This window comes from Ranitomeya imitator, chromosome 5 (assembly GCF_032444005.1).
Source record: "Ranitomeya imitator isolate aRanImi1 chromosome 5, aRanImi1.pri, whole genome shotgun sequence".
In the NCBI taxonomy this organism is placed as follows: Eukaryota; Metazoa; Chordata; class Amphibia; order Anura; family Dendrobatidae; genus Ranitomeya; species Ranitomeya imitator.
In genome coordinates, this window is record NC_091286.1 from 84,147,991 (window position 1) to 84,292,169 (window position 144,179).

Consider the following 144,179-nt stretch of genomic DNA (forward strand, 5'->3'; position numbering starts at 1 on the left):
TCTAAAACTGTCCCTGCCCAGGAGAGACATGGTTGTCCATTTAACTATAGGCTGATAGCCCAAGAGTGGCATGTACAGTAGAAATAGGACCTATTAGAGAGAGGTCACCTTGCCATGGTCGAGGGGCACACAAGAATTGTCCAATTTATGTGCTAAGAACCTTCATGTTGGTAAGTACATCTTTTTGAGTAGTAACACAGTCTAGATTTAATGTTTTCAGTGTTTTCACATAGCTTCCCTTATGCAGAGTGCTGCTGTGTTTTCTTTTTCTAGATAGATAGATAGATAAATACAGTTGTGCTCAAAAGTTTACATACTCTGGCAGGATTTTTGCTATTTGGCCTTTTTTTCAGAGAATATGAATAATAACACCAAAATGTTTTCTCCACTCATGGTTAGTGGTTGGGTGAAGCCATTTATTGTCAAACTACTGTGTTTTCTCTTTTTAAATCATAATGACAATCCAAAACATCCAAATGAACCTGATCAAAAGTTGACATACCCTGGTGATTTTAGCCTGATAACAGGCATGGAAGTTGACACAAGTGGATTTGAATGACTACTAAAGGTAACATCCACACCTGTGACATGTGACAAATGCAAAGAAAATTGTTCAGGATGCAAAGAAAGCCTCCTAAACCAGCTTTCTTCTTCTTTTTTTCAGAGATTTTTGAGAGACATCCAGTTTAATGTTGTACCAAATTTAAGCCTCTTGATGACCGTCCTCACAGTGTTCCATGATATTTCTAATGCCTTGAAAGCTTTTTTGTACCTATCTCCTGACTAATAACTTTCAACAATAAGATCCCTTTTCTGTGTTGTCGGGGGTTCATTGTCCATGACGTTTGCTGTAAAATGCAACCAATAAAATGTCAAGAACATCCTACTAGCCCAGCTAAACTTACTATTGGGTTTAATCAGAATCACTTTTTATGATGTCAGCTGTGTATTGACTACTATTTAACCTAATTTGAAATGTGACTAACCAATTTTAAACACAACCACATCCCCAATTATGAGAGAATATTCACACTTACACAGCCCCTCAAAATAATTTCAGTTTGTTTCTCAACTGACTGGTATATATTATGGGTAACATTAAAGGTGGAAAAAGTTGTGAAATGAGTCTTCTGGGTATGATTTATTTTACATGACAAAAAAACTGGCATTTTAATAGGGGTGCGTAGACTGTTTATAGCCAGAGTAGATAAATAAATTGAAGTTATATATTTATACATAATGCATAGGGATAAAAATGATAAATATTTAGATACATACATCTCTAACCAAATCTCCAGTTACCTGTATAATATTCCGTCTTCAAAAGGCCTCATTCTTTTTTTCTCCCTTTGTCTGCTTCTCATACAACCATTTCCAAGATTTCTCCCATGCTTCCCCCTTATTCTGGAATTTGCTACCCCAAGCAATCAAACTCTGTCCCACCTTTGAATTTTCAACAGTAACCTGAAGACGCACTTCTTCAAGTAAGCCTACAATCTGCAATAACTCTGCTGCCACAATCTGCTGTATCAGAAGCTCAAACCCTCACCCACTCTTTCATTTTCCCTTCCCTATAATTATGTTCTCATGAGGAGAACATAATTTTACCTCTATACAAGTCACTAGTTCGACCACACTTAGAATACTGTGCACAGTTCTGGTCTCTGGTGTATAAAAAAGATATAGCTGAACTGGAGCGGGTGCAGAGAAGAGCGACCAAGGTTATTAGAGGACTGGGGGGTCTGCAATACCAAGATAGGTTATTACACTTGGGGCTATTTAGTTTGGAAAAGCGAAGGCTAAGGGGTGATCTTATTTTAATGTATAAATATATGAGGGGACAGTACAAAGACCTTTCTGATGATCTTTTTAATCATAGACCTGAGACAGGGACAAGGGGGCATCCTCTACATCTGCAGGAAAGAAGGTTTAATCATAATCACAGACGCAGATTCTTTACTGTAAGAGCAGTGAGACTATGCAGGGTTGGATCCAGGTTTTTGAGGGCCCCGGGTGAAAGAGTCTCAGTGGGCCCCCCCTTTAACACATACCACGATTCATGATGCACAGATACACAGCAGAGAAACATAGCACAGTCACGTAGCATGTAAACACAGCCCACGTAGTATATAACACAGCCACGTAGCATATAACAGCCATGTAGCATATTGCACAGCCCACAAAACATATAACAAAGCCCACATAGTATATAACAGTGCCCACGTAGCATATAACACAGCTACGTAGTATATAACACAGCCATGTAGTATATAGCACAGCCACGTAGTATATAGCACAGCCACATAGTTTATTGCACAGCCATGTAGTATATAGCACAGCCCATGTAGTATATAACACAGTCCCGTGACTTAGTATATAATACAGGCCATGTAGTATATAACACAGCCAGCCATGTAGTATAAACAGCAGTCCACAACAAGTCCCAGCATCGCTAACATACCATATTGTAGCACAAAGACTAGTCTACGAGTCCAAGACTGTACTGTCTTGCACAGAGCAAGGACCATGATCCACTCCCGCCGCCACCTGTATGGTCGTACCTTGTCCTCGGAATCGGCTCCCAGGCTCAGCAGGCTGCATACCCCCACAATGCTTTGGGACCAGGCAGGAAGGAAGACTCACTGCTTTACTTTCACCATCACCCCTGTTGTGGACACAGGGTGCACCGTGCACTGACTGCTGCTCCGTCTTTCTGCTTGGCGCTGGACCTGGACGATCTCTGAGCTCTTAGGATAACGAGCTCTCACCCGGCCGGAAGTGACAACACAGACGATCGCCGGCCCGGAAGTGACTCTTCGTATCCATGGTGACGGTGGTGAGAATTCCTGCAGCTGCGCAGCGCCAGCGAAACTCAGTCCCAGAGAGCTCTGTGCCGCCTGCTGCCGGGGATATGCTCCGAGTCCTGGCTGGGAGTTGACTGTAGTGTAAATGTAATACACACACAGCACAGGGATGTAGTCCGGCTGCGGGGGCACCCCAGGAGTGCATCAGTGTGTGTGTGCGTGTCATACCGTTACTACCATAAATGGGCCCCCCTCCTCACCAGGGCCTTGGCACTTGCCCGGGTATGCCGGGTGCTGACGCCGGCCCTGAGATTATGGAACTCTCTGCCATATGATGTTGTAATGAGTGATTCATTACTTAAATTTAAGAGGGGACTGGATGCCTTTCTTGAAAAGTATAATGTTACAGGTTATATATACTAGTTTCCTATCAACCAAATACCCTGTTTTTTACATCTTTTACTAGCACTTGCGGATTACTGCAACATTTTTTCAAACTGAGTGTTTTTGGTTTTACTATTCTCTTTTGTGTCTTCAGGTTTCTTGGTGGTGTGTGAACATGATCATACAGACTTGTTCACTGTGCAAGTAGCCCATGTGTTCCTGTTTCCATAATTGTTCTCTTGTGTCTACAAGACTGGGGAGTTCCACCACTCCTCTTGGGCTATCTGCACAAAAGCTGTTCTACCCTGTATGCACACATGGATTTTTCCTCTCTGAACCCTGTTCACACAGGTTATATACAGATGATCAGGTTTTTAAATACATCAGATAGGGATTGCATACATTAGTTAGGACTGCTCTGATAAGGGTATACCGTGAAGATTGGTAGAGCAGCTTAGTATACATTTTTTGCAAAAAACGTATCAACCAAATACCCTGTTTTTTACATCTTTTACTAGCACTTGCGGATTACTGCAACATTTTTTCAAACTGAGTGTTTTTGGTTTTACTATTCTCTTTTGTGTCTTCAGGTTTCTTGGTGGTGTGTGAACATGATCATACAGACTTGTTCACTGTGCAAGTAGCCCATGTGTTCCTGTTTCCATAATTGTTCTCTTGTGTCTACAAGACTGGGGAGTTCCACCACTCCTCTTGGGCTATCTGCACAAAAGCTGTTCTACCCTGTATGCACACATGGATTTTTCCTCTCTGAACCCTGTTCACACAGGTTATATACAGATGATCAGGTTTTTAAATACATCAGATAGGGATTGCATACATTAGTTAGGACTGCTCTGATAAGGGTATACCGTGAAGATTGGTAGAGCAGCTTAGTATACATTTTTTGCAAAAAACGTATCAACCAAATACCCTGTTTTTTACATCTTTTACTAGCATTTGCGGATTACTGCAACATTTTTTCAAACTGAGTGTTTTTGGTTTTACTATTCTCTTTTGTGTCTTCAGGTTTCTTGGTGGTGTGTGAACATGATTATACAGACTTGTTCACTGTGCAAGTAGCCCATGTGTTCCTGTTTCCATAATTGTTCTCTTGTGTCTACAAGACTGGGGAGTTCCACCACTCCTCTTGGGCTATCTGCACAAAAGCTGTTCTACCCTGTATGCACACATGGATTTTTCCTCTCTGAACCCTGTTCACACAGGTTATATACAGATGATCAGGTTTTTAAATACATCAGATAGGGATTGCATACATTAGTTAGGACTGCTCTGATAAGGGTATACCGTGAAGATTGGTAGAGCAGCTTAGTATACATTTTTTGCAAAAAACGTATCAACCAAATACCCTGTTTTTTACATCTTTTACTAGCACTTGCGGATTACTGCAACATTTTTTCAAACTGAGTGTTTTTGGTTTTACTATTCTCTTTTGTGTCTTCAGGTTTCTTGGTGGTGTGTGAACATGATCATACAGACTTGTTCACTGTGCAAGTAGCCCATGTGTTCCTGTTTCCATAATTGTTCTCTTGTGTCTACAAGACTGGGGAGTTCCACCACTCCTCTTGGGCTATCTGCACAAAAGCTGTTCTACCCTGTATGCACACATGGATTTTTCCTCTCTGAACCCTGTTCACACAGGTTATATACAGATGATCAGGTTTTTAAATACATCAGATAGGGATTGCATACATTAGTTAGGACTGCTCTGATAAGGGTATACCGTGAAGATTGGTAGAGCAGCTTAGTATACATTTTTTGCAAAAAACGTATCAACCAAATACCCTGTTTTTTACATCTTTTACTAGCACTTGCGGATTACTGCAACATTTTTTCAAACTGAGTGTTTTTGGTTTTACTATTCTCTTTTGTGTCTTCAGGTTTCTTGGTGGTGTGTGAACATGATCATACAGACTTGTTCACTGTGCAAGTAGCCCATGTGTTCCTGTTTCCATAATTGTTCTCTTGTGTCTACAAGACTGGGGAGTTCCACCACTCCTCTTGGGCTATCTGCACAAAAGCTGTTCTACCCTGTATGCACACATGGATTTTTCCTCTCTGAACCCTGTTCACACAGGTTATATACAGATGATCAGGTTTTTAAATACATCAAATAGGGATTGCATACATTAGTTAGGACTGTTCTGATAAGGGTATACCGTGAAGATTGGTAGAGCAGCTTAGTATACATTTTTTGCAAAAAACGTATCAACCAAATACCCTGTTTTTTACATCTTTTACTAGCACTTGCGGATTACTGCAACATTTTTTCAAACTGAGTGTTTTTGGTTTTACTATTCTCTTTTGTGTCTTCAGGTTTCTTGGTGGTGTGTGAACATGATCATACAGACTTGTTCACTGTGCAAGTAGCCCATGTGTTCCTGTTTCCATAATTGTTCTCTTGTGTCTACAAGACTGGGGAGTTCCACCACTCCTCTTGGGCTATCTGCACAAAAGCTGTTCTACCCTGTATGCACACATGGATTTTATCTCTCTGAACCCTGTTCACACAGGTTATATACAGATGATCAGGTTTTTAAATACATCAGATAGGGATTGCATACATTAGTTAGGACTGCTCTGATAAGGGTATACCGTGAAGATTGGTAGAGCAGCTTAGTATACATTTTTTGCAAAAAACGTATCAACCAAATACCCTGTTTTTTACATCTTTTACTAGCACTTGCGGATTACTGCAACATTTTTTCAAACTGAGTGTTTTTGGTTTTACTATTCTCTTTTGTGTCTTCAGGTTTCTTGGTGGTGTGTGAACATGATCATACAGACTTGTTCACTGTGCAAGTAGCCCATGTGTTCCTGTTTCCATAATTGTTCTCTTGTGTCTACAAGACTGGGGAGTTCCACCACTCCTCTTGGGCTATCTGCACAAAAGCTGTTCTACCCTGTATGCACACATGGATTTTTCCTCTCTGAACCCTGTTCACACAGGTTATATACAGATGATCAGGTTTTTAAATACATCAGATAGGGATTGCATACATTAGTTAGGACTGCTCTGATAAGGGTATACCGTGAAGATTGGTAGAGCAGCTTAGTATACATTTTTTGCAAAAAACGTATCAACCAAATACCCTGTTTTTTACATCTTTTACTAGCACTTGCGGATTACTGCAACATTTTTTCAAACTGAGTGTTTTTGGTTTTACTATTCTCTTTTGTGTCTTCAGGTTTCTTGGTGGTGTGTGAACATGATCATACAGACTTGTTCACTGTGCAAGTAGCCCATGTGTTCCTGTTTCCATAATTGTTCTCTTGTGTCTACAAGACTGGGGAGTTCCACCACTCCTCTTGGGCTATCTGCACAAAAGCTGTTCTACCCTGTATGCACACATGGATTTTTCCTCTCTGAACCCTGTTCACACAGGTTATATACAGATGATCAGGTTTTTAAATACATCAGATAGGGATTGCATACATTAGTTAGGACTGCTCTGATAAGGGTATACCGTGAAGATTGGTAGAGCAGCTTAGTATACATTTTTTGCAAAAAACGTATCAACCAAATACCCTGTTTTTTACATCTTTTACTAGCACTTGCGGATTACTGCAACATTTTTTCAAACTGAGTGTTTTTGGTTTTACTATTCTCTTTTGTGTCTTCAGGTTTCTTGGTGGTGTGTGTTATGGCTGGCAATCAGGCAACACAGCGTGCAGTAATCAGCGCACATACAGAGATCTGGCAATAACCAAAAACAATAGGACGAGCTCTGAGACGTGGAATCTCTGTAGACTGCAGTACCTGATCTATCCTCACACAACTATAAGCAGCAGTGGATTGCGCCTATCACTACCTATGCAACTCGGCACTGCCTGAGGAGCTGACTAGCCTGAAGATAGAAATACAAGCCTGACTTACCTCAGAGAAATACCCCAAAGGAATAGGCAGCCCCCCACATATAATGACTGTTAGCAAGATGAAAAGACAAGCGTAGGAATGAAATAGATTCAGCAAAGTGAGGCCCGATATTCTAGACAGAGCGAGGATAGCAAAGAGAACTATGCAGTCTACAAAAACCCTAAAACGAAAACCACGCAAAGGGGCAAAAAGACCCACCGTGCCGAACTAACAGCACGGCGGTGCACCCCTTTGCTTCTCAGAGCTTCCAGCAAAAGTTAATAGCAAGCTGGACAGAAAAAACAGAAAACAAACTAGAAGCACTTATCTAGCAGAGCAGCAGGCCCAAGGAAAGATGCAGTAGCTCAGATCCAACACTGGAACATTGACAAGGAGCAAGGAAGACAGACTCAGGTGGAGCTAAATAGCAAGGCAGCCAACGAGCTCACCAAAACACCTGAGGGAGGAAGCCCAGAGACTGCAATACCACTTGTGACCACAGAAGTGAACTCAGCCACAGAATTCACAACAGTACCCCCCCCTTGAGGAGGGGTCACCGAACCCTCACCAGAACCCCCAGGCCGACCAGGATGAGCCACATGAAAGGCACGAACAAGATCTGGGGCATGGACATCAGAGGCAAAAACCCAGGAATTATCTTCCTGAACATAACCCTTCCATTTAACCAGATACTGGAGTTTCCGTCTAGAGACACGAGAATCCAAAATCTTCTCCACAATATACTCCAATTCCCCCTCCACCAAAACAGGGGCAGGAGGCTCCACAGATGGAACCATAGGTGCCACGTATCTCCTCAACAACGACCTATGGAATACATTATGTATGGAAAAGGAGTCTGGGAGGATCAGACGAAAAGACACCGGATTGAGAATCTCAGAAATCCTATACGGACCAATAAAACGAGGTTTAAATTTAGGAGAGGAAACCTTCATAGGAATATGACGAGAAGATAACCAAACCAGATCCCCAACACGAAGTCGGGGTCCCACACGGCGTCTGCGATTAGCGAAAAGCTGAGCCTTCTCCTGGGACAAGGTCAAATTGTCCACTACCTGAGTCCAGATCTGCTGCAACCTGTCCACCACAGAATCCACACCAGGACAGTCCGAAGACTCAACCTGTCCTGAAGAGAAACGAGGATGGAACCCAGAATTGCAGAAAAATGGAGAGACCAAGGTAGCCGAGCTGGCCCGATTATTAAGGGCGAACTCAGCCAACGGCAAAAATGACACCCAATCATCCTGGTCAGCGGAAACAAAACATCTCAGATATGTTTCCAAGGTCTGATTGGTTCGTTCGGTCTGGCCATTAGTCTGAGGATGGAAGGCCGAGGAGAAAGATAGGTCAATGCCCATCCTACCACAAAAGGCTCGCCAGAACCTCGAGACAAACTGGGAACCTCTGTCAGAAACAATATTCTCAGGAATGCCATGTAAACGAACCACATGCTGGAAGAACAAAGGCACCAAATCAGAGGAGGAAGGCAATTTAACCAAGGGCACCAGATGGACCATTTTAGAAAAGCGATCACAGACCACCCAAATGACCGACATTTTTTGAGAAACGGGAAGGTCAGAAATGAAATCCATCGAAATATGTGTCCAAGGCCTCTTCGGGACCGGCAAGGGCAAAAGCAACCCACTGGCACGTGAACAGCAGGGCTTAGCCCTAGCACAAATTCCACAGGACTGCACAAAAGCACGCACATCCCGCGACAGAGATGGCCACCAGAAGGATCTAGCAACCAACTCCCTGGTACCAAAGATTCCTGGATGACCGGCCAGCACCGAACAATGAAGTTCAGAGATAACTTTACTAGTCCACCTATCAGGGACGAACAGTTTCTCGGCCGGACAACGATCAGGTTTATTAGCCTGAAATTTCTGCAACACTCTCCGCAAATCAGGGGAGATGGCAGACACAATGACTCCTTCCTTGAGGATACTCGCCGGCTCAGATAACCCCGGAGAGTCGGGCACAAAACTCCTGAAAAGCTTCCACGGCAGCAGAAGACCAATTAACCAAATCAGCACCCTTCTTGGTCAAATCGGTCAATGGTCTGGCAATGCTAGAAAAATTACAGATGAAGCGACGATAAAAATTAGCAAAGCCCAGGAATTTCTGCAGACTTTTTAGAGATGTCGGCTGAGTCCAATCCTGGATGGCCTGAACCTTAACCGGATCCATCTCGATAGTAGAAGGGGAAAAGATGAACCCCAAAAATGAAACTTTCTGCACACCGAAGAGACACTTTGATCCCTTCACGAACAAGGAATTAGCACGCAGTACCTGGAAAACCATTCTGACTTGCTTCACATGAGACTCCCAATCATCTGAGAAGATCAAAATGTCATCCAAGTAAACAATCAAGAATTTATCCAGATACTCACGGAAAATGTCATGCATAAAAGACTGAAAAACAGATGGAGCATTGGCAAGTCCGAACGGCATCACCAGATACTCAAAATGACCCTCGGGCGTATTAAATGCCGTTTTCCATTCATCTCCCTGCCTGATTCTCACCAGATTATACGCACCACGAAGATCAATCTTAGTAAACCAACTAGCCCCCTTAATCCGAGCAAACAAGTCAGAAATCAATGGCAAGGGATACTGAAACTTAACAGTGATCTTATTAAGAAGGCGGTAATCAATACACGGTCTTAGCGAACCATCCTTCTTGGCTACAAAAAAGAACCCTGCTCCCAATGGTGATGACGATGGGCGAATATGTCCCTTCTCCAGGGACTCCTTCACATAACTGCGCATAGCGGTGTGTTCAGGTACGGACAAATTAAATAAACGACCCTTAGGGAATTTACTACCAGGAATCAAATCGATAGCACAATCACAATTCCTATGCGGAGGTAGGGCATCAGACTTGGACTCTTCAAATACATCCTGAAAGTCCGACAAGAACTCTGGGATGTCAGAAGGAATGGATGACGAAATAGACAAAAATGGAACATCACCATGTACTCCCTGACAACCCCAGCTGGTTACCGACATAGAGTTCCAATCCAATACTGGATTATGGGTTTGTAGCCATGGCAACCCCAACACGACCACATCATGCAAATTATGCAGTACCAGAAAGCGAATAACTTCCTGATGTGCAGGAGCAATGCACATGGTCAGCTGGGCCCAGTACTGAGGCTTATTCTTGGCCAAAGGTGTAGCATCAATTCCTCTCAACGGAATAGGACACCGCAAAGGCTCCAAGAAAAATCCACAACGTTTAGCATAATCCAAATCCATCAGATTCAGGGCAGCGCCTGAATCCACAAACGCCATGACAGAATACGATGACAAAGAGCACATTAAGGTAATGGACAAAAGGAATTTGGACTGTACAGTACCAATAACGGCAGAGCTATCGAACCGCCTAGTGCGTTTAGGACAATTAGAAATAGCATGAGTAGAATCACCACAATAGAAACACAGTCTGTTCAGACGTCTGTGTTCTTGCCGTTCTACTTTAGTCATCGTCCTGTCGCACTGCATAGGCTCAGGTTTACTCTCAGACAATACCGCCAGATGGTGCACAGATTTACGCTCGCGCAAGCGACGACCGATCTGAATGGCCAAGGACATAGACTCATTCAAACCAGCAGGCATAGGAAATCCCACCATTACATCCTTAAGAGCTTCAGAGAGACCCTTTCTGAACAAAGCCGCTAGTGCAGATTCATTCCACAGAGTGAGTACTGACCACTTCCTAAATTTCTGACAATATACTTCTACATCATCCTGACCCTGGCATAAAGCCAGCAGATTTTTCTCAGCCCGATCCACTGAATTAGGCTCATCGTAAAGCAATCCCAGCACCTGGAAAAATGCATCAACATTACTCAATGCAGAATCTCCTGGTGCAAGAGAAAACGCCCAGTCCTGTGGGTCGCCGCGCAAAAACGAAATAATAATCAAAACCTGTTGAATACTGTTGTGAATTCTGTGGCTGAGTTCACTTCTGTGGTCACAAGTGGTATTGCAGTCTCTGGGCTTCGTCCCTCAGGTGTTTTGGTGAGCTCGTTGGCTGCCTTGCTATTTAGCTCCACCTGAGTCTGTCTTCCTGGCTCCTTGTACTGTTATGGCTGGCAATCAGGCAACACAGCGTGCAGTAATCAGCGCACATACAGAGATCTGGCAATAACCAAAAACAATAGGACGAGCTCTGAGACGTGGAATCTCTGTAGACTGCAGTACCTGATCTATCCTCACACAACTATAAGCAGCAGTGGATTGCGCCTATCACTACCTATGCAACTCGGCACTGCCTGAGGAGCTGACTAGCCTGAAGATAGAAATACAAGCCTGACTTACCTCAGAGAAATACCCCAAAGGAATAGGCAGCCCCCCACATATAATGACTGTTAGCAAGATAAAAAGACAAACGTAGGAATGAAATAGATTCAGCAAAGTGAGGCCCGATATTCTAGACAGAGCGAGGATAGCAAAGAGAACTATGCAGTCTACAAAAACCCTAAAACGAAAACCACGCAAAGGGGCAAAAAGACCCACCGTGCCGAACTAACAGCACGGCGGTGCACCCCTTTGCTTCTCAGAGCTTCCAGCAAAAGTTAATAGCAAGCTGGACAGAAAAAACAGAAAACAAACTAGAAGCACTTATCTAGCAGAGCAGCAGGCCCAAGGAAAGATGCAGTAGCTCAGATCCAACACTGGAACATTGACAAGGAGCAAGGAAGACAGACTCAGGTGGAGCTAAATAGCAAGGCAGCCAACGAGCTCACCAAAACACCTGAGGGAGGAAGCCCAGAGACTGCAATACCACTTGTGACCACAGAAGTGAACTCAGCCACAGAATTCACAACAGGTGTGTGAACATGATCATACAGACTTGTTCACTGTGCAAGTAGCCCATGTGTTCCTGTTTCCATAATTGTTCTCTTGTGTCTACAAGACTGGGGAGTTCCACCACTCCTCTTGGGCTATCTGCACAAAAGCTGTTCTACCCTGTATGCACACATGGATTTTTCCTCTCTGAACCCTGTTCACACAGGTTATATACAGATGATCAGGTTTTTAAATACATCAGATAGGGATTGCATACATTAGTTAGGACTGCTCTGATTAGGGTATACCGTGAAGATTGGTAGAGCAGCTTAGTATACATTTTTTGCAAAAAACGTATCAACCAAATACCCTGTTTTTTACATCTTTTAGTAGCACTTGCGGATTACTGCAACATTTTTTCAAACTGAGTGTTTTTGGTTTTACTATTCTCTTTTGTGTCTTCAGGTTTCTTGGTGGTGTGTGAACATGATCATACAGACTTGTTCACTGTGCAAGTAGCCCATGTGTTCCTGTTTCCATAATTGTTCTCTTGTGTCTACAAGACTGGGGAGTTCCACCACTCCTCTTGGGCTATCTGCACAAAAGCTGTTCTACCCTGTATGCACACATGGATTTTTCCTCTCTGGACCCTGTTCACACACGTTATATACAGATGATCAGGTTTTTAAATACATCAGATAGGGATTGCATACATTAGTTAGGACTGCTCTGATAAGGGTATACCGTGAAGATTGGTAGAGCAGCTTAGTATACATTTTTTGCAAAAAACGTATCAACCAAATACCCTGTTTTTTACATCTTTTACTAGCACTTGCGGATTACTGCAACATTTTTTCAAACTGAGTGTTTTTGGTTTTACTATTCTCTTTTGTGTCTTCAGGTTTCTTGGTGGTGTGTGAACATGATCATACAGACTTGTTCACTGTGCAAGTAGCCCATGTGTTCCTGTTTCCATAATTGTTCTCTTGTGTCTACAAGACTGGGGAGTTCCACCACTCCTCTTGGGCTATCTGCACAAAAGCTGTTCTACCCTGTATGCACACATGGATTTTTCCTCTCTGAACCCTGTTCACACAGGTTATATACAGATGATCAGGTTTTTAAATACATCAGATAGGGATTGCATACATTAGTTAGGACTGCTCTGATAAGGGTATACCGTGAAGATTGGTAGAGCAGCTTAGTATACATTTTTTGCAAAAAACGTATCAACCAAATACCCTGTTTTTTACATCTTTTACTAGCACTTGCGGATTACTGCAACATTTTTTCAAACTGAGTGTTTTTGGTTTTACTATTCTCTTTTGTGTCTTCATTTAACATACCATATTGTAGCACAAAGACTAGTCTACGAGTCCAAGACTGTACTGTCTTGCACAGAGCAAGGACCATGATCCACTCCCGCCGCCACCTGTATGGTCGTACCTTGTCCTCGGAATCGGCTCCCAGGCTCAGCAGGCTGCATACCCCCACAATGCTTTGGGACCAGGCAGGAAGGAAGACTCACTGCTTTACTTTCACCATCACCCCTGTTGTGGACACAGGGTGCACCGTGCACTGACTGCTGCTCCGTCTTTCTGCTTGGCGCTGGACCTGGACGATCTCTGAGCTCTTAGGATAACGAGCTCTCACCCGGCCGGAAGTGACAACACAGACGATCGCCGGCCTGGAAGTGACTCTTCGTATCCATGGTGATGGTGGTGAGAATTCCTGCAGCTGCGCAGCGCCAGCGAAACTCAGTCCCAGAGAGCTCTGTGCCGCCTGCTGCCGGGGATATGCTCCGAGTCCTGGCTGGGAGTTGACTGTAGTGTAAATGTAATACACACACAGCACAGGGATGTAGTCCGGCTGCGGGGGCACCCCAGGAGTGCATCAGTGTGTGTGTGCGTGTCATACCGTTACTACCATAAATGGGCCCCCCTCCTCACCAGGGCCTTGGCACTTGCCCGGGTATGCCGGGTGCTGACGCCGGCCCTGAGATTATGGAACTCTCTGCCATATGATGTTGTAATGAGTGATTCATTACTTAAATTTAAGAGGGGACTGGATGCCTTTCTTGAAAAGTATAATGTTACAGGTTATATATACTAGTTTCCTTGATAGGGCATTGATCCAGGGAACTGTTATGGACCTGGTGGTTAGGAGCACCCGGAACGACCTGATGGTTAAACTCACACAGGACAAGCTCTGGGAAGTGGGAGCTCTGCTGACCGCAACCCCTAATCCTATCACACAACTAGAAATAGCCGTGGAGCGTACCTAACACTGCCTAGACGCCTCTTCACAGCCTAAGAGCTAACTAGCCCTAAAGATAGAAAATAAAGCCTACCTTGCCTCAGAGAAATTCCCCAAAGGAAAAGGCAGCCCCCACATATATTGACTGTGAGTTAAGATGAAAGTCACAAACACAGAAATGAAACAGGTTTCAGCAAAGAGAGGCCAGACTTACTAAACAGACTGAGGATAGGAAGGGTATCTTTGCGGTCAGCACAAAAAACAACAAAAAGACCACGCAGAGTGTGCAAAAAGACCTCCACACCGACTCACGGTGCGGAGGTGCCACTCTGCATCCCAGAGCTTCCAGCTAGCAAGGCAAAATCACGATAGCAAGCTGGACAAGGAAACAATGAACAAATAATTAACTAGCAGGGACTTAGCTTCTGCTGGAGTAGACAGGTCACCAGAAAGATCCAAGAGCAACTGAACCAGTACAAGAACATTGACAGCTGGCATGGAGTAACGATCTGAGTGGAGTTAAATAGAGCAGCCAGCCAAAGAATAAACTACGTCACCTGTGGAAGGAACCTCAGAAGCAGCAGCTCCATTCACAGCCACCAGAGGGAGTCTATGGACAGAACTCGCCGAAGTACCATTCATGACCACAGGAGGGAGTTCGATCACAGAATGCACAACAGGGAACTAGTCTGATTGCCGTATGTGGAGTCGGGAAGGAATTTTTTTCCCCAATGTGGAGCTTACTGTTTGCCATATGTTTTTTTTTTGCCTTCCTCTGGATCAACATGTTAGGGCATGTTAGGTTAGGCTATGGGTTGAACTAGATGGACTTAAAGTCTTCCTTCAACCTTAATAACTATGTTACTATATTATACAATCTAAACCCTGGCAAGCAGGACCTTCTCTCCCATTGTACTTGTCACTTACTTAACCATTTATAGTAAATAACCATTTATAAACTCTTTATGTATTGTTAGCTGATTGTTATGTGTAACACTAATGCCTGTGCCCCTGCATGGGCCCCTCTTCCCCCTCCATGCAGGGACACCAACATACTCACCACCAAGGTAGCACGGTGACATCCCCGTCTCCTGCTTCCTGTGCAGACAGCACAGGCTTCCCATCGGCATGCCTTGTGCGCTCTTCCATGTTTTGAAAGAGGCAGCGCACACACCTTGTAAATGCCCCCAGCCATTAGCTTGAAGGCATTTTGTATAAAAGACACCCTCCCCACTAGGTAGGTGCCTGAGAAACCCCTTTGATTTCCCTGCAGCACTTGTGTGTGCAACTGTATATTGCCAGGTCCCTGTCCTAAACCATTGTAGTTAGTTTGTTATCCTGAACCTGTTCCTGTATCACTTGTTGTGAATTCAGCTTTTGGGCTCCCTCCGGTGGTTGTAGAGGGTAATGCAGTTGTGCCTGGATTGCAGGAGTGGACATGTGTAGCTACTAATTGCAGGACTGACTGGGGTATATAGCTTTGCAGGATCCTTTAGTCAGTGCCAGTTGTCCATTGTTCTTGAAGGATTCACTTCCCTGCTGGTCTCTCCAGTTTGCTGTGTTTTTCTACAAAGATAAGTCCTGGCTTTGTTTTTGCTGTCCACCTGCAGTGGACCTTATAGTTTTGTGCATTTTCATGTTTTTTTCCAGCTTGGTCTGTGAAGGATTTTTTGCAGCCTAGCTATTTCTCTGGAGATGCAGATATACCCCCCATGTCTTTAGTCAGATGTGGTGATCCGTATTTTCTGCGGTGGATATTTTCTAGTGTTTTTATACTGACCGCATAGTACTCTGTTCTATTCTTTCTTTTTAGCTAGTATGGCCTCCTATGCTAAAATCTGATTTCATATCTGCGTATGTTTTTTCCCTCTCCTCTCACAGTCAATATTTGTGGGGGGCTATCTATCCTTTGGGGATTTTCTCTGAGGCAAGATAGGTTTCCTGTTTCTGTCTTTAGGGGTAGTTAGATCTTAGGCTGTGCCGAGGGGTCTAGGGAGTGTTAGGTACCCCCCACGGCTACTTCTATTTGCGCTGCTAGGTTCAGGGTTGCGGTCAGTACAGGGACCACCTTCTCCAGAGTACGTCTCATGCTGCTCCAAGGCCACCAGATCATAACAGTACAACTGGCCAACAATGAGTTAATTGCATCTCAGAAGAAGGGTGGAAAGATTTTGAGCCATTTTTTTTCCTTAGCCTGTTTGGTCTGTTCCTTCCTCTTTACCTCTGGGTGGCTACGGAGTCTAGTATTAACATGAATGTTCAGGAGTTAGTTTCTCGGGTGGATCATCTTGCTGCTAGGGTACAGGGGATTTCAGATTTCATTGTTCAGATTCCTGCCTTAGAACCTAAGATTCCCACTCCTGATTTATTCTTTGGTGACAGATCCAAATTTTTGAGTTTCAAAAATAACTGTAAACTGTTTTTTGCATTAAGACCCCGGTCTTCTGGTGATCCTATTCAGCAGGTTAAAATCATCATATCTCTGCTGTGTGGTGACCCACAGGATTGGGCATTTTCCCTGGAATCTGGCAATCCTGCTTTGCTTAATGTTGATTCGTTCTTTCAGGCATTGGGGTTGTTGTATAATGAGCCTAATTCTGTGGATCAGGCTGAGAAAATCTTGTTAGCCCTGTGTCAAGGTCAAGAAGCGGCAGAATCGTATTGCCAGAAATTTAGAAATTGGTCTGTACTGACTAAATGGAATGAGGATGCCTTGGCGGCAATTTTCAGAAAGGGTCTTTCTGAATCCGTTAAAGATGTTATGGTGGGGTTCCCCACGCCTGCTGGTCTGAGTGATTCTATGTCTCTGGCCATTCAGATTGATCGGCGCTTGCAGGCGTCAGAATAGGTTGTGTTTTTACTGCGGCGATTCTGCTCATGTTATTTCTGATTGCCCTAAGCGTACTAAGAGAATCACTGTTGTGAATTCCACGGCTGCCTCTAGTGTTGTTTGGAGAGGATTAGGGATTGCGGTCTGCAGAGTTCCCACGTCTCAGAGCTCGTTCTATGATTTTGGGTTATTGTCAGATCACTGTATGTGCTCTGACCGCTATGTCCATTGTAGTACTGAATTGCCTTTCATAACAGTACAGGAAGCCAAAAGTACTAATGATTCTCAATAGAGGGAAAAAAGAAGTTCTGAGACCATTTTTTTTTCTTTGCACTGTGTTTTGCCTTTTTTTTCCCCTAGACATTTGGGTGGTTCAGTACACAGGTGTAGCGATGGACATTAGAAGTCTGTCTTCATTTGTAGATCAGCTCTCGGCAAGAGTACAAAAGATTCAAGACACTATTGATCAGAAAGCTATGTTGGAACCAAGAATTCCTATTCCTGATTTGTTTTTTGGAGATAGAACTAAGTTTCTGAGTTTCAAAAATAATTGTAAATTATTTCTGGCCTTGAAACCTCGCTCCTCTGGTGATCCAGTTCAACAGGTTTTGATTGTTATTTCTTTTTTGCGCGGCGACCCTCAGGACTGGGCATTTTCTCTTGCACCAGGAGATCCTGCATTGAGTAATATCGATGCGTTTTTCCTGGCGCTCGGATTGTTGTACGATGAACCTAATTCAGTGGATCAGGCAGAGAAAAATTTGCTGGCTCTTTGTCAGGGTCAGGATGAGATAGAGGTATATTGTCAGAAATTTAGAAAGTGGTCCGTGCTCACTCAATGGAATGAATCTGCGCTGGCAGCTATGTTCAGAAAGGGTCTCTCTGAAGCCCTTAAGGATGTCATGGTGGGATTTCCTATGCCTGCTGGTTTGAATGAGTCTATTTCTTTGGCCATTCAGATCGGTCGACGCTTGCGTGAGCGTAAATCTGTGCACCGTTTGGCGGTATTACCTGAGCTTAAACCTGAGCCTATGCAGTGCGATAGGACTTTGACCAGAGTTAAACGGCAAGAACACAGACGTCTGAATGGGCTGTGTTTCTACTGTGGTGATTCCACTCATGCTATCTCTGATTGTCCTAAGCGCACTAAGCGGTTCGCTAGGTCTGCCACCATTGGTACGGTACAGTCAAAATTTCTTCTGTCCGTTACCTTGATCTGCTCTTTGTCATCGTATTCTGTCATGGCATTTGTGGATTCAGGCTCTGCCCTGAATTTGATGGACTTGGAGTATGCTAAGCGTTGTGGGTTTCTCTTAGAGCCCTTGCAGTGTCCTATTCCATTGAGAGGAATTGATGCCACGCCTTTGGCCAAGAATAAGCCTCAATACTGGACCCAGCTGACCATGTGCATGGCTCCTGCACATCAGGAGGTTATTCGCTTTCTGGTGTTGCATAATCTGCATGATGTGGTCATGTTGGGGTTGCCATGGCTACAAGCCCATAATCCAGTATTAGATTGGAAATCCATGTCGGTGTCCAGCTGGGGTTGTCAGGGGGTACATGGTGATGTTCCATTTCTGTCAATTTCGTCATCCACCCCTTCTGAGGTTCCAGAGTTCTTGTCTGATTACCGGGATGTATTTGATGAGCCCAAGTCCGATGCCCTACCTCCGCATAGGGATTGTGATTGTGCTATCAATTTGATTCCTGGTAGTAAATTCCCAAAAGGTCGACTGTTTAATTTATCCGTGCCTGAGCACGCCGCTATGCGCAGTTATGTGAAGGAATCCCTGGAGAAGGGGCATATTCGCCCGTCATCGTCACCATTAGGAGCAGGGTTCTTTTTTGTAGCCAAGAAGGATGGTTCGCTGAGACCTTGTATAGATTACCGCCTTCTAAATAAGATCACGGTTAAATTTCAGTACCCCTTGCCATTGTTATCTGATTTGTTTGCTCGGATTAAGGGGGCTAGTTGGTTCACCAAGATAGATCTTCGTGGTGCGTATAAACTGGTGCGAATCAGGCGAGGAGATGAATGGAAAACTGCATTTAATACGCCCGAGGGTCATTTTGAGTATCTAGTGATGCCATTCGGACTTGCCAATGCTCCATCAGTGTTTCAGTCCTTTATGCATGACATCTTCCGAGAGTACCTGGATAAATTCCTGATTGTGTACTTGGATGACATTTTGATCTTCTCGGATGATTGGGAGTCTCATGTGAAGCAGGTCAGAATAGTTTTTCAGGTCCTGCGTGCTAATTCTTTGTTTGTGAAGGGATCAAAGTGTCTCTTTGGTGTGCAGAAGGTTTCAATTTTGGGGTTCATCTTTTCCCCTTCTACTATCGAGATGGATCCTGTTAAGGTCCAAGCCATCCATGATTGGACTCAGCCGACATCTCTGAAAAGTCTGCAAAAGTTCCTGGGCTTTGCTAATTTTTATCGCCGCTTCATCTGCAATTTTTCTAGTATTGCCAAACCATTGACCGATTAGACCAAGAAGGGTGCTGATTTGGTCAATTGGTCTTCTGCTGCTGTGGAAGCTTTTCAAGACTTGAAGCGTCGTTTTTCTTCTGCCCCTGTGTTGTGTCAACCAGATGTTTCTCTTCCGTTCCAGGTCGAGGTTGATGCTTCTGAGATTGGAGCAGGGGCTGTTTTGTCGCAGAGAGGTTCTGATTGCTCAGTGATGAAACCATGCGCTTTTTTTTCCAGGAAGTTTTCGCCTGCTGAGCGAAATTATGATGTGGGCAACCGAGAGTTGCTGGCCATGAAGTGGGCATTCGAGGAGTGGCGTCATTGGCTTGAAGGAGCTAAGCATCACGTGGTGGTATTGACTGATCATAAGAACTTGACTTGTCTTGAGTCTGCTAAGCGGTTGAATCCTAGACAGGCTCGTTGGTCGCTGTTTTTTGCCCGTTTTGACTTTGTGATTTCGTACCTTCCGGGCTCTAAAAATGTGAAGGCGGATGCTCTGTCTAGGAGTTTTGTGCCCGACTCTCCGGGTTTGTCTGAGCCGGCGGGTATCCTCAAGGAAGGAGTATTTGTGTCTGCCATCTCCCCTGATTTGCGGCGGGTGCTGCAAAAATGTCAGGCTAATAAACATGATCGTTGTCCAGCGGAGAGACTGTTTGTCCCTGATAGGTGGACCAATAAAGTTATCTCTGAGGTTCATTGTTCGGTGTTGGCTGGTCATCCTGGAATCTTTGGTACCAGAGAGTTGGTGGCTAGATCCTTTTGGTGGCCGTCTCTGTCGCGGGATGTGCATGTTTTTGTGCAGTCCTGTGGGATTTGTGCTCGGGCTAAGCCCTGCTGTTCTCGTGCCAGTGGGTTGCTTTTGCCCTTGCCGGTCCCGAAGAGGCCTTGGACACATATCTCTATGGATTTTATTTCTGATCTTCCCGTTTCTCAAAAGATGTCAGTCATTTGGGTGGTCTGTGATCGCTTTTCTAAGATGGTCCATCTGGTACCCTTGTCTAAATTGCCTTCCTCCTCTGATTTGGTGCCATTGTTCTTCCAGCATGTGGTTCGTTTACATGGCATTCCAGAGAATATCGTTTCTGACAGAGGTTCCCAGTTTGTTTCAAGGTTTTGGCGAGCCTTTTGTGGTAGGATGGGCATTGACTTGTCTTTTTCCTCGGCTTTTCATCCTCAGACTAATGGCCAGACCGAACGAACCAATCAGACCTTGGAAACATATCTGAGATGCTTTGTTTCTGCCGATCAGGATGACTGGGTGTCCTTTTTGCCTTTGGCTGAGTTCGCCCTTAATAATCGGGCCAGCTCGGCTACCTTGGTTTCGCCGATTTTCTGCAATTCTGGGTTCCATCCTCGTTTCTCTTCAGGACAGGTTGAGTCTTCGGACTGTCCTGGTGTGGATACTGTGGTGGACAGGTTGCAGCAGATTTGGACTCATGTAGTGGACAATTTGACCTTGTCCCAGGAGAAGGCTCAACGTTTCGCTAATCGCAGACGCCGTGTGGGTCCCCGACTTCGTGTTGGGGATCTGGTTTGGTTATCTTCTCGTCATATTCCTATGAAGGTTTCCTCTCCTAAGTTTAAACCTCGTTTCATTGGTCTGTATAGGATTTCTGAGGTTCTTAATCCTGTGTCTTTTCGTCTGACCCTTCCGGATTCTTTTTCCATACATAACGTATTCCATAGGTCATTGTTGCGGAGATACGTGGCACCTATGGTTCCATCTGTTGATCCTCCTGCCCCGGTTTTGGTGGAGGGGGAATTGGAGTATATTGTGGAGAAGATTTTGGATTCTCGTGTTTCTAGACGGAAACTCCAGTATCTGGTTAAATGGAAGGGTTATGCTCAGGAAGATAATTCCTGGGTTTTTGCCTCTGATGTCCATGCTCCCGATCTTGTTCGTGCCTTTCATGTGGCTCATCCTGGTCGGCCTGGGGGCTCTGGTGAGGGTTCGGTGACCCCTCCTCAAGGGGGGGGTACTGTTGTGAATTCTGTGGCAGAGCTCCCTCCTGTGGTCACAAGTGGTACTTCGGCTGATTCTCTCTGTGAGCTTCTGTTGGTGGAGGGAAGTGGTACTGCGGCTTCTGAGTTTCCTCCCTCAGGTGATCTGGTGAGGTCGTTAGGTGTTTCTCTACTTAACTCCACCTAATGCTTTGATCCTGGCTTCCTGTCAATGTTCCAGTGTTGGACTTGCTTTTCCCTGGATCATTCCTGTGGCCTGCTGCTCTGCATAGCTAAGTTCTTCTTTGCTATTTGTTTGCTATTTTTTCTGTCCAGCTTGTATTATTTGTTGCTGGAAGCTCTGGGACGCAAAGGGTGTACCTCCGTGCCGTTAGTTCGGTACGGAGGGTCTTTTTGCCCCCTTTGCGTGGTTTTCTTTAGGGTTTTGTGTAGACCGCAAAGTTACCTTTTCTATCCTCGATCTGTTAAGAAAGTCAGGCCTCATTTTGCTGAATCTATTTCATCTCTACGTTTGTCTTTTCATCTTATCTCACAGTCATTATATGTGGGGGGCTGCCTTTTCCTTTGGGGTATTTCTCTGAGGCAAGGTAGGCTTATTTTCTATCTTCAGGCTAGTTAGTTTCTCAGGCTGTGCCGAGTTGCATAGGCAGAGTTAGGCGCAATCCACGGCTGCCTCTAGTGTTGTTTGGAGAGGATTAGGGATTGCGGTCTGCAGAGTTCCCACGTCTCAGAGTTCGTTCTATGATTTTGGGTTATTGTCAGATCACTGTATGTGCTCTGACCGCTATGTCCATTGTAGTACTGAATTGCCTTTCATAACAAATCGCTAGTTCTGTTGCCATCAGTACTATACAACCTAAATTTCTGTTATCTGTGACCTTGATCTGCTCATTATCATCATTTTCTGTCATGGCATTTGTGGATTCAGGCGCCGCTCTGAACTTAATGGACTTAGAATTTGCCAGACGTTGTGGTTTTCCCTTGCAGCCTTTGCAGAACCCTATTCCTTTGAGGGGCATTGATGCTACACCGTTGGCTAAAAATAAACCTCAGTTTTGGACACAACTGACCATGCGCATGGCGCCAGCCCATCAGGAAGATTGTCGTTTTCTGGTGTTGCATAATTTGCATGATGATATTGTGCTGCGTTTTCCATGGTTGCAGCTACATAATCCAGTGTTAGATTGGAAATCCATGTCTGTGACTAGTTGGGGTTGTCAGGGGGTTCATGATCAGGTTCCTTTGATGTCAATTTCCTCTTCCCCCTCTTCTGAAATTCCTGAGTTTTTGTCAGACTTTCAGGATGTATTCGATGAGCCCAAATCCAGTTCCCTTCCACCGCATAGGGACTGTGATTGTGCTATTGACTTGATTCCAGGTTGTAAGTTCCCTAAGGGTCGACTTTTCAACCTGTCTGTGCCTGAACATGCCGCCATGCGGAGCTATATTAAGGAGTCTTTGGAGAAAGGGCATATTCGACCATCTTCTTCACCGTTGGGAGCGGGGTTCTTTTTTGTTGCCAAGAAGGATGGATCCTTGAGACCCTGTATTGATTATCGCCTCTTGAATAAGATCACGGTCAAATTTCAATACCCCTTGCCTTTGCTTACTGATTTGTTTTCTAGGATTAAGGGGGCTAGCTGGTTTACTAAGATTGACCTTCGAGGGGCATATAATCTTATTCCTATCAAGCAGGGTGACGAATGGAAAACTGCATTTAATACGCCTGAAGGCCATTTTGAATACCTTGTGATGTCATTCGGACTCTCTAATGCCCCATCTGTGTTCCAATCCTTCATGTATGATATCTTTCGGAGTTATCTTGATAAATTCATGGTTGTATATTTGGATGATATTTTGATTTTTTCCAATGATTGGGAGTCTCATGTGAAACAGGTCAAGATGGTATTTCAGATCCTCCATAATAATGCTTTATTTGTGAAGGGGTCAAAGTGCCTCTTTGGAGTGCAGAAGGTTTCTTTTTTGGGTTTCATTTTTTCTCCCTCATCTATAGAAATGAATCCGGTTAAGGTTCAGGCCATTCATGATTGGATTCAGCCCACATCTGTGAAGAGCCTTCAGAAATTCTTGGGCTTTGCTAATTTTTATCGTCGTTTCATTGCCAACTTCTCCAGTGTGGTTAAACCTCTGACCGATTTGACCAAGAAAGGCGCTGATGTGACGAATTGGTCCTCCGCGGCTGTTTCTGCCTTTCAGGAGCTTAAACGCTGATTTACTTCTGCCCCTGTGTTGCGTCAGCCAGATGTTTCTCTTCCATTTCAGGTTGAGGTTGACGCGTCTGAGATTGGGGCAGGGGCTGTTTTGTCTCAGAGGAATTCTGATGGTTCCTTGATTAATCCGTGTGCCTTCTTTTCTCAGAAGTTTTCGCCTGCGGAACGCAATTATGATGTCGGCAATCGGGAGTTGTTGGCTATGATGTGGGCATTTGAGGAGTGGTGACATTGGCTTGAGGGGGCCAATCACCGTATTCTGGTCCTGACCGATCATAAGAATCTGATTTACCTCGAGTCTGCCAAACGGCTGAATCCTAGACAGGCTCGATGGTCCCTGTTTTTCTCCCGTTTTGATTTTGTGGTCTCGTACATTCCTGGTACTAAGAATGTTAAGGCGGATGCCCTCTCTTTTTCCTGATTCCCCTGGGATTCTTGAGCCGGTCGGTATTTTGAAGGAAGGGGTGATTCTTTCTGCCATCTCCCCTGATTTGCGACGGGTTCTTCAGGAATTTCAGGCTGATAAGCCTGACCGCTGTCCAGTGGGGAAACTGTTTGTTCCTGATAGATGGACTACTAAAGTGATTTCTGAGGTTCATTGTTCTGTGTTGGCTGGCCATCCTGGGATTTTTGGTACCAGAGATTTGGTTAGTAGGTCCTTTTGGTGGCCTTCTTTGTCGCGGGATGTGCGTTCTTTTGTGCAGTCCTGTGGGATTTGTGCGCGGGCTAAGCCTTGCTGTTCCCGCGCTAGTGGGTTGCTTTTGCCATTACCGGTCCCCGAGAGACCCTGGACACATATTTCTATGGATTTTGTTTCCGATCTTCCTGTTTCCCAGGGAATGTCGGTTATCTGGGTTGTCTGTGACCGATTTTCTAAGATGGTTCATTTGGTGCCTTTGCCTAAATTGCCTTCTTCTTCTGATTTGGTTCCGTTGTTTTTTCAGCATGTGGTGCGTTTGCATGGTATTCCGGAGAATATGGTGTCCGACAAAGGTTCTCAATTTGTTTCTAGGTTTTGGCGGGCCTTTTGTGCCAAGCTGGGCATTGATTTGTCTTTTTCTTCTGCATTTCATCCTCAGACAAATGGCCAGACTGAGCGAACTAATCAGACCTTGGAGACTTATTTGAGATGCTTTGTGTCTGCTGATCAGGATGATTGGGTGGCTTTTTTGCCATTGGCCGAGTTTGCCCTTAATAATCGGGCTAGTTCGGCTACTTTGGTTTCGCCTTTTTTTTGTAACTTTGGTTTTCATCCTCGTTTTTATTCTGGGCAGGTTGAGCCTTCTGACCTTCCTGGTGTGGATTCTGTGGTCGACAGGTTGCAGCAGATTTGGGGTTATGTGGTGGACAATTCGGTGCTGTCTCAGGAGGAGGCTCAACGTTTTGCTCATCGTCATCGGTGTGTTGGTTCCCGGCTTCGGATTGGGGATCTGGTTTGGTTATCTTCCCGTCATGTTCCTATGAAGGTTTCTTCCCCTAAGTTTAAGCCTCGATTTATTGGTCCTTATAGGATTTCTGAGATTATTAATCCGGTGTCCTTTCGCCTGGCGCTTCCGGCCTCGTTTGCTATTCATAATGTCTTCCATAAATCTTTGTTGCGGAAATATGAGGAGCCCGTTGTTCCCTCTGTTGATCCTCCGGCCCCTGTATTGGTCGATGGGGAGTTGGAATATGTTGTTGAGAAGATTTTGGATTCTCATTTTTCGAGGCGAAAGCTTCAGTACCTTGTCAAGTGGAAGGGTTATGGCCAGGAGGATAATTCTTGGGTTTCTGCCTCTGATGTCCATGCCGTTGATTTGGTTCGTGCCTTTCATCGGGCTCATCCTGATCGGCCTGGGGGCTCTGGTGAGGGTTCGGTGACCCCTCCTCAAGGGGGGGTGTACTGTTGTGAATTCAGCTTTTGGGCTCCCTCCGGTGGTTTTAGAGGGTAATGCAGTTGGGCCTGGATTGCAGGAGTGGACATGTGTATCTACTAATTGTAGGACTGACTGGGGTATATAGCTTTGCAGGATCCTTTAGTCAGTGCCAGTTGTCCATTGTTCTTGAAGGATTCACTTCCCTGCTGGTCTCTCCAGTTTGCTGTGTTTTTCTACAAAGATAAGTCCTGGTTTTGTTTTTGCTGTCCACCTGCAGTGGACCTTATAGTTTTGTACATTTTCATGTTTTTTCCAGCTTGGTCTGTGAAGGATTTTTTGCAGCCTAGCTATTTCTCTGGAGATGCAGATATAATCCCCATGTCTTTAGTCAGATGTGGTGATCCGTATTTTCTTTGGTGGATATTTTCTAGTGTTTTTATACTGACCGCATAGTACTCTGTTCTATTCTTTCTTTTTAGCTAGTATGGCCTCCTATGCTGAAATCTGATTTCATATCTGCGTATGTTTTTTCCCTCTCCTCTCACAGTCAATATTTGTGGGGGGCTATCTATCCTTTGGGGATTTTCTCTGAGGCAAGATAGGTTTCCTGTGCTGCTCCAAGGCCACCAGATCATAACAATCACTGTATAGTGTGTGCGTTATCCTGAGACAGCAGCTGCGGTATCCGATCCCTGAAACCACACCAATGGTGCCTGAGACGTGAAGCCGCTGTGGCCTGAACCCTGAGGCCGCTCTAGTGGTATCTGAACTCTGAAACAGTACCTGTCTGAACAGGCTCTGAATTCAGCCTTGTCTGTGACTCCAAATCCAGTCCTTGTCAGCGTACCTGCCCCTTTGGGGTCAGCAGCAGCAGCACTGAGGACTGCCTATGATGGTACCACACGGCTCCCTGCAGCTCAAACCTCACTCCACCATCAGGAGCTCCAGTAAAAAACAGTTAGAAGCTTAGCTACACCCCCTCCCTGGTAGGCCAGGCCCTGCGGCGCAGTAGGTCCACAAACCACGTGCGTCACCTGCCTCCATGACAATATGTATTGATAACCCTGTTTTCACATGTACTGTCTGCTATAAAATAAATAAGAATAAAAATGATAATAATATTAGATAGAAGGAATAATTAGAGGGATGACTTGATATAAATATATATAAATAATAAATGGATAAAATTGACATATTCAGCATGCTTTCGTCATATAATATTACTACATTTAATAATTTAATTTCTTAATAAATTAATGTAGGCAAGTTATAATATGCAACATATCACTTTATTTAATGCCAATGCTCTTATTTTTATGGGTAAAGCTTAATATTTAGTCCTCCAAATGATAAGGATATGTGACCATAATAATTGCTGCTTGTCACCATTGTGTCTGTATGTAAGAGACCTTACCACCTGCTGTATGGATAATTCCCATGAAGTGCTGTAGGGTTCAAATGCCTGTTTTGTGACACCCCCACCCAGCAATTCTCGTTACGACGAGCAGGATGAGCAGACATTGTAACTGACTAGCTCTGACTGTGGCCTCGTTTGCATCTATTTTGCTGTTTTTGTCTCCATTTACTATTATTGAAAATCTTTGCTTACGTGTTAGTGAAACACACGGATGGCAGGCACGGCGGTATTGCCATTTAATCTTGGTGGGATCTCTGCAATTCACACATACATACTTTGCATGACATGATTTCTACCAATCTGTTAATAAAGAAAATTGCAAGATGTAGAATGTGCGTCCAGACTTCACAATCAATGGACAACGGGTGAACAACAACAAGGAGACAATGGTTCCTCTGCCTTGGTGTTAATTTGTTGGAGAAGTAGATTTCAGCGAGCATCTTAATCCTTCTAATTTAAAAAGATTTCTTTCTTTCTTCCATTCTCGCTTGTCTTCTTTTGTTCTTGCAGAAAGAATGCAGGATTTTTTTTTTCAGGATTTGGGTTTATGTTTTGAAGTGTCCTCAATTAAAGATGCTGCAAGATGACCATTGAGGTCACAAATGCAAGTATAAAGAGCTGCAATTTAACATTAGTAGTTAGGGAACAAAACCCCCTCGAGGTAGGGAGCCTGATAAAAAGAGGGCAGCAATGTATTAAAGATGCATTATTTGGGGGACTGTGGCTATAATTTAAGGCCTAACAACGGGGTCAGACTGATTTCATTTTCTAGCAGAGAGGTCATTCTCAGGCCTGGCTGTGGTAACCCCTGTGCTCTCCATCTGTCTGTACTTGAAGCCAGGCGCTCTCAATAGGTCCTTGTGAGCTCTCTTTTAGCTTCTAACAAATGACTGTAATCTACAAGCATGGCTCTTTCTTGAGTGTTTGCTTACACTGACCATTGGTTCTCATGCAATGCATTATACATGGAGACCTGGTGGACTTAAAAGATTATTAAGAAATAGGGGTGCCGTCACGATGTCTCTGCTTTTATCTAGTCTATAAATTGAGTTTGCTACAAATGACAAGTATAAGTCTATGTGTATGAATAGAATGTTGCATGTGTTGATACTATGTGGGATTTGTGTCATGTCACCAATGCAGAGAAATGTTCAGTTTAATCTTTGTAAAATGACCAAACAAAAGTAAAAGATTTCAATATCAATGCATATCTACTCTTCAATGCAACACCAAAAAGGAATAGTGACAGAATTATGGATAGCACCGGATGGATAGACATGGTAATCACATGCAAATGATGAAAAAATGGAAACTTAATTTTCAAAACATCTCAATTTAGTAAATATCAAGTATAAACACAACATTATTATTATTTATTATTATAGTACCATTTATTCCATGGTGCTTTACATGTGCGGAGGGGTATACATAATAAAACAAGTACAATAATCTTGAACAATACAAGTCACAACTGGTACAGGAGGAGAAGGAACCCTGCCTGCGAGGGCTCACAATCTACAAGGGATGGGTGAGAATACAGTAGGTGAGGATAGAGCTGGTCGTGCAGTGGTTTGGTCGATCGGTGGCTACTGCAGGTTATAGGCTTGTCAGAAGAGGTAGGTCTTCAGGTTCTTTTTGAAGGTTTCGATGGTAGGTGAGAGTCTGATATGTTGTGGTAGAGAGTTCCAGAGTAGGGGTGATACACGAGAGAAATCTTGTATGCGATTGTGGGAAGAGGAGATAAGAGGGGAGTAGAGAAGGAGATCTTGTGAGGATCGGAGGTTGCGTGCAGGAAAGTACTGGGAGACGAGGTCACAGATGTATGGAGGAGACAGGTTGTGGATGGCTTTGTATGTCATGGTTAGGCTTTTGTACTGGAGTCTCTGGGTAATGGGGAGCCAGTGAAGGGATTGACAGAGGGGAGAGGCCGGGGAATAGCAGGGGGACAGGTGGATTAGTCGGGCAGCTGAGTTTAGAATAGATTGGAGAGTTGCGAGAGTGTTCGAGGGGACAAAAATACACATACACATATGCAAAAATACACATACTTCCATGCTTTGACTACTACCAATGAGGTATTAATGGTTGTTTGAGATTTGTTGATCTTGCAAATCATCAAGATCCAATGCTGGCAGCTCCTTTTGTAATTGCCAACATATGACGTCCCAGATTTGCTTGATACGAGAAATGTCCAGAGATGCTGCAAGCCATGGTAACACATTTAGGCAATGTAGGCTGCTCACAGTACCACAAGCAACATGTGTCCTAGCATTGTCATGTTGAAAACTGGCAGAACAGTTGTAGAAATCGCAGGAACACGGGATGTTGTCACGGACAGGAGGCAGATCAAGTTAAAGGTTTTATTTAACAATGAACGCATTCCACGCAGGGAGTCTTAAGTTGCAGGGTAGTGATAGGGAATGGAGACAGAACTGGGAGAGTGGCAGGTTAGGACAAGGACAAACGATAGTTCAGTAACTAAAGAGGAGAAACTTATCAGACTGTAGTCTTCTTGTGTGCGGCGTCTCAGGGATCCAACGGTGTCACCGACAACAGCGGCACGTGATGTCTCGATGAAGTCTGTGACGAACGGGGATCCAACAGTGGCATCAACAACAGCGGCGTGTGACAAATCAACGTAGTCTTTAAAGAGAGAGTAACTTTCCCGTGCCCACGTGTGTCTGGCACGGTACTGAGTCTAACGTATGAAACCGCCAGAATGAGACTTCACTCCACGTTGTACACAAATCCAGGGTAGCAGAGCACGGGCCTATACGCATGTCTCTCACGGTGTCGCACACCTGGTGCAGTCTCGGGCATCAAGTCTGAGTCACCTCCAGGCTCGGAGGATAGCAGGGCATGGTCGGTTGGTCGCCCACCAGCGGTGGACCTGTGTGCAGGGGTACTGTCTAGTCGGTCTGCACAAATGGATCGCTCTGCCCTCACAGCGGACTCAGCACCTGACTCACCACTCAATTTTCCCGCCCGGGCTCTGGCTTCTTTCCCGTGCACACCGCTATTATCTCAGCCCCGCCTACTACAGTCACATGCTAGGGTTCGTCCTGGAATAAAAGTCTTCCCCCTGCAACATGGGTGACAGCCCTGGTAGTTCCGAGAGAAAGGTACCCCCGTTCTGGTTCTTCCTCTTACACAGTCCTTAGACAACCATTAATATTCTCATTGATAACAGCTAAGACATGTTGTGAACATTTTTTTTCTTGTTTTCATCATTTCCATATCAATAACATTTCTATCCATCCTGTGATTTCCAAAATTAAAGAAGTTTTCTCCTTGGCGTTGCAATTTGAATATTGAAGAAAGTATTTATTTATTTATGTGCCAACTAAGTAGGCCGCAGTCTTTAATTTTCACCAAGTTACTTAAAAATATAAGCTATTGTCTGTTGTTACGAGCAGCTGCTTACATTTTTGTATAGACTAGCTTATATACTCAAGGCCCTTTAACCCCTTAACAACCAGTGGTATTTTTGGTTTAGCATTTTCATTCTTTGCGTCCCTTCTTCCCAGAGCCATAAGTTTTTTATGTTTTGGACAAAATGGCCATGTGAGGGCTTGTTTTTTGCGGGACAAGTTGTACTTTCGAATGACTTCATTGGTTTTATCATGTCGTGTACTTGAAAATGAGAAAAGTTTTTATTTTCATATGTGCCAGAAAGGCTGTTTTGTTACTATTTTGGGCTTCATGGTTTATTAAGTAATAAAACACCCAGAGACTTTAACCTAAAAGTGTTCCTGTGTTTACCACGGGAAGCAGCTAAATGAGCTGCCCTTCCACTAGAGGTGTTTCGGATGCGGGGAACTTTCCTGGAACATAGGTAGGAGATGTCGACAAATAATAATAATAATCTTTATTTTTATATACCGCTTATGTATTCTGCAGCGCTTCACAGTTTTTGCACACATTAATCATATGATCCTGATACTGAGTCAACAACAGCAACACCAACTGCATCAAGAGCAGCAGCAGCGCCAAGAGCAGCAATTCCGTGAGCAGTAGCAGGTACAGCAAAAGACAAATATACTCCTGATGCAGTAGATTCAACAACAGAAATGGCAGATGGAACTCCTGGTGGGAGATGTCCGCAGCAGAGAAACCACCCCTCCCCCACATCAAGATAATGACTCGTACATGATAATCAGGTGGGACTTCAGCCTCAGTTCTGGGACTTGTGGGGAAAGGCAGGGGTGCCAAGTGACTCAGAGTAGAGCCAGCTCAACCCGGATGAATCCCAGTCGCCGTCAGAGGTGAAGGAGTTCACTTTGTGTGTCCTAGCTGGTGATGAGGATGAAACAGTGTCCAGTGAGGCAGAGGTTCCTGAACTGCGGGTTTCTGTGGAAAAATTTGGGACTGCACAAAGGGAGACACAGTCCAATTCAACTTTAACAACAACAGCTTTACTTTTTCCAGTACGCAACACATCCATTTTCCTTACAGAAATGACATCAGTTTCCCCAGCACACCCTTCTGTTCCTTTCCCTATTTCTGTGTCCCTTTCACTAAGCCCGCTTCCAGGATGAACCGTCCCGTTTGGTTCCTTAGCTAGGCTCACGTTGTTTGAGAGTTTCTCCGGCCATTTCGACCTGGTCCTGAGGGCGTCAGCCCACGCCATAAGCCGCCACATTCTGGAGTGACCTGCCTGTACTGCTTAGTCTTCTGTGCAGCGAACGCAGTCCCACTAATACTAAGCTGCCAACACAGCTGCCCTGCTTCCAACGCCTTCCCAGAGCATGGATGGCCGGGTCCACAACTTGGTATAACATTGCGTGGCACGGCGTTGTTAGAGGGCTCTAGGGCCCCTTTGCGCTCTGTGGGCACCCTGCCCTGACTGACCACTATCAGGAAGTCTTTCCTGTCTTACCCCACCATGCCCCTCCTATAATTAACTATGTACAGTACTGTATAAACTCTCAGCTAGTACTAAGTAGGCCAGAATGCCCCATCTAGTGGCCTAACTAGAGTACTGCGCTTTCCCTATTAAAGTGTCTACAAAACAGTGTAAAATACAACAAATACAACAATGCAGTAAATACAACACTATATATAAGCATCAGAAATATACAGTAATGTACACTACATAAAGGGGTTAGCAAGGGAGCCATGACACTTTGTAACCCCTTACATTGTCATGCTCCTGAATTTTATCTCTTGAGTTTGTGTCCTGTGGTCAGCTTTTCCTTCTGCTGAGCCACAGGAGATACACTTTTCTCTGGGTGTTTGAGTTCTGTTTTTTTTTCTGGCTGCAGTTTACTTAGCTTAACACATGTGTTTTCATTTGTGTGCTTATCACCTGTTGGGTGCAGCTTTATATTCTGTCCCCCTTTCCTGCTGGTGATAAATTAATTTAGATGTTGCGACATTCTGTTTGTGGTTGGAGCTTTGCTGTTTCTTTGCTATATTTTACACCTAACTTCTTTTTATCATTAGTAAGTAGGCAGTATATTTGCTAACAATACTTGCTTTATTCTTTGTTTGGTATTTCATTATTTACTTTATTCACATTGAGATATTCACATTGTTCAGCACACTTCTCTTCTTGTAGGTAATTCACACTCTGCTCTACCCTCCAGTTCTTTAGGAGGAACGTGAAGCAACTTGTCGGCCTTTTAGTCAGTTTGGGCCAGAGTTGCCATCTCCTAGTCTGTGGATATGTTTATCTCTGCACCTTCAGGTACCACTAGGGACTGAGGCGTAAAGATACAGTTTCTAGTCAGAAACTAACAGGTGTTGGCAATAACTAAATCACACTTGCAGCCAGTTGACATGGATTAAAGTTGACTCAACCTCTGTCCTGTGTCCTTGTGTGTACCACATTGAGCATGGAGAAAAGAAAGAAGACCAAAGAACTGTCTGAGGACTTGAGAAACCAAATTGTGAGGAAGCATGAGCAATCTCAAGGCTACAAATCCATCTCCAAAGACCTGAATGTTCCTGTGTCTACCGTGCGCAGTGTCATCAAGAAGTTTAAAGCCCATGGCACTGTGGCTAACCTCCCTAGATGTGGATGGAAAAGAAAAATTGACAAGAGATTTCAACGCAAGATTGTGCGGATGTTGGATAAAGAACCTCGACTAACATCCAAACAAGTTCAAGCTGCCCTGCAGTCCGAGGGTACAACAGTGTCAACCCGTACTATCCGTCGGCGTCTGAATGAAAAGGGACTGTATGGTAGGAGACCCAGGAAGACCCCACATCTTACCCCGAGACATAAAAAAGCCTGGCTGGAGTTTGCCAAAACTTACCTGGAAAAGCCTAGAACGTTTTTGAAGAATGTTGTCTGGTCAGATGAGACAAAAGTAGAGCTTTTTGGGCAAAGGCATCAACATAGAGTTTACAGGAGAAAAAAGAGGCATTCAAAGAAAAGAACACGTTCCCTACAGTTAAACATGGCGGAGGTTCCCTGATGTTTTGGGTTGCTTTGCTGCCTCTGGCACTGGACTGCTTGACTGTGTGCATGGCATTATGAAGTCTGAAGACTACCATCAATTTTTGCAGCATAATGTAGGGCCCAGTATGAGAAAGCTGGGTCTCCCTCAGAGGTCATGGGTCTTCCAGCAGGACAATGACCCAAAACAAACTTCAAAAAGCACTGGAAAATGGTTTGAGAGAAAGCACTGGAGACTTCTAAGGTGGCCAGCAATGAGTCCAGACCTGAATCCCATAGAACACCTGTGGAGAGATCTAAAAAATGGCAGTTTGGAGAAGGCACCCTTCAAATATCAGGGACCTGGAGCAGTTTGCCAAAGAAGAATGGTCTAAAATTGCAGCAGAGCATTGTAAGAAACTCATTGATGGTTACCGGAAGCGGTTGGTTGCAGTTATTTTGGCTAAAGTTTGTGCAACCAAGAATTAGGCTGAGGGTGCCAATACTTTTGTCTGGCCCATTTTTGGAGTTTTGTGTGAAATGATCAATGTTTTGCTTTTTGCTTCATTCTCTTTTGTGTTTTTTCACTTAAGACAAATTAAATGAAGAAAATAATACCTAAGAATTTGTGATTGCAATTATTTTCAGGAAGAAACTGAGTATTATCTGACAGAATTGGATGGGTGTCAATACTTTTGGCCACAACTGTATATAACCTGTAACATTATACATTTAAAGCCCAATCAGAAAGGGGGACTGTCCACTCCTGACTTGATTATTATGAAACTTTAGAGAATGAATGATGGGATTTGAAGTTTCATAAAAACTGAAGAAGCATACATTGTAGGCACTTCCTGGCTGTTGTTATAGTGCTCACCGTTCAGGATGGAATAAGTTAATGAAAATAGATAAACAGTAAAAGCTTAGGTGACAAGGGAAAACACAACCAGGTTAAGACAAGAGACAGCTTAAGAAATAATCATTTGCTGAGAACTGAATTATTAATCCTAGAGTACGTTTCATACAGAGGTTTTCACCAGACAGTTGTAAAGATGGTTTGCGTGACTCATGGAGTGTATTACTCCTATTATTCTGCTTTTCCTGTTCTTCTGCAAACAAGACATATTTGGAAGGCTCTGTGCACACAGCATTGGGTCTTTACATTTCGAGCATATGTCAAGGAAATCTCCCAAATGTATAACCTTGATGCACACCATTATATACAATGCAGTGACCTCAAGATCTTATGAAAAAGAAACATAGAGGCATGGTATACATACATTTGTGGGATGCCGCAGTCAGCACCTTAAGAAAAGCTATTGTCTGAAAATGACAGTGTTTAAATCTGTTTTTTTATTACATGTATTTTATAAAAATTGTTGACAATGTTGGAAAAAAAACACTAAATTAGCAATCTTGCCATTTTCACACTGGCCCCAAAAGCTTATTAAGACTCATCCTTCTTGTCCTTTCATGAATAGTTTACAGGAGTTTTCCTATCATCAGAGGCAGGATTACAATGACAGGTAATACCTTTATACAAAAATAGTAACACATAATCAGCCAATCACAATATGCGATGTCACACCTGACCCTTCTATCCCACCCTCCCTTCACATTGCCCTTTGCACAAGATCATTAGATTCTTCAATACCAAAGATAGATTCGGAGTCTGACCATTTCGACTATGTACATATGTTATTTCCTGAAACAATTGGAAGTTAGAGTCTTCATATGCCCCAGTGGCCAATGTGAAAACTGCAAGATTTTTATTTTTTATACAGATTGTGATATTTAAAAAAATACATGTAACACAAAAAACATGATTTAAACAATAAGTCACTTTCTCATGATAGCTTTTGTTAAAATTGTAATTGTAAAATTGTTCGCCTGCCCCAGGTAGAAATTAACAAGGACCTTGATGTTCTTCCAAGTATAGATGAAGTCAGGAAAGCAGTAAAATAACTTTCTTGTGGAAAAGCACCCGGAAATGATGCTATACCTGCTGAGGTATATAAAGCTGGTGGCCCTGCTCTCAAGCAAATGGTAACCACCCTATTCCAGTATATGTGGAAAAAGGAACAGGTTCCGCAACAGCTAAAAAATGCCAGCGTAATTCACATATACAACAGGAAAGGTAATCGCCAATCTTGTGACAACCATCGAGGCATCTCACTTCTGTCCACTGCAGGAAAGATATTGGCTCATCTCTTGCTCAACCGCCTTCTACATCACCTTGAGCGAGGCTTTCTACCTGAAAGCCAGTCTGGTTTCCGTGCCAAACGCGGAACAGTAGATATGGTCTTTGCACCACGTCAATTTCAGGAAAAGTGCCAGGAGCACTACAGTGACCTTTATGTGACTTTTGTTGATTTGCCCAAGACTTTCGACACAGTCAGTAGAAACGGTCTGTGGAAGATCATGGCAAAATTCGGCTGCCAGAGCAAGTTCATCTCAATCGTCCGGCAGTTTCATGATGGCATGATGGTGAAGGTTCTGAATGATTGAGACGAATCTGAGGCTTTCCCAGTAACAAAAAGTGTAAAACAAGGCTGTGTGCTTGCTCTAACCCTGTTCAGTATGCTATTCTCTGCAATCTTAAGTGATGTCTTTAACAACTGTGAAGATGAAGTCCAGGTTAGATACAGGACTGATGGAAAGTTATTCAACCCAAAACACCTGAAGTAGGTTACGAAGGTGCATGAGACTGTTATCCGTGAATTATTATTTGCTGATGACTGTGCACTTAAAGCTAGCACGGAACAGCAGATGCAGCATGAAATGGACTGTTTTTCGCAAGCTTGAGACAATTTTGGTCTCGAGATCAACGCTAAAAAAACTGAAGTCATGTATCAATCTGTGCCAGGCGAACTATACAAGGAACCACGTATCACGGTGAAGGAGCAAAACATCAAAGCAGTCGATAACATCACCTACTTAGGCAGTACACTTTCTCGTGAAGTAACCATAGACGCTGAGGTTAATAACAGAATTGCCAAAGCCAGTGCTGCCTTCGGGAGACTGCGTAAGAACATCTGGGAATGAAGGGGACTCAGCCTTACCACCAAGCTGAAGGTCTACTGCGTGGTGGTCCTCACAACACTTCTCTATGCTAGCGAGACCTGGAGAGTTTACAGCCAGCATGCTAAACAGCTTAATCATTTTCACATGAGTTGCCTCCGCAGACTCCTCCACATCAGGTGGCAAGACAAGGTCCCGGACATGACAATTCTGGAACAAACTTGGCTCTGCACCATCTACTCTCTTCTCCTGAAAGTCCAAGCCAGGTGGACTGGACATGTGGTCAGAATGCCTGACAGCCGACTACGGAGAAATGTGCAAAGGAAAGTGAGCAGTTCGGGGGCAGAAGAAGCACTATAAAGACTACCTTAAGACGTCTCTCAAAAACTTGGAAGTCAACATTAATGAATGGAAAGAGCTTGCCCTGAATCGTCCAGGTTGGCGGGGCAGGATCACCTCAGGAGCATGTGCAGCTGAAGATAGGAAAATCTTTGACGCAAAAAGAAAGCATGCTGTCCGCAAGGCACAAGTAGAACCTGGTGTACTGACCACATCTGCTTCCTTATGTCAAGTATGTGGGCGAACCTTCAGGACCCGGATTGGCCTCATCAGCCACCTCCAGACCCATAACTACTAATTCTCTTCTAACCCTGAAGCCATGGTCATCTTCAACTGCGGACGAACATCATTCAGTATTGATTTTCTGCATCATTGAAAAACGATTTGCAAGCTCATGCCTCCAAATATATGCCATAAGGGCACACTTTAAACTTGTACTGTATATATAATAATAATAATTTTATTTATATAGCGCCAACATATTCCGCAGCGCTTTACAATTATAGACAATAGACATTAAAGCATAACAATAATCATAGTTCAAAATAGATACCAAGAGGAGTGAGGGCCCTGCTCGCAAGCTTACAAACTATGAGGAAAAAGGGAGACACGAGAGGTGGATGGTAACAATTGCTTTCGTTGTTCGGAGCAGCCATAGTGTAAGGATCAGGTGTTCATGTAAAGCAGCATGAACCAGTTAACTGCCTAATGTAACAGTACAGACACAGAGGCCTATTAACTGCATAAAGTGTATGAGAACATGATGTGAGGAACCTGATTATGGTTTAAGTTTTATAATCAGGTTCCTGACATCTTGGTATATATGGCAAATACTGGGTAAAAGGGGTGGAATGGGTGCATTCTGTGCCATGAGCTGTCCTGACAAATAGGCCAGTGTAGTTTGAATACGTTATGCGCACACAGCCCACTGACTCCATTAATATTAATACAATGTAGTACAGATTTTTGTGTTTTATGTTTTACACTGAATAGCTTATTATTGCTTTTATCTGTGCCAAATTACCATTTAGAACTGCATTGATAGTTTGCATAGATTTACAAATGGCAAAAGTCACCTGTTTCATGGAAACCACTAATAATTTGCAGACGATTACAACTTTAGTGTGACACAAACATGACCACCTAAGGGCTCATTGAGACTTCAGTTTTTCATGTATGAATTCTACCTGTGTTTTAATCAGATTAAATTCATACATATTTTAGTCTATAGGGCTGTTTACAAGAGTGTGTATTTTTGTGGATCGAGCGTAGGGAAAAAATCACTGAAAACTGATTGAGGATTAACAGTCCCATGACATTTGCATTATAGAGATATCAATCTTGAGTTATTATGTAAACATTCAGGACAAGATACAGTTGTGCTCAAAAGTTTACATACCCCAGCAGAATATTTGCTTTCTTGACCTTTTCTTCAGAGAATATCAATGATTACACAAAACTTTTTCTGCACTCATGGTTTGTGGTTGGGTGAAGCCCTTTGTTGTCAAACTACTGTGTTTTCTCTTTCTAAATAGGGAAACTACAGGGGTTACTCAAGCACCTCCCTACTGGGGATGGCACCTTTTATACAAAATGCCTGCCAGCTATTGGCTTGGGGCATTTTTCAAAGTGCGTGAACTCCCTTTAACCCCTTATTGACAGAGCCAATTTGGTACTTAATGACCGAGCCAATTTTTGCAATTCTGACCACTGTCACTTTATGAGGTTATAACTCTGGAACGCTTCAACGGATCCCGCTGATTCTGAGACTGTTTTTTCGTGACATATTGTACTTCATGTTAGTGGTAACATTTCTTCGATATTACTTGCGATTATTTATGAAAAAAACGGAAATATGGCGAAATTTTTAAAATTTTGCAATTTTCAAACTTTGTATTTTTATGCCCTTAAATCAGAGAGATATGTCATGAAAAATAGTTAATAAATAACATTTCCCACATGTCTACTTTACATCAGCACAATTTTGGAAACAAAATTTTTTTTTGTTAGGGAGTTATAAGGGTTAAAAGTTGACCAGCAATTTCTCATTTTTACAGCACCATTTTTTTTTAGGGACCACATCACATTTGAAGTCATTTTTAGGGGTCTATATGATAGAAAATAACGAAGTGTGACACCATTCTAAAAACTACACCCCTCAAGGTTCTCAAAACCACATTCAAGAAGTTTATTAACCCTTTACGTGCTTCACAGGAACTGAAACAATGTGGAAGGAAAAAATGAACATTTAACTTTTTTTTGCAAACATCTTAATTCAGAACCATTTTTTTTATTTTCACAAGTGTAAAAACAGAAATGTAGCCATAAATTTTGTTATGCAATTTCTCCTGAATACGCCAATACCCCATATGTGGGGGTAAACCACTTTTTGGGCGCACCCCAGAACTTAGACGTGAAGGAGCGCCGTTTGACTTTTTCAATGCAGAATTGGCTGGAATTGAGATCAGACGCCATGTCACGTTTAGAGAGCCCCTGATGTGCCTAAACAGTGGAAACTCCCCACAAGTGACACCATTTTGGAAACTAGACCCCTTAAGGAACTTATCTAGTTGTGTGGTGAGCACTTTGAACCCCCATGTGCTTCACAGAAGTTTATAATGTAGAGCTGTGAAAAAAAAAAATCGCATTTTTTCTACAAAAATGATCTTTTTGCCCACAAATTTTTATTTTCACAAGGGTAACAGGACAAATTAGACCACAAAAGTTGTTGTGCGATTTCTCCTGAATACGTCGATACCCCATATGTGAGGGTAAACCACTGTTTGGGCGCATGGCAGAGCTTGGAAGTGAAGGAGCGCCATTTTACTTTTTCAATGTAGAATTGGCTGGAATTGAGATTGGACGCCATGTCGCGTTTGGTGAGCCTAAACAGTAGAAACCCCCCACAAGTGACCCCATTTTGGAAACTAGACCCCTTAAGGAACTTATCTAGATGTGTGGTGAGCACTTTGAACCCCCATGTGCTTCACAGAAGTTTATAATGTAGAGCCGTGAAAAAAAAAATCGCATTTTTTCTACAAAAATGATCTTTTTGCCCACAAATTTTTATTTTCACAAGGGTAACAGGAGAAATTAGACCACAAAAGACCACAAAAATCGCATTTTTTCTACAAAAATGATCTTTTTGCCCACAAATTTTTATTTTCACAAGGGTAACAGGAGAAATTAGACCACAAAAGTTGTTGTACGCTGATACCCAATATGTGGGGGTAAACCACTGTTAGGGCGCACCGCAGAGCTTGGAAGAGGAGTGCCGTTTTACTTTTTCAATGTAGAATTGGCTGGAATTGAGATTGGACGCCATGTCGCGTTTGGAGAGCCCCTGATGTGCTTTAACAGTGGAAACCCCCCACAAGTGACACCATTTTGGAAACTAGACCCCTTAAGGAACTTATCTAGATGTGTGGTGAGCACTTTAAACCCTCATGTGCTTCACAGAAGTTTATAACGTAGAGCCGTGAAAAAAAAAAATTGCATTTTTTCTACAAAAATGATATTTTTGCCCACAAATTATTATTTTCACAAGGGTAACAGGAGAAATTAGACCACTAAAGTTGTTGTGCAATTTCTCCTGAGTACGTCGATACCCAATATGTGGGGGTAAACCACTGTTTGGGCGCACCGCAGAGCTTGGAAGAGAAAGAGTGCCGTTTTACTTTTTCAATGTAGAATTGGCTGGAATTGAGATCGGACGCCATGTCGCGTTTGGAGAGCCCCTGATGTGCCTAAACAGTAGAAATCCCCCACAAGTGACCCCATTTTGGAAACTAGACCCCCCATGGAACTTATCTAGATGTGTGGTGAGAACTTTGAATGCCCAAGTGCTTCACAGAAGTTTATAATGCAGAGTCGTGAAAATAAAAAATATTTTTTTTTTTCCTCAAAAAAGATTTTTTAGCCCCCAAGTTTTTATTTTCACAAGGGTAACAAGAGAAATTGGACCCCAAAAGTTGTTGTCCAATTTGTCCTGAGTATGCTGGTACCCCATATGTGGGGGTAAACCACTGTTTGGGTGCACGGCACAGCTCGGAAGGAAGGAGCGCCGTTTTGGAATGCAGACTTTGATAGAATGGTCTGCGGGCATTATGTTGCGTTTGCAGAGCCCCTGATGTACCTAACCAGTAGAAACTCTCCACAAGTGACCCCATTTTGGAAACTAGACCCCCCAAGGAACTTATCTAGATGTGTGGTGAGAACTTTGAATGCCCAAGTGCTTCACAGAAGTTTAGAATGCAGAGTCGTGAAAATAAAAAATATTTTTTTTCCACAAAAAAGATATTGTAGCCCAAGTTTTTATTTTCACAAGGGTAACAGGAGAAATTGGACTGCAATAGTTGTTGTCCAATTTATCCCGAGTACGCTGATGCGCCATATGTGGGGGTAAACCATTGTTTGGGCGCACGGCAGAGCTCGGAAGGGAAGGAGCGCCTTTTTGGAATGCAGACTTTGATAGAATGGTCTGTGGGCATTATGTTGCGATTGCAGAGCCCCTGATGTACCTAAACTGTAGTAACCCCCCACAAGTGACCCCATTTTGGAAACTAGACCCCCCAAGGAACTTATCTAGATGTGTGGTGAGAACTTTGAATGCCCAAGTGCTTCACAGAAGTTTAGAATGCAGAGTCGTGAAAATAAAAAAATTTTTTTTTTCACAAAAAAGATATTGTAGCCCCCAAGTTTTTATTTTCACAAGGGTAACAGGATAAATTGGACCACTAAAGTTGTTGTCCAATTTATCCTGAGTATGCTGATGCCCCATATGTGGGGGTAAACCACTGTTTGGGCGCACGGCAGAGCTCGGAAGGGAAGGAGCGCCGTTTTGGAATGCAGACTTAGATAGAATGGTCTGTGGGCGTTATGTTGCGTTTGCAGAGCCCCTGATGTACCTAAACAGTAGTAACCCCCCACAAGTGACCCCGTTTTGGAAACTAGACCCCCCAAGGAACTTATATAGATGTGTGGTGAGAAATTTGAATGCCCAAGTGCTTCACAGAAGTTTATAATGCAGAGTCATAAAAAAAATATATATATATTTTTTTCCACAAAAACGATTTTGTAGCCCCCAAGTTTTTATTTTCACAAGGGTAACAAGAGAAATTGGACCCCAGAAGTTGTTGTCCAATTTATCCCGAGTATGCTGATGCCCCATATGTGCGGGTAACCCACTGTTTGGGCGCACGGCAGAGCTCAGAAGGGAGGGAGCACCATTTGACTTTTTGAGCGCAAAATTGGCTATCGTGTTTGGAGACCCACTGATGTACCTAAACAGTGGAAACCCCCCAATTCTAGCTCCAACCCTAACCCCAACACACCCTTAACCCTAATCCCAACCTGATCCATAATCCTAATCACTAACCCTAACCATAATCACAACCCTTACCCCAAAACAACCCTAATGTCAACCCTAACCATAACCCTAATCAAAACGCTAAATCCAACACACCCCTAATCCTAATCTCAACCCTAACCTCAAAACTAACCCTAATCCCAATACACCCCTAATCACAACCCTAACTTTAACCCTAATCCCAAACCTAACCCTAATCCCAAGCGTAACCCTAATGCCAACCCTAACCCTAATACCAACCCTAATCCAAACCCTAACCCTAATCCAAACTCTAACCCTAACTTTAGCCCCAACCCTAGCCCTAACTTTAGCCCCAACCCTAACCCTAGCCCTAATGCTACTTTCACACTTGCGTCGTTTGGCATCCGTCGCAATCCGTCGTTTTGGACAAGAAACGGATCCTGCAAATGTGCCTGCAGGATGCGTTTTTTGCCCATAGACTTGTATTGCCGACGGATCGTGACGGATGGCCACACGTCGCGTCTGTCGTGCACTGGATCAGTGTTTTGGCGGACCGTCAGCACAAAAAAACGTTCAATGTAACGTTTTTTTGTACGTCGCATCCGCCATTTCTGACCGCGCATGCGTGGCCGTAACTCCGCCCCCTCCTCCCCAGGACATAGATTGGGCAGCGGATGCGTTGAAAAATTACATCCGCTGCCCACGTTGTGCACAATTTTCACAACGTGTGTCGGTATGTCGGGCCGATGCATTGCGACGGCCCCGTACCGACGTAAGTGTGAAAGAAGCCTAACCCTAAATTTAGCCCCAACCCTAACTCTAAATTTAGCCCCAACCCTAACCCTAAATTTAGCCCCAACCCTAACCCTAAATTTAGCCCTAACCCTAATCCTAGCCCTAACCCTACCCCTAACCCTACCCCTAACCCTAGCCCTAACCCTAGCCCTAACCCTACCCCTAGCCCTAACCCTACCCCTAACCCTACCCCTAACCCTAGCCCTAACCCTAGCCCTAACCCTACCCCTAGCACTAACACTACCCCTAGCCCCAACCCTACCCCTAACCCTAACCCTACCCCTGACCCTACCCCTAACCCTACCCCTAACCCTACCCCTAACCCTAATTTTAGCCCCAACTGCTCTTCTCCTGCCGGCCAGCAGATGGAGATAGATGGAGGGCGCACTGCGCATGCGCCCGCCATTTTCTTTTGCCGGCGGCCAGGAGGAGCAGCAGGAGGACCCAGGGACACAGGTGAGTATGGCAGGGTCCCCGAATCCCCCTATTTCTCTGTCCTCTGATGTGCGATCACATCAGAGGACAGAGAATTACACTTTGACTTTTTTTTTTTTTTTTTTTGCGGTCGCCGGTAAACAGTTAATTACCGGCGATCGCAAAACAGGGGTCGGTAAAACCGACCCCAATCATGCTCTTTGGGGTCTCAGCTACCCCCGGCAGCCGAGACCCCAAAGATTCTCGCGGGGCCGGCCGGCGGGCGCACTGCGCATGCGCCCGCCATTTTGAAGATGGCGGCGCCCACCGGGAGCCACGAGGAGCATCGGGGGAGATAGGTAAGTATTGGGGGGCTACCTGGGACCCCTTTTCTCTGTCCTCCGATGTGCGATCACATCGGAGGACAGAGAAATTAAAAAGAGATCGCTTTTTTTGTTTTTTTTTGCGATCGCCGGTAAACGGTTAATTACCGGCGATCGCAAATGCGGGGTGGGTTAAAAAAAACCCCGAATCATGTTCTCTGGGGTCTCGGCTACTCCCGGCAGCCGAGACCCCGGAGAAAATCCGACTCTGGGGGGCGCTATTTACTTTTTCCACAGCGCCGTTAATTAACGGCGCTGTGGTTTAAGTACCCTTAGCGGCCGCCGTTAAAAGGCGTATCGGCGGTCGCTAAGGGGTTAAGAATAGGGGAGTGTGCTTGCACAATAGATGCGGCATGCACAGTAGGCAGGGAGGAAGAAGCAGGGAATAAAAATGCCGCCACGGCTGGGATGGTGAGTATGTCGGTGTACCTGCTGGAAAGAGGGAGAGGAACCACACAGAGACACTGGCATAGTGTTACACAGGTCGCAGCCCAAGGTCAGAATTCCCAGAAGGTAGCGGATCAAGACAAAGCGGTGAGGCAAACAGATGGTCAACGGCAAGGTCCAAGGTCAAGTAGCAAAAGATCAGATACAGAACTCTGAAGAGCAAAGTAAACATGTGTAGCACCCTGCCTTGGCCTAGGAGTACTCGGTACCGGGCCGGTTCTTAAAGGGGTGGTCACAGTGGCAGTGACCCGGTCCGTGGCCCTGGGCATCCAATAAAAGGGGATTTTAAATGGGAAATAAAGTTTGTTCGCGACGCCACCTGTGGTATTTGGTCAGGGGTGACCGACGCTGCTTAAAGGGGTCCTCTGGGGAGTAATGGTACTGCAGCAGGGATGGTATGGCTTCCTACAGGTGAAGCTGGGTACCCAGGGCTCCCGGTGTAGTAGGGACAGATGGTAGATGTGTAGAAAGAAATAGAGGACACAAGGTTGCAGGCTCTTTACCTCTTTACTGGTGCAAGGCAGGCACAGTCCAGGGTACCGGATCACAGGTGCTGGTATGGTCTGGCCGGCTTGGAAGCGGTTCAGGAATCCCCCTAGCCAGGTGGGGTTGGAAGCCTTTCTCTCTGTGCTGCGTTGTAGTCCCTTGCTGCCTTAGGCCTCACACAAGGTCCTCACTTTCTCTCTGTCCCCTTTATGTAGGACACTACCCGCATGACAGGTAACTCAAGCCTTTTTACAGGGTCTCTTAGATGACTCCGGGCTCTATGTGTTACTGTGCCTTCGGATATTAATAGTGGACAGGTGACTTGCAATCTGCTGTCCGCCGGTTTCTGCTGTGGGGCATGAAGTGACCCCCAAAACCTTGGTCTTCCGGCCACCGGTTCCTGCACTTCAGCATGGAGGAAGCACAGTCGCAGCTTCCCTCCAGCTCTTCACTCTCCTTTGCTTCTCTTCCTCCTTCACGCTCTCTACAAACTGTTCCTTACTTTCCTTTCCTGGAGCTGCAGATCCTCACATCTGCACAGCCCCTCTGTCTTCCTGACTGCTCTCAGTCCCTGTCTCAGGCAGACTACTCTGATAGACTGCTCTACTTTCCCTTTCTCAGACTCTCTCTTTCTGCTTCCTCTCTCTTCTGTCCTTCTGACAGATTAACTAACTCATCCCCTATATCTGGGGAAGCTCCCCTGAAACCTGGTTCAGAGCTCCCCCTTCTGGCCTGGAGTCAGAACAGTGTTGCATGTGCTGAATACCTGTTAAAGGGATCCTTCTTTGCTTCCAATCATGGCATTGCCTTCCCCATAAGGAAGGCAATACCACTGTAACAGCAGGTTTCCTGGGGTGTTACATAATGCACCACTGAGCTAAGGCTACAACTGGCAATAATCAGAGGCTGACACCAAGTTAAATAGCCAGGAAAGCACTCAGAGCAGGTACACCCCAATCCTGATTGAGTGACAGGACCGTCACTCACAACACTGACAGCTCAGCATGCCTTAGCTTCATTTTGCTCAGCTGAGCTGTCTATCACAATACTGATAGCTCAGCAGGCCCCTGCCCTAGATTGGATGGCTTAGTTGCCACTCACCACACTGAGTGGAGGAATCATGACAAGGGCACAGTGGGTCACTACTAGTACAGTATCTGAACAGTTTGGCACCAAATATCATTGGCCAAACTAAATTGTTCTTATCTATTAATAAGCAAGTGGACCAAGCCACTTGATGGTTTGAGAGAGATTTTTTTTAGTTTTTTGGTTTCTACCAGTTCACCTAACCTTCTGTTGAGTTATTTATAGTGATCAAAAGCAAATGTTAACTAGGAGGGGTAATTTTATGAAGATAAAGGACTGATTCTGCTGGTTTAAAAGGGACCTCTTCTCAGCAGCAACTGAATATATGTCCTATATGTCCCACACTGCCCATTTATATCCTCTGATCTGTGTTAGTATACAGTATGTTTAGTGATATATGTATTACTGTTGATGTTTTGGTAATGTTGGACTATACCTAGCACTGCAGGAGGACTTTTTCTGCTCCCTATGTGCTCTCCGCCATTACAGATTAACTACGTTAGAGGTAAACCATATTTTCACTCTATAAATGAAACAAGAACAGGGTAATAGAGTCCACATCCATACATAAGCACTATATGGCGGGTTACAGTAACAAGGTTAATGTACTGTAGTATATTATCACACAGCAATACCACTAAATACAATATCTTTGTAACTAAACACAATATCTATGCAACATTCTATTACATACACTGTTCTTGTTAACTAGCAGATAAAGGGAGCCAGGCAGCAGGATTGTGCACAGCAACCTGCACACAGTGTCAGGTCGGCGCCATTATACTGATTAAAATGATACCTGGGTTGATTAAATTAATTTTGTGGTTGTTGTTTCATCTTTATTTTCAGTTTTGAGTTAATGATATGCTCCATCATTGTCATTTCCACCACCTCCATCATTGTTTTCTCCCCCACCACCCCATCAATGCCCTCTTCATCACCTCCATCATTGTTTTCTCCCCCACCACTCCCATCATTGCCCTCCCCATCTCCTCCATCATTGCCTTCTCCCTAACACCCTCATTATTACCCTCTCCATCACCTCCATCATTGCTTTCTGCCCCACCATCCCCATCAATGCCCTGTTCACCACTTCTATCATTGCCTTCTTCCCACCACCCTCATTATTTCCTTTTCCACCACCTCCATCATTGCCTTCTGCCCCACCAGTCCCATCATTGCCCTCCCCATTACTTCCATTATTGCCTTCTCACCAACACCCTCATCATTATCCTCTTCATCACCGCCATCATTGATCATTGCTTTCTGCCCCACCATCCCCATCATTGCCCTCTCCATCATTGCTTTCTCCCCCACCACCCCATAATTGCTCTCTCCATCACCCCCATCATTGTCTTCTCCCCACCACTCCCATCATTGCTTTCTCCCCTACCACACCCATCATTGCCCTCTCCATCACCTCCATCATTGCTTTCTCCCCCACTGCTTCCATCATTGCCTTCTCCAACACCTCCATCATTGCTTTCTCCCCTACCACCCCATCATTGCCCTCTCCATCACCTCCACCAAAGCTTTCTCCCCCATCACCCCATCATTGCCCTCTCCATCACCTCCATCATTGCCTTCTCCCCCACCACCTCCATCATTGCCCTCTCCATCACCTCCGTCATTGCTTTCTCCCCTACCACCCCATCATTGCCCTCTCCATCACCTCCATCATTGCTTTCCCCCACCACCCCATCAATGTCCTCTCCATTACCTCCATCATTGCTTTCTCCCCCACCACCCCATCATTTCCCTCTCCATCACCTCCATCATTTCCCTCTCCATCACCTCCATCATTGCTTTCTCCCCCACCACCACATCACTGCCCTCTCCACCACACACACACACCACCACTCATCTCTCCGCAGACACACACAGCACCAGTCACCTCTCTGTACGTTCTCACACCCACATACACACACAGCAGTGCTCACCTCTCCACATAATCTCACACACACACACACAGCACAACTCACCTGTCTGCATGTTCCCGGCAGCCGCAACATATTAGTCGCCAGCAGCCTCCTCTCTGGCACAGCTGCACGCTGACGTCATCCAGTTGCGCTCCTGTGTCAGACAGGAAGCACAGGCAGGATGCAGGACAGATCCCAGCAGCTCCACTCCGCTGCTATTTTCTCCTGTAGGATTGCTCCCTACCTGCCACAATCTGGCCAAGGGCTCCCTCGGAGTCTCGGGCTGGATAAACAGGCCAGATTGCCCTCAGTGTTAGCTGCCCTGCAGGGACCCCCTCCACCTCCGGGCCCCGGTGCAGCCGCATAGGCTGCGCATGCGGTATGTCCACCCCTGGACTAGTATATACAATATATATATATATATACAGCTCTGGCAAAAATTAAGAGACCAATGCAAAATTTTCTATAATTCACCATCCATCTCTACATGTCTGACAGCCATTCCATTCCAGTGTCAGTTGAATTCCAACCAAAGTACACCTCATTCTACTTCATGTGCTTCTGATTAGGTGATCACCTGAACCAAATCTTATTTAACGAGGGAAAGTATAAAAACACTGCTTTCGTATTCACAATCTTCTTGCAATAGGACATGCTGGTTGGCCAAACAAGTACTAGGAATAGCCCACAATTAATTTGAATGAAAAAATAACTTTTAACCATGCCAAAGAAGTTGAAAAGAAAAGTCTTGAGTGAGGAAAAGAAAGGCTCAATTCTGGCTTTACTAGCAGAGGGATACAGAAAGCGTCATGTTGCCTCCATCCTTAAAATTTTGAAGACGGCAGTCCATTACAACAAGGTCAAGCAGCAGACATTGGGGACAACAAAGCTACAGACCGGCAGAGGGCAAAAGTGGCTCTCCACTTACTGGGTTGACCGTCATCTTATTCAAATGTCACTCAGCAACAACAGGATGACATCAAGTGACCTACAAAGGGAATGGCAAATGGCAGCTGGAGTGAAGTGCACGGCAAGAACAGGCTCCTAGAGGTAGGACTCAAGTCATGTAAAGCTAGAAAAAAGCCTTTCATCAATGAGAAGCAAAGGCGAGCCAGGCTGAAGTTTTCCCAAGACCATAAGGATTGGACCATAGAGGACTGGAGTAGAGGACTGGAGTAAGGTAATCTTCTCTGATTAGTCTAATTTTCAGCTTTGCCCAACACCCGGTCATCTAATGGTTAGACGGAGACCTGGAGAGGCGTACAAGCCACAGTGTCTTGCACCCACTGTGAAATTTGGTGGAGGATCGGTAATGATCTGGGGATGCTTCAGAAAGGCTGGAATTGGGCGGGTTAATCTTCGCGAAGGACGTATTAATCAAGCTGCATACAAGTTTAATATATACAAGGTATAATCTTTGCTATGCCCCAGTAGTTATCATTCTTCAGCAAGTGACTGCAATGTCTCTCGTGTAAAGAGTATTTATGAGAAATGCAACACATATAGTACCTCTTAAAGTGACTGTAATCATTAAGCTTTGAGCACCATGGCGATAATACTCATTGAATAAAGTATGGTATTTATGCACCAACTTTTTGTGAGATTTTTCACAGGACCTGGTCAGCGACATTGGAATTCAGCATTATATAGTGCTAAGTCAAATCAATGGATTGTCTGTATAGTGGACATTAGGACAGGCCATCCAGAGAGACAGATAATCTTTACAATCATTCTCCAATCTGGATAAGAGATTAGGATCCTGAACCAATGACCCTCATCAGATAACTCAGAATTACCGATTTTCTTAACTTGACAACCCCTTAATGCATATCTATGATATGAAATGTCATCTTTCAGGATATGACATTCCTATTTTTAGTAGCACACCTTGAAAGTTACTTTGTTATGATAATGCATCAAAAGTAGTATCTTCTTCATAACAGCATTCTGACAGTGTCTGCTAGTCCTTTTGCTCTGTCCTAAGAGATGTCCAAAGTTCATCCAGGTGATAATACAGTTCAAGAGGAGAAACAACTATAGTTAACTGTGCAGGGTCCATATGCACAATGCAGTTATTTTCAGAGTTGAATGTCCGCCTTTCACTGCCAGGAAGCAGTAATAAATAAGGAGGTTGTCTCACAGCTCTTAGAGCTGTTCAAAATATAAAATATCAGAATCGTACTTCAGACCATAGTCACATGAGAATTAACCTATTTATGTGTTATCTAGTGATGAGCGAAATGCTCGGGTGCTCGTTGCTCGGGTCAAGCAATTTGTAATACTCGGGTACTCGGACAGAACATCGAGAGCTATGTAAGTCTATGGGAAACCCGAGCATTTTTACTGCTATCCCCTCGGGGGTCCTTTTAAGGTCTTAAAACGTCTGACAATGATGGAAACACTGCTCAAATGACACGGGAACATCATGGCAAATGCCCCTGGAAGCATTTCTGACTCCTAGGTCACAGGTGTAAACAATGTTATCAGAGTTTTATGCCATTTTTACAGGTGCACCAAAAAAGACACAAAACCGAAACCAAAATGGATTTTGCTGGGAAATATGTTAAGGAACATCCTTTCCAGGGTAATGACTTGTATATAAGGCAAAATAATTAACGCCAAACAAAAATGTTCCTCCGCCACTTGGGCTATGTTCACACACAGCGTTTTTAATGCGTTTTTCAACTTTAGCATTGCTTTCAACCACTACAAATGCATTCACTGGGAAATGTCATTGTAACACATAACAAATCTAGCTGGCCATGTGGTGTGTGACACATAAGCAGACACATCTTGTTTCCTTTATGAAGGAGGGACTCTTAAAGTCACAAAGCCTGTTTTTAGAGGGGCATCAGGCGGCATTAATATTCTTAAAGGGCCATTATTAAACAGTGGGTCTCCTATGCTGTTATTGCCTATGCAGTGAGTGGCTGGGCTGACAAAAATTAGGACGCACCCCAATACCCCTTTCGCGAGACGTACAGGAGGGTCTCCTGAAAAAATGTTGCATTGAATGCAAGGCCTGCCCTGCATCAAAGTTACATGCACCCCAATAACCCTTTCAGCAGATGTACTTGAGAGTCACATGACAAAATTGTTCCCATTAGAATATAGTGTGCCTCCCATACTGTTTGCTTATGCATTGAATGCAAGCCATGGCCTGCCCCAAAGTTACATGCACCCCAATAAGCCTTTCAACCCAGGTACTGGATGGCCACAGGAAAACCTATTTCACATTATTTATGCGTCACTCCAATACTGTTTTCCTATGCAGTGAACACAAGGTCTGCCAAAAATTAGGAGGCACTTCAATAACCCTTGGAAGAGACATAGAGGTGGGCCTCCTGAAAACAATGTTCTCATTATTAGGAAGTGGGTCTCCCACAGTGTTTGCCTATGCTGTGAATGCAAGGCCTGGCAAAGAAGCTCTCCAATGCCCCTTGAAAGAGACGTGCAGGAGGCCTCATAAAAAAGTTTCCATTATGAAGGAGCGGATTTCCTATACTTGGAATGCCCATACACTGAGTGCATGGGCTGACAAAAATTTCCCCCTGGGAGGTACATGTTTTTTAAAAAATTTTTTACAGGCATCATAGACACCCATGCAAAAAACTAGACTGGCTGCTGTAGCATCACGGAACACGTTCACCCTGGTGTTCTAGTGGTGGTTGGTGGATGATGTGGATGTGTGGGTGTGAAGAGTTGTATGGGAATACACCTTCCAAAAAGACACTGTGTTGCAGGTTATGTTTCACTGTTATCCTTTGGTGGTGTAGAGAAGTCTGGCTCAATCCAGCCATTGTTCATTTTTATAAGAGTCAGCCTGTCTGCATTTTCAGTTGACAGGCGAATGCGCTTATCTGTTATAATTCCACCAGCGGCACTAAAAATCCGCTCTGACAAAATGCTAGTGGCAGAGCAGGCCAGGACATCCAAGGCGTAGAGAGCCAGTTCATGCCACGTGTCCAGCTTGGATACCCAATATGTAAAAGGCACAGAGGAATCACGGAGGACGTTGGTAAGGTCAACAAGGTACTCCTTCAGCATCTTCCCAAACATTCCATTCCTTGTGACATTACCCCGCGCCTCAGGGCCTGTGCGATGGGAAGGTCTGAGAAAACTGTCCCAGAACATTGCCAGTGTTCCCCTGCCTCTGCTGTATTGAAGTTGTATCTCTCTCGCCTGTACTCCTTGGTTGTCCAGCGAACTACTGTATAACGTCTGCCACCAGCATTTTCAGATGGGAACTTTTTTAATAATTCAGCAACAATGGCCCCCTGGTAGTGCACCATTTTAGTACACCTGTCTGCCTCTGGAAGAAGAGATTGAAAGTTCTCATTGTAGCGTGGATCTAGAAGTGTCACCAATCAGTAATGAGTGTCACTGTAAATTTTCATAATGCGAGGGTCACAGGAATGGCAGCTCAACATAAAGTCAGCCATGCATGCCAGATTGGTAACAGGCAAGCCTTTAGTGTCCTTACGAACAGGATTACTGACCAAGCTGTCCTCCTTCTCATCCCTGTCCTCAGGCCATCCACGCTGAACAGAAGGTATGACAGTTGTGCTTGTAGTACCGTCTATAGCGCATGAAAGTAGCTCCTGTTCTTCCTCCTCCTCCTCTTCCTCATTGTCAACCAATCCATGTTGGGATCACATGAGGCTGGGCTGTGTGTAATCACCCTGTATGGTTCCATGCTCCATGTCCTTGTGCTCTGTCTGCAATGCATCCTCTTTCATTGTGAGCAGAGAGTTTTTCAGAATGCAGAGAAGCAGGATGGTGACGCTAATTATGGCGTCATCGCCACTTACCATCTTGGTGGATTCTTCAAAGTTTTGGAGGATGGTACATATGTCTGACATCCATGTCCTCTCCTGAGGTCTTATGTGTGGAGTCTGCACTGAATATCGATGGCCTTGTTGATGCTGGTAGTCAACAACTGCCCTCTTCTGCTCACAAATCCTTTCCACCATGTGCAGTGTAGAGTACCAACGCGTGGGGACATCACACAACAGTTGGTGAGCCAGAAGCTGCAAATGCTGCTGAAGCATGGCAAGGGCGGCAGAAGCTGTAGCTGACTTTCTAAAATGGGCACACAGGCGGCGTACTTTCAAGTAAAAGAGAAAAGTGTTCCAGCTTCTTAGTAAAATGTAAAACTTTAATCCATCATATTAACATAGTAGAGGACACACTCCTGGGACAATGCCATAGCACATGTGAAGAAAGCTACGCGTTTCGACCATACGGTCTTTGTCACAGCTGATCTACTCAGCAGTCCATCCGATATAAGAAGGACTACCATACCAATAGAAAGGTGAGAAAAACTCACCTGACCAAAGGTCCTTCAATATAAAAACCAAATAATAACCATTACCACAAGCAGATCCGGAAGCTCCGAGTATGTTTTGAGAAACTGCTGAACCACGACTTTAAGCACATGGGCCAGGCATGGCACATGTGTGAGCTCGCCTCGCCATAGAAGCGCCACCAGGTTTCAGCCATTGTCACACATGACCATGCCTGGCTGTAGGTTCAGCGGTGTCAGCCACAGATCTGCCAGCTCTTTCAGAGCTGTCCACAACTCTTCAGCATTGTGCGGTTTGTCACCTAAGTATATTAGCTTCAGCACAGCCTGTTGGAGCTTGGCTGAGGCAGTGCTGCAGTGCTTCCAGCTTGTGACTGATGTGCTACTTTCAGAGATGGAGGCTGAAGAGGATGAGGAGCAGTATGAGGTGCAGGAGCTGTAGACTGTGGGGGAAACCCAGACTGACATAGGGCCTGCAATCCTCTGGGTTGGGAGAATGTGCACCATCCCAAGGTCCAACAGTGTCCCAGCTTCCACTATGTTAAACCATTGTGCCGTCAGCGAGATGTATCATCCCTGCCCACAAGCACTTGTCCACGTGTCCGTGGTTAGGTGGACTTTCCCTGTAACAGCATTGTTGAGGGTATGGGTAATGTTGTGGGACACGTGCTTGTGTAATGCTGGGACAGCACACCGGGAGAAATAGTGGCAGCTGGGGACGGAATACCTTGGAACGGCTGCTACCATCAGGTTGTGGAAAGCTTCCGTCTCCACCAGACTAAAAGGCAACATTTGTGCAAGCAGATGAGAAATGTGTGAATTTAGTACTGTGGCCTGTGGGGTGATGGATGTGTACTTCCGCTTGTGTTCCAATGACTGTGGTATGGACAACTGAAGGCTGAGCTGGGACAAAGATGTGGATGTACTTGATGATGGTGCTAGTTGAGTGTGGGTAACAACAGGTGCAGGGCCGGAGGCATATTCGCATGCACTGTGGACAGGGGATTTTGTTATGACCTGGTGGTTAGGAGCACCCGGAATGACCTAATAGTTAAACCTCATACAGGACGAGCTCTGGGATGTGGGAGCTCTGCTGACCGCAAGCCCTAATCCTATCACACACACTAGAAATAGCCGTGGAGCGCTCCTGACCAGACCTAGGCGCCTCGTCACAGCCTAAGAACTATCTAGCCCTAGAGATAGAAAATAAAGCCTACCTTGCCTCAGAGAAATTCCCCAAAGGTAAAGGAAGCCCCCCACATATATTGACTGTGAGATAAAGATGAAAGTCCCAAACGCAGAAATGAAACAGGTTTCAGCAAAGGGAGGCCAGACTTACTAAATAGACAGAGGATAGGAAAGGTAACTTTGCGATCAGCACAAAAACCTACAAAAGACCACGCAGAGTGTGCAAAAAAGACCTCCGCACTGACTCACGGTGCGGAGGGGCCACTCTGCATCCCAGAGCTTCCAGCTAGCAAGACAATATCATGAAAACCAGCTGGACAAAAAAACAATGAAGAAATAATGACTATCAGGAACTTAGCTTCTGCAGGAGAAGGCAGGTTACCAGAGAGATCCAGGAGCGAACTGAACCAATGCAAAAACATTGACAGCTGGCATGGAGTAACGATCTGAGAGGAGTTAAATAGAGCAGTCAACCAAAGGATAAACCACGTCACCTGTGTAAGGAACCTCAGAAGCAGCAGCTTCACTCACAGCCACCAGAGGGAGCCCATAGACAGAACTCGCCGAAGTACCATTCACGACCACAGGAGGGAGTTCGACAACAGAATTCACAACAGTACCCCCCCCCTTGTGGAGGGGTCACCGAACCCTCACCAGAGCCCCCAGGCCGATCTGGATGAGCCAAATGAAAGGCACAAACAAGATCGGCAGCATGAACATCAGAGGCAAAAACCCAGGAATTATCTTCCTGACCATAACCCTTCCACTTGACCAGGTACTGGAGTTTCCGTCTCGAAACACGAGAATCCAAAATCTTCTCCACCACATACTCCAACTCCCCCTTGACCAACACCGGGGCAGGAGGATCAACGGAGGGAACAATAGGCGCCACGTATCTCCGCAACAACGACCTATGGAACACATTATGAATGGCAAAAGAAGCTGGAAGATCCAAACGAAATGACACAGGATTAAGAACTTCAGAAATCTTATATGGTCCAATGAAACGAGGCTTAAACTTAGGAGAGGAAACCTTCATAGGAACGTGACGAGATGACAACCAAACCAAATCCCCAACACGAAGTCGGGGACCAACACAACGCCGGCGGTTAGCGAAACGCTGAGCCTTCTCCTGGGACAATGTCAAATTGTCCACCACATGAGTCCAAATCTGCTGCAACCTGTCAACCACCGCATCCACACCAGGACAGTCCGAAGGCTCAACCTGCCCTGAAGAGAAACGAGGATGGAAACCAGAATTACAGAAAAAAGGAGAAACTAAAGTAGCCGAGCTGGCCCGATTATTAAGGGCGAACTCAGCCAAAGGCAAGAAAGACACCCAATCATCCTGATCAGCAGAAACAAAGCATCTCAGATATGTCTCCAAAGTCTGATTAGTTCGTTCGGTTTGGCCATTAGTCTGAGGATGGAAAGCCGAAGAAAAAGACAAATCAATGCCCTTCTTAGCGCAAAAGGACCGCCAAAACCTCGAAACAAACTGGGAACCTCTGTCCGAGACAATGTTCTCTGGAATGCCATGCAAACGAACCACATGCTGGAAAAACAATGGCACCAAATCAGAGGAGGAAGGCAGTTTAGATAAGGGTACCAAATGGACCATCTTAGAGAAGCGATCACAAACCACCCAAATGACCGACATCTTTTGAGAAACAGGGAGATCAGAAATAAAATCCATGGAAATATGCGTCCAGGGCCTCTTCGGGATCGGCAAGGGCAAAAGCAACCCACTGGCACGAGAACAGCAGGGCACAAATCCCACAGGACTGCACAAAAGAACGCACATCCCGTGACAAAGAAGGCCACCAAAAGGATCTAGCCACCAAATCTCTGGTATCAAAGATTCCAGGATGACCAGCCAATACTGAACAATGAATCTCCGAGATAACTCTACTAGTCCATCTATCAGGGACAAACAGTTTCTCCGTAGGACAACGGTCAGGTCTATCAGCCTGAAACTTTTACAGCACACGCCGCAAATCAGGGGAAATGGCAGACAAAATTACCCCTTCTTTAAGAATACCCGCCGACTCCGGAACACCCAGAGAGTCAGGCACAAAACTCCTTGACAGGGCGTCAGCCTTCACATTCTTAGATCCCGGAAGGTATGAAACCACAAAATCAAAACGGGAGAAAAAGAGCGACCATTGAGCCTGTCTAGGATTCAACCGTTTGGCAGACTCGAGATAAGTTAAATTCTTGTGATCCGTCAAGACCACCACGCGATGTTTTGCTCCTTCAAGCCAATGTCGCCACTCCTCGAATGCCCACTTCATGGCCAACAACTCCCGATTGCCCACATCATAATTGCGCTCAGCAGGCGAGAATTTTCTAGAAAAGAAGGCACAGGGTTTCTGTTGTGAATTCTGTTGTCAAGCTCCCTCCTGTGGTCATGAATGGTACTTCGGCTGGTTCTGTCCATGGGCTTCCTCTGGTGGTTGTGAGTGGGGCTGCGGCTTCTGAGTTTCCTTCCACAGGTGACGAGGTTAATTCGTTAGCTGGCTGCTCTATTTAACTCCACTTAGATCATTGCTCCATGCCACCTGTCAATGTTCCAGTATTGGTCTAGTTCTCTCCTGGATCGTTCTTTTGACTTGTCTTCCCAGCAGAAGCTAAGTTCCTGCTTGTTTTTCTCTTGTTTGCTATTTTTCTGTCCAGCTTGCTATTTTGATTTTTGTCTTGCTTGCTGGAAGCTCTGGGACGCAGAGGGAGCGCCTCCGCACCGTGAGTCGGTGCGGAGGGTCTTTTTGCGCCCTCTGCATGGTCTTTTTGTAGTTTTTTGTGCTGACCGCAAAGTTACCTTTCCTATCCTCTATCTGTTCAGTAAGTCGGGCCTCACTTTGCTAAATCTATTTCATCTCTGTGTTTGTCATTTTCATCTTTACTCACCGTCATTATATGTGGGGGGCTGCCTTTTCCTTTGGGGAATTTCTTTGAGGCAAGGTAGGCTTTATTTTTCTATCTTCAGGGCTAGCTAGTTCCTTAGGCTGTGACGAGTTGCATAGGGAGCGTTAGGAGCAATCCACGGCTATTTCTAGTGTTTGTGATAGGATTAGGGATTGCGGTCAGCAGAGTTCCCACGTCCCAGAGCTCGTCCTATATTATTGGTAACTATCAGGTCATTCCGTGTGGTCTTAACCACCAGGTCCATTATTGTCCTAACCACCAGGTCATAACAGGTTTCATCACCGAGCCATCAGAACTTCTTTGCGACAAAACAGCCCCTGCTCCAATTTCAGAAGCATCAACCTCCACCTGAAAAGGGAGCGAAACATCTGGCTGGCACAACACAGGGGCAGAAGCAAAACGACGCTTCAACTCCTGAAAAGCCTCTACAGCTGCAGAGGACCAATTGACCACATCAGCACCTTTCTTGGTCAAATCAGTCAACGGCTTAGCAACACTGGAAAAGTTAGCGATGAAGTGACGATAAAAATTAGCAAAGCCCAGGAACTTCTGCAAGCTCTTCACAGATGTCGGCTGAGTCCAATCGTAAATGGCCTGAACTTTAACAGGGTCCATCTCGATAGTAGAAGGGGAAAAAATGAAACCCAAAAATGAAACCTTCTGAACTCCAAAGAGACACTTTGACCCCTTCACAAACAAGGAATTCGCACGAAGGACCTGGAACACCATTCTGACCTGCTTCACATGAGATTCCCAATCATCCGAAAAGACCAAAATGTCATCCAAATATATAATCATGAAACTATCCAGGTACTCTCGGAAGATGTCATGCATAAAGGACTGAAATACTGATGGAGCATTGGAAAGCCCGAATGGCATAACCAGGTACTCAAAATGGCCCTCGGGCATATTAAATGCCGTTTTCCACTCATCACCCTGTTTAATTCGCACAAGATTATACGCACCACGAAGATCTATCTTGGTGAACCAACTAGCCCCCTTAATCCGAGCAAATAAATCAGACAGCAGCGGCAAAGGATACTGAAATTTGACTGTGATCTTATTAAGAAGGCGGTAATCAATACAAGGTCTCAAAGAACCATCCTTCTTGGCCACAAAAAAGAACCCTGCTCCCAATGGTGACGACGACGGACGAATATGACCCTTCTCTAAGGATTCCTTTATATAACTCCGCATAGCGGCGTGCTCTGGCACAGACAAATTAAACAGACGGCCCTTAGGAAACTTACTACCAGGAATCAAATCAATAGCACAGTCGCAATCCCTATGAGGAGGTAGGGCACCAGATTTGGGCTCTTCAATTACATCCCGGTAATCTGATAAAAACTCAGGGACTTCAGAAGGAGTGGAAGGTGAAATTGAGAGCAACGGAACATCACCATGTACCCCCTGACAACCCCAGCTGGACACAGACATAGATTTCCAATCCAACACTGGATTATGGACCTGTAGCTATGGCAACCCCAAAACGACCACATCATGCAGATTATGCAACACCAAAAAGCGAATATCCTCCTGATGTGCAGGAGCCATGCACATGGTCAATTGAGGCCAGTACTGAGGCTTATTCTTGGCCAAAGGCGTAGCATCAATTCCTCTCAATGGAATAGGATACTCCAAAGGCTCCAAGAAAAAACCACAGCGCCTGGCAAACTCCAAGTCCATCAAATTCAGGGCAGCGCCTGAATCCACAAATGCCATTACAGAGTAGGACGACAGAGAGCAAATCAGAGTAACGGACAAAAGAAATTTAGACTGTACCGTACCAATGGTGGCAGACCTAGCGAACCGCTTAGTGCACTTAGGACAATCGGAGATAGCATGAGTGGATTCACCACAGTAAAAACACAGCCCATTCCGACGTCTGTGTTCTTGCCGTTCAGCTCTGGTCAAAGTCCTATCACACTGCATAGGCTCAGGCCTATGCTCAGAGAATACCGCCAGATGGTGCACAGCTTTGCGCTCACGCATGCGCCGATCGATCTGAATGGCCAAAGACAGACTCATTCAGACCAGCAGGCGTGGGAAATCCCACCATGGCATCCGTAAGGGCTTCAGAAAGACCCTTTCTGAAAATTGCCGCCAGGGCACATTCATTCCACTGAGTAAGCACAGACCACTTTCTAAACTTCTGACAGTACACCTCCGCTTCATCCTGACCCTGACACAAAGCCAGCAAGATTTTCTCTGCCTGATCCACTGAATTTGGTTCATAATAAAGCAATCCAAGCGCCAGAAAAAACGCATCAACATCACGCAATGCCAGATCTCCTGGCGCAAGGGAAAATGCCCAGTCTTGAGGGTCACCACGCAACAAAGAAATAATGATTTTTACCTGTTGAACGGGGTCACCAGAGGAGCGGGGTTTCAAAGCTAGAAACAGTTTACAATTATTTTTGAAATTCAAGAACCTAGATCTATCCCCAGAAAATAAGTCAGGAATAGGAATTTTAGGCTCTAACATAGGATTCTGAACCACAAAATATTGAATGTTTTGTACCCTTGCAGAGAGATGATCCATACAAGAGGACAGACCTTGAATGTCCATATCTACACCTGTGTCCTGAACCACCCAAAGGTCTAGGGGAAAAGAAAGACAAAACACAGTGCAAAGAAAAAAAAATGGTCTCAGAAGTTCTCTTATCCCTCTATTGAGATGCATTAATACTTTGGGCCAGCTGTACTGTTATGACCTGGTGGTTAGGAGCACCCGGAATTACCTGATAGTTAAACCTCATACAGAACGAGCTCTGGGATGTGGGAGCTCTGCTGACCGCAAGCCCTAATCCTATCACACACACTAGAAATAGCCATGGAGCGCTCCTGACCAGACCTAGGCGCCTCGTCACAGCCTAAGAACTATCTAGCCCTAGAGATAGAAAATAAAGCCTACCTTGCCTCAGAGAAATTCCCCAAAGGTAAAGGAAGCCCCCCACATATATTGCCTGTGAGATAAAGATGAAAGTCACAAACGCAGAAATGAAACAGGTTTCAGCAAATGGAGGCCAGACTTACTAAATAGACAGAGGATAGGAAAGGTAACTTTGCGATCAGCACAAAAACCTAGAAAAGACCACGCAGAGTGTGCAAAAAAGACCTCCGCACTGACTCACGGTGCGGAGGGGCCACTCTGCATCCCAGAGCCACTCTGCATCCCAGAGCTAGCAAGACAATATCATGAAAACCAGCTGGACAAGAAAACAATGAACAAATAATGACTATTAGGAACTTAGCTTCTGCAGGAGAAGGCAGGTCACCAGAGCGATCCAGGAGCGAACTGAACCAATGCAAAAACATTGACAGCTGGCATGGAGTAACGATCTGAGAGGAGTTAAATAGAGCAGTCAGCCAAAGGATAAACCACGTCATCTGTGTAAGGAACCTCAGAAGCAGCAGCTTCACTCACAGCCACCAGAGGGAGCCCATAGACAGAACTCGCCGAAGTACCATTCACGACCACAGGAGGGAGTTCGACAACAGAATTCACAACAGGATTTGCTTTCACGCATAACAGTGGAAGAAGCAGTAGTGTTACCCTCAGACACTGTTCCTGGTGCCTGTGGTTCAGCCCACAAAGTCGGGTGCTTTGCTGCCATATGCCTGATCATGCTGGTGGTGGTCAGGCTGGTAGATTTGCTACCCCTGCAGATGCGGGCATGGTAGGTGGTGCAAATGGCCTGTTTGGGGTTATCGGCAGAGTCTTTAAAAAACAACCAGACTCGAGAAGACCGTACAGTTGGACTGGCAACTTCTATCATCTTGCTATTGCAGGGAACAGTTGCCCACCTTCTGTCTGCGGCCACCACACTGCTTCATCCTGCCGGTTGGGGTGCTACACCTCCCTCCCCCTGTGTGCTGCTGTCCTTGCTTTGCATGTCCTCCTGGCAGGTTGGGTCAGTTACTATATCATCCACCACCTCTTCTTCCACTTCCGCACCCTGGTCCTCCTCCTGAGTTTCTGGCAAATGTGTCTGATCATCGTCCACCTCTTGTGACCATGGCTGCTCAAATATTTGGGCATCGCTACATGGAATCTCATCTTGCACCGCTTCAAGTGGACCGGACGAGACTCAAATCGATAAATGGAAAAGTGAACAGCTCTTTGAAGTGCCCAAGTGTTGGATCAGTTGTCTCAGGGCACTCAGCATGGTGGGAGGAAGGTAGATCAGGGTGAGGAATATGCGGTCCAGACTCATGGCTACTCAGACTTGACCATGTGGAAGACAGGGTACTGGTGGTGGAAAAGTAACTGGAAGCATTATCTGCTATCCAACCAACAACCATTTCATCCTGCTCTGGCTTCAATAGTGGTGTGCTGCTGTGGTGCCCTAGTAATTGGGACATGAAGGTCGAGTGATAAGATGTGGGTGTTTGTTGTGCCCACTTTCAGTTGCCCATGGCCTCAACCTCTGCATGCACCATCACCATCACGTCCACTTCCCCATCTCTTGCCACTTGCCATGCCCATTTTTTTTAAAAAAGGCGAATGCAAGCCTCTAATCTAATGCCACAATTTGCAGAGCACAGATAGACCAGGCGTCTGATGGAGATAACAGAGTGTTCAAAATGTGGCCTGGAGTTTTTTAAATTTTTTTAACCCAAAATACTGTATAGACCTAGGGAAACAGACAGCAAAACAAGTGGAATGTAGGCCTGAAAAGCAACTATTTGTAGAGCACAGATAGGCCAGGCATCTGACGGAGATAACAGACTGTTCAATAAGTGGCCTGTATTTTTTAATTTTTTACCCCAAAATAGTGTTTAGAGCTAGGGTAAGACACAGCAAAAAAAGGTGAATGAAAGCCTCAAAAACACACTTTGTAGCCCACAGATAGATGAGGCGTGTCACAGAGATGCCAGACTGTTCAATATGTGGCCTGTATTTTTTTATTTTTTTAACCCAAAATAGTGTATAGACCTAGGGTAGCAGACAGCAAAAAAAGTGGAATCTATGCCTGAAAAGAAACTATTTGTAGATCACAGATAGACCAGGCATCAGACGGAGGTAACAGACTGTTCAATATGTGGGCTATATTTTTTTTTTACCACAAAATAGTCTTTAGAACTAGGGTAAGATACAGCAAAAAAGTGGAATGTGGGACTGAATTGCCACAATTTGTAGGCCATAAATAGATCAGGCGTCTGACACCGATACAAGGCAGTTCAATATGTGGCCTGTATTTTTTAATTTTTTCATCCAAAATAGTGTGTAGACCTAGGGTAGCAGACAGCAAAAAAATGGAATGTAGGCCTGAAAGGCAACTATTTGTAGAGCACAGATAGACCAGGCGTCTGACGGAGGTAGCAGACTGCTCAATATGTGGCCTGTATTTTTTTTTTACCCCAAAATAGTGTACAGAACTAGGGTATCAGACAGCAAATACAGTGGAATGTAGGCCTGAATTGCCACAATTTGTAGGCCACAAATAGATCAGGCATCTGACAGCGATACTAGACTGATCAATATGTGGCCTGTATTTTTTAATTTTTTACCCCCAAAATAGTGTATAGACCTAGGGTAGCAGACCGCAAAAAAAGTGGAATGTAGGCCTGAAAAGCAACTATTTGTAGAGCACAGATAGATCAGGCATCTGACGGAGATAGCAGACTGTTTAATATGTGACCTGGATTTTTTAAAACATTTTTTTACCCCAAAATACTGTATAGACCTAGGGTAACAGACAGCAAAAACAGTTTAATATAGGCCAGAACTGCCACAATTTCTAGACCACAGATAGATCTGGCCTCTGACGGAGATAGAACACTGTTAAATATGTGGCCTGGATTTTTTTTGGCTCACCAAAATTGTGTCAATAAGTAGGCTATGACACAAAAAAAAATTGTTGGAGTACTAAAATTTGTAAAATATTTAGCGCAATGATATCCAATGCATGTGGCGTACAAAACACAGTGATAAATATATGAACTGTAGCTAAATATTTTTTGGCCAGCTAAATATTTTCTGGTCAGCAGAATGGTGTCCAAAAATGTTGTAAGACACTCCCAAAAATACTACAGTACCACAAAAAAGACCAGAATTTTCTGCGCACTCGGATGTGATGCCTGGGATGGACAAAGCCGTTTTGAATTGCTGGATTTTTAGGCTGTTGTATTAAAATGATCTGTCTGTACTCTGCAGTATGAACAAGCAAATAAATGTAGAAAAAGGGGCCTCTGGATTGCTTTGTAATAAAATTAGCAGGATTCAGGTGCAAAAAAAAATTATTCCTAGCCACAGATACCTGCAGCTAGGTATATATATATATATATGTATATATATATATATATATATATATATATATATATACATATATATATATATAATAGGGCAGCAACAGACACTAATGGACCATTTTGATGTATGCAGTGAGATCTATATACTCTGTGGTGCATTGACCCCTGTGGTAGCTAAGGGGCGCTGTGTGTGCTCATTGGGATGTCCATAGAGGCATATCTGTTGTTATAATCATGGTGAAACAGTGACTGGCAGTGATGTGAATGGCCGATATGTGTTGCAGAGGGAGTTTGCGTGGTAAGTCGGATGCAATGTTGTTGTTCTGGGACCTGTGGTCCCTCAAGAGTGTGTATATGTATGGTGTAGTTGTAAGGGAGACTTACTAGGCTTCTTATGTGAGATGGGTGGAACAAACTAGCCACACATCCACACTCCCACCCAGGGGAGTGGTTAAGGGTATATCATGTGACCAGGGTGTGGGTCACATGGTCGTGTGAGGTTCCAGTGTTTGGACCTGAGTGGTGAAGGTCCTGGAAGTATGTGTTGGATTTCCTGGGAGTAGGAGTCCTGAAGAGCACATGCTGAAGTGTTGGATTTCCTGGGAGTAGGAGTCCTGAAGAGCACATGCTGGTGTGTTGGATTTCCTGGGAGTTGGAGTCCTGAATAGCACACTGAACAACCTGAGTTGGATTTCCTGGGAGTAGGAGTCCTGAAGAGCACATGGTGGGGCTTTGGACTTGCTAGTGGCCTGGGGGTGTTGGACTGACATCCTGAATAGCACTTGGACAGGTCATATGCCTGTGGTATTGGACTGATGTCCTGAATAGCACCTGGACAGGTTATATGCCTGGGGTGTTGGATGAGGTCCTGAATAGTACCTGGACAGGTCATATGCCTGGGGTGTTGGACGAGGTCCTGAATAGCACCTGGACAGGTCACATGTGCGGTTCATGTGTTGGCAGGTCCTGGGACTAGGACCGGATCCCTGAATAGCACACTGAACAACTTGTGTTGGAAGACCTGAGAGTAGGCTTCCTGAAGAGCACAATATGTGTTGGATTTCCTGGGAGTAGGAGTCCTGAAGAGCACATGCTGGTGTGTTGGGAGGTCCTGGAACTAGGACCGGATCCCTGAATAGTGCACAGGAAGACTATGGTTCTGGATGGTCAGTGTTGGGGGAAGCTACCGTCCTTCGGTGGGTCTGGACTGACTAAGGAATGCTGCCAGACAAGTTGGTGATCCCTGTGAGGCAGCTTTCTAGGAGGAGTGGACTGACAAGGAGTCAGCAGGTGGAGCAGGAGCTCCCGTCAGGTACCTATACAGACTGTTGGTGCTTGTGATGTTCTATGAACTGTGTGGTCTCCCACGGTGACTGAACGGAGTGAGGTTTGGCGGGTTTAGAGGCCGCGACCCAGTGTCATATGTGCTGTATGTGACTTGGGACATTGATGAAGTGTACGGCATACAGACACCCATGGTAACTGGGCGAAGTGAGAGGTCCAGCATGTTTAGTGTCTGTGAGACAAAGCCGTAAATGAAGTGTTTTAAGATAAAGTTGCAAGTTAATATCACCAGTTGGTGCTTGTCGTGTTATGAAATGTAAATGTGAACTGTGCATAACCCAGTGTAACGGGGTCTACCAAGCTGGGGTACCTCTTTCAGTAGCACCCCGTGTTTCAGGAGGTCCACTCTGCTTTGGCTGTTGTCTGAATGAAGGACGCTGGCTGGAATTGCTTGGTTACATGGGCGCATATAAAAGATCACTGCTTCTCCACGTATTTCCAGTCTGACAGCACTTTACTCACAGGACACAGAATATATCACACAGATACAGAGGGCAGGCCAATAGAAAAGCGGCAGGCCAGACATACATTACAATAGCCGCAGGTGGCCGGAGCCTGCTGATATTTACTGTGGGAATTACAAAGGTGGGGGGCGGACAAAAGGGGAATATCATGTCCCCTCTGCCCAGGGGCGCACCCTGTGGGCTGATGCATTAGGGACATGCATCTCACATGGAACCTATTATACATACATATAACTGCACAACATATTCTGGGTGCTGAGTGGTTCCCTAACACGTAACACCCAGTTTATGACACTTTAATAAACTGTATAGACTGTGTTTAAGCGGAAAATTGTGCCTGACTACGTTAATCCCGTGCCAAGCGAGTGTCCCCCAAAACACTCAGTAAGAGCAATCTTACAACTCACATACAGTGCCTACAGGCCTTGCACTGATGTGGATATGCGCACATAGACTCCCCTGCCTACCTAGCACTGCAATCTATATACTCCGTAATTAGCCCTTAAAAAGACTGTTGGTTTAGCTGGATTTGTGGATTGAACAATAGTAGTCCCACACTAACTAATAAAAGCACAAATCTGACCCTATCTCAGCAGCAGCTCTCCCTACGCTAGCTGAGTCCAGAACTGAATGCGCCGAACTGTCATGGTAGGTAAATGCGGTGCCAAATAGGGCTAAAAATATTCAAGTATGGTTCCAATTGGAATTGTATCAAGGCGTAGTCCCCAGGATAAACCCTAAACTGCCTGAGATGTGTAATGTGTTCATATGAATAATAGTACCACCAAATGAATAATGGAGGAGAGGAGGAGAAACCTCTAAAATAGCAAGGTATACATGACCTGGTTGCAGGATGGCACCCCGACGCACGTTTTGTGATAGCTTCTTCCTTAGGGGGGTAGATATATATAATTTTCTTGGATCAACAAATTTATTTATATACCTCCCAAATGGCTACTTATTTTTCATCTATCCTTACCTGTTACCTTTATTTGGTGCCACCAATATTGATATTACTTGCATGAGCACAATGTACACTTTTGGTCTTAATCAACTAACTCTGGATATTACTGTTTGTTAATAACTCCACTTGGAATTTGGATTGAATACTATAAGTTATATCTGGAAAGGTATCTGATTGTGTTTCCTATATGTGAATTTATGATAGGATTGTTCAATACATCGAAGTTTATGAGCACCAACTGTGATAGGAATAGCTTTGAGGTAACTACATTTATTCCATAATGTTGAATTATTACAGTGCCTAATTATTCTCATAAACTATCTTTTAGACCTAGTGTCTGTACTATTTTCATATGGATGGTTTTGTACTTTTTGTATGAGCTGAATAATTTCATTTACCTATTGGAACTAATTTATGTACTTAATAGTGCGGATTTGCTACACAAAAATCTCTTTACATATATTGAGACTTTAATTAGTTCTGTTTAAAACATCTATAACATTTAATATTATCTGGAGGTCTAGACCCTTTTTACATTGATCCTTACAAGTACTAACTGTCATGAAATATTTTTTAGGTAATTTGGTTTTGTCTATTTGTATTTGGTGAGGCTTAGGTCCATTTTCCCCAGGCTCATATGCAAAGTTGGCTTTAATAACTCTACTATAGAAATTTGCAGATCTTTACATGAAATGATGTCATTGCTGGCATATATGAGCACATAAGGTTTACTTTGTCCTGGGTTTGCAGTTTCCTTTTTGTATTTGTGTACCCCAAGGTTTTTACTTGTGTGTATTTCTTCAATAAAGATTTATGAATGTTTTTACCATTTGGCATATGCTTTCTTGTGTATGTAGGTTAATATACTATACTGTATATTAACTATATAAATCAGGCCACAGAATGTTTGAGTTTAAAAAAATAGAAATTTATTATTAACAAGTAGAATAAAACATTACTTTCACTAAATACAAAGAATGCCTCCAATCCAATGACCGACTTTATATGCAATGCAGGTATACAGCAATAGCAGGTTTAATGTTATATAAAAATAACACATTTTTATTAATTTACCTGTATCTATAGCTGAAAGTTATATATTGATATGCTGGAGGGTTACTGGTAAACCCAAGGGGATCTGTTACACCACGATGTATCATATATCCATATACCTGACTATAAAAAATGGCTAGTAAAATTTATATCAAAAAGTACAAATAAACCCATCACAGGGTACAGAAAATCGACCATAAATATTGCCACATAGCCAGTAATATACGGTACCTAACTCCTAAGGTATGCCTGATAGCCAATAGGGCTTATCTCAAAACATAAGGAGATGTATCCTCATCCAGACCACATACCCCTATAATATACAGCACCTAAGTGGTAAATATATCAAGTTGTGCAAAAATAAATGTTTCTATATTTATTTTTACTAGACGTATATAGCAACTTCTGGCGTAATCTGAGTCATATGGTTACCTAGTCAACGCGACACACTATAAATGTAGCCTCCCTGCCGTTATTAGATCTGGGCAGAGGAGCGCTATGGTAACTTATTATGATGTCATCTAGATAAGGCAGTCTAACATATTGGCTACGTGGCTTAATTAAGTGGTTGGTGGTCAGTTGTTTATCATCTGACTTTGTGTCTAACTTATGCTTACCTTGCGTTAGATCATCTTATGTGCTGATAGCACTTGTGGATTGCATTTGTGGTCGCTGGGTTAGGTGCTGTCTTCAGGATGTGCTTATTTTTTAAAATCTGTGCCGTCATTTGTTATCTTGCACGATGCAGGCGTCATGGTTACTGGGCGACGCGAGTGCTTGTGAGGTGTGTATTTTGTGCGCATGCGCACTTATTCACGGCCAGCGTTATGGCTGTCTGGTTACGTAGCAGTTAACGATCGCGATGTGGAATCGCGCTTCTGCAGCTGCGCACTGCATGTGTATCATGTGGGGTAGATATGCCGATGGTGTACGCCGATTTGACAATTTAGTAATACGGCACCAGATATTTATAATGTTTAGGGTCGGCGGCCCCACTCACACCGATGAATATCATGGCATCTATGTTTACGCGGTAGTTGTAGGTCGCATTCATCGCTGCGCATGCGTACCTACTCACGATGCGTGTCTCGGTTGCTGGGTGATATAAAAGATGACGAATATATTATGACAGCGCACTTCCGCATTTGCGCACTGCGTGGCGACCTGGTAACTTGGCAAGCCGCGACCAGGTAACTTAGCAACGCGGCACTTGACTTTTACGTCACCTGGTATCGGCGCACAATATAGCGGTGGTGTCCTTACTTGAATGTGTGCTCTTTTTCGGTGTCATGGCTATTGGCTGGAGACTCATTTAAATAGACCCTCATTTCCTCTCTTTAAACATACGCCCCGGAAGAAGAGATATATCGAAACGTGCGTAGGGGTATTACCCCAGCTTTGTAAAGTGCGTGCAGAGGTAATTATGATTTTGGATTAGGGTCGCTGGTGGCTTTTGTGTTTGCGCAACTATATACATCTTACCACTTGGGTGCTGCATAAATTGAGGTATGCAGTCACGTTAGGAGGGACATTTTTATGTTTTGATTTAGGCCTTATTGGCCATTGGACATACCTTAGTAGTTGAGCTCTGGTGCTTTATTTTTGCGCAACTTGATATATTTACCACTTAGGTGCTGTATATTATAGGGGTATGTGGTCTGGATGAGGATACATCTCCTTATGTTTTGAGATAAGCCCTATTGGCTATCAGGCATACCTTAGGAGTTAGGTACCGTATATTACTGGCTATGTGGCAATATTTATGGTCGATTTTCTGTACCCTGTGATGGGTTTATTTGTACTTTTTGATATAAATTTTACTAGCCATTTTTTATAGTCAGGTATATGGATATATGATACATCGTGGTGTAACAGATCCCCTTGGGTTTACCAGTAACCCTCCAGCATATCAATATATAACTTTCAGCTATAGATACAGGTAAATTAATAAAAATGTGTTATTTTTATATAACATTAAACCTGCTATTGCTGTATACCTGCATTGCATATAAAGTCGGTCATTGGATTGGAGGCATTCTTTGTATTTAGTGAAAGTAATGTTTTATTCTACTTGTTAATAATAAATTTCTATTTTTTTGAACTCAAACATTCTGTGGCCTGATTTATATAGTTGTTAGGCGTTTTGTGTATTATTATAGTGGAATGTGTTCTTGATCTTTTTTGGACTAATATGTACATATACTGTATATTAGTAAGTGCCAGAAAAGTAATAAGAGCCAACTCATTTGTAAAAACAAAGATAAAATGTATAATCTTTTTAAGTTTTGATTAATGAATAATAGGTCCAAAACAGAGAGGGATGGCAGAATATTATTGCTAATATCCCAAGAAGACACAAACTATAATAGCTGCACAGTTCCTTTTAATATATTTTTTTTACCACAGATTGTAATTTTAATATTTCAAACTGCATTACTTGCACATTTGACTATATTACATTACACCTTGTCGTCCTTTAAGCCATACAGAAATGTCGAAAATGGGATTGTTATCAAGGAGTGAAGGACATCTGGCCACAGGGGGTTAGAAGAAGCAATGTTGGCGGGGTCAAATTATGTATATCGGAATATAATAATAATCTTTATTTTTCTATAGCGGCAACATATTCTGCAGCGCTTTACAGTTTGCACACATTATCATCACTGTCCCCGATGGGGCTCACAATCTAAATTCCCTATCAGTATGTCTTTGGAATGTGGGAGGAAACCGGAGTACCCGGAGGAAACCCACGCAAACACGGGGAGAACATACAAACTCCTTGTTGTCCAAGGTGGGATTAGAACCCAGGATTAAGGCTAGTTGGTATTATTGGTTCTATAGTTAAATCAGAAAGTGTCTATCAGATTTTAGGACAGACCTAGCACTAAAACTACCTTGTATATGTAACTATGTAGAATCTTTGGCTCTTACTAAAAACAGCTAGAGACTAAAGATGAACAGATCAATCTGCAGAAGATCAAGTTAGAGTAGAATTTCTTGAAATCCACAGATCTACACAAATCCAAACACTTAGAGATTCGGATCACAAAAAAAATCCTGCTTAAGCATCAGAGTATCAGAGACCGGTCTAATGTTGTTTTGTGTGGCCTCATGGGTTTCCCCATAATGCCCTTCGTCTGTGACAGCTAGCAGATTATCATACTATGTACATTGGTGGTTTGTCAGAGATCAGCGTTCCCAGTAGAGTGCAGTCAAGCACCGAACTGGCGGTTTGCACATTAGCGTTGGCTTCTGTCTCCAGATCCCACTATCTTTCTCACCTTCTCTCTCTTTCATGTTGAGATTCGTGCAAATTTATTAATCACAAATCGAATTTCTGGAGAAAATTTGGCACAGCCAGCGTATTTGAATTTCAAACGATCTGCTCATTCATACTGAAGAAGTAATTCATTTTTTTAATTATGCAGAAAAGTACAATATTTAACAATTGGTCTCAAGGGGGTTACCCACAGTGACTGGGCAGCATAGGGGGAACAGTGTAAAGAGGGGCCGATAAGGGCAGATAGTGACAGTTATAATTCATAAGGGCGGATAGTGTAAAGGCAATACTTTATAGGAGTGGGCATTGTGGAGGGCAAAGTATCATTAGAAAGAAAATATGGGGTCATATTTTGTGCACGGAGCACAATGAGCAGCAATTATGCAGTTAGGGGCATAGCATAGGTCAGATATTTCTTATTCAATACTATTATAATGGCACTGTTATTTTTAAGGGCGCCATGTCGGGGTGTGCTACAGTAGGCCAGAGTAGAGGGAAGTCTGCAGAGACAGGCTGTGGATGTGAAAACTCCAATCAGAAAAGACTTTACCCATACGGTACTTGGAGGTAAATGTTTACTTGCGTTATTCAATTTTTCTCATCAGTACTGTGGTTCCTGTATGGTCTGCAGTGCCATGATCTTTGGTAACAACAACTCCCAGCCAGTATCCATTTACCATTGTAAAGAATATACTTGAGTTGTAGGTTCATGCGATGTGATTGTATATAGGCTGACATGACACTGTAATTCATTGCAGTACTAAGCTTGATGTATTCATATGCCAATGGTAATTGTGATACAGTATTTCTGTACTGATGGTGTTTTTGGTGATGTATTCATGTGCTGTCATTTGTTTTGATGCTGTACACATATAGCAATCCATAACTTGTCAGATAACCTGGTATATGGCTATGCTAATAAAGTATTGTGCTGTCTGACAAGTTAAGGGCTGCTACGTCTGTATTTATTTTAGGATCATTAAATAAGTTGTCCGCTACTTTGACAAATTCTTATCATACCTCGAGCTTGGCTCGATAAAATGAAAAGTCTATACTCACCTTCCGTTCCCACTATGTCGGCACTCATTCTCCCCGGGGCTCCTGTGCTGTTGTTGTGACACGGGACTCTGATGCCCACTCGGCGCTGGCGTCACTGTCCCCTACTCCTGACGAATTGAACATGAAAAGGAAGTGAGAGAGCAGCTGAGCATGGGCTTCCTCTTCACTTTTGACTTGTCTGAAGGTAGTGACACTGATGCCAGCGCTGATTGGGCACCGGGGTCACATGCCACTCTGTGACAGTCCCAGGACCACAAGTGCTGACATCGCTGGAATGGCGCCAGCACAGAAGGTGAGTATAGGTTTTTATTTTATTGAGGCCAAATATTTACAGTAAATCATAAAATCATAGGTAGAGTTGGAAGGGACCTCCTCCTGGGCCATCAGGTCCAATCCCCAGCTCAATGCATGATTCACTAAACCATCTCAGACAGATGTCTGTCCAGCCTATATTTGAAGACTTCCATTGAAGGAGATCTCACCTACTCTGATGGTGGCCTGTTCCACTCATTGATCATCCTCACTGTCAAAAAGTTTTTTTTCTAATATCTAATCTGTATCTTCTCCCACACAGTTTAATCTGATTGTTTCTAGTCTTTCTTTGTGCAAATGAGAATAAAGCTGATCCCTCTACAATGTGACAGCCCTTGAGATATTTGTAGACAGCTATTAAGTCTTCTCTCAGTCTTCTCTTTTGCATGCTAAACATTCCCAAATCATCTAACAGTTCATCATAGGACATTGTTTGTAGATCGGTCACCATTCTGGTCGCTCTTCTCTGAACTTGCTCCAGTTTGTTCATGCCTTTTTTAAAATGTGGTGCCCAGAACTAGAAACAGTATTCGAGATGAGGTCTGACCAAAGAGGAGTAGAGGGAGATAATTACTTCACGTGATCTAAACTGTATGCTTCTTGTTATAATAAGGTAATTCAGTACCACAATGGACATAGAGGTCAGAGCACATACAGTGACCTGACAATAACCCAAAAACATAGAACGAGCTCTGAGATGTGGGAACTCTGCTGACCGCAATCCCTAATCCTCTCCAACCACACTAAAGGCAGCCGTGGATTGCGCCTAACGCTCCCTATGCAACTCGGCACAGCCTGAGAAACTAGCTAGCCTGAAGATAGAAAATAAGCCTACCTTGCCTCAGAGAAATACCCCAAAGGAAAAGGCAGCCCCCACATATAATGACTGTGAGTTAAGATGAAAAGACAAACGTAGAGATGAAATAGATTTAGCAAAGTGAGGCCCGACTTTCTGAACAGAGCGAGGATAGGAAAGGTAACTTTGCGGTCAACATAAAACCCTACAAAAACCACGCAAAGGGGGCAAAAAGACCCTCCGTACCGAACTAATGGCACGGAGGTACACCCTCTGCGTCCCAGAGCTTCCAGCAAGCAAGAAAAAACAAATAGACAAGCTGGACAGAAAAAAACAGCAAACAAAAAAGCAAAGCGGAACTTAGCTATGCAGAGCAGCAGGCCACAGGAACGATCCAGGAGGAAACAGGTCCAATACTAGAACATTGACTGGAGGCCAGGATCAAAGCACTAGGTGGAGTTAAATAGAGCAGCACCTAACGACTTCACCACATCACCTGAGGAAGGAAACTCAGAAGCCGCAGTACCACTTTCCTCCACCAACGGAAGCTCACAGAGAGAATCAGCCGAAGTACCACTTGTGACCACAGGAGGGAGCTCTGCCACAGAATTCACAACAGTACCCCCCCTTGAGGAGGGGTCACCGAACCCTCACCAGAGCCCCCAGGACGACCAGGATGAGCCATATGAAAGGCACGAACAAGATTGGGAGCATGGACATCAGAGGCAAAGACCCAGGAATTATCTTCCTGAGCATAACCCTTCCACTTAACCAGATACTGGAGTTTCCGTCTTGAAACACGAGAATCCAAAATCTTCTCCACAATATACTCCAACTCCCCCTCCACCAAAACCGGGGCAGGAGGATCAACAGATGGAACCATAGGTGCCACGTATCTCCGCAACAATGACCTATGGAATACGTTATGTATGGAAAAAGAATCTAGAAGGGTCAGACGAAAAGACACAGGATTAAGAACCTCAGAAATCCTATACGGATCAATGAAACGAGGTTTAAACTTAGGAGAGGAAACCTTCATAGGAATATGACGAGAAGATAACCAAACCAAATCCCCAACACGAAGTCGGGGACCCACACAGCGTCTGCGATTAGCGAAACGTTGAGCCTTCTCCTGGGACAAGGTCAAATTGTCCACTACATGAGTCCAAATCTGCTGCAACCTGTCCACCACAGTATCCACACCAGGACAGACCGAAGACTCAACCTGCCCTGAAGAGAAACGAGGATGGAACCCAGAGTTGCAGAAAAACGGCGAAACCAAGGTAGCCGAGCTGGCCCGATTATTAAGGGCGAACTCAGCCAAAGGCAAAAAGGACACCCAGTCATCCTGATCAGCAGAAACAAAGCATCTCAGATATGTTTCCAAGGTCTGATTGGTTCGTTCGGTCTGGCCATTAGTCTGAGGATGGAAAGCCGAGGAAAAAGACAAGTCAATGCCCATCCTACCACAAAAGGCTCGCCAAAACCTCGAAACAAACTGGGAACCTCTGTCAGAAACGATATTCTCTGGAATGCCATGTAAACGAACCACATGCTGGAAGAACAATGGCACCAAATCAAAGGAGGAAGGTAATTTAGACAAGGGTACCAAATGGACCATCTCAGAAAAGCGATCACAGACCACCCAAATGACTGACATCTTTTGAGAGACGGGAAGATCTGAAATAAAATCCGTAGAGATATGTGTCCAAGGCCTCTTCGGGACCGGCAAGGGCAAAAGCAACCCACTGGCACGAGAACAGCAGGGCTTAGCCCGAGCACAAATCCCACAGGACTGCACAAAAGCACGCACATCCCGCGACAGAGATGGCCACCAAAAGGATCTAGCCACTAACTCTCTGGTACCAAAGATTCCGGGATGACCAGCCAACACTGAACAATGAACCTCAGAGATAACTTTATTCGTCCACCTATCAGGGACAAACAGTTTCTCCGCTGGGCAACGATCAGGTTTATTAGCCTGAAATTTTTGCAGCACCCGCCGCAAATCAGGGGAGATGGCAGACACAATTACTCCCTCTTTGAGGATACCCACCGGCTCAGATACACCCGAAGAGTCGGGCACAAAACTCCTAGACAGAGCATCCGCCTTCACATTTTTAGAGCCCGGAAGGTACGAAATCACAAAGTCAAAACGGGCAAAAAACAGCGACCAACGAGCCTGTCTAGGATTCAACCGCTTGACAGACTCGAGATAAGTCAAGTTCTTATGATCAGTCAAGACCACCACGCGATGCTTAGCTCCTTCAAGCCAATGACGCCACTCCTCGAATGCCCACTTCATGGCCAGCAACTCTCGATTGCCCACATCATAATTTCGCTCAGCAGGCTAAAACTTCCTGGAAAAGAAGGCGCATGGTTTCATCACCGAGCAATCAGAACTTCTCTGCGACAAAACAGCCCCTGCTCCAATCTCAGAAGCATCAACCTCGACCTGGAACGGAAGCGAAACATCTGGTTGACACAACACAGGGGCAGAAGAAAAACGACGCTTCAACTCTTGAAAAGCTTCCACAGCAGCAGAAGACCAATTGACCACATCAGCACCCTTCTTGGTCAAATCGGTCAATGGTTTAGCAATACTAGAAAAATTGCAGATGAAGCGACGATAAAAATTAGCAAAGCCCAGGAACTTTTGCAGACTTTTCAGAGATGTCGGCTGAGTCCAATCATGGATGGCTTGGACCTTAACAGGGTCCATCTCGATAGTAGAAGGGGAAAAGATGAACCCCAAAAATGAAACCTTCTGAACACCAAAGAGACACTTTGATCCTTTCACAAACAAAGAATTAGCACGCAGGACCTGAAACACCGTTCTGACCTGCTTCACATGAGACTCCCAATCATCCGAGAAGATCAAAATGTCATCCAAGTACACAATCAGGAATTTATCCAGGTACTCTCGGACGATGTCATGCATAAAGGACTGAAACACTGATGGAGCATTGGCAAGTCCGAATGGCATTACTAGATACTCAAAATGGCCCTCGGGCGTATTAAATGCAGTTTTCCATTCATCGCCTCGCTTAATACGCACAAGATTATACGCACCACGAAGATCTATCTTGGTGAACCAACTAGCCCCCTTATTCCGAGCAAACAAATCAGATAACAACGGCAAGGGGTACTGAAATTTAACCGTGATCTTATTTAGAAGGCGGTAATCTATACAAGGTCTCAGTGAACCATCCTTCTTGGCTACAAAAAAGAACCCTGCTCCTAATGGCGACGATGACGGGCGAATATGCCCCTTCTCCAAGGACTCCTTCACATAACTCCGCATAGCGGCGTGCTCAGGCACAGATAAATTAAACAGTCGACCTTTTGGGAATTTACTACCAGGAATCAAATCGATAGCACAATCACAATCCCTATGCGGAGGTAGGGTATCGGACTTGGGCTCATCAAATACATCCCGGTAATCAGACAAGAACTCTGGAACCTCAGAAGGGGTGGATGACGAAATAGTCAGAAATGGGACATCACCATGTACCCCCTGACAACCCCAGCTGGACACAGACATGGATTTCCAATCTAATACTGGATTATGGACTTGTAGCCATGGCAACCCCAACACGACCACATCATGCAGATTATGCAACACCAGAAAGCGAATAACCTCCTGATGTGCAGGAGCCATGCACATGGTCAGCTGGGTCCAGTACTGAGGCTTATTCTTGGCCAAAGGCGTAGCATCAATTCCTCTCAATGGAATAGGACACTGCAAGGGCTCCAAGAAAAACCCACAACGCCTAGCATACTCCAAGTCCATCAAATTCAGGGCAGCGCCTGAATCCACAAATGCCATGACAGAATACGATGACAAAGAGCAGATCAAGGTAACGGACAGAAGAAATTTTGACTGTACCGTACCAATGGTGGCAGACCTAGTGAACCGCTTAGTGCGCTTAGGACAATCAGAGATAGCATGAGTGGAATCACCACAGTAGAAACACAGCCCATTCAGACGTCTGTGTTCTTGCCGTTCAACTCTGGTCAAAGTCCTATCGCACTGCATAGGCTCAGGTTTAAGCTCAGGTAATACCGCCAAACGGTGCACAGATTTACGCTCACGCAAGCGTCGACCGATCTGAATGGCCAAAGACATAGACTCATTCAGACCAGCAGGCATAGGAAATCCCACCATGACATCCTTAAGGGCTTCAGAGAGACCTTTTCTGAAAATAGCTGCGAGCGCACCTTCATTCCATTGAGTGAGTACGGACCACTTTCTAAATTTCTGACAATATACCTCTATCTCATCCTGACCCTGACACAGAGCCAGCAAATTTTTCTCTGCCTGATCCACTGAATTAGGCTCATCGTACAGCAATCCGAGCGCCAGGAAAAACGCATCAATATTACTTAATGCAGGATCTCCTGGCGCAAGGGAAAATGCCCAGTCTTGAGGGTCGCCACGCAAAAAAGAAATAATAATTCTCACTTGTTGAACTGGGTCACCAGAGGAGCGAGGTTTCAAGGCCAGAAACAGTTTGCAATTATTTTTGATATTCACAAACTTGGCTCTATCACCATAAAACAAATCAGGAATAGGAATTCTTGGTTCTAACATAGGCTTCTGAACCACCAAATCTTGAATCTTTTGTACATTTATAACGAGATTATCCATTGAAGAGCACAGACCCTGAATGTCCATGTCCACACCTGTGTCCTGAACCACCCAAATGTCTAGGGGAAAAAAAAGGCAAAACACAGTGCAGAGAAAAAAAAATGGTCTCAGAACTTCTTTTTTCCCTCTATTGAAAATCATTAGTACTTTTGGCCTCCAGTACTGTTATAATAAGGTAATTCAGTACCACAATGGACATAGAGGTCAGAGCACATACAGTGACCTGACAATAACCCAAAAACATAGAACGAGCTCTGAGACGTGGGAACTCTGCTGACCGCAATCCCTAATCCTCTCCAACCACACTAAAGGCAGCCGTGGATTGCGCCTAACGCTCCCTATGCAACTCGGCACAGCCTGAGAAACTAGCTAGCCTGAAGATAGAAAATAAGCCTACCTTGCCTCAGAGAAATACCCCAAAGGAAAAGGCAGCCCCCACATATAATGACTGTGAGTTAAGATGAAAAGACAAACGTAGAGATGAAATAGATTTAGCAAAGTGAGGCCCGACTTTCTGAACAGAGCGAGGATAGGAAAGGTAACTTTGCGGTCAACACAAAACCCTACAAAAACCACGCAAAGGGGGCAAAAAGACCCTCCGTACCGAACTAACGGCACGGAGGTACACCCTCTGCGTCCCAGAGCTTCCAGCAAGCAAGAAAAAACAAATAGACAAGCTGGACAGAAAAAAACATCAAACAAAAAAGCAAAGCGGAAATTAGCTATGCAGAGCAGCAGGCCACAGGAACGATCCAGGAGGAAACAGGTCCAATACTAGAACATTGACTGGAGGCCAGGATCAAAGCACTAGGTGGAGTTAAATAGAGCAGCACCTAACGACTTCACCACATCACCTGAGGAAGGAAACTCAGAAGCCGCAGTACCACTTTCCTCCACCAACGGAAGCTCACAGAGAGAATCAGCCGAAGTACCACTTGTGACCACAGGAGGGAGCTCTGCCACAGAATTCACAACAGCTTCTGCTAATGCAACTCAGAAATGTGTTTGCCTTTTTTTCTGCTGCTTTACACTATTGACTTATGTTCAGTCTATGATCTATTTGTATACCCATGTCTTTTTCACATGTGGTGTTGCTTAGCCGTATGCCTCCCGTTCTGTATATGCTGTTTTCATTTTTCTTGCCCAGATGTAGGACTTGGTCACTTTTTGACTAAAGATAGAGTGAGATACTTTGTCAAATGCTTTGTCAAGACATACTCTATCTGCTGTTTTCCCCTGATCCACCCAGTCAGTGATTCTTTTGTCAGGAAATTAAGTTAGTCTGACATGACTTATTAGTTACAAACCCATGCTGGCTCTGGGTAATCACTTCATTCTCATCCAGGTACTTGGGTACTTGTATACATGTCATTCATTGACAATTTCTATAATTTTTATATTGGGTTGCAAAATGTAAAATATTTTACAAATATTGTCAGGTGAATTCTGTCAGAATTACTTCAGTTGAGAGAAGAACTGGAGAAAGACAAAGAGCAAAATAGGGTCTTATCTGGGTAATAATGTTAGAAGAATTGCTCAATAGTGCTCACCTGGTCGGGTTGTGTGCACACAACCACTAAAGGATGCCAATCATAGTCTAAGGGGTTTCTCAGTCAGCACGTTTCGAGGAATACAACTTCATCACCAGTACAACCATGATTATGCACAAAGCAGAAATAACCCATTTGTTTCTCCACTATCTGCAGAATTACTTCAGTAGAATATGCCCAAAATTCTGATGATTTTGCACATATTATCATCTAAAAAAAACTAAAATTTTAGACAACCGACTTGTGCAAAAAATTTAAAGGATAACTGCTCACTCAAGTAACTTCATAGAAATACCTGTCTTGTGTATGTATCGGAGGAATAAAACTACCTGGCCATTATATGATTTCCATCTTGTATTTTCAGCAAGCTTTGCTTTTGCAGGCTCTGTCTCTAAATTGCATTTGACTCTGAGCTGATGGAGGGAGACTAGCTGCTGTGATCTCTCCCATATACAGGGAGATGGATTCCTGCTCTTTACTACTTTTCAGCATACAGAAGCACAACAGAAGCAGCAGCAAAGATTAAGCTACACAACAGTACTGATCAGTAGAGATGAGCGAATTTGATCGGGTTCCTGCTTATTCAGCAAGCTATAGCGCTTACCGAATAAGGTTCAGAGGGAACCCGGATACATGGAGCGCGCCGGCTGATCAGCTGTTCGGCTCCGCAGCTTCAAGTGTTGCGGCTGTTTCACTGTCACAACACATGCATAGAGAGCCTGTGTGTTGGGTTCTCCATACATGTGCTGTGACTGTGACACAGCCGCGACACATGCAGCTGCGGCACCGGACAGCTGATCAGCCGGCACGCCCCATGTATACGGGTTCCCTCTGCAGCTTATTCAGTAAGCGCTATAGCTTGCCGAATAAGGAGGGACCTCAACAAATTCGCTCATCTCTACTGATCAGTATAGATGTTAATGCAGCTCTGAGGTGAGGTAAAAGACTTGTTAGAAAGCTTAAGACGATCTATCTTTTGTAACCCTTTGCCTGCTTTCTCACTCGCTGTGTATATGGCACCTCACTGGCAGTTCATCTCTTCTGGAAGACAGGTTGAGCTTTTTTTCAGAGTAAATGCTGAGTTCAGAAGGAAGAGGAAGAAATGGCTCATGGAAGGAGAAAGAAGAAGATTTTTCTGATAGCATATATAACATGATTACTTGTAATATTCATTAATTCAAAGTTTGTTTGAAAGAAGAGCTCCCATTTAAAGAAGCTTTCCTCCTGCTCTTTTTTTCTCTAATTTTGCTCCTAATGATTTTTTACAGGCTGCAGTGGTGACATCAAGACTACAGACCGCTGCAGCCAATCACTCAGTTCAGTGTCTTGTGCCCTTATCATGCTTACGTTACATTAACACATTCTTGTGAAATGTTCATGTGGTGTCGGAATTTTTTTCTATCAGCACACAGACCCACTGGCCAAGTCTGACATGGACATTTCACACGGATTTGTGAATGCAGCCTTATTCCCAAATGAATAACATGATTTTTTTCGTTGACATAGCCATATGATGGCTTAATTTTTGCAGGACGAGTTGTAGTTTCAAATGACTCCCTCCAAATTTTCATATACTGCATTCCTCTGTTACAGTGGAGAAAGAATATCAATGAAGAAAAAAATATGTTCTCCATAGTTCTTTGAGGATTTTTTCGAGGGAAAGCTTGCAAAAAATAAACACATAAAAACATCTGCAAACGTAATAAAAATAAAATGTTCCCACATAAAAAATATACTTGATTTTTTTTTGAGATATAAAATATATTTTATTACAAATATGTAGCAACCCCACTCCCCCCCCAAAAAAAAGCCTACATATACATCATTTGGTAATCACACGACCGTAATGAGATGTGGAACATATAGTAAAAAATATAAAACAAAAAAACTCAACTAAATGTAATTTTTCTGTTTAAAAAAAGCAAAAAAATTATATAAATTCCATAATAATTTTGATGTGCCCCAAAACAGTGCTACTAAATTAATACCATTTGTCCAGCATAAGAGAGAGTCCTATACAGCCACGCTAGTAGAAGAAAAATCATGAGTGCTGAAAAGAGGGGAAGCAAAATTTACGCAATTTGGCTGCTCATTAAACCCCTTTCATAGTCACTAGGAAGTTAATATAAAGTGTTGTACATATGAAAGCGCAAAGTGACGTAGGTAACATGAGTAGAAAACAAGAATAAATATGACTGAAGAAGGAGAAAGAGGGGGGGCTGGAGGAACGGAGTTAAAGAAAGCCCCCCATGACTGCGTTGCCAAGGGAACGCAGGAGAGCAATTTTTAAATGTGAATGCAGGGAGAAGGGATTGGTTCTGGAGATGGGGAGGGGTAGAGGGGTGGTCTAGTGGGGGGGGGCGGGTCATGGAAAAGTGCGGGAAAGGGGCCATTACTGCTGGAATATCTGACCTGAGAAGACGTGCAGTATGGCCTCCTCCGTGGACGAAATCATGGGGCAGCTGCGGGAGATGGCGAGGTCGCGGCGGGGAGGCTGGCTGGAGGATCAGCTGGCATCTTTGCTGGGCAGTCCGGGAGCCCAGGGGACCAGATCCAGGAGGACCCGTCCTCCAGAGCGACTGTCGCCGGAGATTGGAGGGCGCAGCAACCGCCGGCCACGGAGCCCCTCCCGGGACCCTGCGGTATGTGCGGGCCGGCGGTCACCTTCTTCCCCCGGCCCGGCTTCCGGCAGGAATCCACAGGCCGGAGTTGCCGGCGCTGGACGGCGGTCGGGAGCAGCGGCGGCGCAGGCACAAAGAGGAACACAGGCCGCACCGGAAGTGCCGGGAGGACTTCCGGTTTGCGGCTCCAATATGGCGGCGCCCAGCAGGAGCGGTACCCGGCGGGCAGCGGCGGTGTCTGCGGCGCCGGCGACGAGGAGCAGAAGGCAGGGAGCGACGGGAGCAGCGACCAGCAGCGGAATGGCGGCGGGTACCACGGGGCTTGGTTCACCCCTGGTGCCTGGCAGAGGCGGCGCGGCAAGAGGCAGAGTGGCGGGCGGGCGTACCTCAACCCCACAGCCTGGCCCAGCACGGCGGGGAAGAGCGGTGGCAACTGCTGGGGCTCGTGGGAGAGCCCAGCAAGAAGACAGGTCCGGAGTCGGGCTGGCGGCTGCCAGGTCCAGGTCACCCGGAAGGTCCAGGGAAAACTCCAGTTCTCCTGCTCCGGTCCCCCCTGGTGACGTGGAGGCCAGGGGCGCGGGCCTGGAGCAACACAGCGGTGCAGAGGATTCTGGTTTCAGGAGCGACCCGCGGGAGTTCGGGGATCGCACGGCTGGCGGGGACACAGCACCCGCGCAGCTTGGTGAGTATGAAAATGATTCTGTTGCGGGGTGGGATAGTGGTGCTCGGGTTGGGGATAGTTGGTATAGGGGGGTCGATTTGGCGGGGAGTGGGGAGCCCAGCACAGTAGGGGTTCCGGGGGTCAGAGAGCTCCTGGCGGGTATGTCCCAGATACTGAGGAGACTGGATGGGGAGGGCCGGGATGGTGTGCGGTCGCCTCCGTTAGGGGCTTGGTTGCCGGTTTCTGGTACGGGTTCGGGAGGGGGAGGCGGATCCGATAGGGCGTGCGGGGTAGAACTGTCGTCATCGGCGGGGGTGTCGGTGTCGGTACAGACGGATAAGGAAAAAGGGGATAGAATTAGGTTGGATGATAGAGCTAAAGGGGAAGTTTATGTGTGTTTTGAGGGGCCGTTGGGTGCTCATTTAAAGAAAGAGGTTAAGGAGAAAATATGGAAGGACGAATATGTAGAAATTTTTTCCTTGTTGCCTCTGGAGAAGTTTAATCTGGATAAGGGTAAGAAAGAGGATAGCAAGAAGGAAGAGGAGGAGAAGAGGCGTTGGCGATTGATACCGCAGACGTTTGTGAATTGGCAACAGGCGTTTTTTATTTTAGCGGGAGTTATAGGTGAGAAGTTCCCGGAGAACTGTACTGGTTTGTTTTGCTATGTCGATGCGATAGGGGAAGCATACAGGGCGTACGGGGGCCAGGCGTGGTTACGTTACGATAAGCAATTTCGGCAGAGGAAGGCTATTAGGCCAGAGATAAAGTGGGAACAGAAAGACATAGGTTTGTGGTTGAAGGTAATGGCCCCGACGAGGTTTGGGCAGTCCTTTCATGGGGGCGGAGGAAGTAGCGGTCAGCAGTCGGGACAAGGAAGTGGGGGTCAGGGGTCGCAAGGGGTTAAGGACAAAACAGGGACGTGTTGGCAGTTCAATGACGGCCAATGCAAATATGGCGGCACATGCAAGTTCAAGCATGTTTGTTCCCACTGCGGGGGGGCCTCACATGGAGCGGCCAAGTGTTTCAAGAAAGCGAGGGGCAAACCAGGGGTGGGAGGCGGTCATGGGGGTGACACCGGTGAAGGTTCTAAGGATGGCCCCTTATCTAAGTAGGTATCCGGATAGGGAAAAGGCTAGATTGCTGTGTGAGGGGTTTTCTGAGGGGTTTAGAATTCCTCATCCGGCTCATGCTATCCCCTTTTCTAAGAAGAACTTGAGGTCGGCTAATTTGCAGCCTGATGTGGTTACGGCTAAATTGGCAAAAGAAGTTGAGCTGGGACGCATGGCGGGGCCGTTTAGTGTTTTACCCGTGGAGGGGGCGGTTGTGTCACCGCTTGGGGTGGTTCCTAAAAAAGAGCCCAACAAGTTTCGCCTTATTCAGCATCTGTCTTATCCGAAGGGCCAGTCAGTTAATGACGGGATAGCGGAGGATCTCTGCTCTGTGGTTTATACCTCTTTTGATACTGCCGTGCAATGGGTGCGGAGGTATGGCTCAGGTGCACTAATGGCTAAGACAGATGTTGAATCAGCTTTTCGGTTGCTTCCGGTTCACCCCGATAGTATCCCGCTGTTGGGATGTTTTTGGAATGGAGGGTTTTACTTGGATAGGTGTTTGCCGATGGGTTGTTCAATTTCCTGCTCGCTGTTTGAAGCTTTTAGTACTTTTATGGAGTGGGTTGTTCGGGACGTTTCCCAGGTTCCGTCGGTTATTCATTACTTAGACAATTTTTTGTTCGTTGGCCCCCCGGATTCTTTGCTGTGTGGCAATTTGCTGGCTACGATGGAGTGGGTGGCAGGTCAGTTTGGGGTGCCTTTAGCGCGTGACAAAACGGAAGGACCTGTTACGGTGTTGAGTTTTTTAGGAATTCTTATAGATTCGGTGAAGATGGAGTGTCGCTTGCCTGAGGAGAAGCTGTTGGCCTTACGGCAAGAGGTATCGAGATGCGAGAAGCTGCGCAAGGTTACATTGAAAGAGCTTCAGTCGTTGTTGGGGCGGTTAAACTTTGCGTGCCGGATCATGCCGATGGGCAGGATTTTTTGTAGGAGATTGTCGAGAGCTACGGCCGGCGTGCGGTCTGCGCATCATTTTGTACGCTTGAAAAGGGAGCACAGGGAGGATTTGGTGGTTTGGAGGCGTTTTTTGGACAACTATAATGGCAGGGCCCTGATTCAACAGGAGGACTTGAACGATTTCGATTGTGAAATTTTTACGGACGCGGCTGGTAGTGTCGGATACGGGGCTTATTGTGCTGGAAAGTGGAGCGTTGGGGGATGGCCGGAGTGGTGGTGTGATGCGGGGTTTACAAAAAATTTGGCGTTGTTGGAACTGTTTCCAATTGTGGTTTCGGTGTTCATTTGGGGCAGTACGTTTCAGGATAGGCGGATACGTTTCCATTGTGATAATTCGAGTGTGGTATCGGTGATCAATAGTCTGTCATCTTCATCTCCTCCGGTAATCAAATTGGTTCGGGAGTTAGTTTTGCGGTGCTTGGAGTTGAATACATGGATTTCAGCTGTACATGTTCCCGGTGTGCAAAACTCTATAGCCGATGCTTTGTCTCGTTTGCAGTGGGCGCGTTTCCGGGAGTTGGCTCCAGAGGCGGAAGATGCAGGAACGACATGCCCTTTTCATTTGTGGCAGATAGTTGCGGACGAGGAGGACGTCTGATACAGTCGTCAGTGTCAGGAAGGACGTGGTCAGGTTATGAGGCGTCGTGGCATTTGTGGGAGGGGTGGTTGGATCAGTTGGGTTCAGTTGAATCGGATGACGATAAGGTGATGGCGTTGTTGTTTTTTATCGGTTCGGTGGTTGAATGGGGCTGGTCCGTATCGAAGTTGAATAAATTTATAGCTGGGGTTGCTTTTGGTTTCAAGCTTCAGGGTTCTGTTGATGTTACTAAGGAATTTTTGATTCGGCAGGCATTAAAAGGTTTTAGAAGGGGTTTTTCAACGTGTGACACTCGGCGGCCCATATCGTTCGGGATGTTGGAACGTTTGGGTGTAGTCTTGGGGGAAGTTTGTAGTTCTCATTATGAGGCTGTTCTGTTTCGACTGGCTTTTTCGTTAGCCTTTTTTGGGGCGTTGAGAATAGGGGAGCTGGTTTCCCCTAGCAGGTTTACAGCTGGGGGTTTGTTGGCGGGGGATACTGAATTTTGGTCAGGTGGGGTTGCGTTTTGGATCCGGCGGTCAAAGACTGATCAGTTGGGGAAAGGAAGGCGTGTGGTTTTGGGAAAAGTGATTGGGGGGGCAATGTGCCCTCATAGGTGTTTGGAAGAGTATTGGGGTTTGGATCCGGATAGGTCGGGGCCACTTTTGCGGCATCGTCAGGGCGAATTTTTGTCGCGGTTTCAGTTTACGGCTGTTTTGAGACAAGCGTTGACAATTTTGGGCCTGGATCCGGCGTTATTTGGGACGCACTCCTTCCGAATTGGGGCAGCATCGGAGGCTGCTGGTTTAGGGCTGGGTCCGGAGGTTATTCGGCGTATTGGTAGGTGGTCGTCGAATCGTTATTTATCTTATGTGCGTAACTGATTTGTTATTTGTTTAGTGGGGGTATTAATCATTGTTGTATTTTTGCAGGGCGGACCCCACTTCTGGCGTGGATTTTCGGCCATTCTTTCGTGCATTGGGGGGCGATTCGTGCTGATGTTAGACACGATGGTAGGCAATTGGGATTTCAGAGGGAGGCGGTGGTGGTCCGTTGGTTGGGTTTTCGGGGCATGTCCTGGCGGGGGTTTTTGACCGAATTTTCTCGATCGGTTAGTTTGGATCGTTCTCCAGATATTGTTGTTGTGCATTTGGGTGGTAATGATTTGGGGTCTAAGCCGGTGAGAGAATTAATTCGGGACATACGGTATGATCTATTGCGATTGTGGGTATCCTTCCCAGGGATGGTTACGGTGTGGTCCGACATTGTGCCCAGAAAATCGTGGAGGGCAGCTCGCTCTATGAAGGGTATCAATAGGGCTCGGGTGAAGCTAAACAGGGCTGTGGCGAGTTTTGTTTCTCGTAACGGGGGGATGGCGGTTCGCCATTTTGAGTTGGAAGCTGGTGTTGGAAATTACTGGAGGAGCGATGGCGTTCATTTGAACGATATTGGATTGGATTTGTGGATGTTGGCAATACAAGAAGGAGTGGAGAGGGCCATGGCGGTGGTGGGGCACTCGCGAGCCTGAGGTGTTCAGTGCTGCTCGTGTTTGGCGGGGGGCGGGGTTCTTGGAGTTGGTTTCATGGGGCTGATCTGGCTTTGGTTTACTGGCTCTGGACGGGGATTTGACCTCGGGAGCTTTGGGGTTGGTTTGCCCGGTAAACGGGTTACATGGTGCCCTCGAGCTGGTGGTTACGGCTGGGGGTAAAGAAGGGGTTTTTTACATGTTGGTTTTGGGCTTTGCCTATTAGGTGCCAGATTTATTAGCTCCAAGAACCCTCCCCTCAAGTTTTTATACAAATGTATAAATGGTTTTTTATGTTTGTTATTTAATAAAATGGCCGCTGTGGCCAAAATTATCCAAAAGAAATAAGTGTTGTGTTTTATTTAAGGGGTATTAATTAGTTGGGAGAGTATAAGGATCAATGTGGTAAGAGAGGCCTGGTATATCGGAGGTCCCATCTTGGAATACGCAGTCAAGGAACCGGAGTAAGGGTTTACAATCTACAGGGGGATCCGGGGTGTTTAGTTTGCAGGGGAGAGAACTGGCTAGATGCTAAAGCCTTAATGTCTGAGCTGTCAGCATGACTAAATCTGTCAGAATTTTCAGCCTGTCGAAACCGATAGGTGGCACTATATGGATGGTTCATCTTCTCCTGGAGCAGATCCAGTTTACATACCATATTTTTCCCCATGGAGCATTGCCTGTAAGACTGCTTATACCAGCTGAATCTCTACAAGACATCCCCTCTCCCTTATCCTGAGAGAAACCTCCTCTATGTAAATGTTTCTATTAACTGACAGCATGTAGAGATTTTAACAATAATGAGAAAAGTTGGAAGTTGAAGAACTTTTCATTCTCGTTACCTGTTATACCCTTCACATATTGCTTGTCACATATGTTCAATTTTATGTCCCCGATTCATCATTCTTTTATGAACCCAAAAATGATGTTAAAGCGTTAAAAAGTCGTAAAGTCTCAGCGCAACTCAGAGTTTTCATGTCAGTTTCTTCCCAGCTCCGCCGAAATGGGGGTTCAGCGGGGTGTGACACCAGTGCTCAACTAATTCATGTTGAACTGTGGCGCTCTGTACACCGAATGACATGGCGCTCCTCACTCCAGTCCCTGGCTGGTCTAGCACACAGAGGTGTATGTCGCTAGTGAGATGCTCCAGATTCATGAAAGGCGTGCTACTCTTCATGAATCAGGAGCTTCTGACTCCACCACACACCTTCATCAAGACTGGCGAGCAAATGAATGGGGGCCATAATGTTTTATTTCTAGTCTATTTTCTAGCCACTGAACCAGCATCAAATACTTAAAAAATAAAAATACTGGAGTTATTTTGAAGAAGGTGGGACAGTACGAAAGACTCAAAGAGCTTTGGCTGCCAAAGGTGCAGAATTCACAGGGATTTCACAGGGGCCCCGGTTGGCAGAAGGGTTAAATGTCATCCAGCTGCTCAGTGCAACTTCTGGAAATGATTATCACTGTATGTTCAAGTCCACAGCAGAAAGTCAGTCCTTTTTCCTGTGCACCATGCATGTGTTATATTTCATATGATGGCTGCCATTTCCATCATGTGAACGCTTCGCCCATTAAAGAACGACCCAGAGCAAGAAGTCTGAAGCCCTATTTATTTATTGGCTTATTGTGCTTGTTTATATAGCGCAAGCATCCCTTGACTATAGATGCTTCCCATGACAGCCAGTTAGCTGTAATAATTTTCAGGTTTTAGCCGAGAATTTTTGCAATGCTTTTATTGTCATAAACACAACTAACAGTCGGAATGTGGAAGTTGCTCATACCTGCAGAAGTATCATTTAGGATACACAGTCTGTTGTAACAACACAACAAAGGCAATGATAAATGCATTCCGCTCGGCGCCTGCTTTTATTTTACTTCCCAGATAGGGAGATATTCTGCTGCCTGTCACCGATTTGCCCTCTTTTTTAGCTTAGCCTCGAAAAAGAAAAAAAAGAAAAGCTTTTACAACATGAAACTCCACTCGCTGGCGGAATAGCGCAGTCATTGCCTGAAATGTGTTATTTGAAAAGTAAAGTTTGTGTTTTGTTTTTGTTTTAAATGAAATCCTAGCGTGCGTTGGGTGACAGGGCAATTGCTAACCTGAGAGCCAAGCGGCGTAGAGGTATGCATTTCCTCACTTCTATGAAATATGACACTATTGTAGAAGGTTGTGATCATCGCTAGAAAAGCTTGTATTCCTTTTCCACAGATTACATTCCTCTGCATCCTCAACTGAGAGGACTAATGGAGAATACGCAGGGGGAGTCCTTGAAGCTTGCCGTGAACCCACATGAGCTGATGCACCAGGCAATTTGGCTAGCGTGTTGAGGGCACACAAGCCACAGACATGATACTTCGAAACAGGAAATTCTCAGACTTTTCCTAATGCCATGGAAAATATTGCCTATAGTTACCACAAGGCACGCTAGGATTGTTTGTGGTGGCACCAGACTGAGAGTTGTTTCCCTACATGCACATGATACGTGTTCACTTTTTATTTCTTAAGTGTGGGGAATGTATTCAAGCAAATTATAGAGCTAAAATTAGTTGCAGGTCATTTCCTGTAGGTCATGCTTATCAGAATATGTTCATTTATGTTGGTGGCTTTCTTCATGAATCATTTTCTTTAGATATGATTCTTGCTAATGTAACACCCCTTTAAGCTGCCTTAGTGGGGTGAGTGTCAGGTAGGTCTCACCTCAGCATGGCAAAATTACTCTACCTGATTCTTGCGGAGAGCTCTAGGGGAATGCACCTTTCTACGAGGTGTTGACTTGGGAAACCCCTGTCCATGCTCCGGGATAAAAGGTGAAAAATGCAGGGGGAATAACAAAGAGCAGCAAAACAAATAATATTACACAAGCTACGATAAAGGTACATGATGTGAATTGCAGTAGGCCTGAATGTTAAGAGTGACAGCAAACACACTGCTAACTAATTCAACTTAACCCACAAATAGCTGCAGTAATGCAAATACAGTCCAACGTTGGGGCAAGGTTGCTGCAAATATTGGCACGCTTACAGAAACCGTAAAGGTACCGTCACACTAAACAACTTCACAACGATATCGCTAGCGATCCGTGAGGTTGCAGCGTCCTGGCTAGCGATATCATTGTGTTTGACAGGCAGCAGCGATCAGGATCCTGCTGTGCCATCGTTGGTCGCTGCAAAAAGTCCAGAACTTTATTTCGTCGCTGGACTCCCTGCAGACATCGCTGAATCGGCGTGTGTGACCGCGCTTAGTAACCCGATGTTTACCCTGGTTACCATCGTAAAAGTAAAAAATACAAACACTACATACTTACCTTCTGCTGTCTGTCCCCGGCGCTGTGCTTCTCTGCACTCCTCCTGCATCCTGTGTCAGCATCGGCCAGCCGGAAAGCACAGCGGTGATGTCACCGCTGTGCTTTCCGGCCGCTGTGCTCACAGTGAGTGCAGGAAAGCAGAGCGCCGGGGACAGACAGCAGAAGGTAAGTATGTAGTGTTTGTTTTTTTTTACTTTTACGATGGTAACTAGGGTAAACATCGGGTTACTAAGCGCGGCCCTGCGCTTAGTAACCCGATGTTTACCCTGGTTACCGGGGACCTCGGGATCGTTGATCGCTGGAGAGCTGTCTGTGTGACAGCTCTCCAGCGACCAAACAGCGACGCTGCAGCGATCGACATCGTTGTCGGTATCGCTGCAGCGTCGCTTAGTGTGAAGGTACCTTTAGTTCACTTAATAATGTCACAATTAAATAAAATCTCATCAGTAAGAGTTCTCTCATGAACTTGTTAGCAGTAGAACCAGAAGTCCCAAAAACATCTCCTCATCCACAGTTCTCTTATAGATTCCATAGTAGTGGAGACACAAGTCCCAGCTAGATGTAACTCACTCCTGGATGCAACAACTCTCTGGTTACACTGGTCTCCAGCTTGGGGCTGCAATGTTCAGATACCGCTAGGAACACATGGAGTGCAGTCAGGAATCTTCTCTGGGATAAGCCAGGCAGGGATGGACATCTCCTGGTAACCTGGTCACTCTGTAAACAGGGTTCAGCTCCAGTATTATATTTTGCCCTCACACACTGAGCTGCTGGGCCTCTCTTGGGGCCTCTCTTGAGGCCTCCCAATGCTTGCGCACTGAAGTACTTTGCTCTGCCCTCAACAGGGCAGATAAGTACGCCTTTGCAGGAGCGCGATTCTGGGGAGCCTGTGTGGATGATGTAGGGACACATCATCCACATGAAGCAAGCAGGAGGAACGGGATTGTAAGAAAATGGGAGGCGCCAGACCAAGACCAGCGACACCCATCAGTCCGGACCACCCCGCAGGTGAGTATATTAAGTTATTTTTCTTCTCTTACAGGTCAGATTGGGGGCTTATGTACAGCATTATAGAATAGTGTATATAAGCCTTGAAAGGGGGTGGCCGTAATTCGTATCTGACAAACCTGGTGGCAGGTTCCCTTTAAGGCCACATTCACACCTTCAATATTTGGTCAGTAAATTTCATCAGTATTTGTAGCCAAAACCAGGAGTAGGTGATAAATACAGAAGTGGTGATGTGTTTCTATTATACTTTTCCTCCGATTGCTCCACTCCTGGTTTTGGCTTACAAATACTAATGTAAAATACTGACCTAATACTGAACATGTGAACATGGCCTAACTCAGATGCCAGCAAGATAGAGGTGGAGTACTGCTATGGACTGGTATTATTAAAGATGAGCCAGTTGGACCTTTTTGGGTTGAAAATGGACTCAAAATCAGCTGCAATACCTACTGTCAGTTTTTAGAAGACACTCTCTTCAAACAGTGGTACAGACAAAAGTCTGCATCTTTCAAGAAAGCTATGATGTTCATGCAGGTCAAAGCTCCATCACATGCATCAAATTCTGCCCTGTTTGACTGCTAGTAAAACCTAAGCCAGCCAGTTTAAGAAGGAGTTGCTCTTCCTCTTTCTTAGATACTACCCATTATGGCACACATATTGGTCTCCCCTTTGTGATGACCATACATCATAGGAAGGTAGATGGATGAGTGCTGTCGTTATGAGACAATACCAGTAAACAGGATGAACAGGATTCTAACTAAAGTTGCAATCAAAATTATCAAACCCAATTGCAAATTTTTTAGCACCTTTCTGCTGTTTGAAATAAAACAAATAACAACAATTTATATAGCTCAACACAACTAATATAACAACTTTAATGACTACTGGTCTCAAAGTTACTCAATACCTTCATGACAAGTGTCTTTATTATTTTGTAGGGTCTCTTTGGCTGTTACTGTATGACTGCTGCAAATGTGATGTACAGTTAGACACCAGGTTCAAGCTGAGGAATCTTAGCCCAATCCCCATGGATAATGGCCTCCGGATACCTAATATTCTTGGGTTTACATGCTGCAACAGCCTTATTAAAATCCCACCAAAACATTTTCGAGGTTCAAGGTAGGCGACTGTGACGGTCAGAAATTCTTCTGAAACCAAGAATTGAAGGACTTTGAGGTATGCTTGGGATCATTGTCCTGCTGCAAGGTTTAGGTAAGGCCCAAAAGAGAGACTCTGGAGAACTCATCATAAATAATTATTGTATTTTGCGGATTATAAAACACACTGGACCATAAGACGCATCCCAAATTTTAGGGTTGAAAATAGGAAAAGAAAATGTTTTAAATAAAGTGCTGGCGTATCTTATAGTCTGTTTTAATGGTAGCTTACCTGGGGGGTGATTGTGGTGGAGTGGGATCACAGGAGGCAGGGTTCCTCCTTCAGGAGGCCGCCAGAGGCAATAGGAGCATGGTGATGCTGCGGTGCCTGGGTTCTCATAAGATGTCAGTGCTGGTGAGCGGAGTCCCCTTTCCCAATTATTTTTCTGTGGTGGGCTTCAGAAAAATGGCCGCCAGAGGCAGTGCATGAGCAGATTGAGATCTCGGGTAAACTCACTTCAGATTATAAGACACCCCCCGTTTTCATCCCAAATTTGGAGGAAAAAAAGTGTGTTTCATAATCTGAAAAATAGGGTAATTACATGGTAGCCTATTGATAACAGTTGATCACCAGGGCCTTCTGCTGTCAGGCCCACTGTGTTTAGAAAGCGTTATCCCGATGAGACCATCTTTTTAAGCCATTGCACACAGGAAATTCTAAATTTCCTTTCATTATGTGTAAGGGAAATCATATTATATGAAATAATACAATATTTTCTTGGTATGTAAAGCTTTTGTGAGAAGTTTTATGAAATGGATAGTTAGACAATGCAGTTGACTTGTATTATAATTGTAAATAATTTTAAGCTTGGGTTCTTCATCTGTGTTGTATAAAGCCTAATGTAGCATGCTGCAATGATGACATATGTTGTCAATCATTTGTTCACCACAAAATGTTTTGTTCATTTATATGAGATGATTGGGGAAGCTTACAATTAGTAAGATGAAGCCAAGTTACTGCAAGAAAGTAAAGTGAAGAAGCTTTACTGTTCAGTGAGCTGATCTATCTGTATCAGAGAAATGGGACTAATCTAAATGGGTAATAAAAAGTGAATTAGTCAATGAATGATGAATGAAAGGCACATTTCCAAACTTTATTAGGGTATGTGCACACACTGATTTTTTTTCCAGGCAAAACCATTTTAGAAAAACACCAGTTGCTTTCCTGAAACAACTCCACCAGCTGTTTTGCTGTGAATTTTGGTGGTGCCTTTTATTCTATGCTTTCAAATGTAGAGCGCAGGTGAATTCCTAGAGGAATTTGCCCAATGCTTGAGCATATCACTTTTTTTAATCACTCAGCAGTTAAACACATGACATAAGATGGAACATACACACAGCATGGTTATTTTGACATTGCTATGCATTTTGTTCCTTTTATTGGAACTTTTGCAGAGGCTAAACTGCAGAGACGGTGAAACGCGCGTCGAGGTGCGTCCTAGCAGACCATAAACCCCTTTCACTATGACCCCAGGTCATTACAGTCTATGACTTTTTGCTGCATTAGTGCACATTTTCCAAGTTAGGTTCCAGGATATGTGGGCATGATGCCTATGTTATTTTGATTTACCATTCATCTTTTTATCCTGCTACCCAGACTGTGTCACACGGTTTTTCACCTTATACTTAGAGCACCTTTTAGTGACATAAATTGACTATTGGGGAATGGTGATCTACCTGTTAGTGTTGACATGCATTTAATTGCAGGTGGGGTCTGTTTTTGATATTTATACACCTATGTCGTCATTTATGTTAACATACAGATATCAGGGACTTTGTACCAGACATATCTGATGGATAATTAACATCAGCAACAGTAATACTTGATATGGTGGTCTGTCCCCTAGGGCTACAGGTCTGCTTTCTAGTCTTTTTGTCGTCTGTCCTTCATATTTTTTATCTTTATTATTGTATATTATTTTTCTTATTAACATTTATTATTTTGAGATATTTATGATCTTTTGCTCCTTCATTTTTTTGCTTATGAAGGGATCAGTGCTTATTGGAGAGGAACTTGTGTTGGTTATATATTTTGCAGTAATTTACCAGGCAGATTCTGACTGGAATCCACCTGAAAAGGGAGTTGCGTGCTCATACCCTTAAGGGGGTCTTTGGTTTTCCCACACCTGACATTTATCCCCAGTTACAGGATAGCTAATAAATGAACAAAAATATGAGCATAGTGGCCTCCCCAATGGGACCACCACTGATTACAATTGAGTACAGTTTTTTCAGTTATACAGCAGGTGAAATAAGTATTGAATACGTCACCAATTTTCTAAGTAAATATATTTCTAAAGGTGCTATTGACATGAAAGTCTCACCAGATGTCAGTAGCAAGCCATCCAATCAACACAGACAAAGAAGACAAACCATAGATGTCCATACATTAAATCATGAGTAATAATGAGAATTGACACAGTAGAAAAGTATTGAACATAATTACTGAAATTTGTTTAATACTTCACACAAAATCCTTTGTTGGTGATGACAGATTCAAGATGCCTCCTGCATCCGGTATGGAGAATCTAGTGGCATGCATTGCTCATGTGTGATTTTGGCCCATTCTTCCACACAAACACTCTTCAGATCCTGAAGGTTTTGTGGGCTCCTTCTATGAACCCTGAGCTTTAGTTCCTTCCATACATTTTCAATTGGATTCAAGTCAGGTTATTGGCTGGGCCATTCTAGCAGTTTTATTTTCTCTGAAACCAATTGAGAGTTTTCTTTGGCTGTGTATATGGGATCATTGTCTTGCTGAAATGTCCACCCTCGTTTAATCTTTATCATCTTGATAGATGGCAGCAAATTTTTATCAAGAATGTCTTGGTCCATTTGCACATTCATCCTTCCTTCAATCATATGAAGTTTACCAGTGTCGTATGCTGTCAAGCAGTCCAAGACCATGGTTGATATGCTCTTTTTGGGGTGAAAGGCAGTGCCTGTTTTTGGGGTGAAAGGCAGTGCCTGTTTTTGGGGTGATAGGCAGTGCTTGTTTTTGAGGTGATAGGCAGTGCCTGTTGGCCTCCAAACATGGTGTGTATTAAGGCATCCAAATAGTTCAATTTTGGTCTCATCTGACCAGACTATATTTTTCCAGTATTTCACAGGCTTATACTGTATAAACGTTTTTGAGCAAACTTTAAACACGCTTGAACATGCTTTTTGTTCAGCAATTGAGTCTTCCTCAGACCATGGAAGCTGAGTACATTACTAATAGCTTTGGTAGCGCCAGCGTCTCTGCCTTCTGCCCCTCATCCCCAGTAGAGATGCCAACTTAGGCTACTTTCACACTTGCGATTTTTTGCAATCCGTCATTTTGGGGAAAAAATGGATCCTGCAAATGTGCCCGTGGAGCGCCCCCAGACGCAGGGCCGCGGGTTACTGGGTACCGGTCCTCTCTGTCTCGGTGCTGGGGTTGTCACGGTGGCTGGACCCGGTCCGTGACCCTGCTAAGGGGCGCCCAATGAAAGGGTGATGAAAGTTTGTCAAGGGTTCGTGACGCCACCTGTGGTATTCGGTCAGGGTGACCGACGCTGCTTAGTGGTCCGCTGGGGTGATGGAATGGCAGCTAGATGGTAAACCTTCCCACAGGTGAAGTATATCCCCAGGGCTTCCCAGTAGTGTAGGTGGCGATAATGTGAGGCGCAGTTAATAACGAGGACACGGTTGCAGTCTCTTTACCTTTTTACTGAAGACTTCGGGATCCGCACTGCTAACAGGGCTGGCTGAGTCCGGCCGGTCTGAAGGCACATCCAGAGTTCCCTTTGCAGGTGGAGATCAGTGCCTACCAACTAGCGCCTGTGTGTTGTAGTCCTTCCCTGCTGAGCATTTGGGATAGTCCTCACAACTTTCGTATTCGTTCGTTCTCTCTCTCTCCGTCCCCCAAGTTTATCTGGATAGGATGCACCCGTTTGACGGGAAGGCCTGGAGTTATTCTGGGACCCTAGAGACTCCCCTCTCCCACAATTGCCCCCTATGTCTGCTTAGGTGATGTAAGGTAGACAGCCAACCTATAATCAACTGTTCTGCCGCTGTTTGAAGTAATGCTTGAAGTCTGTTACTTCCTCGGCGTTCCGGCCACCGGCTACGCGCCTCAGTAGGATGTTGCCAATCTCGGGGCACGACTCCTACTGGTCTATCGCCTTGTGCGGTGATCTCGTTTCTCACTTCTCTACAATATCCTTCGCTTCGTGTCCTTCCTTAGGATGCCGCCGCAAGGTAGTGCAGGCGCGGCTCCGTAACTTTCTGTCCTTTCTGCTAGGTGCCTGCCAGGAACCCACCCCTGACAGGTCCTCCCTGGAGCTCTCCCAGGCTGCGTTCTGTCTAACTTCCTGTCCAACCCCCAGTTTTACCAAAGTGTGAGGAGTGGCCTAATACATAGTGCCTTTTGCTCCCCCTGGTGGCCGGAGTGTGAAGTGTAATGTGTGACTGTGATACCTGGTCAGGTGAACTCCTTTAGTGCAATCAGACATAACATCACTCCCCTTAGTGGCAGAGCGACATTACTGTAACGACCAGGAGTCTGGGGCGCTGCACCCGCAGGATGCATTTTTTCCCATAGACTTGTATTAGCGACGGATCGCCACACGTCGCGTCCGTCGTGCAATGGATCCGTCGTGTTTTGGCGACCGTCGGCACGAAAAAACATTCAAGTCAACATTTTTTTGTCCATCGCGTCCGCCATTTTCTACCGCGCATGTGCGGCCAAAACTCCGTCCCCTCATCCCCGGACTTTAGACTGGGCAGCTGATGCGTTGGAAAACTGCATCCACTGCCCACATCGTGCATAAATTTCACAACGTGCATCGGTACGTCGGCCTGACGCATAGCAATGGACCCGTACTGACGCTAGTGTGAAAGTAGCCTTACTCTCAGCCATGGCTCTCATCCCTCACTTCCTGCTTTGGTGGCTGATGCCTTGGGTGTGTTCACTGCTTGCAGACCCCCGGGCAGGGCCGGCGTCAGCACCCGGCACACCAGGGCAAATGCCGGGGCCCTGGGGAGAGAGGGGGGCCCACTCACGCTGTCATAGATACAGCTGGGAGAGCAGAGCAGGAGAACATGCTCTCTCCGCCCACAAAGTCACTGCTGGCTGCGTTCTCTTAACCCCTATGTGCCAGCTCTGACTCAAGCATCTTCTCTCTCAGTCAGTGCAGCCAGGCAGGCACACATAGGGGTTAAGGCAGCCAGTGTGACATTGTTTGTGGGCGGAGAGAGCACATTCCCTGGCTGCAGTACTGAGCTGAACTTATGAGGCAGATTCCGGAGCTCCTACCAGTGCCTGAGTGAGTGCTATGGTATCCAGCAGTGGTTGCAGATGGACTTGTGGCTCAGTCTGCTGCTGTCTGTCTCCGCTGCCTAAAAATGTGGGTGATGTCAGGAGGACAGCTGGTGGGGTGCAGCCTGCAACCTGCAGCCACCCAGCTCACCCAGAACCCCAGAATACATGCATTCCCCACCCGAACCTGCACCAGTGGGGTAGGAAGAAGCTTAACCCCTTCCCATCTGTATGAAGGTTATTGCTAAACCTTAAAGATAACAATCCGATCCGCATAAATGGGGTTAACCAGATGCCAGGAGGAAGGGGAGCTGCTGCCATGGATAAAACTGAGCTGTGGGCTGTTCGTTGTGGCCCCAGGCTGGTGACTGGAGGGACTCTGCCCAGTGCTGGCATGTGGGTGATTTCTGCTCCGGAGTCTCAGCTTCTCTCCTCCACATCACACTGCGCAGTCACAGCAACATTGGGTGTGTCTGTCCAGGTCCCAGCAGCTGCCACTGCTCCCACCAAGGACATGGCATCACTTAACCCTTCCCCTGCAGCCACCGGCAACAAATCCACATTATTCCTTGATTAAATCAGGTTCCAACCCAATAGAGGAGCAGACATTTCCTGCTGCCATTAGGGTCCGGGAGGGGGTGACATTGGCTGCCCTGCTACTCTGTAGTGGGGGGTGACAAGTGTAACATGGGGTAACGATGAAGGAGAAATGCACAGGATAATAATGAGCGCGACAAAGGGCAGTGTATGGTATGGAGCAGTCAGGGGGTGGGCTGCAGGATCCCCCCATACTGTACATGACTGCTTGGGACAGGGAGGCGTTTAATGAGCTTCTAATGACGGGGCACTAATTGGGTCATTAGGGTTTGTGGAAAGGATTCAGCATCAGGTCCCTCATTAATGCCCGAGCCGCCTGTTACTTTGTAGCACAGATCTGTTAGGGCCGCAAAACCAAACAACATTGTTTATGTAGAAAAGTCTTTGTTTCATAGAAAAACTCAAAACAGAAAAGATTTTCTGATACAACAACGCCCTGCTCATGACACTGCACAGCACCTCTCCTGTATATATACACTGCACAGCACCTCTCCCCCTGTATATATACACTGCACAGCACCTTTCCTCCTGTATATATACGCTGCACAGCACCTCTCCTGTATATATACACTGCACAGAACCTTTCCTCCTGTATATATACACTGCACAGTACCACTCCTCCTGTCCTGTATATATACACTGCAGAATTTACAATAGTTGTCACTCATGTAAGAAGTGAAATCTGGCATTGTACTATACATTTCTCTGCCGTATCTGTGCATCATAAATCGGGGTATGTGTTAAAGGGGGGGCCCACTGAGACTCTTTCGCCCGGGGCCCTCAAAAACCTGGAGCCGGCCCTGCCCCCGGGCATTGTGCTTAGGTGTCGTGCACGTTCCTGTTCTCTTAAAGGGACAGCATACGCTGTCCTACAGTGTCCCAAGCCAATGTCATTATTTAAAGCATCTCCACCTGGAAGGAGGTGCCTGTGCAATATTGTAAGTTTGCTCCTAAACACTGTTTTTAGTTCTCAGGTCCCAATGCTCTTATTCCTATAAACCTTGTATACCTACCTGTCTATCAGGCATGCCTGCCAGTCTGTCTATCAACCGTGTCCGCTAGCCTGTCTACGAACCGTGACCGCTTGCCAATCAGCTGTGCCAGCCTTCCTGTCTATCAGATGCTCATCTCCACGTCAGCCGGTCCAGCCACCAGTGTTCATCTGTACATTAGCCAGCCCTGTCTGCATCTGTGGTTCTTACATCGCTTGCCTGCATCTACTGTAATTTCCTTTGGGCTGTACCAGCTACATGTCCCTAGGAGGTCAGCTGCCATATACATAAGGTCAATCCTCGTGTAGCACCTGGTCCACCTTCTTTGTCTGTCCTTGGATCACAGTATCATGTGCAGCTGTGTACCCTAGGTCGGATAAGGTGAGGGTCCTAGTTAGGCCCCTCTAGACTTTCCTTGATCCCCATCACAGTGGTTCCACCACCCGGCCCTTACACTTTCTTTGAAACAATTGACCTGCTGCTTTCAGGTGTTTCTGAAAAACAGAAAAACCTGGAGTGAATAGTCCAAGAAAAAATTGTACTAAAAAAGTTTGTATTTTCATTACAAAAAGGCACATAAATTTACAATTATATCATGACAAAATAGTTCATGCAGAGAGGGATCGATAACAAAAACATGTGGGTCTCAAAGCAATATGTATGCTGAGATGGGTATAGTATTCCTAAAAGACATATATATATAAAGTGCTAGTGCTTGCATAGAAAGGTGCATTATCAAATTACCATGGCTCAGTTCTAAGTTGTGTATAGTCCATAACAACAGGATCCATAAAATGCCATATGCCAATGTAACACATCACCACTACCTATCTATTAGATGTAGGAATATTCTTACCCATAATACCTCTTTTGAGATTCCACAAACATAGCCAGGTGTTTCTGTAGCTCTCTACAAGTGGTCTTTGGCTGTTGGACAACTTTTCTGCTAAATCTTTTCACTTCTCAGTCTGAAATCTTGCGAAAAGACACTGGTAGTGTCTGGTTATGTAGAAATTATGTTCTTTCCACTTCTGGATTATGGCCTCAACACTGCTCACCGAAACCTTCAGTAGTTTAGAAATTCTTGGGTTACCCATGCCATCAGTATGTATTCCAAAATATAATTGTGAAGGTCTTGAGACAGCTCACTGGCTTTACCCATCATGAGCTGTTTCATGTGTGGCACCTTAATAACCTTTTTATAGGCCATCAGTTGAACCAGTTGATATTATTTTTACCAAGTGGCAGGATTGCTTTCTAATTACTTATAGATTTGAGCTGGTGTCATAATAATAATAATAATAATTTTTATTTATATAGCGCCAACATATTCCGCAGCACTTTACATTATAGAGGGGACTTGTACAGACAATAGATATTACAGCATAAAAATAAACCCAGATCAAAACAGATACCAAGAGGAATGAGGGCCCTGCTCGCAAGCTTACAAACTATGAGGAAATAGGGGAGACACGAGAGGTGGCTGGTAACAGAACATGAAGTGAGGAACCTGATTATGGTTTAAGTTTTTTGAATGGGCCACACAGGGATAGTTAGGTTAATGCGTTGAGACGGTAGGCCAGTCTGAACAAATGAGTTTTTAGGGCACGCTTAAAACTGTGGGGATTGGGGATTAATCGTATTAACCTGAGTAGTGCATTCCAAAGAATTGGTGCAGCATGTGAAAAGTCTTGGGAGACGGGAGTGGGAGGTTCTGGTTATTGAGGATGCTAACCTCAGGTCATTAGCAGAACGGAGAGCACGGGTAGTGTGGTAGGCTGAGACCAGGGAGGAGATGTAGGGTGGTGATGAGCCATGGAGCGCTTTGTTGATAAGGGTAATAAGTTTGTACTGGATTCTGGAGTGGATGGGTAACCAGTGTAATGACTGGCATAAGGTAGAGGCATTGGAATAATGCTTGGTGAAGAATATGATCCTGGCTGCAGCATTCAGGACAGATTGGAGTGGGGAGAGTTTGGTAAGAGGGAGGCCGATAAGTACAGAGTTACAATAGTCCAGACGAGAATGAATAAGAGAAACAGTAAGAGTTTTTGCAGAGTTGAAAGTAAGAAAAGGTTGAATTCTAGAAATGTCATGACTTTCCATGACTTTTTGCTCTCTATCTTTATGTGACAATACTTTTTCCCTTTTCCATTTCTTATTATTACACATAACATAATTTATGGACATTTTAGCAATGCATTATAGGCTAGGATTAAATCCTATCTCTGCAGACTTTCATTCGTGCAACTGGCTTGCTCTGCATATTATAGCCTAGTTGTTCATCTGAGGCAGTCAGCTCAGGGAAGCTGACCAGACTGAATGTGTCTTGAAGCAGAAAAGAGAGACAAGCCAGAATCTCTCTCTGAGAAGAGTCTGCTGCTATGGACATTAGCTATTTTGCTTGCTAGCTCAGCCTTGTATGAGTAACATAGTTATTAAGGTTGAAGGAAGACTTTAAGTCCATCTAGTTCAACCCATAGCCTTACCTAACATGCCCTAACATGTTGATCCAGAGAAAGGCAAAAAAAACCCATGTGGCAAAGAGTAAGCTCCACTTTGGGGAAAAAAATTCCTTCCCGACTCCACATACGGCAATCAGACTAGTTCCCTGGATCAACGCCCTATCAAGGAATCTAGTATATATAACCTGTAACATTATACTTTTCAAGAAAGGTATCCAATCCCCTCTTAAATTTAAGTAATGAATCACTCATTACAACATCATATGGCAGAGAGTTCCATAGTCTCACTGCTCTTACAGTAAAGAACCCGCGTCTGTTATTATGCCTAAACCTTCCTTCCTCCAGACGTAGAGGATGCCCCCTTGTCCCTTTCTCAGGTCTATGATTAAAAAGATCATCAGAAAGGTCTTTGTACTGTCCCTGTTGTGAATTCTGTGGCAGAGCTCCCTCCTGTGGTCACAAGTGGTACTTCGGCTGATTCTCTCTGGGAGCTTCCGTTTGTGGAGGAAAGTGGTACTGCGGCTTCTGAGTTTCCTCCCTCAGGTGATCTGGTGAGGTCGTTAGGTGCTTCTCTACTTAACTCCACCTAATGCTTTGATCCATGCTTCCTGTCAATGTTCCAGTGTTGGACTTGTTTTTCCCTGGATCATTCCTGTGGCCTGCTGCTCTGCATAGCTAAGTTCTTCTTTGCTATTTGTTTGCTATTTTTTCTGTCCAGCTTGTCTAATTGTTTTGCTGGAAGCTCTGGGACGCAAAGGGTGTACCTCCGTGCCGTTAGTTCGGTACGGAGGGTCTTTTTGCCCCCTTTGCGTGGTTTTCTTTAGGGTTTTGTGTAGACCGCAAAGTTATCTTTCCTATCCTCGCTCTGTTAAGAAAGTCGGGCCTCACTTTGCTGAATCTATTTCATCCCTACGTTTGTCTTTTCATCTTAACTCACAGTCATTATATGTGGGGGGCTGCCTTTTCCTTTGGGGTATTTCTCTGAGGCAAGGTAGGCTTATTTTCTATCTTCAGGCTAGTTAGTTTCTCAGGCTGTGCCGAGTTGCATAGGCAGAGTTAGGCGCAATCCACGGCTGCCTCTAGTGTTGTTTGGAGAGGATTAGGGATTGCGGTCTGCAGAGTTCCCACGTCTCAGAGCTCGTTCTATTATTTTGGGTTATTGTCAGATCACTGTATGTGCTCTGACCGCTATGTCCATTGTGATACTGAATTGCCTATCACAACATGTCCCCTCATATATTTATACATTAAAATAAGATCACCCCATAGTCTTCAATTTTCCAAACTAAATAGCCCCAAGTGTAATAACCTATCTTGGTATTGCAGACCCCCCAGTCCTCTAATAACCTTGGTCGCTCTTCTCTGCACCCGCTCTAGTTCAGCTACGTCTTTCTTATACACCAGAGACCAGAACTGTGCACAGTATTCTAAGTGTGGTCGAACTAGTGACTTGTATAGAGGTAAAATTATGTTCTCCTCATGTGCATCTATGCCTCTTTTAATGCATCCCATTATTTTATTTGCCTTTGTAGCAGCTGCCTGACACTGGCCACTGAACATGAGTTTGTCATCCACCCATACTCCCAGGTCTATTTCATTGACGGTTTTGCCCAGAGATTTAGAATTAAGCGCATAGTTATACATCTTATTACTTCTACCCAAGTGCATGACCTTACATTTATCCCCATTAAAGCTCATTTGCCATTTATCAGCCCAAGCTTCTAGTTTACATAAATCATCCTGTAATATAAAATTGTCCTCCTCTGTATTGATTACCCTGCAGAGTTTAGTGTCATCTGCAAATATTGAAATTCTGCTCTGAATGCCCACTACAAGGTCATTAATAAATATGTTAAAAAGAAGAGGGCCCAATACTGACCCCTGTGGTACCCCACTGCTAACCGCTACCCAGTCCGAGTGTGCTCCATTAATAACCACCCTTTGTTTCCTATTCCTGAGCCAGCTCTCAACCCACTTACACATATTTTCCCCCATCCCCATTATTCTCATTTTATGTATCAACCTTTTGTGTGGCACCGTATCAAAAGCTTTTGAAAAGTCCATATACACTACGTCCACTGGGTTCCCTTGGTCCAGTCCAGAACTTACCTCTTCATAGAAGCTGATCAGATTAGTCTGACATGAACGGTCCCTAGTAAACCCGTGCTGATACTGGGTCATGAGGTTATTCCTCTTCAGATACTCCAGTATAGCATCCCTTAGAATGCGCTCCAGGATTTTACCCCCAGTAGAGGTTAAGCTTACTGGCCTATAATTTCCGAGTTCAGTTTTTGTCCCCTTTTTGAATATTGGCACCACATTTGCTATACGCCAGTCCTGTGGTACAGACCCTGTTATTATGGAGTCTTTAAAGATTAAAAATAATGGTCTATCAATAACTGTACTTAATTCCTGCAGTACTCGGGGGTGTATCCCATCCGGGCCCGGAGATTTGTCAATTTTAGTGATTTTTAGACGCTGACGTACTTCCTGCTGGGTTAAGCAGGTGACAGCAGGAGCTAAAGCAGAAGCTTCTGCAGCAGCAGCAACAGCAGCAGGAGTTGTGTCAGCAGTTACAGCAGCAGCATCAGCAGCAGTTACAGCGGTTCAGAGACTCTAAGCTGAAAAGTTTAATCCCTGCAATACTAACAAAAACCTGCACCATTTAATATTAAGGAGACGTACACTGGGGAAAAAAGTATTTAGTCAGCCACCAATTGTGCAAGTTCTCCCACTTAAAAAGATGAGAAAGCCTGTAATTGACATCATAGGTAGATCACAACTATGAGAATCAAAATGAGAAACAAATCCAGAAAATCACCTTGTCTGATTTGGCAAGATTTATTTTGCAAATTATGGTGGAAAATAAGTATTTGGTTATTAACAAAAGTTCATCTCAATATTTTGTTATATATCTTTTGTTGACAATTACAGAGGTCAAACGTTTTCTGCAAGTCTTCACAAGGTTGGCACGCACTGTTGGTGGTATGTTTGCCCATTCCTCCATGCAGATCTCCTCTAGAGCAGTGATGTTTTGGGCCTGTCGCTAGGCAACACGGACTTTCAACTTCCTCCAAAGGTTTTCTGTGAGGTTGAGATCTGGAGACTGGCTAGACCACTCCAGGACCTTCATATGCTTCTTATGAAGCCACTCCTTCATTGCCCTGGCAGTGTGCTTGGGATCATTATAATGCTGAAAGACCCATCCACGTTTCATCTTCAATGCCCTTGCTGATGGAAGGAGGTTTGCACTCAAAATTTTATGATACATGACCCCATTCATTCTTTCATGTACACGGATCAGTCATCCTGGTCCCTTTGCAGAGAAACAACCCCAAAGCACGATGTTACCACCCCCATGCTTCACAGTAAGTATGGTGTTCTTTGGCTGCAACTCAGCATTCTGTCTCCTCCAAACACGACGAGTTTTGTTTCTATCAAACAGTTCTACTTTGGTTTCATCAGACCATATGACATTCTCCCAATACTCTTCTGGATAATCCAAATGCTCTCTAGCAAACTTCAGATGGGCCCAGACATGTACTGGCTTAAGCAGGGGGACACACCTGGCACTGCAGGATCTGAGTCCCTGGCAGCATAGTGTGTTACTGATGGTAGCCTTTGTTACTCTGGTCCCAGCTCTATGCCGGTCATTCACTAGGTCCCCTGTGTGGTTCTGGGATTTTTGCTCACCGCTCTTGTGATCATTTTGACCCTACAGGGTGAAATCTTGTGTGGAGCCACAGATCGAGGAATATTATCAGTGGTCTTGTATGTCTTCCATTTTCTTATTATTGTTCCCACAGTTGATTTCATCACACCAAGCTGCTTGCCTATTGCAGATGCAGTCTTCCCAGCCTGGTGCAGGGCTACAATTTTGTTTCTGGTGTCCTTCAACAGCTCTTTGTTCTTCACCATAGTGGTGTTTGGAGTATGACTGTTTGAAGTTGTGGAATGGTGGATTTTATACTGATAAGAAGTTCAAACAGGTGCCATTACTACAGGTAATGAGTGGAGGACAGAGGAGCCTCTTAAAGAAGAAGTTACAACACATTAGCCACGATTAAAATCTGGAAGAAATTAGGCAGTGTCTTAGCTCCCCCTTTCTCCCCATTAACTAAAGTCAATGACCTAATAGACTCCCTTCCTCTCCGTGCCCCACATGTTCTGATTGAGCAATTATTTGAAGATGGGACGCTTCTCTCGCTGCAAGAACTACACAAACTCCCTGGGCTTTCAGGTCTCACTTTTCTTCAGCATGGAAAACTCTCCTGTGTTATTTGCCAACAAAATAACCTGATCAATTTAAGTAGACCCTTAACCCCCTATGAGGTTTTGTGTGCTGGGTCAAAGACCCCTACCAAAGTTCTTTCAACAATCTACCAATCTTTACTTAAAATAGATATACCTCTGAAACGGGCATACCTAGTTCGTTGGGAAAGAGACATAGGTTCCCCCTTTTCTGAACTACAGATCAAGCATATTTATAAAAACTCTCATGGCCCTTCGATCTGTGTTCGTTTCCAGGAAAACTCTTACAAAATTATCACCAGGTGGTACAGCACGCCTAAGCGGATCCACAGATGGCACCAAGCTTAAACTACTGACTGTTGGAGGAGTGGAGCAAACGATGGTAACTATATACACGTCTGGTGGTCATGCCCGATGCTTTGTCTGTTTTGGAGTGAGATGTCTTCGATTATAGATAAATTACTGCGCAAGTGTGTCACTTTAAAACCAGAAAAGATTTTTCGAAATCTCCCAATTTGGCCTAATGATAGATGTGTTTCTAAGCTAGCTCAGTTCATGATGGCGGCTGGGAAATCATTGATTCCGTCAAATTGGAACTCAACTACTATTCCTTCTACAGAGCAACTGTATTCCAAAATTGAACAGTTGTATAATGTTGAAAAATTAGTGGCAAAGGTCAATCACAATTATGCTAATTTTCTTAGTGTCTGGATGCCATGGACCCAATTCAGATCACAGACTACCTTTTTCGCGGCAATTTCTGTATAATTATTTATTCATCCCAAGGTGCCTCCACAATTCTCCCCCCCACCTGTACTCTTTTTCCCTCCCCCCCTTTCTCCCTGTTCTCTTTAGCTCACACACTTTTACCTCCATCTTTTCAGTCTGTTCCTCCTACTCTGATGTTTTAAAATATCTTGCAACAAATTGAAAGTAACCGTAAACCATAAAGGTATGGTAACTCAGTTTTTATATGATTGACACTAGATGTTTACTTAACCTGTAATGCATTTAATTAAGTTGCATTTGTTAAGGTTCTTTTCATGGAAATATATGTAACATGTTATTTCTTAATAAAAAGAACATTGAAAGAAAAGATGAAGTTACAGGTCTATGAGAGCCAGAAATTGTGCATGTTTTTGGTGACCAAATACTTATTTTCCACCATAATTTGCAAAATAAATCTTGCCAAATCAGACAAGGTGATTTTCTGGATTTGTTTTCTCATTTTGACTCTCATAGCTGTGGTCTACCTATGATGTCAATTACAGGCCTCTCTCATCTTTTTAAATGGTGGAACCTGCACAATTGATGGTTGACTAAATACTTTTTTCCCCACTGTACAAGTTGAGAAGGTTTGCTGTGTCATACAGCAGAATCTGTAGACTTGGCATTACACATGGAGAGCAGTTTTAAAGTTCCTAAAGGAGAAAAAATATGCGCTGTTACTCTTTGGCCTTTTCCTGAGCATGGGCACTGCATTACTTTGCTCTGCAGTCGACAAGGCAGAGAGATGTATGCCTGCGCAAAAGCGCGATGGATGACACGGATATCCACACAAAGCAAGAAGGAGGATTGCATCGCAAGAAGAGAGAAGACACTGGACGCCCAACTAAACGGACCGCCCCTTAGAGGAGTATCATAAAAGGTCTTTTTCTCTTTTTTTCAGGCCGGAATGTGGCCATGTATACAGCATATTGAAATGCTGTATATCAGGGCTGAAAGGTACTGGCCTTACCTCATATGAGGAAAACCTGGTGACAGGTTCCCTTTAAACTTTTTACTTTTATTTTCAGTGTGGTTTGAAATCCAGCCCTAAAATGGCTGATGATTTTGGTTTTGATTGACTATTGATATATCATTTTGTTTTCAATGTATAATACAATTTATATCAGTGAAGATTTTCAAGTTGAATCTTTCATTTATTGAGATACGACAAGTGTTCTTGATTTTATTGAGCAGTGTATTTGCGTGGATTTGTCTATCACAACTCAAAGTCATTTTAAATAAAGAAATACATTTTTAAGAATGTGGTTGGCTATGTATCCCAAAACACTATTGGAAAAAAAAATCCTCTAGTAACTACTAAGCAGTTATACAAATTTAGATACATTTCAAAATGGACTTTTAAAATAATGTTACTGACAATTACTGTATTTTTCGGACTATAAGACGCACTGGACTATAAGACTATGGACTACTGTAACGCTCTATTAATTGGTCTCCCCCTCATGCGACTTTCCCCTCTCCAGTCTATCCTTAATGCGGCAGCCAGGGTTGTCCATCTGGCTAATCGTTACTCGGACGTGTCCGCTCTTCGCCAGTCATTACACTGGCTGCCCATTAATTACAGGATACAATTCAAAGTACTTGTTCTCACCCACATAGCTCTCAACAGTGCGGCACCCCTTTACATCTCCTCCCTCATTTCTGTCTATCGGTCTAACCGACCACTGCGCTCTGCAAACGACTTTCGACTAACCTCTGCACTAATCCGTACCTCCCACTCCCGACTCCAAGACTTCTCCCGTGCTGTGCCAATCCTCTGGAATGCTCTACCCCAAGATATTAGGACCATCCACAACTTGCATAGTTTTAGGCGCTCGCGCAAAACTCATTTGTTCAGAGCGGCCTATCATGTTCCCTAATCAAACTCATTTTATGTTTGTGTGTGTAGCCCATTCAGTATCTCCATCTACCCCCCACTCCCTGAAGATGGCTGGACCATCATTGTAAATACATCATTGTAAATACACACCTGTAATTTGTATCTCCCCACCTCATTGTAGATTGTAAGCTCTCGCGAGCAGGGTCGTCTTATTTTGTCTTATTTTGCTTTATTACTGTATTGTTAACATTGTTACCTATGACTTATGTTTGAAACTGTTAAACTGGAAAGCGCTGCGGAATATGTTGGCGCTATATAAATAAAGATTATTATTATTATTATAAGACGCACCCAGGTTTTAGAGGTGGAAAATAGGGAAAAAAATATTTGAAGCAAAAAAAAAAAAGTGGTAAAATTTAATAACATACTATTATATGTGGTCTTTCTGTCTGTCCTTCTGTCTGTCATGGATATTCATTGGTCGCGGCCTCTGTCTGTCATAGAAATCCAAGTCGCTGATTGGTCGCGGCAAAACAGCCACGACCAATCAGCAACGGACACAGTCCGGCGGCAAAATGGCTGCTCCTTCCTTCCCGCAGTCAGTGCCCGCTCCATACTCCCCTCCAGTCAGCCCTCACACAGGGTTAATGGCAGCGTTAATGAACCGCATTATGCCGTGGTGTAACGCACTCCATTAACGCAGCTATTAACCCTGTGTGACCAACTTTTTACTATTAATGATGCGTATGCAGCATCAATAGAAAAAAGATCTAATGTTGCAAATAATAATAATGATAATTATAATAAAAAAAGGTTATTCTCACCCTCCGACGTGCGCGCTGTCCTCGGCAGTGCAAGCGGCAGGTTCTGGTGCCAAGGATGCTATGTGAGAAGGACCTTCCATGACGTCACGGTTATATGACCACGACATCATCACAGGTCCTGCACTCATACCAACTCTGGGACTGGAAGCTGCCGCGTGCACTGCACACAGGCGACAGGACTACAAGGGGCCTTCGGAAGGTGAGTATATGTTTATTTTTTATTTTAAGTCTTTTTTAACCACGCATATAGTGCCCACATTGCTATATACTACGTGGGCTGTGTTACATACTGTGTGGGCTGCGTTATATGCTACATGGCTGCTATATACTATGTGGGCAGTGTTATATACTATGTGGGCAATGTTATATACTGCGTGGGCTGCGTTATATACTACATGGCTGCTATATACTACATGGGCAGTGTTATATACTATGTGGGCAATGTTATATACTGTTTGGGCTGCGTTATATACTGCATGGCTGCTATATACTACGTGGGCAGTGTTATATACTATGTGAGCAATGTTATATAGTGCGTGGGCTGCGTTATATACTGCATGGCTGCTATATACTACATGGCCAGTGTTATATACTATGTGGGCAATGTTATATACTGTTTGGGCTGTGTTATATACTGCATGGCCAGTGTTATATACTGTGTGGCCTGTATTAACGCATCAGGTATTCAAGAATATGTCGTGGCTTGTGCTATTTACTATGTGGCTGCTATATACATACATCTTCTAAAATACCCGATGCATTAGAATCGGGCCACCATCTAGTTACAGTGGGGCAAAAAAGTATTTAGTCAGTCAGCAATAGTGCAAGTTCCACCACTTAAAAAGATGAGAGGCGTCTGTAATTTACATCATAGGTAGACCTCAACTATGGGAGACAAACTGAGAAAAAAAAATCCAGAAAATCACATTGTCTGTTTTTTTAACAATTTATTTGCATATTATGGTGGAAAATAAGTATTTGGTCAGAAACAAAATTTAATCTCAATACTTTGTAATATATCCTTTGTTGGCAATGACAGAGGTCAAACGTTTTCTGTAAGTCTTCACAAGGTTGCCACACACTGTTGTTGGTATGTTGGCCCATTCCTCCATGCAGATCTCCTCTAGAGCAGTGATGTTTTTGGCTTTTCGCTTGGCAACACGGACTTTCAACTCCCTCCAAAGGTTTTCTATAGGGTTGAGATCTGGAGACTGGCTAGGCCACTCCAGGACCTTGAAATGCTTCTTACGAAGCCACTCCTTCGTTGCCCTGGCGGTGTGCTTTGGATCATTGTCATGTTCAAAGACCCAGCCACGTTTCATCTTCAATGCCTTTGCTGATGGAAGGAGGTTTGCACTCAAAATCTCACAATACATGGCCCCATTCATTCTTTCATGTACCCGGATCAGTCGTCCTGGCCGCTTTGCAGAGAAACAGCCCCAAAGCATGATGTTTCCACCACCATGCTTTACAGTAGGTATGGTGTTTGATGGATGCAACTCAGTATTCTTTTTCCTCCAAACACGACAAGTTGTGTTTCTACCAAACAGTTCCAGTTTGGTTTCATCAGACCATAGGACATTCTCCCAAAACTCCTCTGGATTATCCAAATGCTCTCTAGCAAACTTCAGACGGGCCCGGACATGTACTGGCTTAAGCAGTGGGACACGTCTGGCACTGCAGGATCTGAGTCCATGGTGGCGCAGTGTGTTACTTATGGTAGGCCTTGTTACATTGGTCCCAGCTCTCTGCAGTTCATTCACTAGGTCCCCCCGCGTGGTTCTGGGATTTTTGCTCACCGTTCTTGTGATCATTCTGACCCCACGGGGTGGGATTTTGCATGGAGCCCCAGATCGAGGGAGATTATCAGTGGTCTTGTATGTCTTCCATTTTCTAATTATTGCTCCCACTGTTGATTTCTTCACTCCAAGCTGGTTGGCTATTGCAGATTCAGTCTTCCCAGCCTGGTGCAGGGCTACAATTTTGTTTCTGGTGTCCTTTGACAGCTCTTTGGTCTTCACCATAGTGGAGTTTGGAGTCAGACTGTTTGAGGGTGTGCACAGGTGTCTTTTTATACTGATAACAAGTGTAAACAGGTGCCATTACTACAGGTAATGAGTGGAGGAAAGAGGAGACTCTTAAAGAAGAAGTTACAGGTCTGTGAGAGCCAGAAATCTTGATTGTTTGTTTCTGACCAAATACTTATTTTCCACCATAATATGCAAATAAATTGTTAAAAAAACAGACAATGTGATTTTCTGGATTTTTTTTTCTCAGTTTGTCTCCCATAGTTGAGGTCTACCTATGATGTAAATTACAGACTCCTCTCATCTTTTTAAGTGGTGGAACTTGCACTATTGCTGATTGACTAAATACTTTTTTGCCCCACTGTATATATAATAGTATGTTATTATGTTGGAAGCTGTGGGTAGAAGATGGTGCTGCGGCACCAGTGTGGTAGCTGTAAAGTATTATATGAAGACGCTGGAGGGTGAGTATAAGAATGGGGGCACAGGGCTTATATTTAAAGCACCACTCCAGCACTGAAAAATAACACTGGAGTGCTGCTTTAAGATCCCATTGGGAGAACTATAACTCTCAGCATGTCCAGCAGATCCTATGGCATGCTGGGAGTTATAGTTCACCACAGGAGTGGCAGAGTGCTTTATTGTGTGTTGTAAAGACTGACCTTTTAATTGTGGCAGCCAGCCACATGGAGCATCCCATGACTGCAAACACAGAGTCCTCCCTGCCTCTCCACAGCACAGGTGATAAGAGGAAGCCAGCAGATTCTAGTGGGGAGTCTGAAGGACCTGTGATGACATCAGAAGAGGCAGGGCTCTGTGCCATCATGTGATGCTCCAGCCCGCCCACTTCATGACATCACACAGGTCCTTATGCCTCTGCATCCAGCACAGCCCAGGCAGGTATGCAGCGATCTTGTCCCCTCTGGCCCCTGCCGCTGCCCCCTCCTCCACCGGACACATATCTCCCCAGCCGCTGCAGGAACCCAGCACTGGGGAAACCATGTGCGTTTCAGTGAAGGACTATTCATTCACTTTCCTCCCAAATTTGGAGGAAAAAAAGTGCGCCTTATGGTTGGAAAAATACCGTAATCCTTATTTTTTTCGTTTTAAATATTTATTTTGTCCAAATCACTTAGAAATCTTGGAAATTTCTAAACTCTTTCATTTTTCAATACAGACTTAATCCCTAAGCTCCACTCAAATTAATGGCCTTCAGCTATCAGATAAGTAAAATCGATAGAATCATGAAACAGAAATGCTCAGTATCACAAGCCTCTCTCTCGTATTAGAAATCCATCTTTGCAGCAAAAAAATTCTGCCATTTTAATTACCTTTATGTGGTCCTCCTTATATCCATGAGATATTTCTAAAGATTTCCCTATACTTCTTGTGTTGATCACAGGTTTCTTATATGAAATATTATCTGTACAAAAATCTGTAGATAAATTGTTATCGTATGATTTTCTCAGTATTGAAGTACTATTCAGAAGTTCTTTTACATGCAAAAAAGGGTCTTAAGCAAATGCCAAACTGAATCATATCTGCCATGTGTTGAACCAATTAAATTGGGTTTAATAGTTCTTTCAGGATTGGTAATTTTTAATACATAACTTTTTACCAAAAAAATTAAGAACCCTACTGAGATATTTCATATATGGTCTCTGCCACTGTCTGCTACATTCAAAAACATATGCATACAGCCTTGCTAATAACGGAATGTACAAATCAGTTATAGAACTTTAACCCCTTAGTGACAGAGCCAATTTTGACCTTAATGACTAGGCCAATTTTTTTTTTAAATCTGACCAGTATCAATTTATGGGGTAATAATAACTTTGGAACACTTCAAAATATCCCAGTGATTCTGAGATTGTTTTTTTATGACACATTGTACTTTATGTTGGGGATAAATATAGAGCGATACGATTTGCATTTATTAGTGAAAATATTTGAATTTTGAAATATATTAGCTGCAATTTTTTTCACTTTTACAAGGAAGAGCACGATAAAGTGGTCCCCACAATTTGTTACACAGTTTCTTCTAAGAGTGCTGATACCCTACAGGTGGTCAAAAACCTTTGTTTGACCAAACGGCAAGGCTCGGAAGGGAATTTTGGAACACAAATTTGACTGAAATGGATTGTGGGTGCCATGTCACATTTGCATGGCCTCTACGGTACCTAAACAGCAGAAACCCCCCCTCACTACGGGCCCCATTTTGGTAATTACACCCCTCAAACATTTTATCCAGGGGTATAGTGAGCATCTTGAAGCCACAAGTACTACATAGAATGTAAGAATATTAAGTCTCTAGATTGAAAATGTTCATTTTTCACGATGTGGATTTAGCCCCAAATGTTTCTCTTTTGCAATGTAACACAAAATAGTGGACCAAAAAGTTTGACACCCACTTTCTTCTGACCATGATGATACCCAACAAGTAATCAAAAAGTTCTATTTGGACACACAGCAGGGGTCGGAACCGAAGAAGCGGAATTTGGCATTTGGAATGTAAATTTGGCTGGAAAAGATTGCAGATATCATGTCTAATTGGAAGTGGCCTTGAGGTACCAAAACAGCAGAAACACCAATAAGTGATTTAATTTGGAAACTAGATCCATCAAGGAATTCATATACGGGTGTGTTGAGTTTGCTGAACCCACAGATGCTTCAAATAATAATAATAAAAATATGGATGTGAAAACGAAAATTACGTTTTATCTGCTAAACTGTTGCTTTAGCCACAAATTTGTAATTTTCATAATGGATTATAGGAGAAAATAGATGTCATAATTTGTTACGCAATTTCTCCTGAACACGATGATATCCCCCAGCATTCAAAAACTGCTGTTTGGGCACATGGCAGGGCTCGGAAAGTAAAGAGCTGTATTTGATTTGTGGACTGTAAATTTGTATGGAATGGATTGTGAGTGCCATGTTACATTTGCTGACCCCCTAAGGTACCAAAACAGCAGAAACATCCCAAAAGTGACCACATTTTGGAAACTAGACCCCTCAAGAAATTTATTTAATCGTGTACTGAGCTTTTTTAACCTACAGGTGATTCACATAACTTTATAACATTTAGATGTGAAAACTAAAAATTACATTTTTTGCACCAAATTATAATTTCCAAGAGGGGTAATAGGACAAAATGGTCCCCATAATTTATTATGCAATTTTTATCGAACATGGCAATACCCCATATGTGCTTGCACATACACAGCAGGGATTGGATATGATGGAGCGCTACTTGGCTTTTAGAACACAGATTCTGTTTGAATAGATTGTGAGGTCTATTAGCACCTGAGGTGCTAAAACAGCAGAACACCCCCCTACCCAAGTAAACCCATAGGTGCCTCATAGAATTTTATAACATTAAAACAACAAAATATAGCATCTTAATGGTGAAAGTGGAATGTTTTTATTTGCTGCAAATGATTAGGTATAAAAGGGTTAATAGGTAAAACTGGACCCCACAATTTATTTCTCAATTTCTCCCAGACGCAGTGATGCTTTAAATGTCACCAGAAACTTTTGATTAGTCACACGTCAAACTGAGAAGGAAGGTACGCTATTTGGCTTTTGAAGCCCTAGAATAGTTTGCGGGCAACATTTGCGGAGCCCCTAAGGTGCCCAAACTGTACGAAAACCCCCAAAGTGAATTAATCGACGGCTGCAATGTAACATCCATGCCAGGCATTATTCTGGTGAATTGCAAATATACCAGTTTAGCGCGCATCCATTGTGTATCCATATATTGCAGCGCCGCCATACATTGTTCCCAGCTTGTACTATTTGCGACATGCATCCCGTAAATTGTTATTTGAGCTCTCCCAAATACAATAATGCCAAACATGTGGCCGCTTACTGCATTTTAGGCACAGTGAGCCCCAGAAGGAGTGGGGCATTTCGATTTGGGAGCGCAGATTTCGCTGGATTTTTATTTGAGAGGGTGGGAGCCATGTCATTTTTCCAGAGTCATTGTTCTACCTTTAAAGCGAGAACCATTATATTTCCAGTGACAAATGATGGACCGGAGTGGGGGTTGGTTTTGCACGGGATAAATTAGGGTTTTTATTGGTAGCACTTTTTGGGTACATAACATTTTTAATGCAAATTGCCTCTTCAGATAAAAAGAGGACTTAAACTCTATAGCGCCACCTTTTGGAAGTAGTGATCCTACAAGTCACAATCAACCCTTTAAAGGGAACCTGTCACCCCGTTTTTTGAGATTGAGCTATAAATACTGTTAAATAGGGCCTGCGCTGTGTGTTCCTATAGTGTATGTAGTGTACCCCGATTCCCCATGTATGCTGAGAAATAACTTACCAAAGTCGCCGTTTTCGCCTGTCAATCAGGCTGGTCAGGTCGGGAGGGCGTGGTGACATCGGTGGTTCTTCCTCAGCTTTACGTTGGTGGCGTAGTGGCGTAGTGGTGAAGACACAGCGCGCGATCTGCGCTGTAATCCCTTGCATCGGTGGGGGCGGCCATCTTCCTGGGGCCGCGCGTGCGCAGATCGAGTGCTCTGCTGCACGGGGCTTCAGGAAAATGGCCGCGGGATGCCGCACGTGCGCATTAGAGATCGCGGCGGCCATTTTCCCAAAGCCGAGATGCAAACTCGGCTTTGGGAAAATGGCCGCCGCGATCTCTAATGCGCACGCGCGGCATCCCGCGGCCATTTTCCTGAAGCCCCGTGCAGCAGAGCACTCGATCTGCGCACGCGCGGCCCCAGGAAGATGGCCGCCCCCACCGATGCAAGGGATTACAGCGCAGATCGCGCGCTGTGTCTTCACCACTACGCCACTACGCCACCAACGTAAAGCTGAGGAAGAACCACCGATGTCACCACGCCCTCCCGACCTGACCAGCCTGATTGACAGGCGAAAACGGCGACTTTGGTAAGTTATTTCTCAGCATACATGGGGAATCGGGGTACACTACATACACTATAGGAACACACAGCGCAGGCCCTATTTAACAGTATTTATAGCTCAATCTCAAAAAACGGGGTGACAGGTTCCCTTTAATAAGTCGTGCAATATGACTTAGGATAAAAGCCAAATCAGTATCTCAATTCGCAGACACGGTGTTTCGGGCTGTTGGCCCTCGTCACTTTCAGAATAAGGCTGAGATCACATTCTTGTGATCTACTCTGATCACTCAATTACATTGTGATTTCCATTTAAATCCCACAAAAATGCTATTCAGATGAAGCCCCCAAGCGAACCACTCACTATAATAAGGCAGATGGAAACATTTTGGATTCTGTTTGTCATCTGCTCCAGTGGTTTCCATCTTTTTAGGCATTGACAAGACTCAGCGATCAAAAGCCAGTGATGTCACTTTCCAGGTCGGGATTAGTCTCTGAAACCAGGTATCCTGACAATGCACACGGAAAGTTTGCCCTCCTCTGTGTTGCCAGCTCATCACTACTGATCTGAGCAAGCAACATAGAGCGTGCGCTGTCACTGTGCACATCGCACAATAACAGCGTGCAGGCACAAAGCAGGAACAAGCCCAGCCCCTGAAACGAGTGCCACTCATGACACTTCATTTCAGGGAAGGGGCAGAGTTTGTGACAGTGATGAAGCGTGATTTGAGGATGCACTGGGATACTCAAACAAAGCATCATCACACAGGAAGTAGGAAGAAAATATAATATGCTTGTAATACAAGCATATTAGAAATGAGTTTAGGTTATGGTGTCAAATAGATAGGAATTTAAAATTTATTTGAATGTCAGGCCACCCCTTTTAATGAATCGGCATCTTTATTTTAGTTGGTCAGTTGTGTTTCAATGCTCAAATGTGCAAATGCATATTGTTTCTGATATCACCAAGGACTTACACTAATTATCTGAAAAAACAGGAAAGTAATCTTTTTCTATTTTGTGCTTCGTAAACAGTCCCACTTACCTCCTACTGTTATCATGTCTGTAAAAATGGAAGAATGCCTGCTTGAAAATGTGTTACAATACATAAAAACAGAAGGTGTGAACAAGCCTGTTAATAAAGCTGAAAAGTACTATTGCAGTACATTTACTACTGTTAGGAAATACCTTCCACTTGCTTCCTGCTGTTGCATAAAATACAAATGTCCCCAAATTCTACACCGTGTGTGTGCAGCACTTCTGAGCACCGTAATGGCAAAATGATGCTGGGAAGTTGCCTCAAACATCTTAAATTTAACCTAAGTGAGAAAAATATTGTCGGTTTTCTATACGTAATAATTGAGAATCACTCAAGTCGGCAAGTGCTAACAAGTCTCACAAACAAGTTATACAGAATGTCAAAGGCAGATCACCAAGTGGAATTGTGGGAAATACTTTGTAGGGTTGTAACAATGACAAAGAAGGTTGTGGAAGAGAGAATCTGCTTATCGTAGTCACAAATAACCTTTATGTACCGTATATTGTATTGTTCCTCTCTTAGAGAAAGTTTCTGATAATTATAAATGGGTAAAATAGCAAAGTGTAAAAAAAAAAACAAGCAACTTTGCAGTTTAACTTTTGCTAAAATTGTTTTTGTTTACAAAAAGTGTGATTTTTAGTTTTAATGTTCACTCCTTGTTGCCTAGGTTATCGGCCACATCTGCAGTCTTATCAGTGCTGGCTAGTGATGAGCGAGTATACTGGTTGCTCGGGTTTTCCCGAGCATGCACGGGTGGTCTCCGAGTATTTGTTAGTGCTCTGAGATTTAGTTTTTGCCCATAGAGCTGCATGATTTACGGCTGCTAGCCAGCCTGAGTACATGTGAGGGTTGCCTAGTTGCTAGGGAATCCCCACATGTATTCAAGCTGTCTAGCAGCCATAAATCATGCAGCTGTGTTGACAAAAACTAAATTTCCGAGCACTAACAAATACTCGGAGACCACCCGTGCATGCTCGGGAAAACCTGAGCAACAAGTATACTTGCTCATCACTAGTGGCGGACAGTCTCCTAGGCAATGAGGGCAGTCCTTACAAGGTCTTAGCTATGAGTTTCAAGCATTCAGAAGCAGGCTGTATTGCTGGATCTGGCCATCTTCAATGCAGAGGCAAAGCTTTTTCTGCATGGAAGAGTGCACAATTAGCTCATTCAGAACTCTTTCCCCAACTGTTAATCTTCAGGAGCACACCAACCAAGAGAATAGCAGTTTAAAAATGTGAAGCCTGTCATACAAGTAGTCATAATATAACTTAGTAACGCAGAGTAGTAAAATAAATGTAGTGACTCTCAAACAGGGGTGGATTAAGGGTAGCCAGGGCCCCGGGCTGTTCAGACACTGTGGGCCCCCCCGGTCATGTGACGGGGGTCATGTGACGGGGGTCATGTGACGGGGGTCATGTGACGGGGGTCATGATATACCCGAACCAGATTATTCCAGAAAAATGGCCGGGCCCTACTCTACTGTAACCTATTAAATATTTGTTAGAATCTGCAATACAATTTAGGTATATTTTGACCAATAATATCACATACAAGGAACAAATACCACCGCACCGTGACCAGACCACAAATTACAACCACAGTGATCGAATAATATCACATACAAGGATCAAATACCACCGCGCCATGACCAGACCACAAATTACAACCACAGTGATCGAATAATATCACATACAAGGGACAAATACCACAACACCATTTCCAGACCACATATTACCACCACATAGTGACTAAATACTACAATACTGATCAGTAAAAAACAACAACACAATACTATCACCATAAGTGCCAGTATTCACAGGAGATCTGTACTTAGTATGCAGTGTCTGTGTAGAGGTAATACAGAGATCACTGGTGGTATTATACACAGGAGCTCAATATAGTATACAGTGTATAGTGTCAGTGTATAGGTAACACTGACTCACCAGTGATGTCTCTAGGTGAAGTCCTTCATCTTTCAGCCAGCACAGACCGCCATCATTTCTTCCAGCCAGGACTCGTTTCTGCAGGAAATAACACAGTTATCTCGAGCTCCGCTTGCAGAACACATTACTTAATTTTCACAACTTCTACATTACACCACATGAAGAAAAAAAGGTGATATAGTGTCACTCTGCACAGTAACAGGACCGACCCCCATTTAAAACAGTATACTCAAAAAATAAAATAAATACATCACTGCAGTAATAATATCCCTAAATTAGCCCCTATGGTAATAATATTCCACATCCTGGCCCCGTGTGTCTCATTCCTGGCTCCAGCCATATGTTCTCGCATCCTGCCCTCATGAGTATCCATTCTACCCCATATGATCTCCACATCCTGCCCCATATGTCTCCATCGTATCCATCCTGCCCCATGTCTTTAATTCTGCCCCGTGTCTCCAATCATGCCCCGTGTCTACATTCTGCCCATGCCTCCAGTCCTGCCCCCATTGTGTCCAGCAATCTGCCCCAGTATGTCCAGCATATTGCCCCAGTGTCCAGCAATCTGCCCCAGTGTCTCCAGCATATTGCCCCCAGTGTGTCCAGCATTGCCCCCAGTGTGTCCAGCAATCTGTCCCAGTGTGTCCAGCAATCTGCCCCAGTGTGTCCAGCATATTACCCCCAGTGTGTCCAGCATATTACCCCCAGTGTGTCCAGCATATTGCCCCCAGACAGTGTGTCCAGCAATCTGCCCCAGTGCGTCCAGCATTGCCCCCAGACAGTGTGTCCAGCAATCTGCCCCATTGCGTCCAGCATTGCCCCCAGACAGTGTGTCCAGAATATTACCACCAGTGTGTCCAGAAATCTGCCCCAGTAAGTCCAGCATTTCCCCCAGTATGTCCAGCATTTCCCCCAGTGTCTCCAGCATTGCCCCAGTGTCCTCCAGCTCCAGCAATCTGCCCCAATGTCCTCCAGCATTGCCCCAGTGTCCTCCAGCATTGCCCGTGTCATCCAGCAATCTGCCCCAGTGTCCTCCAGCAATCTGCCCCAGTGTCATCCAGCAATCTGCCCCAGTGTCATCCAGCAATCTGCCCCAGTGTCCTCCAGCATTGCCCGTGTCCTCCAGCAATCTGCCCCAGTGTCCTCCAGCATTGCCCCAGTGTCCTCCAGCATTGCCCGTGTCATCCAGCAATCTGCCCCAGTGTCCTCCAGCAATCTGCCCCAGTGTCATCCAGCAATCTGCCCCAGTGTCATCCAGCAATCTGCCCCAGTGTCATCCAGCATTGCCCCAGTGTCATCCAGCATTGCCCCAGTGTCATCCAGCATTGCCCCAGTGTCTTCCAGCATTGCCCCAGTGTCCTCCAACAATCTGCCCCAGTGTCCTCCAGCCATCTGCCCCAGTGTCCTCCAGCCATCTGCCCCAGTGTCCTCCAGCCATCTGCCCCAGTGTCCTCCAGCCATCTGCCCCAGTGTCCTCCAGCCATCTGCCCCAGTGTCCTCCAGCCATCTGCCCCAGTGTCCTCCAGCATTGCCCCAGTGTCCTCCAGCATTGCCCCAGTGACTGTCCTCCAGCAATCTGCCCCAGTGTCCTCCAGCAATCTGCCCCAGTGTCCTCCAGCATTGCCCCAGTGTCCTCCAGCCATCTGCCCCAGTGTCCTCCTGCCATCTGCCCCAGTGTCCTCCAGCCATCTGCCCCAGTGTCCTCCAGCCATCTGCCCCAGTGTCCTCCAGCATTGCCCCAGTGTCCTCCAGCATTGCCCCAGTGTCCTCCAGCCATCTGCCCCAGTGTCCTCCAGCCATCTGCCCCAGTGTCCTCCAGCCATCTGCCCCAGTGTCCTCCAGCCATCTGCCCCAGTGTCATCCAGCATTGCCCCAGTGTCCTCCAGCATTGCCCCAGTGTCCTCCAGCATTGCCCCAGTGTCCTCCAGCCATCTGCCCCAGTGTCCTCCAGCAGTCTGCCCCAGTGTCCTCCAGCGATCTGCCCCAGTGTCCTCCAGCCATCTGCCCCAGTGTCCTCCAGCCATCTGCCCCAGTGTCCTCCAGCCATCTGCCCCAGTGTCCTCCAGCCATCTGCCCCGTGTCCTCCAGCCATCTGCCCCGTGTCCTCCAGCCATCTGCCCCAGTGTCCTCCAGCCATCTGCCCCAGTGTCCTCCAGCCATCTGCCCCAGTGTCCTCCAGCATTGCCCTCAGTGTGTCCAGTCCACCGTTGTAAAAAAAACAAAGTCTCCTCACCTGTCCTCGCTCCAGTGCCGCGGTGAGCTCCCTCCAACAGAGCACACTCGCCGGCGACTGACAATGACGTCAGACGCCGGCGACGTGTGCGCCTGCGGCCGACATCAGCCGCCAGCCTCCAATTGGCTGGCGGCAACTATTGACGTGCGGGCGCGTGCCCGCACGTCAATAGGAAACCACCGCAGGCAGCGCCGGAAGGGGCCCGGTGAGCAGATGAGAAGGGGCCCGATGCGGGCCCCCTCTCTCTGCCCACCGGCTACGGCAGGGGGGCGGGCACATTAATGCCGGCGGCGGCCGCCGGCAGCGGTATTCGAATCACAGATGATCAGAGGGTCAACAGTGCGGTAGCCCAGGGCCCCCCCAGACCACTGGGCCCTGGGCTACCGCCCATATTGACCCTCTGATAATCCGCCCCTGCTCTCAAATATGCGTAACTGGTAATGCAAGTATGCAAAACTATCAACTGAACAGAATTATTTCATTTATTTCTAGTACTGTTTTTCTATCCTAGTATCTAAAAAAAATTCTAATTGAAACAGATCCATAAGTGAGCGAAATGGTAATAACACGAGTACAACTGGTTAAAGGGTTGTCCGGTCTTCTGATGAAAGTGCAGTCATCCTGTGTGACTGCAGACTTATGAATCGTTGCAGCAAATGCATCATACGCTCTAACGATTCTCTGGTGTAAGTGCCAGTAAGAGTGGGTGGTCACGTGACTGCAAGTATACATACGTTTTGCATTTACGAAGTCATGTGCCAACTAGACTTGCTTGACCTCACGCAATACAAGTGAATTAAGTTAGGTTGAGCGTGTCTAGTTGGAATGTGGCCGGAAGTATGTAGCTCGTGATGAAGAATCCTGATAGAATGCAGTGCTCATGCTGTAAGAATTGAAAACTCTGCAGTCACCTAGAGTCCTGGTTTCTGAGATATCGTCCTCCTTCAATGGCAAGATAGTAGAAATCTATCCAAAATTGACAACAGGACCATATGTGTAATTATGGCCCTCACCCCCACAACTCTAAAAGCAACGGGAGAGTGTTGGAAAGATCTGTGCCAGTCTCTAAGTTGTCAAGTACCATCTGCAATCCCGTTGACTTGCCTGCAACAGTTTTTCTGCTCAGAAAAAATTTGAATTGTTGTGAGTCTTTGACAGAGACATTTTAGTGGCGTGATCTTGGGGAGAAAATGGGTTGAGGACCACCGCTGCTGCCTACTGTAGGCCCCCAATTCTGTCATCTTTATACTCCTATGTTTTCGTAGGACTGTGGCTTGACTTTATGAAAGGTCGATAATTTCGCTATATATTGCCATACTGAAATCTTGCACTATATATTGATTTAACCCCTTAACCCCCGGAGATTTTTTCAGGTTTTGCGTTTTCGTTTTTCGCTCCCCTTCTTCCCACAGCGATAACTTTTTTACTTTTCCGTCAATATGACCATGTGAGGGCTTGTTTTTTGCATTTTTGCTTTTTTTTTTTGCAAAAAAAAAAATTTTGTTTTTACTTTTGGGATGTTTCAATAGTCCCAATAGGAGACTAGAAACTGCCACAACCTGATCGGCTCTGCTACATAACTCTCAGATCGCCTCTATATAGCAGAATTACTCACTTGCTATGAGCACCGACCACTGGGTGGCGCTCACAGTAAGCCGGCACTGACAACCATAGAGGTCCCTAGGAGTCCTCAGGTTGTCATGCCAACACACCGGGAGACCGTGTGTTATGATAAGGTAAATCAGTACCACAATGGACATAGAGGTCAGAGCACATACAGTGACCTGACAATAACCCAAAAACATTGAACGAGCTCTGAGACGTGGGAACTCTGCTGACCGCAATCCCTAATCCTCACCAACCACACTAGAGGCAGCCGTGGATTGCGCCTAACGCTCCCTATGCAACTCGGCACAGCCTGAGAAACTAGCTAGCCTGAAGATAGAAAATAAGCCTACCTTGCCTCAGAGAAATACCCCAAAGGAAAAGGCAGCCCCCACATATAATGACTGTGAGTTAAGATGAAAAGACAAACGTAGAGATGAAATAGATTTAGCAAAGTGAGGCCCGACTTTCTGAACAGAGCGAGGATAGGAAAGGTAACTTTGCGGTCAACACAAAACCCTACAAAAACCACGCAAAGGGGGCAAAAAGACCCTACGTACCGAACTAACGGCACGGAGGTACACCCTCTGCGTCCCAGAGCTTCCAGCAAGCAGGAAAAAACAAATAGACAAGCTGGACAGAAAAAACAGCAAACAAAATAGCAAAGCAGAACTTAGCTATGCAGAGCAGCAGGCCACAGGAACGATCCAGGAGGAAACAGGTCCAATACTAGAACATTGACTGGAGGCCAGGATCAAAGCACTAGGTGGAGTTAAATAGAGCAGCACCTAACGACTTCACCACATCACCTGAGGAAGGAAACTCAGAAGCCGCAGTACCACTCTCCTCCACCAACGGAAGCTCACAGAGAGAATCAGCCAAAGTACCACTTGTGACCACAGGAGGGAGCTCTGCCACAGAATTCACAACAGTACCCCCCCCTTGAGGAGGGGTCACCGAACCCTCACCAGAGCCCCCAGGACGACCAGGATGAGCCATATGAAAGGCACGAACAAGATCGGGAGCATGGACATCAGAGGCAAAGACCCAGGAATTATGTTCCTGAGCATAACCCTTCCACTTAACCAGATACTGGAGTTTCCGTCTTGAAAGACGAGAATCCAAAATCTTCTCCACAATATACTCCAACTCCCCCTCCACCAAAACCGGGGCAGGAGGATCAACAGATGGAACCATAGGTGCCACGTATCTCCGCAACAATGACCTATGGAATACGTTATGTATGGAAAAAGAATCTGGAAGGGTCAGACGAAAAGACACAGGATTAAGAACCTCAGAAATCCTATACGGACCAATGAAACGAGGTTTAAACTTAGGAGAGGAAACCTTCATAGGAATATGACGAGAAGATAACCAAACCAAATCCCCAACACGAAGTCTGCGATTAGCGAAACGTTGAGCCTTCTCCTGGGACAAGGTCAAATTGTCCACTACATGAGTCCAAATCTGCTGCAACCTGTCCACCACAGTATCCACACCAGGACAGTCCGAAGACTCAACCTGCCCTGAAGAGAAACGAGGATGGAACCCAGAGTTGCAGAAAAACGGCGAAACCAAGGTAGCCGAGCTGGCCCGATTATTAAGGGCGAACTCAGCCAAAGGCAAAAAGGACACCCAGTCATCCTGATCAGCAGAAACAAAGCATCTCAGATATGTTTCCAAGGTCTGATTGGTTCGTTCGGTCTGGCCATTAGTCTGAGGATGGAAAGCCGAGGAAAAAGACAAGTCAATGCCCATCCTTCCACAAAAGGCTCGCCAAAACCTCGAAACAAACTGGGAACCTCTGTCAGAAACTATATTCTCTGGAATGCCATGTAAACGAACCACATGCTGGAAGAACAATGGCACCAAATCAGAGGAGGAAGGTTATTTAGACAAGGGTACCAAATGGACCATCTTAGAGAAGCGATCACAGACCACCCAAATGACTGACATCTTTTGAGAGATGGGAAGATCTGAAATAAAATCCATAGAGATATGTGTCCAAGGCCTCTTCGGGACCGGCAAGGGCAAAAGCAACCCACTGGCACAAGAACAGCAGGGCTTAGCCCGAGCACAAATCCCACAGGACTGCACAAAAGAACGCACATCCCGCGACAGAGATGGCCACCAAAAGGATCTAGCCACCAACTCTCTGGTACCAAAGATTCCAGGATGACCAGCCAACACCGAACAATGAACCTCAGAGATAACTTTATTCGTCCACCTATCAGGGACAAACAGTTTCTCCGCTGGGCAACGATCAGGTTTATTAGCCTGAAATTTTTGCAGCACCCGCCGCAAATCAGGGGAGATGGCAGACACAATTACTCCCTCTTTGAGGATACCCGCCGGCTCATATAAACCCGGAGAGTCGGGCACAAAACTCCTAGACAGAGCATCCGCCTTCACATTTTTAGAGCCCGGAAGGTACGAAATCACAAAGTCAAAACGGGCAAAAAACAGCGACCAACGAGCCTGTCTAGGATTCAACCGCTTGGCAGACTCGAGATAAGTCAAGTTCTTATGATCAGTCAAGACCACCACGCGATGCTTAGCTCCTTCAAACCAATGACGCCACTCCTCGAATGCCCACTTCATGGCCAGCAACTCTCGATTGCCCACATCATAATTTCGCTCAGCAGGCGAAAACTTCCTGGAAAAGAAGGCGCATGGTTTCATCACCGAGCAATCAGAACTTCTCTGCGACAAAACAGCCCCTGCTCCAATCTCAGAAGCATCAACCTTGACCTGGAATGGAAGCGAAACATCTGGTTGACACAACACAGGGGCAGAAGAAAAACGACGCTTCAACTCTTGAAAAGCTTCCACAGCAGCAGAAGACCAATTGACCACATCAGCACCCTTCTTGGTCAAATCGGTCAATGGTTTAGCAATACTAGAAAAATTGCAGATGAAGCGACGATAAAAATTAGCAAAGCCCAGGAACTTTTGCAGACTTTTCAGAGATGTCGGCTGAGTCCAATCATGGATGGCTTGGACCTTAACAGGGTCCATCTCGATAGTAGAAGGGGAAAAGATGAACCCCAAAAATGAAACCTTCTGAACACCAAAGAGACACTTTGATCCCTTCACAAACAAAGAATTAGCACGCAGGACCTGAAACACCGTTCTGACCTGCTTCACATGAGACTCCCAATCATCCGAGAAGATCAAAATGTCATCCAAGTACACAATCAGGAATTTATCCAGGTACTCTCGGAAGATGTCATGCATAAAGGACTGAAACACTGATGGAGCATTAGCAAGTCCGAATGGCATTACTAGATACTCAAAATGGCCCTCGGGCGTATTAAATGCAGTTTTCCATTCATCGCCTCGCTTAATACGCACAAGATTATACGCACCACGAAGATCTATCTTGGTGAACCAACTAGCCCCCTTAATCCGAGCAAACAAATCAGATAACAACGGCAAGGGGTACTGAAATTTAACCGTGATCTTATTTAGAAGGCGGTAATCTATACAAGGTCTCAGCGAACCATCCTTCTTGGCTACAAAAAAGAACCCTGCTCCTAATGGCGACGATGACGGGCGAATATGCCCCTTCTCCAAGGACTCCTTCACATAACTCCGCATAGCGGCGTGCTCAGGCACAAATAAATTAAACAGTCGACCTTTTGGGAATTTACTACCAGGAATCAAATCGATAGCACAATCACAATCCCTATGCGGAGGTAGGGTATCGGACTTGGGCTCATCAAATACATCCCGGTAATCAGACAAGAACTCTGGAACCTCAGAAGGGGTGGATGACGAAATAGTCAGAAATGGGACATCACCATGTACCCCCTGACAACCCCAGCTGGACACAGACATGGATTTCCAATCTAATACTGGATTATGGGCTTGTAGCCATGGCAACCCCAACACGACCACATCATGCAGATTATGCAACACCAGAAAGCGAATAACCTCCTGATGTGCAGGAGCCATGCACATGGTCAGCTGGGTCCAGTACTGAGGCTTATTCTTGGCCAAAGGCGTAGCATCAATACCTCTCAATGGAATAGGATACTGCAAGGGCTCCAAGAAAAACCCACAACGCCTAGCATACTCCAAGTCCATCAAATTCAGGGCAGCGCCTGAATCCACAAATGCCATGACAGAATACGATGACAAAGAGCAGATCAAGGTAACGGACAGAAGAAATTTTGACTGTACCGTACCAATGGTGGCAGACCTAGTGAACCGCTTAGTGCGCTTAGGACAATCAGAGATAGCATGAGTGGAATCACCACAGTAGAAACACAGCCCATTCAGACGTCTGTGTTCTTGCCGTTCAACTCTGGTCAAAGTCCTATCGCACTGCATAGGCTCAGGTTTAAGCTCAGGTAATACCGCCAAATGGTGCACAGATTTACGCTCACGCAAGCGTTGACCGATCTGAATGGCCAAAGACATAGACTCATTCAGACCAGCAGGCATAGGAAATCCCACCAAGACATCCTTAAGGGCTTCAGAGAGACCCTTTCTGAAAATAGCTGCGAGCGCACCTTCATTCCATTGAGTGAGTACGGACCACTTTCTAAATTTCTGACAATATACCTCTATCTCATCCTGACCCTGACACAGAGCCAGCAAATTTTTCTCTGCCTGATCCACTGAATTAGGTTCATCGTACAGCAATCCGAGAGCCAGGAAAAACGCATCGATATTACTTAATGCAGGATCTCCTGACGCAAGAGAAAATGCCCAGTCCTGAGGGTCGCCACGTAAAAAAGAAATAATGATCCTAACTTGTTGAACTGGGTCACCAGAGGAGCGAGGTTTCAAAGCTAGAAATAGTTTACAATTATTTTTGAAACTCAGAAATTTAGTTCTATCTCCAAAAAACAAATCAGGAATAGGAATTCTCGGTTCTAACATAGAATTCTGAACCACAAAGTCTTGAATATTTTGTACTCTTGCCGTGAGCTGATCCACACATGAAGACAGACCTTTAATGTCCATCGCTACACCTGTGTCCTGAACCACCCAAATGTCTAGGGGAAAAAAAAGGCAAAACACAGTGCAGAGAAAAAAAAATGGTCTCAGAACTTCTTTTTTCCCTCTATTGAGAATCATTAGTACTTTGGGCCTCCAGTACTGTTATGATAAGGTAAATCAGTACCACAATGGACATAGAGGTCAGAGCACATACAGTGACCTGACAATAACCCAAAAACATTGAACGAGCTCTGAGACGTGGGAACTCTGCTGACCGCAATCCCTAATCCTCACCAACCACACTATAGGCAGCCATGGATTGCGCCTAACGCTCCCTATGCAACTCGGCACAGCCTGAGAAACTAGCTAGCCTGAAGATAGAAAATAAGCCTACCTTGCCTCAGAGAAATACCCCAAAGGAAAAGGCAGCCCCCACATATAATGACTGTGAGTTAAGATGAAAAGACAAACGTAGAGATGAAATAGATTTAGCAAAGTGAGGCCCGACTTTCTGAACAGAGCGAGGATAGGAAAGGTAACTTTGCGGTCAACACAAAACCCTACAAAAACCACGCAAAGGGGGCAAAAAGACCCTCCGTACCGAACTAACGGCACAGAGGTACACCCTCTGCGTCCCAGAGCTTCCAGCAAGCAGGAAAAAACAAATAGACAAGCTGGACAGAAAAAACAGCAAACAAAATAGCAAAGCAGAACTTAGCTATGCAGAGCAGCAGGCCACAGGAACGATCCAGGAGGAAACAGGTCCAATACTAGAACATTGACTGGAGGCCAGGATCAAAGCACTAGGTGGAGTTAAATAGAGCAGCACCTAACGACTTCACCACATCACCTGAGGAAGGAAACTCAGAAGCCGCAGTACCACTCTCCTCCACCAACGGAAGCTCACAGAGAGAATCAGCCGAAGTACCACTTGTGACCACAGGAGGGAGCTCTGCCACAGAATTCACAACAACCGTGCGTATTTCTGGCCTGATGGACGGAAGAGCGATTTAAATGCCGCTGTCAGAGTTTGACTATAAATTATAACAAAATTACAACAAAAAGTGAAAATAGGCACCAACTAGCATGCCCATTGTAGTAATAAATACTACACATTCATACTTATTAACATCACTGATGAGACCAGTGATTATCTACAGTCGGCACATGGATGTATGACACGAAAGGAGAAATCCTAGATGAGCAACCCCTTTATAATTATTGATTAAACGAAATTGAATATTTGTTTAACTTCTCAAAAACTCTTGCAGTATCTACTGTAGTCAGATTATTTCAACCAAAATATCTATTAGTAGTATCTTTAAACTAAATTAGTAGTATTTTTAAACTAAGTAACCTTAAAAAAAGGAATCTTGTGTTTTTTTTTATCTATGCTTACACCCAAGACACCATATTACCTGTGAATGACACTAACAAAGAAAAAATAACCACATTCTTAGAACACTCCAAACATTACTTTTATAAAAATGTGCACTGTCATAATTCCTCTTATGCAATTTGCATACTTGCAGTCAAGTGTCAACTAGTCTTATCTAGCTTATCTCAGCATAAGAGTATTGCGTGAAATGAGCACTAATACTGAGCTCATGTCTGGCCTCCCTATTTCACTATTGCCAGGCCATTCCTAGAACTAACTTTCACTTCATTTGTAGTTTTAAACTAGACATAGAAAAATGGATAGTTACAGTGGGGAAAAAAGTATTTAGTCAGCCACCAATTGTGCGAGTTCTCCCATTTAAAAAGATGAGAGAGGCCTGTAATTGACTTCATAGGTAGACCTCAGCTATGAGAGTAAAAATGAGAAAACAAATTCAGAAAATCACCTTGTCTGATTTGGCAAGATTTATTTTGCAAAATATGGTGGAAAATAAGTATTTGCTCAACTAAAACACGCAAGATTTCTGGCTCGCCCAGACCTGTAACTTCTTCTTTAAGAAGCTCCTCTGTCCTCCTCCTCCACTCATTACCTGTAGTAATAGCACCTGTTTGAACTTGTTATCAGTATATTGTATCAGACACCTGTCCACAACCTCAAACAGTCACACTCCAAACTCCACTATGGTGAAGACTAAAGAGCTGTCGAAGGACACCAGAAACAAAATTGTAGCCCTGCACCAGGCTGGGAAGACTGAATCTGCAATAGGCAAACAGCTTGGTATGATGAAATCAACTGTGGGAGCAATAATTAGAAAATGGAAGACATGCAAGATCTCAGATAATCTCCCTCGATCTGGGGCTCCACGCAAGATCTCACCCTGTGGGGTCAAAATGATCACAAGAACGGTGAGCAAAAATTCCAGAACCACACGGTGTGACCTAGTGAATGACCTGCATAGAGCTGGGGCCACTGTAACAAAGGCTACCATCAATAACATACTTCGCCACCAGGGACTCAGGTCCTGCAGTGCCAGACGTTCCCCCCTGCTTAAGCCAGTACATTTCCGGGCCTGTCTGAAGTTTGCTAGAGAGCATTTGGATTTTCCAGAAGAGTATTGGTAGATTGTGATATGGTCTGATGAAACCAAAGTAGAACTGTTTGGTAGAAACAAAACTCGTCGTGTTTGGAGGAGACAGAATTCTGAGTTGCATCCAAAGAACACCATACCTACTGTGAAGCATGGGGGTGGCAACATCATGCTTTGGTGCTGTTTCTCTGCAAAAGGACGAGGACAACTGATCAATGTACATGAAAGAATGAATAAGGCCATGTATCGTGAGATTTTGAGTGCAAATATCCTTTAATCAGCAAGGGCATTGAAGATGAAACGTGGATGGGTCTTTCAGCATGATAATGATCCCAAGCACACCGCCAGGACAACAAAGGAGTGGCTTCGTAAGAAGCATATTAAGGTCCTGGAGTGGCGTAGCCAGTCTCCAGTTCTTAACCCCATAGAAAACTTTCAACGGAGTTGAAAGTCCTTGTTGCCCAGTGACAGGCCCAAAACATAACAGCTCTAGAGGAGATCTGCATCAAGGAATGGGCCAACATACCACCAACAGTGTGTGCCACCCTTGTGTCTGTCATTTCCAACAAAGGATATATAACAAAATATTGAGATGAACTTTTGTTAATGACCAAATACTTATTTTCCACCATAATTGCAAAATAAATCTTGCCAAATCAGACAAGGTGGTTTTCTGGATTTGTTTTCTCATTTTAACTCCCATAGTTGTGGTTTACCTATGATGTCAATTACAGGGCTCTCATCTTTTTAAGTGGGAGAACTTGCACAATTGGTGGCTGACAAAATACTTTTTTACCACTGTATGTAAGCAGGTCACTGGATGCAACACGCAGACAAGGACAAGGTGGAAGTGACCAACTTAACTGTTTATTTTCCAAACAAAAGTATAGGAAGGGTGTGGTTTGAACAGAAAGAAAAGCGTGTGGGAACAGGGTATTTGCAGCATACTATATTCAATATACAATTGTAGAGAAGGTGTTATCAATGCACTATAACTCTCGCAGCAGAAATTCACTATGTTATATAACTAGTTTCTAATGAGAACAATGTTCGCAGTAATAAAGGTGTCACTAAAATAATCCCGCTTATATTCCAGTCCCTCAAGGGGGTCTCCGATTCTTCCAGCTAGGCCGTAAGTCCTTCTAACAAAGTCAACCAATGCTCTCTACATCTCCCACACACTGGCTGGTCTTCTCCTCGTCTGCCTCTCTACCCCAGGCTGATCACTGTACCTTACATCAATGTGGCAAGTAAAAGCCAGGGTCACAAGCACCTCCTGGTCACTGCCATTGACTTCTGAATTAGGGTCCTCACCAGATCTTCGGTGTTTGACCTGTGACAATCATCTTTCGGGGTTGACGAGGGCTGGGCCTGGGGTCTTGCCTGCAGTAGTTCAGTTTCTGGATATTGACTGGCATAGGGCAGGGCCTCAGGCCTTGACCGACAGGGTCTGGTTCCTTGACTGGCGCAGTCTGGATCTCACTCACGAGCACACAGCAGCCCATTGGTTGGGGCCTCCAAGCGTGTCCTGGTGTCTCTGCTATGGCATCCCTCTGAGCACACGTCTTTTTGTTCTCTCGTCTTGGTGCCAAATCTCTTCCTGCCTTGTCACTTTGGACTCTTATATCGAGGAACTGCGTCACGAATGTCACCTGACCTAGTGCTCCATCTAGACTCGCCTTTCCTAAACACTCCCCCTCTTATTGGTTCCATAGGGTTCCATTTGGGAAGTAGGTGGCAGTCTCGGGTAACAAATAATGTGCAGTGCTGGAGAATCTCATCTTCCATGGCACACCCTCTTACAGTTATATACGAGGAACCTCGCAAAGGTTAGAGTGACTCAAGCCTGACTTGTGACAAATACTATTCAAAAGCTAAGTTAAGCAAATAATATGGGTCTAGTCATAGTGGAGACTAGAAGAATAAGGCTTCTAATAAGTATATCAATGGACACAAATTCCTGGTATGGATGGCTTTTCATGGAGGTCTGCCTTTGAGAATTCTCATACATGCCCCAGATCTTGCCCAGGCCCTGTTAAACACACTGTCTCAGAGACTATCTTCTAAGAAGATGTGTAATGCACTATTATGAACTTTACAAACTATTTCTTGGAGATAACACTGTTCAGGCTACCTGGAAAGCCTGGGGCCTTATAAGCTGTTCTCAGGACACTTTGTGGCTTTCCAGGAAATGCCCGGTCAGAAACAGAGTATGCCGACCAGGATTGCGGCAGGCTGGTTTACAGCCTGTTCAGTGACTATTTTATCTTGGACAGTCAGACGTCAACGAATAAGAGAATTGATTCCTTTCTTTTGTCCTCTAAGGGTTTGCCTTTCAGTAAAGCTTCGGATTTGTGATTCCCTTTTTCCCCTTTTTTCAATCTCTCATCTCTTTTTACTTGTCTGTTCTTTACTGGTTGACATGTGCAGCTTGATCAGAATATTGTTCTAGTGTACTGTGTACTTTACTGTAGTGTATAGCATAGAATATATGCTTTGCTCTATGTTAATAGTATGATATCTATTGTACATGGTGCAATTCTACAGTCATAGTCTGTCAACAGTCATAGTCTATAGTCATCCCTCTTGTTACAAATCCTCTCATCTCTTGGCATCACAGACTTGGCCCTATCCTGGATCTCATCATATCTAACACACCGGACATTCAGTGTCTCCCTCTCCCACACCACCTCCTCATCTCGCCCCCCTGTCTGTCGGTGTTCCCCAAGGCTCAGTTATAGGATCCCTACTCTTCTCCATCTACACCTTCGGCCTGGGACAGCTCATAGAATCCCACGTTTACAATATCATCTCTATGCTGATGACACGCAGATCTACCTATCTGGACCCGACCTCACTTTCTTACTGACCAAAATCCCGCAATGTCTGTCTGCTATTTCATCCTTCTTTTCTGCTCGTTTTCTAAAATTGAACATGGACAAAACAGAATTCATCATCTTTCCCCCACCTCACTCTACCCCTCCACCCGACCTATCCATCAATCTCAATGGCTGCTCACTTTCCCCGGTCCCGCATGCTCGGTGCCTCGGGGTGATCCTTGACTCTACCCTCTCTTTCAAGCCACATATCCAAGCCCTTGCCTCCTCTTGCCGATTCCAACTCAAAAACATTTCCCAGATCCGTGCATTCCTTGACCATAAAACCACAAAAACACTAGTACATGCCCTTATCATCTCCCGCCTCGACTACTGCAACCTTCTACTCTCTGGCCTCCCCTCTAGCATCACTCCAATCCATCCTAAACTCTGCTGCCCGACTAATCAACCTGTCTCCCCATTACTCCCCAGTTTCTTCTCTCTGCCAGGCCCTTCACTGGCTTCCTATTGCCCAGAGGCTACAGTTCAAAACACAATGACATACAAAGCCATTCACAATCTGACTCCTCCATACATCTGTGACATGGTCTCCCGTTACCTACCTACACGCAACCATCGATCATCTCATGATCTCCTCTACTCCTCTCTCATCTCTTCCTCCCACAACCGCATCCAAGACTTCTCCCGTGCTTCCCCCATACTCTGGAACTCTCTACCCCAACACATCAGGCTCTCACCTACCATGGAAACCTTCAAAAGGAACCTGAAGACCCACCTCTTCCGACAAGCCTACAACCTGCAGTGATCCCCAGTTTACTGAACCGCCACGTGACGAGCTCTACCCTCTCCTAGTGTATCCTCACCCATCCACTGTAGACTGTGAGCCCTGGCGGGCAGGGTCCTCTCTCCTCCTGTACTTGTGTGTGCTTTGTTTTACTCTATGTTTATTGCACTTGTCTATATTTGCCCCATTCACATGTAAAGCGCCATGGAATAAATTGCGCTATAAAAATGAATAATAATAATAATAAAAGAGTAGCTTGATATAGAGACAGACTCTGACTCCACCAATGTGTCACTTACTAGGGGTAATTTTGATAAACTTACTGTTTTATCTGCAGGAGATTATCACAAGAGACAGGGACATAACTATAATAGGTGCAGAGGTTGCAATCGCACCTGGGACCTGTTGCCAAGGGGGCCCAAAATGTTGCTTTGATCCATATGAAAAGACCATTACTATTAAATATTTGCAATAATTGGGGGCTCTATTCAAGATTTTGTATTTGGGCCTACAAGCTTCAAGTTAAGCCACTGACTAAAGAACTAGTAATACTGCTGACAATTAGTCCTCTATTTTCATGAGCTCTGTGTAACCGTGCCCCCACCACTGATTGGCAGCTTTTTGCCTATGCAGAGTGTACACACAAATCTGCCAATCAGTGGTGTGGGTGGGGTTATATAGAGCTTAGTATTCAGAGAACTACTAGATCTGCAGAAGCAGGGGCATAACGATTGCGATAGCAGAGGTCGCGACTGTGACCAGACCGTGCAGGTGGGTGCCCGCAACGCCAGCAAAACCTTCAACTGAATGTGCGGTGCACAGACCCATTGGTTTGTGTGCAGCAAAACACACTGCAAGCCAAACAGAGGCCAGCAGCTGACGTCATGCACTTGACTGGACACATGGCAGTGATGTCATGCACTGCCATCCCTTGCACCAGGGCCGGACTGGCCTTCTGGCAATTTTGGCTAATGCCAGAAGGGCCTGTCTGGTCGTGGGCTGCCTTGTCTGCAACATTGTTAATAAAATCGGTGTTCTCAAGACACCCATACTGGGTAATATTAGTAATATATCCCATCTGGTGCTTGGGGACAGGGAAAACATGGGCCTATGTGATTTCAAATGCCAGGGCTGAATTTCAGCCCCAGTCCGTACCTACCAGCCTTGCACGCTGAAGTCAGCTGTCGGCTTCCGAAAAGGACACCGCTATGTGGAAGAGCGTAGAGAAGGGGAGTGTAATGGTTTCTTTTTTTCTATGCATTAAAGAACAGCAGCACAATGGGGGATATATATGACAGGATGGAACCCAGGAAAAGGGACATACTGTATTACCAGGATAAGGGACCTATTACCAGGATAAGGGATCTATTACCAGGATAAGGGACACGTTATGTTGTGTGTGAAAAGCAGGGTGTGATTATTTAGTTAAAAATTAACTTTTAATAAACTCATTTAAAATAAGATGCCAAATTTTTTTAGACAAACATACATATAGGACAAACAGTATATCACCTTTCAGGAAGAGAAAAGCCAAAATACAAAAATACCAATGAACCGGACTGCTACAGACCTCCCAATCATGAGATTCCTGTAAACGGACCTGCCGCAGGCCTCAAAATGTATGGTCCTAGACCGCTTAGCAGTACGGAAAAATATAAACTTTCACCTCAAAAGTCATTTACACTAAACCACATATGTCCTATGGATAAACAAATATTGCTGGCTTAGGTAAAAAAAAACAAAAAAAAAACGACCACTTAGACGATGCGTGAAAGAAAAACAGAGAACTGCACAATCTCACCCTGTTGTCATAATGGGTAAGATAATAACCGTTTTTTCATCTGGTGTTATAATTGGGGAGATGGCACATGCCTGTCCATACTAATCCCCCATTGCTAAATATCACCAGTATCTATACTAGACCCCACAAAAGTAGATACGAAAAAGGTATACTTCCCTACGCGTTTCGTGTCCTTATACTCATCAGGGGAAGGTTCCTGTATCCCTCCATCTGTGTAGGAGGTTCATCTGACAAGACGGGGTGCTGAGGCCTGCGGCAGGTCCATTTACAGGAATCTCATGATTGGGAGGTCTGTAGCAGTCCGGTTCATTGGTATTTTTGTATTTTGGCTTTTCTCTTCCTGAAAGGTGATATACTGTTTGTCCTATATGTATGTTTGTCTAAAAAATGTTGGCATCTTATTTTAAATGAGTTTATTAAAAGTTAATTTTTAACTAAATAATCACACCCTGCTTTTCACATTATATTTGATTGGTGGTCACAGCTTTCTAGACTAAGGGACACGTTACCAAGATGGGGCCCAAGAAAAGGTACATATTGCCAAGATGAGGCCCAGGAGAAGGGACATATTACCAGGATACGGGACATATTACTAGGATGGAGCCCAGGATAAGGGACATATTACCAGGATGTGGCCCAGGGTATGGGACATATTACCAGGATTGGCCCACGGTATGGGACATAATGTTACAGGTTATATATATTGTAACAACTCTGCTGGCATCACGGCATGGACTCTCATCTCTCACACTATCTTACCCACTGCTCCAGGTCATGTTGAGGTTTCTATTTGTTGCCAGCTCCATATTCTGTGCCTCTGCTCTCTGCATGCTTCCTGGCTGTGTACATAGGGGGCGGCACCAGAACTCTCTGGTTCTTATAGAATCAGGGCACACCTGTCTAATCTGTTCCTGACCAATTACCAAGAGGCCTCCAGTATTTAGGACAGCTCCACCCTGTGGAGTGGGCCTGTGCAATGTGTTAACTCAGTTTGTGTTTTGCTGCCACGACACTGGTGGATACAACTAGACACCAGTGGCTAGGTCAAAGAGACTGCAGACACAATGGTTTGAACAAGCAATATTGTATTTGTGATCTGAATGCAATATAGCATATAAGTCCAGATAAATGTTCAGTCAATCTGATAAATGGTAACAGCAGAGCTGATACTCTGCGACACAGCATGCAAAGTCACTGAGCAATGAGTGCACAAGACACAGTCTCTTGCAGAGCAGAGGAAGACACTAGCAGGCTGGAGTTCTTACTTCACCGCAGGTGTGGTCAGGCAGAGGTTTCTGAAGCCAGGTGTTCAGCAATCACTCGGTCAGCAGGCAGGGATCCAGACATGCAGGTTGGCAGAGGACTCCGCCGTTAGGAGAGGACCAACAGGGATAGTAAGTCCAGGCTTGGGACTGCAGAGAAACAAGGTCCAAAACATAATACACAAGCAATGAAACAAAACGGGTGCTGGCTTTATATACAGCTTTGCCAGGAAGCAAGATGGCCGACGTGAAACATCAAGATCCATGTTAACTAAGGGCAAGTCTAAGGGCAAGAGAAACCGATTCCAGGACTAGATACTGACACGGGTCTTGCTCTGTGTCTTGCCTTCTCTGAAGGCTGTTCTCCTTGCTTTGCCTTGTATCTTGTTTGTCTGCCATCCAGGAGGCTGTATATCCTGGTCCCTGTGTCTTTGTTCTTATACCTTGTCTTGTTCCATTACCTTGTCTGAACTTTGTCATACCTCTGTCTCCTTGTCTGTGGTTTCTTTCCCTGCAATGCCTCTCTGCTCTGCTCTCGGCTCCGCACTCTGCGACCTTGCTTTGCTTCTTACTCTGCACTCTGTGCCTTTGCTCTTGGCTCTGCACTCTGTGCCTTCACTCTGCACTTTGTGGTTCTACCCTTGTCTCTCTGCGGCTTTGCCTCCACTCCGCACTTCTGCGGTTCTGCTCCGTTCTACTCTGCTCCGCTCCTGCTGCAGAAATCTCTTGCTGCAGCTCCTCTCCGCATTACTTGTCATTCTGCACTGCTTAGCTTCTGCAGTAATCTCTTGCTGCAGCTCCTCTCCGCATTCCTTGCGGTTCCGCGCTGCTTAGCTATTGTTGCTGCGCTATCTCTTGCTGCTCTACCGCTCCAATCCGCAGCCTTGCGGTTCTCTTCCTGTGTGAACAGGTCCCAACCTGTTCCTTTATTCTCCTTTCCTTCTGGCTTGTTTCCGTACCTGCATCTCCTGTGTGAACAGGTCCCAACCTGTTCCTTCATACCTCATTCCTTCCTGCTTGTTTCCTTACCTGCACCTTCTGTGTGAACAGGTCCCTACCTGTTCCTTCATACTACATATCCGTACCTGCAACTCCTGTGTGAACAGGTCCCTCCCTACATGTTCCTTCATATACCACACCAATCTGCCCTGTGTCTCTGCCGTTCCTGCCAGCCCTGTGTCTCTGCCGTGCCTGCCAGCCCTGTGTCTCTGCCATGCCTGCCAGCCCTGTGTCTCTGCCGTGCCTGCCAGCCCTGTGTCTCTGCCATGCCTGCCAGCCCTGTGTGTCTGCCGTGCCTGCCAACCCTGTGTCTCAGCGGTGCCAGCCTACTTGTCTGAGTTTCATCCGTGCTCATCTGCTAGTCCTGCCTGATGCCCGCACTTGTCCTAGTGTTCCTGTTCTCCAGGTGGGATCAGCAGCCACAGCCAGACACCACCCTGGAGTAGCACCTGGCAGCTGCCTGCCGCACAAGCCTGACCTCACCATCAGAGGCTCCAGTGAAAACCAAGGCAGCTGTCCTAGTCACACCCCTTCCAGGGTAGTCTGGTTTGTGGCACAATGGGGCCACAAACCCACTTGGCTCACGCCCATCAGTCAGGGTGTGAGCGTGACATATATTAGATTCCTTGATAGGGTGTTGATCCAGGGAACTAGTCTGATTGCCGTATGTGGAGTTGGGAAGGAATTTTTTCCCCAATATGGAGCTTACTCTTTGCCACATGTTTTTTTTTTTGCCTTCCTCTGGATCAACATGTTAGGGCATGTTAGGTTAGGCTATCGGTTGAACTAGATGGACTTAAAGTCTTCCTTCAACCTTAATAACTATGTTAGTATATTACCAGGATAAGAGACATATTACCAGGATTGAGTCCAAGAAAATGGACATATTACCAGGATGGGACCCAGGATAAGTGATATATTACCAGGATAAGGGACATATTACCAGGATGGGCCCAGGGTATGGGACATGTTACCAGGATGGGGCTTAAAAAAAGGGACATATTACCAGGATGGGGCCCATGATAAGAGATATATTACCAGGATAAAGGACATATTATCAGGATGGGGCCAAGGATAAGGGACATATTACCAGGATAAAGGACATATTACCAGGATGGGGCCCAGGATAAGAGACATATTACCAGGATGGGGCCCAGGGTTTGGGCCATATTACCAGGATAAGAGACATATTACCAGGCTGAGGCCCAGGATAAGGGACATATTACCAGGATAAAGAACATATTGCCAGGATGGGGCTCAAGAGAAGTGACATATTACTAGGATGAGCCCAGGATAGGGGTCATATTACCAGTATAAGGAACATATTACTAGGATGGGCCCAGGATAAGGGTCATATTACCAGGGTAAGGGACATATTACTAGGATGGGACCCAGGATAAGTGTCATATTACCAATATAAGGGACTTATTACTAGGATGGGCCCAGGATAAGGGTCATATTACCAGGGTAAGGGACATATTACTAGGATGGGGCCTAGGATAAGGGACATGTTACCAGGATAAAGGACATATTACTATCATTGGGCCCATAGTAAGGGACATATACTAGGATGGGGAATATATATACCAGGATGGGGCCTAGGATAATAGACGTAAATGCAGCGCCCCAGAGTCCTGGTCGTTGCAGTAATGTTATTCTTCCACCAGGGGGAGTGATGTTACGTCTGAAGGCAATGAAGGAGATCTTCTGTCCAGGTATCACAACCACAAAACACACTTCACACTCCAGTCCGCCAGGGGGAGCCATGCTTCTATCTATTAGGGCACTCCTCACACTTAGGTAAAACTGGTGGGTTGGTTAGGAAGTTAGACAGAAGCTGACTGGAGGGAGTAGGAGATAGTCAGTAAGTCCCGACCTAGTTTGGCAGAGGCTGGTTGGAGTGGGTTCCAGCCAGCTCCAGACTGCGGCCTGTGGAAGACGAAGGTACACTGAGCTATGCCTGCATCACATGCGGCAGCATCCTAAGAAAGGACACAAAAGGAATTGTGTTGCAGTGAGTGAGCAACGAAGTCATAGCAACAGGAGAGGAACATCAGAGGGAGACCAGCTAGAAGCAGGCTGCCTCCTTCTGAAGTGCACTACCGGTAGCCAGAACACCGAAGGAGTAAGGATCTCTATGCCGTTACTTCAGAGACTGGAAGGACAGATGATTCCACGTCGGCTGCCCGACCATATACCCAGGAGGCAGGGTGGCAACTTGTGGGGGCCGAGGCGTCTCTAGGGTCCCTATAAAAAGCCTCAGGCCACCAGTCATACTGGTTTGTCCTATCCGTCAGGGGGACAGAGAGAAGAGACTTAACATCTATAACAGTAGTGAGGACCTTACCGAGTTGCTCAGCAGGGAGGTACTACAATGCCCAGGCGCTAGAGGAAGGCTATTGAATTCCACCTGGATAAGGGGACTCTGGATTTGCCTTCAGACCGGCCGGACTCTGCCTACCCTGTGGTCCCTACCCTGGACTGTGGATGCTGAAGCCTTCAGTAAAGGTAAAGAGACTGCAATCTTGTGTCCTCATTATTCACTGCGCCTTACATCATCCACCATCCACTATCTACACTCTGGGAAGCCCTGGGGACATACTTTACCTGTGGGAAGGTATACCATCTAGCTGCCATAACATCACCCCAGCGGACCCCTAAGCAGCGTCGGTCACCGTGACTGAATACCACAGGTGGCGTCACGAACATTATCCCTTAAAAGACCTTTCCCCCACAACATTAACGGACCTCCTGAGGGCCACGGACCGGGTCAGCCACCGTGACATCCTCACTGAGTACAGAAGAAGGGGCCCGGATCTGAGTAACCCCTAGCCCCTGGGGGCGCTCCATATATACCAGGATTGTTATATATATATATATATATATATATATATATATATATATACAGGTAGTCCTCGACTTACGAAGTTGATCCGTTCTTACGCGGCGTCGTAAACCGAATTTCAATGTAAGTCGGACCATACATTCATACAGTACTGGACCATAATAACAGTACAGTACTGCAAACACTTAGCCTATCCAAACACCTATCCTAACAGTACTCCACATAATTAGGGTGTTATGGCATGCAGGAGACTCGTTTTCCTCGTGTAACCAGGTACAGTGTACAGTGTACAGTACTGGACTCTATTCTTCCGCTGCTGCACCTAGTTGCACGTAGTTCGACTTACGATGCAAAACCGCGTAAATTGGAATGAGGCATCGTATAAAGCGTCGTAACCACGAAACGACGTAACACGAGACCATCATATATATATATATATATATATATATATATATATATATATATATAGCGAGGATGGTGGGGTTTAAATTTCAAATCTTGCACATGGGTCCATCGGATAAACAAGTAAGCAATACATTGTTGGAATCAGGGCCTCTGTCTCTCCATCATCTTGCTCTCATTGTGGGTAGCAAAATCCTGGTGACAGATTGCCTGTAAGCTCCATATACCATTGATATTCAGCTCCACCTGCCACTGGTACTGTAACTCTACACCATAACCACAAGGCCATATTTCTGGTTCACCATCCTTGCTGACTTTATGTCTGGATCTTGGCCTAAATAAGCTGCGGACATGTGCCGCTATTGGAATAACTCTGTACACGTGCAGACTTGTTGCTATGGACGTTTTGCTTGACAACCCCATAATAAGCCTTTAGAGATGATGTTGTGCAGCCTTAGTAACCGCTCTACACTGACCCTGGAGTGAAAACCAGACTGACAGCCGTCCCACGTCCCACCATGCACGCTCAGCCAGCACGCTTAGGCCTCATTCAGACCTCCATTTTATCATGTATTTAAAAAAGAAAAAATGGACCGATTGGTTAAAAAAAAAAAAAAAAACAGAAATGTGAATAGCACCATAGACTATTGAGATACATGATTTATCTGCAAAAAAAAACACATTTATAGACCAGAACATGGATGTGACATCTGAATGAGGCCTAAATAACACATTGCTAAAAAAAGACCTTCTAACCTAACCTATATATTTTTTGGGGGAGATTTTAATAATGTTATCTTTTGTGCTCCGCGATGTCACATCCAGTCCACTACCAGGTTAAATTGATTACTTGTGCATATAATTGAGAACTGTTTTGTGATTACGCGTGTGGAGGGAAGTGGAAAATATGCCAGCTAACATAAACCATGTAAAATATGTTCTAATAATTAAGAAATAAACTCCTGGACAGGAGAATTGCCGGCTGAATATAAAATTTGCCAGAGGTTATTAGGTAACATATTTATGGGAGCAGCAGACGTAGAAAAAAGCCTAATAAAAACAATAATGCCAAATAATAATTTCTCCATCAGCAAGCGGGTAAAAAAAAAAGAAGAAAAGATACAGTGATTATTTTTTTACAAGGGATCTTTCTCTGCTCTGCATGTAAATCATGTCTGACATGACTGGTAACTAGTATACTGGGGGGGGTGGGGGGCTGCGCTGGGAGAATATGCTCCGGACCATAGAGGGTTAATATCCGATGTCGGTCATATTGCATAAACAGGCCCCTCGGAATATAATTAATTAGGATGGGACTTTTATGGGGTGATGGCCGCTGACCTTGTATGTGCCTATTGTGCTCATGGGCCGGTGGGAAATATTATTTCTGGTTTTCTCGGAATAAAAAAAAGATCAAAAAGACTTGAATTAAATAGATCCCGTCTTCTAGGAATCTCGTTTTTGCCTTCCGTTTAAAATGACAAGATGCTACAAAGGTTATGTAAGCGGATTGTTATCATGGTAAGTGAAGAAAGCAAAACAATAGGAAGTAATTAAGCGCAATGAATGGACGGTGCATCATACCATATTTTCCGTATGGAGAGTATAGAAATATGGGATAGATTATAGGATCTCTCCTGTACTTTCTACCTCTGAGCCTATCAAATCAGACGTCAAATATGAAACAATCTGCCGTTTGCGATGCATACATCAAACAAAAACAATAAAAAAAATAAAAATTACAAAATAAAAAAAAAATAAAAAATCATCCACGCAACTGTACTGCATGTGCCGGGAATCAGTGACAGTGAGCTCCAATTAACAGAGCCCAGAGAAGAAAGGGACTGCTTGGAATAAAGACGCGAGGAATATGTTGCAAAAACTGGGAAAATGACAGTGCCGGGTGTTGATTTATTGCAGAAGCCCCTGGTCATTTCCATATATTGAAATGCGCCCAAGCGGCCAGTCAGTCAATTTCCTTTGAGCTGCGGCTGCTGCCCGTGGTCGGCCCATGTGACTCCTCTGACTCCCTCCTCCCTCCTATTCTGCATCTCCAGCTTTGATCAAGACAAAAACATATTAAAGACATGAGCCGGCAATCAATGTCATAGGTATTGTATGGGAATACGAGCTCGCAGGTTTTTTTTTTTTCTTTTTTTCCGTTCCTAACCCGGTAGCAGGAACCGAACTAATGATGCCCATGCAGCGAGTTCCTAACATATCTCCCAGCATCTTCGTTATGCACATTTATGACAGCACCGAGCAATAAAATGCCTTAAAAATGTCATTAATCTTCTCCCGTGCCTGCATAGAAGCAATGTTTTTTATTGACTCTAACGAGGAGGGGTTCCCATTGTGCCCACCCAGGTATCACTACCAAAGAACCTTATTCCTAAATCATTTGACATAAATACCGCTGTTTTCCCATTTTCTTTGGAGTAATGGGAGCCCAATAGTGTCCTATGATCTTCGCCTTATTCTTTATACATCTCCCAGATCTGGGCCGAGAAATAGATGGAGGTGAGCGAAATATCAAATCACGGGACTGCATGTAGATTTATGATTGCATAAGAGGCTTTATCATTTCCATATATTGAAATGTGCTGTCCTTTCCAGTCTCCCCCAGCCCTTGGAGGAGATGAGAAGCTCAATTCCGCCGTGATCAATGTATGAAGCAAGGAGAAGGAGTAAGGAGAGGATAGGAAAAAAAAAAACAGGCTGGCACCAGATGGAGCAGGGTCTAGTGAAAGGTCAAGGTTAGCTCAGGCTGCTATTGAATCGGCTGCAGCCTCACAGATAGATCTCTGCCTCGGAGGCACCCACTGGGGCTTCTCAAAATCAAATCTAATAGAAAAGGCAGTCACAGAATGAAATCGCTTCATCTGAATGCTAAAATTGTTATTAGGCTACATTAGAGGCAAATCAGACACGTGATTACCAAAAAAAAAGAAGAAGCATGCTTGGCGGTTTGTGTCTGAAATCAAAGCTGGGAATGCTGCCATAACCAACTACAAAGGTGTATATGGGGCATGTATGGAAAAGAGCCATATACATACTAGCCTATATAGAAATAGATGAAAAAGAAAATATATATTCACATGGATTAGTTTGGCTGCAATATATAGGGCTGTAGAATTAATGGCGCTATATAAGTGAGTCAAATAAATATATATATACATTGCAGCCAAACTAATGCATGTGACAATCTCGGTGGCCGAATATTATTTGGGAGACACCATTAGCCCAATGCGTGCACAGGTAATGCCATATACGCTATTAGAGCTCTATATCTAGCTGCATTTTAAATAAATAAATAAATATATATATATATATATATATACAGTATACAGTGGGGCAAAAAAGTATTTAGTCAGTCAGCAATAGTGCAAGTTCCACCACTTAAAAAGATGAGAGGCGTCTGTAATTTACATCATAGGTAGACCTCAACTATGGGAGACAAACTGAGAAAAAAAAATCCAGAAAATCACATTGTCTGTTTT